This window comes from Urocitellus parryii, chromosome 6 (assembly GCF_045843805.1).
Source record: "Urocitellus parryii isolate mUroPar1 chromosome 6, mUroPar1.hap1, whole genome shotgun sequence".
In the NCBI taxonomy this organism is placed as follows: Eukaryota; Metazoa; Chordata; class Mammalia; order Rodentia; family Sciuridae; genus Urocitellus; species Urocitellus parryii.
Window position 1 is genome coordinate 131561456 of NC_135536.1, and position 114943 is coordinate 131676398.

At 38.1% G+C, this 114943-nt stretch overlaps 1 protein-coding gene, 1 long non-coding RNA gene, 1 other non-coding gene and 1 pseudogene across 9 annotated transcripts; 1 reads left to right on the forward strand and 3 right to left on the reverse strand.

Annotated features, from left to right (window-relative positions):
• Positions 1-3245: 3245 nt before the first annotated feature.
• Fsd2 (fibronectin type III and SPRY domain containing 2) lies at positions 3246-44032 on the forward strand. Of its 7 annotated transcripts, XM_077799742.1 has the most exons (17): positions 3246-3422; positions 4061-4100; positions 15238-15304; positions 15425-15542; positions 15619-15694; positions 16865-17576; positions 17872-17967; positions 20440-20670; positions 21881-21903; positions 23478-23599; positions 30737-30892; positions 32175-32309; positions 32827-32977; positions 35449-35582; positions 38545-38677; positions 40265-40441; positions 43029-44032. In XM_077799742.1, the coding sequence occupies exons 6-17, from the start codon at positions 16938-16940 to the stop codon at positions 43279-43281; spliced, it is 2250 nt and encodes a 749-aa protein (XP_077655868.1). In that variant the 5' UTR covers positions 3246-3422; positions 4061-4100; positions 15238-15304; positions 15425-15542; positions 15619-15694; positions 16865-16937; the 3' UTR covers positions 43282-44032. The 7 variants fall into 7 exon arrangements, with proteins under 7 accessions (XP_077655868.1, XP_077655866.1, XP_077655867.1 ...); XM_077799740.1 differs by lacking the exon at positions 4061-4100; XM_077799741.1 differs by lacking the exon at positions 4061-4100 and having other exon boundaries at positions 15425-15501.
• Positions 43151-52845, reverse strand: LOC113182296 (uncharacterized). Its single transcript, XR_013343720.1, has 4 exons — positions 52770-52845; positions 47670-47792; positions 45601-45636; positions 43151-45483 (listed from the first exon to the last, which is right to left on the reverse strand). It is a non-coding gene; the product is annotated as an uncharacterized LOC113182296 (long non-coding RNA).
• LOC113182378 (small Cajal body-specific RNA 15) lies at positions 46458-46584 on the reverse strand. The gene has a single exon (XR_003300722.1).
• A 27591-nt stretch (positions 52846-80436) lies between the features above and the next one.
• On the reverse strand, positions 80437-80684 carry LOC113182263 (cytochrome c oxidase subunit 7A2, mitochondrial pseudogene; annotated as a pseudogene).
• Positions 80685-114943: the final 34259 nt, after the last annotated feature.

Below are 114943 nucleotides of genomic sequence, written 5' to 3' on the forward strand. Positions count from 1 at the left end.
TAAATATCAACATATTAGGTTTTTGTTTGTTTAGGTACTGGGTATTGAACCCAGGGGCACTTAACCATTGAGCCACATCCCCAGCCCTTTTTATTTTTTATTTTGATACAGGGTCTCCCTAAGTTGCTTAAGATCTCACTAAACTGCTGAGACTGACTTTGAACTTGTGATTCTCCTACCTCAGCTTCCCGAGCCTCTGGGATTACAGGCATGAGCCAGCAACCTGGCTCAACATATTAGTTTTTGGGAGACATAAACATTTAATAGCATATGTGTATACATGTAAGACAGTTGATTTTTGTTTTTTCACTTGTCTGGGTCACAGGGGTGTCCAGATATTTGGTCAAAGTTTATTCCGGATGTCTATGAAAGTGTTTGGGGATGAAATTAATATTTGAATCTGGAGACTGAGTAAATCACATGTCCCTGCCAAATGTGGGTAAGCTTCTTCCAATTAAAGGTCTGGTAACCTCAAAAATGCTAAATGGGAATTCCTCCTGTCTGATGCTTCCAGATTTTGTCCTGCCTTGAGACTCAAACTGAAACATCTGCTCTTTCTAAATCTTGAGCTTCAGCCTTCAGACTAGAAATACCAGACTGCAGATGCTACCTACTTTCTGGGTCTTCAGCTTACCAATTTCAGATTGTGGGACTCCATTAATGAGAAGTGGTTGGGAGGGGGGCTGGGATTGGGGCTCAGTGGTAGAGCACTTGTCTACTACATGCGAGGCACTGGGTTCAATCCTCAGCACCACATAAAAATAAATAAATAAGTATCCAACTAACACCAAAAAAAAAAAAAAGAAAAAAAGAAGAAGTATGTATTACTGAGGCTCAAACCTAGGGCACCCTGTCACTGAGTTACATCTCTGGCCATTTTTACTTTTTATTTTAAGACAATCTCACTAAGTTTCCCAGGCTGTCCTCAAACTTGGGATCCTTTTGCTTCAGCCTTCTGAGTCATTGGGATTACAGGTATGTGCTACTTTAACCTGTGAGCCAATTTTTTATGATAACTCTTTTTCCATAGATGTAAACATCCTGTTGGTTGTTTCTCTAAAGAACCTTGACTATTATATGTATGTATGTATGTATGTATGTATGTATGCATCTGTAGTACTAAACCAAATGATAGTCTACATGTTTTTTTCCAGTTACAAATATATCGTGGACATTTGCCATATTTAAAAAAATAGGTATAGAGTTTGGGGTATAACTTGGTGGTAGAGTGTGTGCTTAGCATGCACAAGACCTTAGGTTCAATTCCCAGCATCAAAAACAAAACTAGAATAAGTAGCTACATCATTATTTTTTATACTTGAAAATATTGGGTTGACCATTTTATAATTAATGAATACTCTAATGGTAAACATAGGTTAATTTCCATTTTCTGCACATATAAACAATGCTATGTTGGGCTGAGGATGTAGCTCAGTGGTACAGTACATGCTTAGCATGTTTATGGCCCTGGGTTCAATCCCCAGGACCATTTAAAAAAATAAAAAGAAACAAAATGCTGGCTGGGCATGTGGCTCAAGCGGTAGCGCGCTCACCTGGCATGCGTGTGGCCCAGGTTTGATCCTCAGCACCACATACAAACAAAGAAACAAAATGCTGTGGTCTCTATTCTTGCACATCCATCTTTGCATAATTTTCTCTTAATTTTTCTTTTGATATTTTGCTTCTAATATTTTTATTTTACAAATACATGCAGTAATGTATTTAAAATACTCTCAAAACAATACATATAAATATGAAAATTCAAAATCAGATCACCATATACAGTCTTTCAAAGGAAATTGTCCAGAACCTGATTCATGCTTCTGAGACCTCTCAGTTAATTGAAGAAATAAATAGGAGTCAAGTAGAGAAAAGAGGCTATTTGAGATTAAAAGTGCTAGAGGAGTTTCACTGGAGGAAACTGCTCAGGCTGGGGAAGATTTGCCATGCCATCCTCTAGCCTGAAGCCCCATGAGGGGGTCCTCAAAGGGACCCTTTAGAGAGCTTGATATGTTTCCTGCATTTGGACCCATGATGCCTGGAATGAGAGGTTTGGCTGCTTTGGTAACAGAGCCAGTGGGACTGACCGCATTGGAGTCACCTGCATCCCAGAGTTTGACAGGACCATGGATGGGGACTTTTGTCTTAGATCCAAATGTGGGCCAACAGGAAAAGTAACCTAGATCCTGCCCAAAAGAGCTACCTACCTGGAGAAGGAGACCTCAGCTGAGAGATCCTGCTAGTGGTCCTCCAGATCCCTGAGGAGAAATAAAAAAAGATTGCCAGGAAGAGAGGAGCTGTCAGCTCGTGATGGGAATTAAGGAGAGGGGTCTCTGTGAAGGAGATCTCTCAAGATGTATAAAAGATCCCCATAAGAGATTCAGGTCTAAGCATCTCCCAGACCCCAGAAACCCAAAGTTAGCACCTATTGTGGCATTTATTCAAATGGAACCCACATTCAGCAGCTCAGGGAGGAATGTGGAAGGAGAGGTCCACCTCACTCTGTCTCTCCTCAGAGAGGTTTCCTGCTAAAGAGGCCCTAGCTGGGGCTGGGGATGTGGCTCAAGCGGTAGAGTGCTCACCTGGCATGCCTGCGGCCCAGGTTGGATCCTTAGCACCACATACCAACAAAGATGTTGTGTCTGCCGAAAACTAAAAAAATAAATAAATAATTCTCTCTCTCTCTCTCTCTCTCTCTTTACAAAAAAAAAAAAAAAGAGGGGAGATTTTGATACTGGCTAACAAAGCAGGTTTGGCTTTTTGGTTCATATATTGAATTGGATATTCCATTACTGAATTGACACTATGGCTTCAAGTGACCATAAGACTGTGTGTTAACTAAAAGGGAACAGAAGATCATAGCTTCTTCTAGATTTTCATCCAGAGAGAGGAATAATCCCCACTTTGAACACACTTTAAAGGAATGATCAGAGAAAAATAAAAATAAAATAAACTGCATTTGATTACCTCCAGTTTGTGCTTGTTCAGAACACTCTGGGAAAGCACAGGAAAAAGGCATACAATACAGCCCAAGGGCTGCCAGACCCTTCCTGGTCTTGCAGTGACAGCCCCACCCCTCTACATGTGGCCAGCCATCTGAGTCACAGGTCTCAAATGCCCACAGTAGATGAAGTAACCCAGAGCACAGCATGTGACCCCTCCTGATGACACGTGAGCAGTAAGAAGTGGCAGGTCTATATTTGGACTTTCACTCCCAGCAGGCCTGTTGCTATTTGCAGCCAGAGCCAGTTCATGTTACCATCCAGCTCTGGTGTCCCACTTGCGGAATCCTGGTAGAGGTAGCCTGCAGGGCATGCAGAGGTCATCAGGAAAGAAAGCCTGCTGAACATGGAATCGATTTTCTAGCAGAAATCCAGATCCTCTGAATTAAGAGAAGGATTTATGGACCCTTAAATTAGCAGGCAAGTTTTGGGGTAGTCATATTATTCTAACGCAAACCGTATCATTAGAAACTCTCAACTAAATGCCACTGTTAGTACAATATCTTTCCTTTAGATGGAAAGGGATATCATGGCAAATCACAGATGTTTAAATTACACCTAACAGTGCAAATGTTTCTGTGACTTCTTGTAGCAGAAATTTGCACTTACTGAATATGGAGTTGGTACCAAGTTTGAAAAGCTGTTATGAGTAGGGAGAAGCTGATGATTCGTGGAATGTCTTTAGCATGTTTTTAATGCAGGGCCTATTTGCTAGATGGTTTGATATTGATATTATCTGACTATACTATACTATTGGGTTGATAAATACTTTTTTAATTTTAATCTGCATGTGAATGCTGGCAATTCATAATTTCATTCTTTGATTCAAATACTGAAAAATAGAATTGTAGTTGCTTCTTGTGGGTGCAGAGAACCTCCTCCCACAGAGTGTTTTCAGGTTAGTGCTGTACCTGAAAAGCTAATCTGAACCAGTTTGCATTACTGTACAGCTAATGCTTCATAGCCAGTTTTCTTTACCTGTAGCTCAAGAATTGCTAGGGGCTACATGAATGAGCTTCAATAATTATATACAAAAATGTGTCTTTATGGATTCGCAGGTTTCAGAAGATTCTCAGACAAGCCCATAACCCACAAAAGGTTAAAAAAATATTGTTGGAAGACTTTTTAAATTAAAACACAGAGACATACCTCTCATATACAACTTAAGAAAAAAATTTTAACTGACACTATAGCACAGAGATGTGGCAATCTGCCCAAATGTGATGTATTGCTTTACTTTCTAAGTCTTCATTTCATACTTTTTAAATGACAATGTATCATCAACGTTCCTTTCTTCCCAAATTTTGATTCTGGTAAGAAGGTGCAAGAGTATAGATTTTGAGAAAAAAAAATATATGTATTAATTGTGGGCTGTGTTGCAAAACTCCTGCTTTGAAACTAAGCATACAGACCAGTTTGTGTTTATGTGTTCAAAAGGCAAACACAGGCTTGGAAAAACATGTTCTCAATAGCATGTGTGTTAAATGTTTTCCAGTCTCTTTCCTGTCTACCTCAGCATTCAAAAAGAATGTTCCTAAGAGTTCAACTTGGTATTTCACATCCCAGCTTCTATTTGAAAGAATTTATTGTGATGATTTATAGATAATACAGAATTCTGATTATCTCTCTCTTGGTAGCACATGGAAATGTGTTATTTTTAGAGGGCTGCTCCTCAGTCTGTAGGCAGTATGGTTTAGTGGAAACCTGGATTTGAATCCAAGCTCTTTATCTGCCTGGCAGTATGTCTAGTGCCAGCACAGGGCTAGATACAGAATAGCCAGATAAATCCTTGTTATGTGAAATTGGCCATAAGCAAGGCTCTTGGCCTCATAGGAAGTCAGTTTTGCCATCCTAAAATCTGGAAATTGAATTAAGGACCCTCTGACCCTAGAATACCACATCTCTCCTAAGCCTTGGGAACTGTTACTTTGGGGTGCAGGGTGTCCCCATAGCAGTGTCCATGCCTGATTATGATGAGGCTGTTTTGCCAATCACCAACTTCTTTCAAGGGACAAGTGTTCCCACAGTATCCACAGATGATGCTGCAGCCACTGTGGACCCTTACTTCCTGTTCCCAGTCCAGGAAGGAAGTTCCCTCACCCTGTATAAGTAACAAGATAGAAGGCTTCTAAACTGGCCAGATGCTGGTCCAAGTAATGATAATAGTAGTAACACAACACAAACAATAATATCAGTAGCTAACATTTGCTGAGGACTTGCTTTTTTGCATTTTATCTTATTTTATTTTTACTTGTTCTTTTTAGATATACATGACAGTAGAGTATATTTTGATATATTATACATATATGGGGTATTTTCTAATTATAATCCCATTTTTGTGGTTGTACATGGTGTGGAGTTACACTGGTCGTATATTCATATATGACTATAGGAAAGTTACGTCTGATTCATTCTGGTTTTCCTATTCCCATCCCCCCTCCTATCCCTTCATTCCTTTTTGTCTAATCCAACGAACCTCTATTCTCCCCTACCATCTCTTACTGTGTATTAGCATCCACCTATCAAAGAGAACATTTGTCATTTGGTTTCGGGGGGAATTGGCTTATTTCACTTAGCATGATAACTGAGCACTTACTTTAAGCCATGTACAATGCTAAGCAATTTACCTACTTATACCATTTCATTTAAGTGTCAACCTTATAAGGTAGACACTGTTAATGAACCTGTTTTATAGTCCATGAAAGTGAAGCCTGGGGAGGTAGTTTTGCTAAGGTCACTCTGCTAGGATGTAGCAAAGATAGAATGCAAACATAGGACTGTGTAACTCCAGAGGGCAGTGGCATTGGGAAGGGGTGAAGATGGAGGGAGGACAGATGTTTATCTAGAGATTCAGGACACAGGGCCAGAATCAGAATGAACTGATCATTCATTAGTTTGGCTGACATAAAGGACAAGCTTCTGGTCTCTGATTTGGGTGCTGGAGTTGGGGGAGGGGGGTCATGCTAATGGGCAGCAGGAATGCAGTGGTTCTGTGGAGACTGTGGCAGGCATTTGACTGGGTAGGGGCTTAAGGAACAGTAGTGAGGAGATGCTCAACAGGAAGAAGTGTCTGGGCCAAGGCCTGGAAGGGACTTACAGGGAGGACACTGAGAGGGAGCAGAAGGAACAGAGGGTATCCACAGGTGAAGAGGGTGTCCATAGGCTGCTTGGAGAGTGAGGAGCTAGGGAATGGGGCTGGTGCCTGATGTCTAAGGGAATTAAGACTTATCAGTGATGAGGATCTGAGAACATAGGACATCTCAGAACATGAACTTACCACTTCCATCTGAGCAGAGCAGCAGAGTGCTGGACTTGTACTTGGCAGGGACACTCAGAGGAAGAGCCACAGGGCACGTGGTCAGCAAATTGTGGAGACAAGGTAGTTTTCAGGAAGATTTCTGCCTACAGGGTACATTCAGGTATGATATTGGAGTCAGAAAGAAACTGTGATTTTTGTCTATGTGACCAGAGCCTGTGCTTTACAAAGGAGAGGAATCCTGGGTCCTAGGAAAGAGGGAGAAGTTGTGCCCCATCCCTGGGTGGGGTAATCATCACTCACTTGCTTTTCTGGGGCCTCCTTGAGAGCAGGACCTGTCTCTCATTCATTCCACCCCCAGTATCTAGCACCATCCTGTTATCTTTAATCCACTCCTTACCAGGCCCATGAACAGTCATGCTAGAGCAATGAATGATTCCCAGTGCCACAGTCCCTGCATGCAGCAGGGTCATGCAGAGTCACAGAAGTACCCCAGGTTTCCCCAGATGACTTCTATTTGGATTCAGACTTCGCAGGTCACTCCATGTTCCCCATAATATGTAGGCACCAGAATTTTGGAAACTGTAGAATGACCAGATGGAGCCTAGAGTGCCCCAAGCAGGAGAAGCAGATGTCAGAGCCCAAGTAGAGTGAGGATAGACAATTGCTTCTAAGCCTGGGAGACCTGCTGCTGGCTGACAAGAGGTCCCCAGAGAGGAAGCATGAACCTCCCATCTTCTCAGGTTCTGTTTACAGATCACTCGTTTTCTCCTCATCTTTTTCCTCCTCCACTTCCTTTTCTTCCTCCACTTTCACCACCTCCTCCTGTTACCAGTAGCCAATCCAGGGACTCTGCCTGGATCCCAGCTGGCTGAATTTGGCATAAGAAATAAACAAATGATGTAAAAAAGAAAAATGAATTTTATGCAGTTTGAGCAAACTGGGGGAAGCAGTTAGATGGTTTCTCTACCAGTCCTATAGAATTGGTTAGGATTTACAAAAACAAGAGCCAGGAGATATACATACATGGAGTTAGCTAGGCTGTGCCAGCCAGAGAACAGGTCTGTTTTAGCTCTCTTGATGCACACACAGGCCAGTAGGTAGTTTTTTGTTTCCATTCTCAGCATGAGGCAAATCCGGAGCTAAAACTATTCAGAACTTTTAATCTCAAAGTCTCTGTTCCAACTCCCCGTTCCATGTAATGCCAAGTCTGAGCTCAAAGCAGACATTAGCAATAAGACATCATTTCTGTGCAGTGGGAATAATTGTGATTAACTGGAAAATCAGACATACTAGAGTGTGAAGGCAGGACCCAGAGCCTCTTAGGACAATAGGCTCTGAGGGTTTTGTTGAGAATTCTCCACTAAATAAGGGACTTAAGGACCTAGGATTGATCATGGTGAGAGGAGACAAAGTAGTGTTGAAAGGCAACACTGTAGCTGAAAGGCAACACTGACCTTGGGAACTACTGAAGGGAGATGTGGGCTAAGGTGCAGGTGATATGCATGGTAACCTGAAGGAGCTAGCAAACCTTTGGGTCTGGCTGGGGAGACTTCCTGGTCCAGATCAGCACTAGTTTTGCAGGGATACAGACTTTTTGTGGGAAGGAGATGTGCCCTGGCACAACTCAAAACACAATTGTATAGCTCTGTGAACAGACTGTACTAGTGAGGATGAGTAGGACTGCCCTAGCCAGGGTCTAATGGTGGGCAGGGTTCTTAGCAATAACCCCTCAAAACACCCAGGTCATAGAACTTTCAAAAATCATAGATGCTCTGAAGGCAAAGTACAGACTTTGGGGCCTGGCAGCCACTTGTTTGTGATGCTGCCTCTAGAAACCTATCTTCATTCATCCCTTCTCCTTGCCCAGGCAATGGACCAGGTCCTGGAAAATCCAGAGGCAAATCTAGAGAGTCCCTGGATTGGCTACCGGTAACAGGAGGAGGTGGTGAAAGTGGAGGAAGAAAAGGAAGTGGAGGAGGAAAAAGATGGTGCCAGTTGGCATGGACCAGGACATGGGGCATCTGGTACCTTGTGCATCAGTCTGACTTGATGAAAGTAATTGGATGGTGGTGATAGTTGCTCAGTTCTGTGAATACACTAAAAATTACTAAACTCTATACTTTAAAATGGTGAACATTATCTTATATAAATTATATCTTAATAAAGCTATCATTTTAAAAATTATAAAAGAGTTTCTGAGATATCATAAATATTCATGTTTTCAAATAAACCCATTTAATAACCCTTTTAAATTTATTCATTAGATTCTTAAAAATACTATGGAAGTTTGATATCCTTTATCAAGTATCTTAGAAATATAAAAACAAACTGTTCTATAATATTAGAAATTTTACATTGTTCCTTTTTCTCCTCAAACTTGCATTTCCATTCTCAACAGAATTTTGTCCTGATAATATTTTGCTAAGCTTAGAAAATCATTTATTGATCATCTATTATATTTTTCTACAAAAATGCAAATGTATTACTTGAGATTTAAATTTTTTTTCTTATTTTCCTGGAATCATATATCTCTAAATAGTACTCTCTTTTTCCTTCTGAATTAAGTTACCAATATAATTTTTATAGTCACACATAACAATATATATATATATATATATATACACACACACACATTACAAATTTTGATAAATAATTAATAAACAAAAATAAATCTGAGCTGGGTGCATGGCACATGCCTATTATACTAGCAACTTGGGAGGCCAAGGAAGGAGAATTACAAGTTCAAGGCCAGCCTCAGAAACTTAGCAAGGCCTTATGCAACTTAATAAAATCCTGTCTTAAAATAAAAAATTTTTAAAAGGCTGGTGATATGGCTCAGAGGTTAAGCACCCTGGGTTCAATCTCCAGTACAAAAATAAAACAAAACAGAAATGTACTTCTTAATGAGGTGGATAGGATTTTTCTTTTTAATTCTTGTGCTCATGAATGAAAATTCTATTACCTATTCTAGAATGCAACAGAAATTATAGTGACTTGTCTTCCTGTTTTCACTTTGTTGATGTAAGCACAGAGTGACCTTGCTTATCTGTATAAGTAGATGGAAATGTAAGCAAGTTATAGTAATGTCATTCAGCTCTTTGAACTCTTTTTGAAATGTATGCTGAAATTATATAGTGATCTATCATGAAAAAATTTTAATAATATATCAGCTGACAACTTGATTAGATCCTCCTTCAATTTTGTTGAAAGCAAAGAATTGGAAACCACTTAGCTTGAAAATTTTTTTCTTACCCATTCATTAATGTCATTCACTCTCTCAACATTGTTACCAATACTTCAAATTGTCCTTTCATTTAGCCCCCTGGAGGTTTTTTTAAATTTCCAAGCATTGAAATCTTATAGTGCAATGTAATACTCAGGATGAACGAAGGGTAGTTTTATAATAAAGAGAGGAAGGGCTACTGTGCCAAGTGAATCCACATAAAGCCTCAAATACTCATTCCCAGGCAAGTGTCTCTGGGAACGATTAAATGTGAGATTGAGCATCTGGAAATCCTTAAAACCATCCATGCTTGCATACCCCTTGCAAAGTTTCATGTACACATGACATAGTCTGAAGACCTGTGATACAAATGCCACCCTCTGAAGGAGCCTGAATGTGAACAAATGAGAGAAAGAATGGTATCAAGAGTGGAAAGCCAGGTGGAAAGGAGGTTACTTTTGGGGCTGGGGTTGTGGCTCAGCAATAGAGCACTTGTCTGGCACGTGTGAGGCCCTGGGTTCTATCCTCAGCACTACATATCAATAAATAAATTAAGGTATTGTGTCAACTACAACTAAAAAATATTTTTAAAAGGAAGTTACTTTTTATGCTGGGATAATGTATATTATCTATAATGATCTGTTGCAGAACAGATTATTCTAGAACTTGATAGCTTAAAATAAATATTTATTATCTTATATGGTTTATGAGGGTCAAGAATTAAGAATAGCCAGGCAGTGAGGTAGGAGGATCACAAGCTCGAAGCCACCTCAACAATTTAGCAAGATCCTATCTCAAAATAATAAATAAAGAGTATTGGAGATGTAGCTCAGTGGTAGGTTCCAACTCCAGTACTGAAAAATAAAATAAAATAAAAAAGAGAGCTGAGAGTAGCTTATTGGGGGTGATTATGACTCAGGATCTCTCATGAGGCCTTGTGACCACTTTCCCTCCATTCCCACCCAGTCTTGGTTTACTGATGTCTCTGTTTTTCTTCCTTGTGGACCAGCTCTGACCAGGACAACTCAGTGAATTTGTTTGCCATGACATGGGTTGCAATCACAACTTTCTCAATGAGATCTGAACCCCTGTTAAGTTTATCCTTGTTAAGAATGTTTCCCTCTGCCTTACAGTATCCTTTAGAATTTTCCAACTTTATAGTTACTATTCTACTGTAGCTTAATATTTTATGGTAAGTTGTCTTCCTTCCATGTTGTATGTGTAGTCCTTAGCAGACTTGTAGATGTCAATCTGGTTTACTCTGGTTTTCTTTCCTACTAAAAAGTTGAGGACTGGAATGTTAACTGTTAGGTTAACATTCTTTAACTTGAATGTTATCTTTTATTTTGGGGTGTCATATATTATTTTGTAGGAAATATCATTTTGTGATATGGAAAAAGTCACAATAACTTAACTCCAAAGAATCATTGTCATTGAGAAATTCTAGAGAGGCTTGTCATAATGTATAGATATCAAAAATTAATAACTAAGATAGCCAATCATATGCTGTATATAGGAGACACACTTTAGATTCAAAGATACAAATAGATTGAAATTAAAAGGAGAGAAAAAGACATATTATGTAAACAACATTTACAAGAAAGCTGGAGTGACTATATTGACATCAGAAAAAGCAGACTTTAAAATTTTAAAAAATTCCTAGAGATAAAAAGAGACATTTATCCCTATGAAAGAATCAGTACATCAAAAATACATAATAATTATGTATGTATATGCACCTATCAAGAGCACACTAAAATGCAAGAAGCAAAAACTGACATAAATGAAGAAATAGATAATATAAAAATAATAGTTGAAAACTTCAATACTTTACTTCCAATAATGAATAAAACAACTAAGTGAAGATCAACAAGGAAATGGAAGATGTGAATATTATTGTAAACCAACTGAACCTAATAGACATCTCTACAACACTCTATTCAATAATATCAGAATACACATTCTTCTAAAGAACATACAGAACATCTTTCAAAATAGCCCATAAAACATTATTATGCTAGCCCATTTTTATAGTACCTCATAAAACAAACCTCAATAATTATAAAAGGATATAAATATTATAAGATATATTCTCTAACCACAATAGAATGTAATTAGAAATCAATAACCTAAAGAATTTGGGAAACTCACAAATATGTGGAAATTAAACAATACACTCCTAAATAACCAAAGTGTACAAGAAGAAACTTAAAGGGAAATTAGAAGATACTTAATAAATAATGAAAATAAAACATATCAAAACTTGTGGGATGCATCCAAAGTTGTACTTAGAGGGAAAACTGCACCTATAAATACCTATATTTAAAAAGAAGAGGGCTGGGGATTTGGCTCAAGTGGTAGCGCGCTCGCCTGGCATGCGTGGCGCGCTGGGTTTGATCCTCAGTATCACATAAAAATAAAATAAAGATGCTGTGTCCACCGAAAACTAAAAAATAAATATTAAAAAAATTCTAAAAAAATTAAAAAATAAATAAAAAGAAGAAAGATCTCAAATCAATACCTGAAGACTCTGGAAAAAAGAACATCAAACCAAAAAAAGCAAGCAAAAGGAAGGAATTAATAAATATTAGAGTGAATTTAAAAATACAAAAGCAACAGGAGAAATCAAAGAACCAAAAAAAAAAAATGATTCTTTGAAGTGACTAACAAACTGACCAATTTAATTGTAGTTAAATTGGCCCAGAAAAAAAGGGAGAAGACCCAAATGACTAGAATCAGAAATGATTTAGGGGACATTTTTACCAAGCTTACAGAAACCACAAAAAAAAGTCTAAAGAGAAATACTATGAACAATTTTATTTCAATATATTAGATAGCTTAAATGAAATGGGCATTTCATAGAAAGACACAAGCCACCAAAACTGACTTAAGAAGAAATAGTTAATCTGAAAAGTTCTATAGTAAGAAAAGATTTTAAATTAGTAATCAAAATCTACCCACAAGGAAAGCTCAGGACCATATGACTTCACTATGGTAGTAAATTCTACCAAGCATTTAAAAAAAAATTAGTACCAATTCTTCACAAACTCTTTCAAGAAGAAAATGAATGTTTCCCATCTTATTTTCTGAGCTATGTTGCCCCAATACCAAAACCTGAGAAAGATTAAAAAAAAAAAAAAAAACCTGCAAAAAAGTTTAACGTGGACCAAGTGAGATTTTACCCCAGGAATGCAAGATTTGGCATTAGGTTCATAGATCTGACAACAAAAACACAAACAACAAAAATGAAAAAAAAGATAAATTAGACTTCCCCCAAATTAACTTTTTTGTGTGCTTCAAGTAATACCATCAAGAAAATTAAAAGGCAACCTAAGTGTCTCGAGGGGCAAAATTGCGATGTATGCAGTCGAGGGGAGAAATAAAGAATGTCCACACACTTCTGCCCCTTTCAATGCTTTATTCACTCAAATTACTCAATACAATTTCACTCTATAGGTTCTTAATCAAGAAAACCACAATCCTTAATGCTAGGCACAGCAATAGACGTAATCAATTTACAGCAAAGAATTCTAGATTAATTCTAAGCATGCAAAACACACTTAATCATGACAGGTTAATGACAGACATTCCCTCTGCATGCTAAGTTCAAAAGTCTCAAGCCTTAGGCTTTATGTCCAGCAGATGCACACTTAGACTGTGGTGATCAGATCTGGAACCAAGGCAGGCTTTTCCTGGCATGGAGTGGACCCGTTGAGGAGAAGGTTGCGGCTCTCACCAGAGTCCAAACAAGGCGGTAGAGTTTGAGAGCAGTGAGGATCATGCAGAGGATCAGGAACAATGACAAGTAATGGGATGTCAGGTCCTCATCAGGCTCTCCAGCTCGAGTGCATCCTTGTTTTGGCTGGCTGAATCCCTGTTCATTTGCTCTTTTATACTAAATTTTGGGGCTTTTGACCCCCTTTTAATCCTTATCAGCTACCACTGGATTTCTCAGTGACATCATTTACCCTGGGGTCAGAAACATCTGGTCTGGTGGTCTCTACCCTGATCTTCTAGCCTTTCCCTCTTATCAGATGAGGACAGCCTGCCAGGGGCTTCACTCTGTTTATCAGGGTGAGAGGAAGAAACTTGTTTGAGGCCATCCTGGAGGGCTCTGTGGGTATGGCTGGTGAGACTGTAGGTTTCAAACTGGAGTTTTAAAAATGGAGTTGCTTAGGCTCAGGCCTAAGGCCATCCTCACACTAAATATAGGGGAAAATATTTTTTAAATGAAGAATCCAGTAATAAATAGGCTAAGATCTAGAATATTTGAAAAACTTCTGTGTGTGTGTGTGATGCTAATATGTGTGTGCTACAACATGGATGAATCTTGAAAACATTATGCTAAGTGAAAAAAGCCAGCCACAAAACATACTTATATACATTATATCTAAGGTATAGTATATAAATACTATATGCTAAATATATGATATCTAAGTACCATGTGTTAATTGCACTACTGGAGCACTCGGGATCATATATTATAAAATTCCACTTATGTAAAATGTCCAAACAGGAAAATCAGTAGAGATAGAAAGTAGATTAGTGTTTGCTTAGGCTGGGGAAAATCTAGGGGTGATTACTAAAAAGGTACAGAGTTTCTATTTAAGGGGATGAAATGTTCTAAAAGTGCCAGTGACTACTGAACACGTATGTGAATATATTAAAAACCATTGGGCTGAGGATGTGGCTCATGTGGTAACGCGGTCGCCTGACATGTGCAGGGTGCTGGGTTCGATCCTCAGCACCACATAAAAAGAAAATAAAGATGTTGTGTCCACCGAAAACTGAAAAATAAATATTAAAAAAAATTCTCTCTCTCTTTAAAAAAAAAACAACCACTGACTTAAGCACTTTGCCATTGGAAGGTAGCTGTTTGTGAGGAGTGTGTCCTTTGTGCAATGTGGCAATAGGTTTTAGAGAAAAACTGAAATCTCTAGTTAATTATGTTCCCTGTAGTTGGATATCTGTCTCCTGGCTGCCATATAGACTAAGGCTCAAATCCCTGTTCAACAACTTACTGTGCTCTTGCCTGAGGTCCCCTCTTGGAACCACAGTTTCCTCTTCTATAAAATGGGTATAATACCGGCCCTACCTACCACATAGGGTTGAGGGAGGATATTAATATATATATATACTGCATAGCGCAGAAAGAGCACATAGAAAATGCTTTTTAATAAGTAGCAGCTAGTAATAGTGTATTTACTATTACTATTATAGTGTTTTGGTTTTTCAGGGGTGCTATGAGCTATAACCCCAATCCTTTTAATTTTTTATTTTGAGACAAGGTCTCACTAAATTGTTCAGGGCCTCACTAAGTTGATGAGGCTGGCTTTGAACTTACAATCTTCCTGCCTCAGCCTCTGGAGCTACTAGGATTACAGGTTTGAGCCACTGCATCCAGCACTATTATTATTGTTGTTATTTTTCTAGACCATTAAAATAGTGGGCATTACATATAGTGAAAATTATGTTCATTTTATTTAATACTACTATAAGTCTTTTTCTAAGTAATTATTTGTTCTCTGTAAATATTTTGAGGATGATTTGTATTCTGTACAGTGTATATATATTCTTGTTTACTTAACTGTTCTCTTAACCATTAAGACTTTAAAAAGGTGTTTTATGTTATTTAAATTTTTTTGTTGTGGACTTTTATATATAGAAATAAATGTTTTCTATGTATGTGGGGTTTCCCCTTGAATTCCAAAAGAGGATTGCTAGGCTAAAAAATTGCCAAATTTGTTCTCCAGGTGTGCGGACATTCTAATCAGTAGCACATGATGGTGTTCATCTCATCATACTCTCACCCAGTTTCAGGTATCATTTTTTTTATAACATTTATTTTTTAGTTATAGATGGACACAATACCTTCATTCTATTTATTTATTTATTTATTTATTTATAAAGAGAGAGAATTTATTAATATTTATTTTTTAGTTTTTCAGTGGACACAACATCTTTATTTTATTTTTATGTGGTGCTGAGGATCGAACCCAGAACCTTGAACATGCTAGGCAAGCAGCTCTGCCCCTGAGTCACAACCCCAGCCCCTGAGGTATTATTTTTTTTAAATATTTTTTATTTCCTAATTAGACACAATACCCTTATTTTATTTATTTATTTTTATGTAGTGCTGAGGATCGAACCCAGGGCCTTGAATGTGCTAGGCATGTACTCTACTGCTGAGCCACAACCACAGCCCCTCAGGTATCATTTTTATATTTTAAAAATATTTACAAACTGGAAAGGCAAAATGACTTCTTATTTATTTGTTCTCTGTTACTCATAAGTATAGACAGCTTTTCAAATATTTTTTATAGCTAATATATAAAAAGTAATAATCCTGTGAATTATCCTTGTACATTCATCTATTTAGATCTTAATTTTTCAATGAGTTACACACATTTTAAAACTGAATAATTAAGCTAGGCGCGGAGGTGCATGCCTGTAATCCCAGCAGCTGGGGAGGCTGAGGCAGGAGGATTGCAAGTTCAAAGCCATCCTCAGCAACAGCGAGGCACTAAGCAACTCAGTGAGACCCTGCCTCTATATAGAATGCAAAAAAAGGGATGAGGATGTGGCTCAGTGGCTGAGTACCTCTGAGTTTAACCCCCCAAATAGTAACAATAAATAGCTGGCTGTGGTGATGTACATCTTTAATTGCAGTGACTCATGAGGCTGAGGCAAGAGGATCACAAGTTTGAGGTCAGTCTCAGCAACTTAGTGAGACCCTACTTAAAAATAAAAAACAAAAAGGGCTAGAGATGTGGCTCAGTGGTGAAGTACCATGGGGTTCAATCCCTAGTACTGTAAAATAAAGAAAAACAACAAAATAAAATTATATCCTGAAACTCTTCCCATTATTTTCTCTTTGAAGTTTTAGGCTTTTTAAAAAAATATTTATTTTGTAGTTGTAGGTAGACACAATACCTTTATTTTGTGTTTATGTGATGCTGAGGATTAAACCCAACACCTCACACATGCTAGGCAAGCACTCTACCACTGAGCCACAACCCCAGCTGTAGGTTTTAGGCTTTTTTTTTTTAATGCATAGGAGTCTTTTGTTAGTCAAATCTATTGACATTTCTCTTTAAATTTCTTCTCTTAAAGCTTAGAAAGTCCACCCTCCCAGAGAAATCATAGCTTTCCTTTTTAAAAAAATATATATTTTCAATTATAGATGGACATAATAACTTTATTTTATTTATGTGGCTCAAACCCAGTGCCTCACATGTGCTAGGCAAGTGCTCTACATCTGAGCCACAACTCCAGCCCTGCTCAGATAATTTTTTTTAAAAAAATATTTTGTGTGAAGTAGTAGAAACCAAAGATATGACCTTCTCAGGCACTGATTTTCCCCTTGTTTTTGTGTTGTAGGATCTAAGATATTCACTATTAACTGTCCAGGAAGGATTGTTCAAAGATACTTCCTAGAGTTTCCAGAGTAACAATGGAGGAGGAAGCTGGGGAGGAATCTGGGCTGGACAGGTCTACTGCCCCTAAGGACTTCCACTTTTATAACATGGATCTGTATGACTCTGAAGACAGAATGCAGATCATTCCACAAGAAAACACTAGAATGAGAAGAGAAGTAGTCCAAGCTGAAATGACCAAGGACCCAAGAGGGGCAGGGGAAAGGAAGATTCAAAGAGACCTTCAAGAGGAAGTGGATGATCTTGTCCATTTATATGGACTTGAAGATGAACAGGAGTTAGGGGATGAGTTTGTTGAGGAAAGCAGAATGGGAGTTTCTGGATATCTTCCTTATGGTATGAAGAGGAGAGACCCAACTAGGGAGCAGAGAGACTGGAGACTTGGAGGAGAGGCAGCTGAGGCTGAGGACCTGGGTTATGGAGGGTGGGGCTTGGCTGGCCAGTGCCAGGACTTGCGGGAAGCCTACAGGTATACCCATGGCCGTGCCAGTGAAGAGTACGAATGCTATGTTATCCCAGAGGAGGAAGACGAGGAAGAAGCTGAGGATGTTTTTTGTGTCACTTGCAAAACTCCAATCAGAGCTGTTGAGAGGGCTTTTGATGAACACAAGGAGCATGAAGTGACCCCTCTCAATAAAGCACTGGAAAGTGCCAAGGTAAATAGATCTCCTGAGTCCTCTGTTTTGATGTCACATTTGTGTCTTGGGAAGAGACAGGGAATAAATCTAAAATGCCTTCCCCAAGAGAGATGGAGAGCAGATGTAGCATTAATACCTTTTTAAAAATATTTATTTTTTAGTTGTAGTCGGACACAATACCTTTATTATTATTATTTTTTAATGTGGTGCTGAGGATTGAACCCAGGCCTTGCACGTACTAGGAGAGTGGTCTACCGATGAGCCACAACCCTAGCCCAGCATTAACACCTTCTTTGTGATGCTTGTTGGACAGGATGAAATTCACAAAAACATGTACAAATTGGAAAAGCAGATTATTGAGATGGAAAATTTTGCAAGTCACTTGGAAGAGGTTTTCATCACCGTGGAGGTAAGATTGTGGCTGATGACCTTGGCAGACACATGGCTTCCATCAGTGAGCGAGGAAGCAACTGTTTCTAATAGAAGTTAGAGAGTCTTTTCTTTAAAATGTGAGGTGTCAGTACTGCCCCCTCCCCTTGCCCTTCCTCTGACCTCTCCTAGCACCAAGCCATAAGCCTGGTGGTACTGATTACCTGTTAGCATTCCCTACTGAGTTGTGTGCTCTGGGTGAGGAGGCTTGGTCTTCTGCATTTGTTCATCCCCAGTCCCACTCTAAGGTATGTTTCAAAGCAGGCACTTTATATATTTGTTGAATGGATAAAAGAGGGAACAATCTCCCTGTTGCAGTCCTGCTTCTTCACAGGCTACTTTTTCTCCCTGTGTCTCTTTACCCTAATCACCAATTGCATGTGGTTTAGAACTCCCGTACTTTTTTAACAAAGACACTTCGTGATGGTGTCAACCAGGTAGTGACAGATAAACATTTGCACTCTGGTGTCAAAGAAGGGAACAGCTTTCTTTTGCCCTTGTTTTTTTGCTTGCTTGTTGTTCTTGTTGTGGTGTCCTTTTCCTCATCCTCCACTCCTTCTCTTTTTCCTTACTCTCTTTCTCTTCCTTCATCTTCTCCTCCTCCTTTTCCCCCTTCTCTTCCTTTTTCTCTTCCTCTTCCTCCTCCTCCTCCTCCTCCTCACACACTGGGTGGTACCTGATGCACTGGCTATGACACCAGACATGGCAGGGTTCCTTGTTCTTGGGGATTGTTACTTACAGGCCTTTGGGTACCTATCATGTTTACCACAGAAAGTCAGGTGTGGACTGTTGAAGAGTTTTTAGTTGTTTTATGAGGTAATATGCTCATTCTGCCAGTTATCACTGCTCAAACACAGACATTCTGTTAGCTTTACATGGGTTTCAAAAAATAAGTTAATGTGTTTTCTCTTTCTAGTTAGCTATTTTGTAGATTTTCTTGAAAAAATTATGAATTTAGCATGCCGAATTTGGAAGGGACATCCCATCCTTTGAGGCCTGTCTCCTTGCCCATTCTGAAATAGGGAAGACTGTGAGCTCTTGATCCAGGAGCCAAGATTACTGAGCTAGAAGCTGCTCTTCTGTAACTCTGCTCATGGATTAGATTAGCCCCTAGAGCTAGAACAAGGCTGTACCCCCGTTTCTAGGCCTGCCTCAACAGGCCATTGCAAGACACCCATCCTGTCTTAGATAAGTGGTTTTTTTGTTTGTTTGTTTGTTGTTGTTTTTTACCTTTTTTGCTATCTAATTCTCATAAGATTAATGCTTCCCTGGGTGCGCCCTAATAGGTACATAGCATTTCAATGTAATACCAGAGCCTGACCAACTCTTCCTGCCAAGGTAGACCAGGGTTGAGGACTATAGGACTTTCCTTCTCCTCTTCATGTGGGTGTTCTACTTCTATTAATGCAGCACCAGATTATCAACAGGATCACCTCACATGGATTAAGAGGGCTTCAACCTTAACCTTAAAAGGGAAGAGAACTATTACCTTAATCCCCTGTGAAAGACACAAGGGGCAAAGCTTCCCCTTCAAAGCAGAGGGTATTAGAGGTAGTAGGAGGAGTATGAGGACAAAACTCATTATATATTGTTCTGCCAGCTTTTCACAGATCAGAGTATCTTCATCCTCAGAGAGGACTCGAGGCCATCTTTTATAATTCACACTGGGGAGTCATCTATTACTTTCTCTCACCATTTTTAGCAAGTCTTATGCACATAGTAGGTGTTCATTAATGACTCTGAATGATTGATAAGAGCTTCTTCAGAAATGTCCTCATCATCTGACAAGAATGGCATCAGTCAAAACCCACAAAGCTCTTCTGGGTTTCCAAGATAAGTAATAAGAACCAGAAGCCAATATGCTCTACTTACTATTTTTCAAGTATTGTGCTCCTGGATTAAATGCTGTAGGTACCTACTCTTCTGCTTCCTACATTTTGTCATCCTTCAGGGAGTGCCACCTAGCCACAGTGCTTATTCCTCTTTCCCCTAGTTGTATGATCCCAGTAGATGGAATTTTGATGTTTGTAAGATTCAAATATGAGGAAGTAAAAATGAGCATCATGAGATATCAAGAGCTCAGGAGGGAATGATAGGTGGGGATCTCTCAGGGCAAGCATTTCCACCTTAAGGTCAAAGTTTCCGGTAACAGGCTGATTCATCATTGATAATCTCCCTGGCTGGTTGTCATGGTGATAGGAGATAGCTGAAACTGGAGAGAATTTAAAATGCCACCAGGAAAGACAGCAGTGCTTTTTTGTAAGATTATTCTTGGGAATCTAGGATGGAGACACCCCCCCCCAAGCATTCACCCCAGCATCAGGACAATAGATGACAAAGCAGAGGAACAGAGGGACTAAAACAGCTCTGAGAGGATGTATTTTCCTACTCCTAACGACTCTAGTCAACATCACATGCCCTTCAATGATGGTTGAGATCAACTGTCTTACAGGAGAATTTTGGAAGACAAGAACAAAACTTTGAGTTACATTACAATGAGATCTTGGAAACGCTGGCTCAAAAATATGAAGAAAAAATACAAACTCTAGGGCAGAAAAAGAAAGAGAAGCTGGAAGCCTTGTATGGACAACTGGTCAGCTGTGGAGAGAACCTTGACACCTGTAAAGAACTGATGGAAACAATAGAGGAGATGTGTCATGAGGAGAAGGTTGATTTCTTAAAGGTCAGTAATGAAATGAAACAGGAAAGAAATGAAATCATGAACTGAAATGACAGTTATGGTTAGGGAAGGTTAGGCTGTTCTCTTTCCATCTGGAGATATTGGAGTTGACTTTTATGGTCAGCATTCATTTGATTCCATTGGGTATTCATGATGGAAAAGCTGTCGCTCCATCTTTCTGCATAGTTTTGCCATGATGGCCAAGCTGGCTCATATACAACTGACCCTTCCCCTCTACCATTGTTGAGGTAGCACCAGTCTTTGTTCCTCTGTTCTGGTTACCCAGAGATCTGTCCCCTTAACCTGGAGCTGAGCAAAAATAGTGTACTGAGCATTTTATGGTCACCTGAGATGGCCTCTTGGAGCTCTGGGGAAAAAGTTGTCCAGGATAAAAAGTTACCTTAAATTTCCATTACAAGAGTAGTAATTACAAATTTTACTTCATAAACTCAGACATGAACTTAAAAAATCCATTTCTTAATTTTATTTCAGTTGAATTAAACTTGATCTGAGCCCCATGCAGGGCTGTGGGAATTTAAATGTCAGTCAGAGGTAGGGTCCCTTTTCTTCATAAGGCCCCATAGGACTATGGGGTAGATGTGGTATTCAGGATGTGGGGAAGGGACCTCCAGCCTCCTAGTTACTGGGTGTGTTCTCCGACATTGTCCAAGCCCACAGTTGCCCCTCAAAGCCAAGTCACACCTCTTTCCTTCCAGACATGGGTCCATGAATAAAGCCAGAGAACAATTTGAAGGCCCCATCAGAGCCATAAACACTTAATACCTTTTGAATCAATTGTTCCACAGTGCCACTGTGTCTCAAAGACACAATCCAGAATGTGGAGGGTGATACACATGAAATTATTTTACTCACCACTATTTATGATAAAAGATTGGAAGCAACCAATGTCCAACAATAGAGGAACAGTTAAGTAAATGATGGAGTCTCCATTCAATGAATTGTTTGCAGTCTCTCAAATCAATGGTCCAAAAGACCATTTGTGACATGAAAAGTGCTTACGTACTATTGATGGGGAGAAGCAATAGTGTAAAGAAAAACACACAGGTATAAGTGTGGCTTTGTTAGGATGTGGGTATGGCTGATTTTTTTCCTTTTCCTAATTTCCAAGTTTTTAAAAAACATATACAATTTTAAAAGGAAATTTATTTCCAAAGTCCAGTTACTTTTTTTTTCCTTTTCCCTTCCTTTGTAGGATGCAGTGGCTATGGCTGACAGGTAATACTTTTGTTCTAACATCTATTTTTGTTTTCTGTTCCTTTCACCTCTAGACTCAGTTCCACTGGGTTATATGCTTCTAGTTTTAGCTTCTGTGCCTGATCCTATGGGTAAAATAGCACTGGCTTCAGAATGATGGTGTGGGATCATGAGGGCCCTCTAGTATTGAATTTCAGAATCTTATGGCTGGAAGGAGCATGTAATGTTGAGGCCCAGCCAGCTCATCTGTGATCAAATCTCCTCCACAAACCCCTCATTTTATCAGGAGGACTGAGATCTGTAGAGTACTTCCATCATCCCCAGATGTTCTAGAACACAGACTGTGAGGCTGCAGAATGCACACACTTAGAATCAGAGAGGTGGGAATTTAGGCCCTGCTATACTAGGACTGTGGGCAGGTCCAACCAGTCTAAAGACCCACTTTCCCTATGTACAAACAAGGGTAGTTTTGTGAAAACCTAGTAAGACAATGTCTATAAAGCAATGTGAATACACAAACTTAATTATGTCAGGGTTATACACAGGGTTTGAGCAAAAATAGACCTGGTTTAAAATTCTGGCTTTGCCACTTAAAAATCTGTGTCTGCCAGGAAGTAGGTTGAGAAGACCCAGAGCCCTAAGATTAGCAACTTGAGGGTACTTGGCCAAGTGGAGAGAAAGCACCTAGGGTCTGAACCCTCTGTACCTTTCGGAGCCTCAGGTAATGTGGGTGTGGGGGTTTCCAGTTTAGATTCTGAGATCCACCAGAAGGTGTGGAGATGCATCTCATCAGAAGATGTCCTCCCAAAACCTCTGACAAAATCCTATATTTTCTCATTCCCCTTGTAGGCATAAACCAATCCCACATTGTTATGGTTTGGATGTGAGGTGTCCCCTAGAAACTCACGGGTGAGAAAATGCAAGAGGTTCAGAGAAGAAATAATTGGGTTATGAGATCCTTAACACAATCAGTGTTTTAATCACCTAATAGGATTAATTGAATGGTAACTGAAGGCAGGTGGGGTAATGGGGCTGTGGCTTTGAGATATATATTTGTATCTGGCAAGTGGAGATCTTTCTTGGCTTTCTGATCATGTGAGCCACTTCCCTCTGCCACACTCTTCTGCCATGATGTTCAACCTCACCTTGAGCCCTAAGGAATGGAGCCTGCTTTCTATGGATTGAGACCTCTGACACTGTGAGCACCCAAATAAACTTTTCCTCCTCCTCTTCCTTCCAGTCAGGTCTTTAAGTCATAGCAGCAAAAAAGCTGACTAAAACACACCTATCCTCATTGGTGACCTCCTAGGGGGGTCACCAAGTCAGATAGTTAAAGGAAACCAGCAGCATGTTAATAAATGAAAATTCAGCAGTCTCTTTAGTTTATTACTAGGGATCAGCACCATAGATTCACCCTAAGGATTGTCCCCTGAGTCCTGTTTTTTGTTTTTAACATGGACCTTTATTTTTTATTTATTTATATGTGGTGCTGGGAATTGAAACCAGTGCCTCATACATGCTAGGAAAGTACTCTTCCAATGAACTGCAGCCCAGTCCCCCTCCATTCTTGTGTGCATGTGTTTTAACACCAACAGACTTGGGAAATTCCTAAAAACCAAAACAGATGTGGAAATCTCTGCACAGCCTGATTTTGAAGACCAGACTTTGGACTTTTCTGATGTGGAGCAGCTGATGGGATCCATTAACACCATTCCAGGTATGTATCTTACCTGTGTACATACTTCACAGCAAGCTCAGATTTCCAGGAGAATATGTGTGTGTTAAGAACAGTTAGCATCAAGGCTGGGGATGTGGCTCAAGTGGTAGCGCGCTCGCCTGGCATGCGTGCGGCCCGGATTCGATCCTCAGCACCACATACAAACAAAGATGTTTTGTCCGCCAAAAACTAAAAAATAAATGTAATTCATTCTCTCTCTCTCTCTTTAAAAAAAAAAAAAAAGAACAGTTAGCATCATACTGAAATCAGTATGGGTATACCTCAAAAGACCATATGATCTTGCTATACCACCCCTCAGTATTTATCCTAAAAAAATTAAGTTAGCATACTATAATGATACATGAATACCTATGTTTAAAGTCACACAATTTATAGTAGCCAACTAGTCTAGGTGTCCAGCAACAGATGAATAAATAAAAAAAATATGGTATATACACCCAATGAAGTTTTATCCAACCATAGAGAAGAATGAAATTATGTCATTTGTAGGAAAATGGATGTAACTTAAAGCATTATGTTGAACCAAGTAAACCAGACTCAGAAAGCTGAGGGTTACTTATGTTTTCTCTCATATATGCAAGGTAGAGAGGGAAAAGGAAAAGAAAGGTAGGGGTAGGCAAGGATCTCATGAAAATTAAAGGGAGACCAGTAGAACAGAGGAAAGGGATCAGGAAGAGGGAGAAAATGAGTGAAGGGAAGGTAATAGGGAAAAATAGTGACCAAATTATATTGTTACACTGTGTGTGTTATGTGAATACATATTAATGAATCCCACTATTAAAATGCACCAATAAAAATAAGGAAAAAAGTACATTTAACATCAGATTTATCCTCTGAATATAAGTAAGAGTGCGCAATACCATATTGTTTACTATAAATCATATATTGGACAGCACATCTTTACAACATATTCATCTTACATAATTGAATCTTTAAAAAATTTTTGTTTCAGTTGTAGACAGACACAATACCTTTCTTTATTTATTTTATGTGGTGCTAAGTCTTGAACCCAGTGCCTCACACATGCTAGGCAAGTACTCTGCCACTGAGCTACAACCCCAGCCCCCTAATAATTGAATCTTAATATCCACAGAGTAACAACTCTCCATTTCTCCCTCCTCCATTCCTTGGCAACCACCATGCTATTCTCTGTTTCTAAGACTTTGACTACTTTAGATATTTCATGTAAAAGGAATCATGCAGTATTTGGCTTATTTTACTTAGCATGCTGTCCTCTAGGTTCATCTGTGTTGTCACAAATGGTAAGACTTTCTTCTTTTTTAAGGCTAAATAATATTCCATTGTGTATAATTATTATACTTTTTTATCCATTCATCTATCAATGGACATTTAGGTTGTTCCCATATCTTCGCTACTGTGAACATGGGTATGCAAATATGTCTTTGAGATTTCTTATTTCAATTTTTTGAATATATACCCAAAAGTGGGATTGCTGAATCATCTGTTTTTTTTTTTTTTTTTTTTGTCTGTTTGTTTTGTTTATCAGATGGTTTAACTCTGTTGCCAAGGCTGATCTTAAACTCCTGGATTCAAGTGATCCTCCTGTCTTAGCTTCTCAAATAGCTGGGACTACAGGCATAGGCAGTTCTATTTTTAGTTTTTTGTAGAACTAATATACTGTGTTTTTTTTTTTTTTAACAATGGCTGCACTAATTTGAATTCCCACCAACAGTGTATAAGGGTTCCAATTTGCTGGACATAGTGACACATACCTGTAATCTCAGCAACTTGAGAGGCTGAGGCAGGATCCCAAATTTGAGGGCAGACTGGGCAACTTAGCAAAGCCATAAGCAAATTAGCCAGACCTTGTCTCAAAACAAAAAATAAAAAGGGCTGAGGAAATGGCTCAATGGTAAAGTGCCTCTGGGTTCAATCTCTAATATCAAAAAATAAATAATAATATAATAACAATAATACTCTGTCTCCTTGCCAATACTTGTTATATTTTGTGTTCTGTATTGTGAAAATAGCCATCTTAGCAGGAATGAGGTGATTGATGTGTCACTGTGGTTTTGATCAGCTTTTCCCTAATGATTAAGGATGTTAAACACCTTCTTTGTATACTTGGTGGCCATTTGTATGTCTTTGGAGAAATGTCTATCCATTTCCTTTGCTCGTTTTAAATGTAGTTATTTGGAGTTTGATTGTTTGTTTGTTTAATACAGTACTAGGGATTAAACCCAGGAATGTTCTATCTCTGAGCTATATCTCCAGTCCTTTAAAATTTTTTTTGTTTTGTTTTGAGACAGGGTCTTACTAAGTTGCCCAGGCTGGCCTCGAACTTGCAATCCTTCTGCCTCAGCCTCCTAAATCATTGGGATTACAGGTGTGCATCACCTCATCTGGCTTATTTTTGTTTGTTTGCTTGCTTGCTATTGAGTTGTAGGAGATTATTAGTCTTTTATCAGATAAATACTGTGCAAATAGTTTATCCCATTCTGTAGAATGTCATTTCACTGTGTTGATTGTTTCCTTTGCTGTGTAGTCGGACATTTGTCTATTTTTTTTCTTTATTGCCTGTGGGTTTTTAAACATACCTTCATTTTATTTATTTATTTATTTATTTATTTATTTATTTATTTATTTATTTATTTTTATGTGGTGCTGAGGATCGAACCCAGTACCTCACATGTGCAAGCAAGAGCTCTACCACTAAGCTACAATCCCAGCCCCTTACCTGTGCTTTAAAAAAAAAAAAAACAGATTTTTTAAAAAAATATTTTATTAGTTACTAAAGTACCTTTATTTATGTGGTGTGAGACTCAAACCCAGTGTTTCACATATGCTAGGCAAGCACTCTACTACTGAGCCACAACCCCAGCCCCTTTGCCAAGAATTCATTTCAAGACCAATGTCAAGAAATTTTCCCCTTATGTTTTCTTTGAGGAGTTTATAGCTTGGGGTCTTATAGTCAAGTCTTTAATACATGTTGAGTTTATTTTTAAGTACAGTATAATGTAAGGGTGAAAATTAATTCTTTTTGCCTGTGTATACTCACAAATATGTGGAAATTAAACAACACACATCTAAACAACCAATAGGTCAAAGAAGAAACCAAAAAGGACATTTAAAAAATATGAAACAAATGAAAATGAAACACAGCATACCATAACTCATGGGATGCAAAAGCAGTAGTATAAAGGAAATTTACAGCAGTAAGTACCTGCATTAAAAAAGAAGAAGAGGGCTGAGGCTGGGGCTCAGTGGCAGAGTGCTTGCCTAGCATGTGTGAGGCACTGGGGTTGACAGCACCACATATCAATAAATAAAATAAAGGTCCATTGACAACTAAAAAAGTATTTAAAAAAAAAGAATCTCAAATAAATGGCCTATCTTTTAATCCTTAAAGAACTAGAAAAAGAACAATCTACTCCAAATGTAACAGAAGAAAGAAATAATAAGTACCAGAGCCAAAATTAATGGAACAGAAAGTAGAAAAGCAATAGAAAAAATTAATGAAAGAGTTTCTTAGTTGAATAGATACACAAAGTTGACTAAAAAGAGAGATAATGCCAATAAATACAATTAGAAATAAAAGAGGAGACATTACAACCGAGGCCAGAAATGCAACAAGTTATAAAAGAATACTATGAAGATTTCTACACCAGTAAATTGAGTAACCTAGAAGAAATGGATAAATTCTTTGAAACATAAAAACTGCCAACACTAAATCATGAAGAGATAGAAAATCTGGAGACAGGTCTATAGCTCTGTGGTAGAAGTGCCTGCTTAGCAAACATGAGGCCCTGGGTTCAATCCTCAGTACTGCCAAAAAAGTAGAAAATCTGAACAGAATACTAACAAGTAAGGAGATTAGATCAGTAATCAAAACCTCCCAATGAAGAAAAGCTCATGACCAGAGGGCTTCAGTGTCAAATTTTAAAGAAGAATCAATGTCAATCATTCTCAAACTCTTCCAAAAAATTGAAGAGGGAGAAACACTTTGAAATTCATTTATGAGGCCAGCGTTACCCTCTTACCAAACCCAAAGGCACTATAAGGGGGAAAATAATCACACATCTCTATCTCTGATGAACACAGATAAAAAAGATTTTCAGCAAAATTATAGCAAATTGAATTAAACAGTACATTTAAAGGATTATATGCTGGGCTTGGTGGTGCATGCCTGTGAGGATAGTGAGTTCAAAGTCAGCCTCAACAACTTAGTGAGACTGTAAGCAACTTAGTGAGATCCAGTCTCAAAATAAAAATGTAAAAAGGACTGGGGATATGGCTCAGAGGTTAAGTGCCCCTGGGTTCAATACCTGGTGGAAGAAAGAAAGAAAGAAACAAAAGAAAGAAAGAAAGAGAAGGAGGGAAAATAAAAGAAAAGAAAGATAAACCCATGATCAACTGGGTTTATCTCTGAGATGCAAGAACGGTTCAACATATGCAAATCAATAAATGTGATAGACCACATTAACAGAATGAAGGATAAATATCACAGGATCATGTCAGAAGATGAAAAGAAAATATTTGACATTTTACTCTTTTGTGATAAAACGGTCAACAAATTAGGAATGTGCCACAATATAATAAAGGCCACTTATGACAAGCCCACAGCTAACTTCATACTTAAAAATGAAAAACAGAAAGCCTTTGTCTCTGAGGTGGAACACGGCAATGATGCCCAGTCTCAATAGTCTATTTAATATAGTACTAGAAGTCCTAGACAGAACAATTGGACAAGAAAAATTAATAAAAGTATCTACACGGGAAAGGAAAAAGTAAATTGTCTGTTTTGTAGATATAACCTAATCTTATTGGAGAAAACCCTAAAGACTCCTTGACCTTTGAGTGAGAAACTTTGATGTCTACAAAGTCGAAGATTTAGAAATAAGTATTTTTCCCCCCCAACTTACTACTCTGATTTATGGCATGTAAGTATGAGAAGAGAGGCTAATCTATCCAAGGTGCCAACATCTGGCTCTAGGCAACCTTGAAATATTTTCTGTGTAAAGTCTGCCTAACTTTCTAAACACCTGCTTTTCTGCTTAATTTAGACAAAGTGAGAAGTCTGAATTTAGTTTCCTTAAATGTTGTGTTTATGTTGCTCCTGAGCAGCTGTTTTTAGCAGAGTAGCTAAAAAATAAACTTTGGAATTCTATGGAGCTGGTGAGAATCCCAACCTAGCTGTGTAACTCTGGACAATTTACCTAACCTCTCTGAGTCATCTTGGTTTCTTCACCTGTAAAATGAACATCATCATGATTATAAGACTATGGTGAAAATTAAGTGAGGTAATGCACAGACAACACATTACATGGTGCCAAGTAGCTCTCAAAAAATATTATTGTAATATTTATTTCTAAGGATAATACTAGAACTGAGCTTTTTTTTTTTTTTTTTTAACTTCACACCGTCCCTTTCTCACCACCAACAACATTGCAAACAATGTTGTATATATCATTTTAGGGTTTTATTTGCAGATTTTTTATAAAAATAAAATGACTTTGTTCTGTAATCTGCTGGGGTTTTTTAGTAAATTAATTATGATGGGTATTTTTGCACATTGATAGATTCTTCCTCATCATCATTTTAATGGCTATGTACCTTAATCTTTTTTACTTAATGCTCAATTGTTGGGGACTAGAATGTTTCTAGGTTTTGCCATTATAAAGCATACTGTGATGAGTATCTTTAACCACAAATCTTGGGGTCATTCTTAGAATTACTGGGTCAAGAGAAGATTTCACTGATTTATGATGTTCATTGGATGGTTCTTTCTCTTGTCTAAGGATGGGTGCTACCCAAAGAATCAGGCCTAGTCATTTGGATGGAAAGCCACAAAGGTACGAGTTAGCACTTGAGAGGCATTGACACTTTCCTCAGTGTTTGGATCCCAAGGAGATGACTCCCCTCCTGCTTGCAGCTGGTGCATCCTGGGTGATTGAAAGCTCCCAAATCATCCCTCCTCTTACACTGCATCTCTTGGTTGGGCTTTCTTGACAGTGTAGAGAAGGGCATCTTCTGGGACCCTGGACTTTGTCCTCTTGGAATGTAGGTTCTCTGTCTCCCTCCTTACCCTTGTCACTTTGTGGTCTGAGTTTCTGGACAGGAAGGAAAGGATGAGCTAGATAAGCTCCTTTAAGATTAACTGTACCGGGGCTGGGCTGGGCCTCAGCGGTAGGGCACTTGCTTGGCATGGGTGAAGCACTGGGTTTGATTCTCAGAACCACATAGAAATAAATAAAATAAAGGTCTAGGGGCTGGGGTTGTGGCTCAGTGGTAGAGTGCTTGCCTAGCATGCATGAGGCACTGGGTTCGATCCTCAGCACCACATTAAAAATAAAGGTATTGTGTCCACCCACAATTCACTCACACACACTCTCTCTCTCTCTCTCTCTCTCTCTCTCTCTCTATATATATATATATATATATATATATAAATATATATAAATATATATATATATATATATATATATATATATATATATAAAGGTCTATTAACAATTAAAATATATTTTTTAAAGTTTTGAAACTAAGGGCATTCTTAAAAGACTGGGGTAAAGGGAGGTGCTGGCATGGAAGAAGAGCAGAGAAAAAGCATTACTTGGTTTTCTTCTCATTTGTGTTGTGAGTATGTTGGGATGGAGGTGGAAGAAGGATTAACATACAGAGAAGACTAGACTCTGAAGAAATTTATTCTGAAAAGTACAATATAGCCACTCCAATCTTCTCTGATTGCCATATGGGAAATGGCCATTGGACCCCTACCTCAGGAAAAGCAGAGCAACTCAGCTAAAGTCTTTCTCTCTGTTCACTCCAGGGCTGGCTGTCCTGTCTTTTCAGATGCCATGGAAGAGCCAGAGGACCCACAACCTGAGGATATACAAACTGTACCCCAACCTGAGACCCTATCACTGACCCCTGCCCCCCAAACTCATCTGCATTATCCAAAATGGGTACCCTGGTTGTTCTTGCAGGCTCATGGCTGGAAGGCATTGTGTCTCCATTCTTTTCCACTTTGGGCTCCCAAAGATCATGATTCATTGGGGGATTGCTAATCAATGATCCTATAAAAGGGGCCCCTCCCATCTCATACCACCTAATCCTCCTCATTTGTTGCTGTTGTTCTATTTTTTTCTTTTCTAGCTCCTTCTGCTCCAGTGATAAATCCACAGGCCCCCAACTCAGCTACAGGTTCCTCGGTCCGGGTGTGCTGGAGCTTATACTCTGATGACACTGTGGAGAGCTATCAGCTATCCTACCGGCCAGTGCAAGACAGCTCACTTGGAAAGGACCAAGCAGGTGAGGCTCTACCAGGAATATGCTCACATCCATGGGAATGGTTCAGGCCTCTCAGAGGACCAGACACTGCCTTCTTGGCAGCTGGGATGGTGAAGAAGAGAGGAGTCTGAATGTAGAGCATCTGGGAATGCCCAGAGTATGGCAGAAAGGCAAGCTGGGGCCTGACTGAGACCCAGAGAGAAATGAGCTGTCTGTGTGGACCCAGGGAGTTTGGCAGAACCAGGGTGAGAACAGGTCTTAAGGCTCCCTGCCTACCATACCAGGCCATGCAAGTGGAGAGCTCTGAATTCCAGAAGGTGAGGATGATGTTTCTATCCAGGGACCAGGAAGGAAGTGAAATTCTTGAGTAAGTTTATGTGATGATGAGAGAGGAGGAGGGTGGATCATATGAACAAGAGAACTTTAAGGGAAAGGAAAAGGGAGGATGGGGATCAAGAAGTCAAACCTGCACACCTGTAATCCCACCGGCTCTGGACGCAGAGGGAGGATCACAAGTTCAAAGGAAGTCAAACCTGAATAATCACAGCTTTTGCTACAAACTAACCATGCTAGCACCCTCTGCCGACTTGCAGAGGCCATTGTGTGGGGGCTATGTCGTGGAAATTTTTTGAAGGTCTTTTAAATGGACCCTGCTGTCATAAAGGAATTGGTATCAAATGGTGGATTTGAGTTATCACTGCCTTGCAGGTTTCTGAGGAGGAATGGAGTTGTTATCATTTCATTTTTGCTACATAATAATACACCCCCTTACCCTGCAACCTAGTGGCTTCAAATAAAAAAACATTTATGATTTCCTATAACTCTATGGGTTGACTGGACAACTCTGGTCTGAGCCACCTTGAGTAGGACTGGATTGTCTAGGGTGACCTCACTAATCTAGTGCCTCACCGGGGATGGCTGCAATGGCTTGGGTGCTAGGGCTGTTCCATGTTGTCTCACAACCTCCAAGAGACGGGCTTGGACTTGTTCCCATGTAGTGGAAGCATTCCTAGCAGCCCCTGTGCACTAGCACTTCCCAAGCCTCTGTTTATATCATATTTGTCATTGCCTTATCATTGAAAGCAAGTCCCAGAAGCAAGTCAAATAGGTAAGTCCAGTTTTAAATAATAGCAAGAAAGAACCTCTTAAAAGGAGGAACAACAAAGTCACATTGCAGAGAGCCATCCATATAAGGATGGGTGTAATTTGCAGCCAGTTTTATAATCTACTACAGTGGAATTCAGCATAATGAACTTGGAGCCACTTGGCCTATTAAAGGTTGAATTCTTTTTTTCCCCCCCAGAGTTTACAGTGACCGTCAAAGAAACATATTGCTCAGTGGCAAACCTTGAACCAAATACCCAGTATGAATTTTGGGTCATTGCTCAGAACAGAGCTGGCCCCAGTCCTTCCAGCGAGCGTGCAATATACATGACAGGTAATGAGGACCACTTATTTTCTATAGCAGGGTTTTTATTTCAGGGTACACCAGGGCACAGGTTTCTACAGGTAATAGGGCTCATGTTTTCATTTGAAATGGCAGAAAGGGCTGTGTGATTCTTATATGTGTGTGGTTTTATTTAATACACCAAATCTATGTGCCTGACACAGCAGATACATTTTCTTATGGTTGATCTCAAAAAATGTTATACTTGGCCACACTGACATTTGAGCATTAGGATATCCTCTGCTCCAAGAATATCAACAGGGATTCCCTGGTGCTGTGGTGTGTGAGTGTGTGTGTGTGTTGCTGAGGATGGATCCCAGCGTCTCATGCATGCTAGGCAAGTGCTCTACCACTGAGCTACATACCCAAGCCCTTCTTGGTGCTTTTTATTGCATTGTATCTTTTCTGTGGGAGGAAGAGGGTGGTTAAGATATTTGTCCACAGCTCTGAACAAAATGACTAGAAATGAACATAATGGTTTTTCATCTCTTTTTTCTCCTACCTTTAGCCCCATCTCCTCCCATTATAAAAAGCAAAGAGATAAGGAGCTGTGAAGAGGCTGCATTCATTTGCTGGGAGTCTGGGAATCTGAATCCTGTGGACTCATACACAGTGGAGCTGACCCAAGCAGAAACACCAGAAGCCTTGGGAGTAACTGAGTGAGTTATAAGGGCATTTGCTGGGCTACTTAGAAAGTGTGTAGAATCTGGAGAGAAGTTCAGAATTTGTGACACATAGGAATCTTAATTTTAGATTGCTTGGTTTTCATGAGAAGTAGCTGAAATACTATTATTGAAAGTGAATGATGAGCAAGTAAGTAAATAAATGGATAAATCTCATGTTTACTCCCCCCCCCATTCCCAGTATGGTTTCCCATTCATTCATTCAACAAATATGGAGAGCCTAGGTGGTACCAGGTCCTGGGGAGGGGAGCCACTGGGAATCTAGAAAGACCACTCCCTGCCCTATGTTAGTCAAACTGAAGAAACAAACAAACAAAAAACCCTGAAAACACCCATGTGTAAAATACTCAGTGCTCTGAAGCACTCAAGTGCTAGGAAGAAAAATGAAATGTAATTAATTAGAGAATGGAGGTGGATATGGAAACCACCTTTGGATAGAGTAGACATTTAAACTGAGAGCAGGACAGATGGGAGGGACTGAGCTGGAGAGTAGTTGACACCTGGCTGCTCCATCCTTGGACAGGAGCTACCTGACACAGGCCCCAGGGCAGGAGAGAGCTGGAAATGCTAGAGGAACTAAGAGATCCATTTGTCTGGAATTCAGGGAGGAGAGTGAGAGGGGAATGAGGAAAGACCAGGTATTGCAGTTCAATATACAAAGAATATTGTCTATTGTAGAGGGTTGTCTGTAGGCTCATGTTCACCCAGCATTTCAGAGCAAAATCATTCGCAAGTAGATGAGGCCTGGACTCCATGACCATCAGGGTCTACAGATCTGATAAGTCAGCTGTGTATAGCAGAGGAAACATAGATGTTCCATTGTCTTACAACCAGGAGTCCAGAACCTTGTAGAAAGGGAACAAACCCACTAGGCAGGCCAACACTAGCCACTGCATGCAAGACAGCCTGTTGTGAAGCATAGGGGTGCATGGAGCTGGCCCTGGAGAAATGGTGGAGTTTGGAGTCAGCCATAAGGGAAGCAGATTCTTCTGTGCTAAATGCTGGCCTTGGAACATGACCATTTATATCATCTAGCTCTTCTAGGTGAAGTCTATGTGTCCATAGCCACATTAAGGCTAACCTTGGTTTTCTACTCCTATAGATACTCAGGAATCAGGCAGGGTGGTAGGGGTGTCCACTGCTTCTGGTCACTCTAGTGGTTTAAGTTTTCCTTTGCAGTTTGTGCTGATAACTTCAGAGCACCAGACACCTGGGACAAACCTTTAATGATGGGGCACTCAGAGGGCTTGTCAATGGCTTGAGTTATCTGGGTGGTATTTACTCTCCTAGTACAAATACAGCTTTGACCTCCCATTGTTGAAGGAAAGGCAAAACTCCTTCACAGGCTTTGGACCCTTTGCCTCTCCAGCTCATCCCACACTGGCTCCTCCTCCCTCTTCAGCTCTAGTCACATAGGTCATATTTTAGTTCCTCTTACTTTCCTTGCTCCTCCATGCCATGTGACCTTTCCATATGCTTTGCCTTCCATGTAGAAGACTTTTCTATCCCCCTTTTCTCCAGTTATTTCCTAGTCATTCTTCGGAACTCAACTTCCTCCCCCAGATACTCTACAGCACACTGTGGACTTGTCATGGTTATCACAGCAATTGCTTGAGGAACGCCTTTCTTCCCATCTAGACTGCAAGCTCTAGGAAGGCAGGCATTGCATTTGGTTTTCCCCCAGGCTTCCCTATACAGTATCTAGAACCTAAGGTGCTTAGTTAATATCTATTGAAAGAATAAGCAAAGGTGCCTCTCTGGCCTGAAGCTGCATTCTCCAAGATGGTGTGAACATCCTGGCCCTGTATGGGTGAGGGTGTTATATCTGTAGATGAGCATAACTCTGAAGATTTCTCTTGCCCACTGGCCTGAAATGGGGTTAAAACCACAGGAATAAAGATAGTGGCAATTGTGAGTTTATATTATCAAATAATACAATAGTAATGAATTGGATTATTCCCAAAGGGCAGCTTTCCTCCAAGAGTGTGGGTATCAAGGTGGACTTCAGGGGACCCTTTGGTTCTGATCAGTCATTTGTTCATAGACACATACTAAGAACTTTCTTTGGGCCCACCATGGTACTGCAGTTAATAGTACTCAGTCACTGCCCTCAGAGAGGTCATGATCCTAATAGCCAGATGGAGATATGCTGGATTTTACTACATGAATGATCCATGATGCTGCATTTACCAAGTCTAGTGCTGGGTGCTTGGGAGACTTGGGTAAGGAGTTTGGAAGGGAAACAGCAACAGACACAAGTAAGAAAGTGGACTACAGGTTTTCTAAGGGCAACTGAGGAGGAGCCAGTACTTTTGACTATACTGCTGCAGGTCAAAAGATGGTGAAAACAAGAGTGTTTTTAAAATCCCTGTTTTGAAAGGGACATGTGGCACTTGGGCCTGGATGCCCTGACCTCATGCTGACTGCATCTCTACTTCTTTGCCCAGGTCTGTTGTGGGCATCCCAACCTGTGAGTCCCTGATACAGCTACAGCCCAGGCAGTGCTATACCATCTACGTGAGAGCCCTCAATGTTGGGGGTCCCAGCGCCAGGAGTGATCCTGCTACAGTCCACACCACAGGTCTGTGCCCTGGCCCACACACTCTGTGACCCAAGGTGGCCACTTCTTGGCACACTCAGTGCTGCTATGACTTAAAAAAAATACAGATGAATACAGGTAGATATGAACACATGGCAAGTCAGGCCTGGAAGGAGCTCATGGACAATCAAAGCCTTCTGTTCTCATTTAACAGATCAAAGACTGAAGGCCCAAGACACTATTTTGTGGCCCAGTGAGCATTAGAACTCAGGGTTTTTCCTTTTTTTTTTTTTTTTGGTAGTGGTAGACGGATAGCATGCCTTTATTTTATTTCTTTGCTGAGAATCGAACCCAGTGCCTCACATGCTAGGCAAGTATTCTGCAACTGAGCCACAATCCCAGCCCAGAACTCAAGGCTTTTTTTTTCAGGCCCAAGTTGGACTAGAGGCTTGTCCCACTGGATCTGGGTGGCTCAAGCACATCATATATCTTATACAAATTGAATAACTCTCTTGAGACCAGGTCTTTTTTTTTTTTTTTTTAATAAAGAGAGAGTGAGAGAGGGGAGAGAGAGAGAGAGAGAATTTTTTTTTTAATATTTATTTTTTAGTTCTCGGCAGACACAACATCTTTGTTTGTACGTGGTGCTGAGGATCGAACCCAGGCCGCACGCATGCCAGGCGAGCGCGCTACCGCTTGAGCCACATCCCCAGCCAGAGACCAGGTCTTTATGAAATTACCAAAAGTCACTGGCCTCTGCTTACCTCCCTGTTCCTGCTTTGTGTCCAAGCCATCTCCCTGGCTCAAGTCAGTTGTCCAGCCTTCTCTTTGGCCCTAGGGGATACTCATATTCCTTCTCATTTGCCATTATTCTGTCAGAGAACTGTCACATCTCACATCCAAGTCTTGAGTTAGCAGAGACCTCACTAGAAATACCCACACATCTCCTATTATCCTGGCTCTGCTCTCTGAGATTTGCCAAAGTACACAGAAGCCAGGCGGGTCTCCCCACACCTTAGAGCAGAACCAGCCAAGCCAGCTGAGTGGGTGATTTACAGGTAAGCAGCAGAAGCAGGGAGCCTGGCTCCGGGTCAGGGACATTTCCTTAACTAGGATATTTCACTGAGACACATTGTGTTATTTTGTCCTCATTACCAATGCTAGGAGGAGAGGTCTTGCGATTAACCCCCATTTATATTCCTTCCACACAGATGGGAAAAACAAGTTCAAGGGCCACCTAAGGACACAGAGCTGGAAAAGATTACTGCTAGCATTACGATTTGGGTTTTTCTTTCATCTAGTGCTGGGCCTTCCTTCAGTTGCCTAGTGCTTCAAATTCTTGAGCCAATCTGGTATTTTGAAATACCAAATTCTGTTTCAATAAGAGAATGGAGAGCAAAAGTACAGCTAGCTTGATTATTCAGTAATCTCTGATTTGTTTAAATAATTTTTTAGCATGCACACTATTTTTTTTAAAGAGAGAGAGAGAGAGAGAGAGAGAGAGAGAGAGAGAGAGAGAGAGAGTTTTTAAAATATTTATTCTTTTTTAGTTCTTGGCGGACACAACATCTTTGTTTTTGTATGTGGTGCCGAGAATTGAACCGGGCCGCATGCATGCCAGGCAAGCGCGCTACCGCTTGAGCCACATCCCCAGCCCCATAGCATGCACACTATTAATGGAAAACTAAAATAAATATGAATCAGGGCTGGGGTTGTGGCTCAGTGGTAGAGCACTTGCCTAGGACGGATGAGGCACTGGGTTCAATCCTCAGAAACATATTCAAATAAAGATATAGTGTCCATCTACAACAAAAAAGTATTTTAAAAAATGAATATGAATCAGCAAAAAACACATATACATACATATGTATACATTTTTATATATATATATATATATATATATTCATACATAAATGTTCGTATGTATGTTTGGGACCAGAAATCAGCCAATAAGGGCCACACATTGTTAGTTGTGAGGTAGAAACACGGCTCCCCCACCAGTCATCTCAGATAGTAAATGAAGTTCCCAATAGCATCAGATTGTGGGAAATAATCATGAACAGTTTGGTGGTGATGCTTGAACTCATCTGAGACAATTAGAAGTGACAAAATGGGACCTTAGAAAAGCTTGACTAAGGGACAGTAATGGCAAATGAGTTGCTATGTTCCTAAAATAGTGGGGGTTTTTAATACTGATAATTTTTAATTAGATCTATTTTGAACCACTTTTTGATGAGCTTTCTTTTCATCATGACTTGGGGATGAATGATCTCCTGCCCTAACTGCAAAGTGAAACTTTGATTTTGCTAACCTTTGTCAAGTGGATCATTATAAATTGCCTCAAGGCTTGGCACGTAGCACACACCTGTAGCACACACCTCTAGCTACATAGAGGCTGAGGCAATAAGATTGGAAATTTGAGGCCAATTTCTGCAACTTAGTGGGACCCTGTCTCAAAATAAAATTTAAAAAGGGCTAGGGGGATGTACTCAGTGGTAAGGCACCCCTAGGCTCACTCTCTGGAATGGCAAAGGGGGGGCATTCCTTCAATTTGTTTCTCTTGGTAAAAAAGCTGGACATTCTTATCCAAGTGCAGGTGTTTACAGCTTACAAATTAAGAGCACAGCCTCTAAAATCAAGTATGGGGTTCAAATCTGAGGTCTATCATGTGCCAGCCCATTTCCTAACCATCTGTGCCTCAGTATCTTCATCTACAAAATAGAACTAGTAACACCTGTTTCTAAGAGTAATCATGAGGACTGAAAGAAGTGAGTCTTGCAAATTGCTTAGGGCTGTGCTAAGCACGCAAGAACTACCTCATACACGGTAAATGTCATCCTGAACTCATAGGATAGCTACAACTGCAAAGAGCAGGCTTAAGCGGATCCCACACAAAGCTAATCCTACCATGCTGTGGAGTAAAATGACTGGCTTCAGGGGATTGGGGGTGGGAGGGGCACCAGGAGGGGAATCATCTGGGTCCAGGTATTCCCTTCTTCCACAGGAAGCTACTTTCACCTGAACAAGAACACCTGTCATCCCTGGTTGACCATTTCTAAAGACGGGTTTACAGTGGTGCGAAGTGAAAGGAAAATTCATACAAGAGAACCGCTACCCAGCAAGACTCAGTTTACCAGGTACTTTATTGACTGAAATTCCCTAATGACACTGTTATTCAGGGAGAACTGGATTATGTTAAACAGATGCAGCCTAGAAAGAAATGAGTGAAGAGGTAGGAGCCTAGTGGAGGGAGATGAGGAGATGATACGGGCAGTTGAGGCCTGGGCTGAGATCATGACACCAAGAGATGTGAGTTAGGCTGTTAGACTGTGCAAGAGCACAAACACCACTATTGTCTTCTACTAATTAGTCCAGTGTGCTTCCTCCTACACTGTGGTACCTTATACCAAAACTCCTATAGGATATTGGGCGATGGAATGGCCGGCCCTAAAGCTCATCATTGAGCCTGTATGTGACCTGAGTGATGGGTTTCACCAAAGATGCTGGTTAGCTATCTAGTTCTCTAGCTACATCCAGAGCTTAGTACTCGATGTTGAAGTGACTTATTTATACCATCCTCCTTCCCAAAAATGCATAAAAAGGGCAAATAGAGATAGAAACATTAAAGCAATAGGAGAATAAGAACACAGATTGGTTAAGTTCAAAGGTTAATTCAGTTTCCATTAAACATGGCCTCTCAAGCCGGTGTTGGTAGCACATGCCTATAATAGCAACTTGGAAGGCTAAGGGAGGAAGAACCCAAGTTTAAGGTAGGAGCCTGGTAGGATGAAGATGAGGAGATGATATGGGCAGTTGAGGCCTGGGCTGAGATCATGGCACCAAGAGATGTGAGTTAGGCTGTCAGGCTGTGCAAGAGCAACATAGTGGGACCTTGTCTCAAACTAACATGAAAAAGTTTGGGAATGTAGGTCAGTGGAAGAGAGCTTGCCTAGCATGTACAAGACCCTGGGGTTGATCCCCAGAACCAAATACAATTAAGTTGGAGGTTACCTTGCCCACCTTGTAGAAGTGTATCAAGGATCCAGTAAGCCATTGCTCAGTAGACATTTGTTGCTGAGGTTGTTGGACTTGGGAGAGAGGCCTGTCTGGGCCCAGATCTCACTCAGATTTTCCTTTGGAAATAATGATGTGATCTGACTTTTTATAGAACATATCATAACTCTGACCTTTGTCAGTATAAATCTCAGTGGAACTTTGGAGGTAGAGTTTGAGGATTTGTGAGGGATGCTTGCTATCTTGCAATTCTTGAGGCAGCCTCTGAATTCTTATCTTCTCCCTGGAGTCATCCATTAAATAGGATTACCTCAGACCCCCTTCATGTTTGTTTGGTACCATAAGCAAGTGCTGGCCAATGAACTTCAAGCGTATCATTCCCTTTGCTGCATTCTCTTGAGTTTTTAATCCCTTTTTTAGTGAACAAATGAATCTAACCTTTATTACTAGAAAAGCCCCAATTTTTAAGAGCAAGCAGAACCTATTCTGTGGGTTGTCTCCTCTTCTCCCATCATCAAACAGTGTATGTTCCTCTTACAACCTTTAGCATCAGCCACTGAGTTTTCACAGCTTTACAAGTGATGTGTCAAGCACCTACGTCCACATTCACAGACCACCTGCTTACTGACACCAGCAGATGGTGTCATTCATCTGCACAGTCAGGCTTGGGACACCCTCAAATCAGATATGCTTCCACTTTCTAAAACCAGGTGTGTTGCTGTCATGGGAAATCTAATTCCAGTCCGAGGGCGCCACTACTGGGAGGTGGAGGTGGATGAGTGTTTGGACTACACAGTGGGTGTGGCCTTTGAAGATGTCCCTAAGCAGGAAGACCTGGGAGCAAACTGCTACTCCTGGTGCATGAGGCACACATTTGCATCATCAAGGTAAAGTAAAAGCTGAATACCGGAGATTAAAAGTTGAATTTCGGTGAGAGGTTTTCACTAACAATAACTAAGGCCCACATTATAAAATATTCCCACCTGGGAGATGCTGTCATCCACTTTTCTTAAGTCCAAATGAGAAGATAGCAAGCAACTTTTCTCCAAAAATAACATAAATAAAATTCATAGAGAACTCATTTAGATGCCAATACTGTTCTAGCCCTCTTACATGCATTATCTTTACTTTTCACAATTTTATTACCCCATTTTAAAAATAAGGCTGCACCTCATAGGTGTTAGATAAGTCTACCCAATAGATTGAGCTTGAATTCAAACCCAGGCAGTCTGGCTTCACTGACTGAATTCCTAACCAACTAAGTGACTGCTTTTTCATTTATGTTCAGCATCAGTGTTAAGTGGCTACAGTCTGATTTGAAGCCCCAATTCCATCTTTTTAAGTAAATGTGAGTAAGAGGCTTAGTGTCTACAGCTTCTGCAGCTGAGCTGTCTTTACATGTGGAATAGTTCAGTGTTGCTGGAAGAAAACTCTGAAAGAATGCAGGCCAATAGACAAAACTTTAGTCTTAAAGGGCTCTGTTACAACCTTCGTCACTTCAAAAATTGAAAACACACACACATACTCACACACACACACAAAAAAAAAAACCCACAACAAAACCCCACATTGCTTTCCCAGCACCTCTTGTAATATGGAGCCTCGGACCCTCCTTGGCTTGATGAATCCTAATGTTCATCCAGTGTTCTCTGCTACTCTCTATCGTGGTTATTTAAAACCTTATTGTCATGCCCAAGCATAAATGGCAAGGCTAGCTTTCCCCCATAAGAGATTTAGATTATACTGGATTCTACTGAACTTCAGAACAAGTTTGGGGCATGTTTTTGTCAGCTCTTTTGCCCATGACCAAAAGACCTGACAAGAACAATTTTAGAAGAGGAAAAGTTTATTTGGGACTTATGGTTTCAGAGGCCTGTCCTAGACAGCCAACTCTCCATTGCTCTGGGCCCAAAACAAGGCACCATCAAGGTGGAAGTGTGTGGTGAAGGAAGACAACTCAGGACATGGTCATCAGGAAGCAGATAGAGTTGTGCTCTCCAGGAACAAAATAGATACTGCAAAATTAAGTCCCCAATGCCCCTACCTCCTACCTGCTTACAATGACCACCCAGTTAATCCCTAGCAGGAGATGAATGCACTGATTAGGTCTAAGCTCTCATAAATAAATAATTTTACTTCTATACTTTCTTGCATTGTATTACACATGAGCTTTTGGGGGACATCTATCTAAACCACAACCAGGAGGCAAGAATTACTATGTACTAAGCCAGATATGGGGATTCTGCCTAAAGTAAGAATAAAATTCAAAGTCTCATTTCAGAAAGGTAAGAACAAGGGCAGCTGGGTTTGGTGGCAAACACCTGTAATCTCAACTACCGGGAAGGCTGACAGGAGGATCATGAGTTCCGGGCCTACCTGAGCAATTTAGCAAGACTGTCTCAAAACAAAATTTCAAAAGGTTGGGGGTGTAGTTCAGTGGCAGAGCCACTTGCCCAGCATGTGCAAAGCCTTGGGTTCAATCTCCACTATGGGAGGTGGGGACAAGGGGCAGAGTGAAATGGAAGAAGTATAAAAGAAACAGGAGTCTGTGTGTAGTGCGAAAGGTGTGGACATGAGAAGACAGGAGTAGCAATGACAGAACATGACAAAAGAGAGCAAAAACAAAGCCTGCAGCTTGAGCAGGAGTGGAGAATGAGGATAAGGTCTGCTAGTGAGCTATAGTTTTTTTGTTCATGGTCTTGGACTCTATTGGTGGTGACACGAAAGGTAGAGAAAGGACTCATTTAACTTCTGTTAGCTGTTCAGGTGAAAAAAGGAGGCAAGATAAGGTGAGTTAGGATGGAGACAGGCTGGCTTGCTCTGACACATTTAGATCATGTTCTAAGCATACATCCCAGCATACATCCCAGGATTCTGAACTGGCATGCTGGTGCACAGACCTCTTCAGATGTCTGCATGTTGTAGGATTAGGACATGCCTATGGTTGATTTGGGTTTCAGCCATTTTCCAAAAGCACACAGGATACAGATATGGATAAAGGGTGCTCGTGCTACCAAACACCAAAAAAATAGTCCTAATGACAGCAGATGCCCTGCTTACTTTAAGAACTAGATGCTTCAAGTACCTGTGTACTTAAAAGAGTTTAGACCCAAAGGCCTATTTTATCACATGAAAGACCACAGGGTTGCACTCAAATGTCTTTATTATAAATGATCTACACATTTAAGCCTTGAGATCCAAATGTTTCAAATGTGTTCTATTTCTGTACTGTGATGTAGTATGAAATCATGATTTTGTATGTTTCTTAGGTTAACAAGTTGCTCAATAACAGTTTGAAAACGTGTCTTAGGATATGTTTGAAAAGAGTATAGCTTTGGGGATGGCCTATTTGGTAGTCATTTAATAAAAAAAAATAGCAAAAGTATAGAAGTACTATTAAGTTACTGAGATATTTTATAAATACTTCACGTAGAGAATTTCTGAAGCTTTGTTGTGTCAATGTTTAACTTTCAGGCATAAGTATGAATTTCTGCACAACAGGACAACTCCAGATATACGAATAACAGTTTCCCCGAAGAAGATTGGTATTCTATTAGACTATGAAAATTCAAAATTGTCATTTTTCAACGTAGACATTTCTCAACATCTATACACATTCAATTGTCAGCTTCACCAATTTGTACATCCCTGTTTTTCTTTGGAAAAGCCAGGGTGTCTAAAGATACATAATGGCATTTTAATGCCAATGCACGTCACTTTTTATTAGACCCTCTGATGTCATTTCTTGTCTCTCTTCTGTATTTAACCCTGTCAGTCACTCATCCTCCACTGGCCAAAGTTGGCATCCAAGCACCACGCGCTGAGCATAATTTGGCTCATGTTATTATATGGCAGAGTGGTGTGCTGCCACTCTTCTCACCTGACCTGGATTCTAGTCCTGAGCAGAGTTATTTGCAAGATGCTAGGGTAGTCACTGTCAGGCCCAGCTGTGAAATGATGGATTGCACTAAATGAACTCATAAGACTTTCAAGTAGTCAAACTACCATTTGTCAATCTGTATATGTGCAAACTGTAATGAATCTCTAAGTCCTATGGAGCTTGGCAGAGGATAAGGAAAGTCCATGGCTTCAGCAGCCTCTCCATACTCATCACATTTCATTAGTATAAAGAACAGATTTGAGAGGACAAGAAGCTGGCCAAAGAGAGCAAGGGAAGATTTGTGCCTTTCTGGAAGTAGAATCTCCCTGTTTCCCAACAGCAGCACTGTGGTGAGATTCCAACCACTGTATGCTTTAATACCTTGCACTCTCCTTCGTGGTGCTCACATTACTAACTTTGAAATTACCCCTATAATGAGTAATTCCATGAAGGTAGGCATGCAAAAGGATCTGTCATTTGATCCCCAAATGCTAACATGTAACAGGTGCACACCAAATACTTGTTGAGTAAATGAATATCTTCTTCATCTAACCACTGCTCTTTGGCTGCTCACTGCTCTCCACATGAGGGCTGGCAGGGCTCTTTCAAAACTATAGCAAAGGACCTACATATAGCCAGGAGATGAGCAAAATCTGAAGGGAAATATTAAGAAGAAACAGAAGGGTATGTATGTCTTGGTGGCAAGACAGGGAAAACCAGGGCACTACTTACTATTAAACACTAACCACAAATGTGGTGTTTTCATTGTGTGCATGTGCCTAAGTGGAGAACTGAGGGGATAGATGGGAAAAAAATTAGAAAACATTAGTTGCAACTCATTCTAGGAATTGTCTTGTAATATAAAGAGCCAGATTTGAAAACAGGAACCTGGGTTTGATTGCTACTTTGTTGCTACTTCGCCTTATGACCTGGAAAAAAGTCACCTTATCCAGACCTTCTGTTTCCCTTCAAAGGGAAAAACAATACTTGTCTCATAGGACTGGGTGACTTAACAACAAACCGAGAGTGTTTAACAATATGTGGCACAGAGCAAATATACAATTTTTTAAAGAAATCCACCCACCACAGGGCAGAGCTGAGTACTGGTGAGAAGAGTGGTGTGCAGCCAGTGGCTCCAGGGCATCGTGTCTCATGGTCCTGGTGCCATTCAGTAACCTTGGTGCTCTGTCAGTACATTGTTCTTCAGTTCCAGTTTCTAGATGCCACTTAAACTCTGCACACACAGCATTTCAAAGCTTGAGTCAAATTGCAAAGTAACAACTCCAGATGCTCTCTAAACAACACAAGATATGCCTAACTCTCATCACATAAGGATCTGTAAATGAAAAAAACTTTTCACTTTGAAATGTTCACACTTGCCACCACACTCAAAACTGGACACATCAAACACCTCTCACCTCCTACTGAACTTTGCCTACTGGTATAAAGAACGGCTCAGATTCCTGAATTAACCACTTACCGTGACAACAGTTCTTCGTAGATAAACACCTGCCCTACCAAGCTCTAACACCTACTCTGAAATAAGAAAGGTGCAGCAGATATAAGCTCAGAAATGGTTCAAGTTATAAACAATTAAAATACACATATGTATATTTAAAGATGTTCTCAGCTACTAAAATAGAAACAACCAAACAGGAAATATGATATCATATATTAGGCAAATTTTAATTCAGAGTTCTAATAGGCTTTATGTATAGAGTACATCACATGTAATAAGAACATGGATGAATGGATAAAATGATAAAAACTTGACACCTATGGGGTTTTAATAAAATTTTATTTGATCAAGAAAAAAACTGTCTAAAATTATCTTTGACTTTTAAAAACCGCTTAAACAAGGAATATGAACAATTTCAATTATCACAATTATTCAGCATACAGATCACTTGTTTAAGGGCTAAGTATGTGGCTCAGTGGTAGAGCATTTGCCTATCATATCCAAGGCCCTGGGTTCCAATAACCACCCCCCCCCACACACACACACAAAGGAAGAAGAAAAGAACTTTTGTTTAAGTATCATTCCATCTTCTAGAAGAAGAAAAAAAAATCATTCAAGAATAAAGTCAAACAAAACTTTTGCTTTTCCTAAGACTCAATTCCTTAAAATACTACTGAAACTAAATTTCAACAAGGGGCAGGGTTTACCTCATGGCCATGTACACTTGCAACCTGCTGGTAAATCTGTTAAAAAAAAAAAAAACAGAAAAAAAAGATTTCTTAAAAATTAGACCACTATAATCACAATCCCTAATATTGGGCAATTTAGAAAAAAATCAAAATCTTTTCTTAGCTTTACCTGTGTCACTTTATAACTCTTGTTACATAAGCTTTGGTTTCCTAGTTTAATGAAGGGGAAAGAGAATATGAACAACTACAGAATCCTGGTGAAAACCACCAAGGGTTTAGTAATCCAAATTTCAGAATTTAAAATACTCTTACTAGATGGAATTGGAAAGTTGCTTAGCAACTTGGGACATAAAATGACATTGGTTCCTGGTAAAATTAAATTGTCTTTTATTTATCAAAGTACATGTTTAATAATTGACTTCCTGCTGGTTCAAATGATACACAATCACCTGTACATACCCAGTAAAATATTTCTGAAGCATGTACTTGGTCAGGAGTATAAAACAGAGTATATGAGTGGGCAGTGGGACCTTCTTAATATTTCTCATCCTCCAAAATTTGTTAAAATCATAAATCTTAACACAACTCCCACCCTGGAAACTGCCCCAGCACAGTTCACTGTGTTGTGTCATTCTGTAAGTAAGACCACATTCGCCTCCATCCAAGGAGGTTCAGGTACGAGAAAACTTTCTGAACTCTCTGAAGCCTGCACTATGAGAAAACATCCTCTCCTCAACTTACCAATACCACTTCTCCAATTTCTAGTAACCTTCCTACGAATTAATAGAGTTAAAATTCTATGTTCCTTATGCCTTTCTCCACTCTTCTCATCTAATATTTTTTTTTCTATGTGCTATAGTTTGATGACATATAACTGCTGTTGGTAGATAAGTAGGTCTTGAATTTTTTTTGCAAACAAGACCTGTTCTATCTACCTTTTCATTTAGGAGGCTAAAAACAGAATCAGCTTGACTTCAAGGACTCTATTTTCTTAGTCTCCAGAATATGACCAAGTCCAGCATTTAAAATATTGCTCTTTAATATGTCAAGATATTAAATGAAAGATAATTTACAACTTCAAGTTTTAAGAGCACTGAGCTCTTTACATATGCTCATGTCACTGCAACTAATGGTTAATTAATCTAAATGCAAGATAATAGCTATTTGGAAAGAAGACCCCAGCTAGTTGGCAACTTTTCTGTCAGTAGGTAGTCTACCAGAAGGAACATGACTATGACCTGGGCACAGCAACTGCTCCTGAAGTAGTGGTGATTTTACTGGAGTCATTTCTGCACAGGTGCTGATTTGCTTCTTGTTTGCTGCTATTGCCAATCACAGAAAACACCAAGCCTAATTCACAGATGGACAGCTTTTTCTTCGTTTTTCCAGACTATGTCAGAATCAGGGTTTTCTATTCTATTTTTACTTACTCAAATCTTGGTGGACTTAAATCTTCATTGATTTGAAATGTACAAAATAAATAGCCTGTAATTGATTTAAACAACATGCAGTGACTCAGACAGCCAATAAAAATGTTTTTGCAGCATGAACTTGGATCCTAATCTTGCTGTTTCCTCCATTCTCATTCCTAAGCCAAAATGGGAATCTTTTTTAAGAGATGCCCTTAAATTCAAGCAGTCTGGATTGGCAACAGGAATATAACATATTCAATACGAAAGTAACTAACCAAAAGAACTGCATTTTAGTAAAGCAGGAACACAGTTTTTAGAGATGGATCTGCATTACTTCTTGGTAAACCTATTATTCTGTCACCCAGATTCCTACCCTTCTATTTCCTTTCACATTCCAAACATCCTTCTAATCAAGGGGTAAAGGAGTAGAAACAGAGAAGGAAAAAAACAAAAGCATTATCCAGAAGAAGGAAAACACTTTGAAAAAGGTGTTAAGATACTTGATTACAATCCTTTGTACCATTTACAATCTACAAACCAGTCACAAATTCCTAGGCATTCAAAATGGAACTCCCATCCTTGTCTACTTACTGCCTGTATAACTCAAAAAACACCTCTGGGAAGTACTGCCTAATTCCTCTCTCTCCCAAACTGAGTTGAGTACCACATACTTACCTACTTTGGAATACTTAAGTGGGAGCTGGATTTAAATGGTGTATGCCTGTAATCCCAGTGGCTCAGGAGAGTAAGGCAGAAGGATTGCAAGTTCAAGGCCAGCCTCAGCAGTTTAGCAAGACCCTGTATCAAAATAAAATAAAAAGGATTAGCAGGACTAGGGTTGTAGCTCAGTGGTAGAACACTCATCTAGCACACGAGGCACTGGGCACGATCCTCATGTGCTGTTTGAAACAGCAACACCACATAAAAATAAAATTAAGGTATTGTGTCCACCTACAACTAAAATTTAAATATTTAAAAAATAAAAACGTTTGGGAAGGTAGCCCAGTGGTAAGCACTTGCCAAGCATGTGCAAGGCCTCAGATTCAATCCCTAGCACCACCACCACAAAAACAAACAAAAAATGCAATGGCTAAACTGGCTTCTCTGCTCCACTTGACTATAAGCAGCTCAAAAGGCAAGGGCTGTGCCTCCATGATCTCTGAATGATAAAGAATATGGAAACAACTGCTTTCAGCTTTCAGAGAGCTCATATACCTGAAAAGACAAGAGACATCAAAGCCTGTTCCAGATCAAAGTAAAAGCCTCTTCAACGGAAAGCAAAGCATCCTTCAAATCTGCGGGTGGAGAGTGAGGTTAACAACATGGAACAGTCATTTTCAACCTTTCTTCTGTCTCAAAACACTCATGACATCAGACACAAAAGTCCCACCGGTAATTGCACATTGTGGTGACTTCGAATCTGGGAAGACTGGGAAGGGGCACAGAAGAATCTGGGTAGTGGGAAAGATGGCATGTAGTTTAGAACATTCTTCCCATTACTGTAAGATAACTTGAGCACTCACATTTAATATAGTTTTAACTATTCTAAGATAGCCCAAAGATCTACCTGTGTGTATTTTCAATGTTCTGAATTAAACATTTAGCACATAATCCCTAGATGTTGGTGCATAGAAGTTGCCCACTTGGCCACTAAGTTTGACTGTTTCTCTGGTATTTATAGCACAACACAATTATGTGACTCTAAGCTAGATGCAGAATCTAAGAATTTTACAGAGAAAATTATACCCTGTAGAGGTAATAACAAATTTAGGTATTTATAAATATCATAGGTGGTTCCTTCTCAAATGTCAAGTGTCTTTAAAACTCATTTTATGGGAAAGACTCCTTCACAAATGATACAAAGCAACAATTAAAGTAGTTCAGTAGCAGCCAGATACAGTAGTGTACACCTCTATTCCCAGCAACTTGGGAGGCTGAGCCAGGAGGATTCAAGTTCCAGGGTAGTCTTGGCAACTTTTTTGAGAATCTGTATTAATTTTTAAAAATAAACATATTAATTAAAAAAATAAGAGCCAAGATGCAGTTCAGTGGTAAAGCACCTAGGATTTAAGTACTGGGGTAAAAAAAAGATATTGTCAGTACCTAACTAACAGTCCTTCTCTAAACAACTTTGGCCAAATTTATATATTTTTTTGGTAGGGTAAAAATCAAATGAAGGGGGGCAGGGGATGTGGCTCAAACAGTAGCGTGCTCGCCTGGCATGCGTGCGGCCCGGGTTTGATCCTCAGCACCCATACAAATAAAAGATGTTGGGCTGGGGATGTGGCTCAAGCGGTAGCACGCTGGCTTGGCATGGTGTGGCCCGGGTTCGATCCTCAGCACCACATACAAACAAAGATGTTGTGTCCGCCGAAAACTAAAAAAAAAAATAAAAAAATAAATATTAAAAATTCTCTCTCTCTCAAAAAAAAAAAAAAACCAAGTAAAAGATGTTGTGTCCGCTGAAAACTAAAAAAATAAATATTAAAATTTCTCTCTCTTAAAAAAAAAAAAATCAAATGAAGGGCTGGGGTTGTGGCTCAGTGGTAGAGCACTTGCCTAGCATGTGTGAGGCATTGGGTTCTAGTCTCAGCACCACATATATTTATTTAAATGAATAAAATAAAAGTCCATCAACAACTAAAAAAAATTTTAATCAAATGGGGGCACTTATCATTATTAAAATCTCAACCTTTTCTAAAAAGGGAATGGATAAAAAAATAAAATAAAATAAAGGCATTCTGTCCATCTACAACTATAAAAAAAAGGGGAGGGGGATGGATGTCTAAAATTTTCAGTTAGTGAGATCCTGTGTTCCATTATTTTAAGTCAGAAATATATGTTTTCTCAGCTTTTCAAAGGACTATAAGCCATTTTCCCACAAAATAACCATATATAACTATTTATCCAGGATTTCTATGTAATATATAGTTTTGTTTTTTGGCTGGGGATCAAACGTAGAGTCTTGCCCATGTTAGGCAAGTACTCTCCCACTGAGCTATATCTCCAGCCTAACATCCAGAAATTTTAAATACCATTTACCCTATTTTACATAGCAATTATATTTAGCAGTATATGCAGAACTTATCCATTGAAAAATCATTAGTTTTGGATAGAGAGAAAGAACATGGAAGAGGGAAGCTGTAACACACTAGTGGTTATTGGCAAGGAAGGTGAGCAAGAGTTAACTGGCCAAGGGAATGAGCAAAAATAAAAACTGCCTGTGGCTTGTTCATGTCCAAAGCCAATGAATTGGTGGTCTTCTCAGCTCTTGATTCTCCAGGAGTTGGTCTCAACCACTGTCTGAAGCCATATAAAAAAAGCAGTCAAGGCTGGGGTTAAAGCTCAGTGGTAGAGTGCCTGCCTAGCTTGTGCAAGGCCCCGGGTTCAACCTCCCTCACCCTCTATGAAAACCCAACACGATAAAAAAGAACACAAAATGTATACCTATTTGTGTTCCTTGTGCCTTGAATTATACAGTTTCTGGAGACACACGACTGCTTGTTATTGCATTTTATATGATACTTCTGTTCATGTCATAATCAACTACAATCATTTATGTAAATAATATAAAAAGTTTTGAAACATTTGCATAAAGCAGTTTTCTTAAAATATGTCCCTCTGAGGACCTCTGAAAGCCCTTCAGGTGTTAGGTCAAAACTAAGACATTATTTGCCCTTTTCTTTCTCATTCCATGAGTACCAGCAATTTAATTGAAGGCTATCTGATGTGTGAGAACATTTATCACTGACGACTAATAAAGTGTATGCTTGTATATTCTTGTGCTCAAACATTTCTCATCTTTTACTTTCTAATACCATAAATATGGATAGAAATAACCCACAAAAACAAAAGCTCTTTGGAGATTTTTAAAGGTATCTTAAGACCAAAAAGGTTGAAATTTGTTTGTATAAAGTAGCCATGGCTCCCCCACAATGAACATCCAGTTGAATTAGTTCATTAGTAGTTACGATTTTCCATTTGCTAAGAGTTTTTCAATATTTGCTGAAGTACAATTTGTTTTCTGGACATCTTAGGCTCCCTTACTTTCTCCACAGGCTTGCCATTTTCCTGCACCACATTTACATTTCTGATATGAGAAAGATGAAAGCAATAATGCAAAAACACATTTGAACTGCACAAGGACCAAATGCCATATTACTGTAAAAGAGAGCAGAGGTTTAAGTGTAGTATACTCTACAGCACCTCACTCAGATTGCGAATAACTGACAAGTTCTTTATAGATGGTCTCATTCACATAGAATTTTGTGTAAATTTCTACAGGTTCTTTTAGCAAATAGTCACAGCAAAAGGACAGACAAGTAGTCAGCTGTAAGTCTTCTATGACAAACACATATCTTGTTGATCTCCAGGACTTCCTAGACAGATGTCTGAAACAAGTAATCAAAGTCTCATCTTCACACTGTTATTACATATATACTGCTAAATGGGATATGACAGAAGTGACATGACAGCCTCATCAACATCTATAGAATATCAAAAAGATTAACAGCCTTATCAGCATCTAAAGAATATCAAAGATAGATGATTGACACAGTTTTCCTGACACATACTGACGTATTTCCTTTGATGGATTCATACTGTATCTGAACATATATCACCATTCTCTTCACTCCTCACCTTTGACTTCTGACCAAAAGACAAATCATTAGCAATTCAGAGCACAGTGAAGAAAAAGAGGATTCTTAAATGGAAATGAGAAATTGTACTTTCAGATCAGGCTTTGTAATGAACCAAATGTGACTTTCCATCTGTGTCCTCTCCTTATGCTTCATTCTAAGCTGAAATAACAGGGATAATTAAGATGGCTTTGTTCCACCTCTAATATCAAACGACTTACCGGCAGATTTAGGAAGCTTAAAAATTCAACTTGGGGGATGGGGATATAGCTCAGTTCGTAGAGTGCTTGCCTTGTATGCACAAGGCCCTAGGTTCATCCCCAGCACCAAAAGAAAAAAAATTGTTATTTATGGCTCATTAGATATTCTATTGGGCTGGGAATGTGGCTCAGCGGTAGAGTGCTCACCTAGTACGGGCAGAACCCGATTTTATCCTCAGCACCACAAAAAAATAAAGGCATTGTGTTGTGTCTATCTACACCTAAAAAGTAAATATTAAAAAAAAATTCAACTTCATCTGAGTGCTTAAAATTAGTCCAACAGGTACTGCTGTTCACGCAGGAGTCACTACCTGAGTTTCTACAGGCCCATATGCGTGTTGCATATGTGAAAACTGATTTTTTTCCTTTTCTAAAAAAGTATTATTGTTATAATTATTATTATTTTCGGGTACAGGGAGTGAACTCAGGCCTCGCATGGGCTGGGCAAGGAATCTACCACTGAACTACACCTCCAGCCCATTTAAAAATTTCGAGACAGGGTCTTGCTGAGGCTGGCCTCAACTTGCGATCTTCCTGCCTCAGCCTACAAGGTAGCTAGGATACAAGCTTGCGACACCGCGAACGGCTTTAACTATTTTTAAATTTTTTTTCTGTGTGAGTGCGTATTTCTCCCTTCCATATTGATTCCTATCACAGTTCCAAGTGCAACCAACCTCAGTTTTCAAAAGATGTGGAGAAAACGAGGACAGCGAAGCAAACATGAGGTCCAGCTGGCTGGTGGTACTTAACCTACCCAGTCCCCTCAACTCTACTCCCGTTCCCTGCTGCATCCCCTAAAACCCGATAAGGCAGCCAGCCTTCATGATAGGACGCCAGGGTCACTCCCCTCGCCGGTGACCAGAGGCTGGACTTACTCTACGATACAGTTCCAGCCAACGACCCGCTGTAGAGTCCCGGTAATAACTCCTCTCTTTCCGGCGGACAAGATCCTCTTCTGGTTTCCGGGGCGTGGGCAGGAAGTCCCGCCCCACGTAACAACACGACGCAACGCGAGCGGCGAGAGTTCTGTTCGCAGGGTCGGAACGAATCAGAGTGTTGAAGTTCTGTCAGAGACTGTAGGGGCGATTCCGGAGACCGGAACCTGCGTTCGTACTTCTCTGTCCATAGTCATAGGGAGTGGAGTGATGGCCTGGATCTCTCCGTGGGGTCTCGGAGAGCGGCAGGACCTTTCTCGTGACCCCGCGGAAATCCACTCGAATTGAGACTCCCTAACCTCAGCTGCCCTAGTTTTCCACTTTGCTCCACCTTCTCTCCTGTATGTAATTTCTTATTGTTTATCCTGTAGTCCCATAGGATGGCCGCCTTACATTGCGCATTGGCTTCCTGTCATCTCAGAGTAGTACAAGCTTCTAAGCGTCTGGTAATTCATTACCACTGGCGGAAACAGCCATTTGTTTACCATAGGAGGCACTGAGCCTGCATCAACCTGAACTGCGCACTGGACATGGGGCTAGGAAAATACGTAGAAGAAATAATTGTCTTTATACTTGTTTTCTGAGATTGCCATAAGAAAGTACCACATACTGAATGACTTAACATATTTGTTTTCTGGCTTTCTGGAATCTAGGAGTCTGGAATCAAGGCACAAGCATGGTCATGCTTCCTTTGAGATTCTGAGTAGATTCCTTTGTCCCTTCCTAGCTTCTGGTGGTAGCCAACAGTCATTTATGTTCTTTGACTTGAAACTGCACCACTTCACTCTCCTTCTATTGTCAGCTTTTGCTTCTGGTTCTGTGTCTTTTCTTATAAGGACATCAGTCCTATTGGATAGCAGGCCCACTTTACTCCCATATGACCTGGTCATAACTACTTATATTTGCAGCGACCCTGTTTCAATAAAGAGTTCTAGGCAGGACATGAATTTTAGGGGTGACACTAACCAACCTCATTCAGCTGAGTCTTAAGAAGTAGGCAAACCAAGAACTAACAATAAACAGCTGTAGATCAAATGTATTTAAACGTAATGCATTTGGACCTGAGACGTTTTCACAGTTATTTGGGCCTTGAAAGGTGGGTAGGATTTGGATGTCCCAAGACAGTATTCTAGGCAAAAGAAACATCACGGACAAGGAAGTACAGGCTGCACTGTAAAAAAAAAAAAAAAAAAAAAAAAAAAAAAAAAAAAAAAAAAAACACGTTAAAGAAGGAAGGATCTTGAATGCAAGAATTTGGATTCTAGTCTCTATAAAATTCAGAGTAAATTAAAATGTTTTGGCAGAAGAATTGTGCTTTAAAGATTAAATTGTTACCAATGTAAGCCAAAAACTACTTGTTTATTATTCTAGCTTAAGAATATTTAAATCCTGTTCTATAGGCATAACCTGTGCTTTTTTTCATCCTGGTGTCTACATATGCTGTCTCCTCTACCTGGAATGCTACTGTCAAGCTGCGCAATTTTCACTTGCCTGTTTTACTATTGTGGTTTTTATATTTTAGCATGGGGGGTGTTCATCTGACTTTACAGTATTAGTATCCTAATACCAAAACTTGACAAAGATAGCTAGCAAAGAGAAAATTAGGCCAAACTAAGGTAGATACAAAGCTCTATTAGTAAATTCAATCCTATATCTAGAACAAGAAAAGATTTGTCCCGGAAATGATTTAACATCAGAAAACGTATTACTGCTGGACATCGGGGCACATGTCTGTAATCCCAGCTGCTCGGGAGGCTGAGGCAAGAGAATCAAAGCCAGCCTCAGCAAAAGCGAATTGCTAAGCAACTCAGTGAGACTCTGTGTCTAAATAAAATACAAAATAGGGCTGAGGATGTGGCTCAGGGGTCAAATGCCCCTAAGTTCAATCCTTGGTACCAAAAAAAAAACCCTATTACTGCTGGACCTGGTGATGCCCACCCATAATCCCAGCAACTTGAGAGGCTAATTAATGCAGGAAGATTACAAATTCAAGACCAGCCTCAGCTTGACCATGTATCAGAATCTAAAAAAAATTGGGGGATGTAGCTCAGTTGTACAGCACCCCTGGGTTTAATTCCCAGTATCAAACAAGCAAACAACAAAACAACAAAAAAAGAAAGATAATCTATTACTGTAAATCATTGTATTAGTCAGCTTTCCCTTGCTGTGACAAAATGAGAAAAGCAGAAAGAAAGATTGGCTCATGGTTTCAGTCCATAGTTATTTGGCTGGCCCCATTGCTGCGGAGTTGTACTGTAACAGAACATTTTGGTGGGAGTGAATGATGGAGCAAAACTGCTCATCTCATGGCTGCCAAGAAGGCAGGGACAAAAATATGTTCTTCACAGTGACCTACTTCCTCCAAGGAGGCTTTCCCTCCAAGTTTCCACCACCTCCTAATAGCGCCACCAACTGGGTACCAAGCCTTCAACAGTCATCATATTAATAAGTTAAACATTTAATACTGTATTAGTGACTCAGTGGATAGCAAAAAAAAAAAATTAAATAAAAATTCAATATCTACTTTGATTTCAAAAAACTTATTAGGAGGCAGGGGCAGGAGAATTGCAAATGCAAGGCCAGCCTGAACAACTTAGTGGGTCTCTGTCTCAGAATAAAATTGAAAAGGGTGGGAAAGTAGTTCAATATTAGCATGTTTGCTTAGCATGTGTAAGGCTTTGGGTTCAGTCCCCAGTACCATATAAATGCACACACATACTTTTAGCAAAATGGGAATCGATAAATAGTTTGATAAAATGCATTTATCAGAAATCTATAGTATACTTTGTACTTAATAATAGAATACAAGCAATCCTAATATTGTTAGGGAAAAGACAACATTGCTAATGTTCAACATGGTGTTAGATTTCCTACTCAATGCAATAAAACAAGAAGAAAAAGCATGAAGGAAGTAAGAAATGAAAATTCCATTTTCAAACAATGTGATTTTCTTTCTAAAAAATAAAGTGAAGCTGGGCATGGTGATGCATACCTGTAATCCCAGCAACTTGGGAGGTTGAGGCAGGAGGATTGCAGGTTCAAGGCTATTCTCAGCAATTTAGGCCCTAAGCAACTTAGTGAGATCCTATCTCAAAAAAGAAAAAGGGCTGGGGATGTAACTCAATGGTAAAGCACCCCTAGGTTTAATCCCCAATACCAAAAAGAAAAAGATATGACAAACTATTAGATGGCAGAGCAAGGTGGCTAAGCAGATTAACATATAAAACATATTTTTCTTCTATACCAGTAATAAAACAGAAAAAAAGGAATGCATCCAAAGATGCCAATATCAAGTACTTAGGAATATGCTAAATGAAAAATATATGTGACTTGTGGGAAAATGTGAAATATTGAAAGACATTAAAGGCTTAAGTAACTTGAGAATTTATGTTTCAGGATGGGAGAACCCCATGTTGTAAAGATATCAATCTATTGCAAATTAATAAAAAAATGTTTGATAGGATGACTATTAAAATATTAATAGGATCTTTCCAAATAACGATTTGATGAAAGTATGTTATTTTTTGATACACTATTATATTCCATTTATTTGTATATTTGATCTCTTAAGAGTGAGATTGGTATGTAGGATTTTTCCCCCTACTGTATTAATCAGGTATTGATATTTAAAGTTATACTAGATTCCTCAAAATAAATTAGGGAGCATTTTATGTTTTTCTGTAGTATGAAATAATTTAAGTAACTTTAGAGTTATCTCCTTTTTTAAAGCTGAATAGCTAATTTGTGAAACTATTTTGTTATATGATGTAGTATTATATGATTGATTTATAGTCATGTGTCTATTCTATGGTAATTGGAGTATTCAACTTTTATACTTTTTTTTTCAACTGTGGTAATTTGTATTGCTTAAAATCACCCATTTTAAGGTTTTTCAAATTAGTTGTTATTGGGGAATGCTCTTGTAATTCTTTAATTTGGCCTGCTCATCTGATTGTTTACTGTCTCATTTCTAATTTTTTCTAAGATCCTTCATTTTAATTTAAAAAAATTTTTAGTTGTAGTTGGACACAATAGCTTTATTTTATTTATTTATTTTTATGTGGTGCTGAGAATTGAACTCAGTGCCTCATAAAAGCTAGGCGAGCACTCTACTATTGAGCCACAACCCAATCCCATAAGCTCCTTTATTTTAATCTCATTTTTAGTGAAGACATTTTAAGGTTATAAAATTGCCTCTGAATGTAGCTTTGTATTGTGTTCCATACACTTCAGGGCAAAGTGTTCTTTTTCATTACTCTTTATATAGGTTGTAATTAGCTTCAAAAAAAGGATTTTATTTTTAGAACAGTTTTGGCTTCACAGAAAAATTGAGGGAAAGTAATTGTGATATCCTATATGTCCTCTATCCCTACTTGTGCATATCTTCCCCTATTATCACCGTCTTCCATAACACTTGTTACAGTTGATCAACCTGCATTGGCACATTATCATCAAAAGCCTGTAATTTACATGAGTATTCATTATTGGTGTTGTACATTCTATAGGTCTGTATAAATGTATAATAACATATATCTACAATTATTGTATGATACAAAATGTTTTCACTGTCCCCTAAATTATTTGTGTTCTATTTTCCCCAACCCTTTTCACTGTCTCCATAATTTTGACGTTTCAAGATGTCATATAATTAAAATCACATAATATGTAACCTGATTTCAGATGGATTTCTTTCACTTAGTAATACATATTTAATTAAGATTTCTTCAGTATTTGTGGCTTCGTAGTGCATTTCTGTTTAGCACTGAGTAATATTATTGTGTGAATGTGTTATAGTTTATTTATTCAGCAGGCAAAGGCCTACTGAAGCTTTGGCAGTTATGAATAAAGCTTTCACAAACCTCCATGTTCAGATTTTTTTATATATTTATTTTTTAGGTATAGTTGGACATAATACCTTTATTTTATTTATTTATTTTTATGTGGTGCTGAGGATCAAACCCAAGGCCTTGCATATACTAGATGAGCGCTCTGCCACTGAGCCACAACCCAAGCCCCAGGTTCAGGTTTTTGTGTGTACATTTTTTTCAACTTCTTTGTGTTTAAGAAGTATAATTGCTATGGGGCTGGGATTGTGGCTCAGCGGTAGAGCACTTGCCTAGCATGGGAGGGACATGGGTTCGATCCTCAGCACCACATAAAAATAAAGGCATTGTGTTGTGTCCATCTACACCTAAAAAATAAATATAAAAAAAGAAGTACAATTGCTAGATTATATGTTAGGAATATGACAAGATGTCTTCCAACTGGCTGTATAATCTTGTCATCCCAACATCAATGTATCAGAGTTCCTGTTGCTCCAAATGCTCAGCAGCATTTAGTGGTGTCAGTGTTCTGGATTCTAATAGGTTATACTGGTTTCTCCTTGTTGTTTTAATTTGCATTTCTGTGATGACATATGATGTATATCATTTTATATGCTTATTTGCCATACAAATGCACCTTCCTTGGGGCGTTATCTGTTAAGGTCTTTGACCCATTTTTGTTGCTGAGTTTTAGAGTTCTTTGTATATTTTGAATAACAGTCATTTGTCATGTGTGTCTTTTGCAAATATCTTTCTTCTAGACTGTGACTTGCCTTTTTGTTCTCTTGAAAATATTTCACAGAGCAAAATTTTTAATTGTAATGAAGTTCAGGCTATTTGTTATTTCTTCCATCAATCTTGCCTTTAGAGTCATGGATAAGATTTTCTCCTATGTTATCTTCTAAGAATTTTGTTCTAGGAATTTTTGAGTTTTATATTTAGGCCTGTGATCCATTTTGAGTTAATTTTTGTGAAGAATGTAATGTTTTTGTCTACATTTTAATTTTTTTTTTTGCATGTGGATGTCCAGTTGTTCCTGCATGTTTTTTTTTTAAAGATTGTCTTTTTTCCATTGTATTGCTTATGTTCCTTTGTCAAATGTCATTTTTATATGAATTTATTTCTGAGCTATATTTTGTGATCCAGTGATCTATTTGTCTATTATTTTGCTATTACTGTACTATCTTTTTTTTTAGTTTTAATTTTTATTGGTTGTTCACAACATTACAAAGCTCTTGACATATCATATTTCATACATTAGGTTGAAGTGGGTTATGAACTCCCAATTTTACCCCAAATGCAGATTGCAGAATCACGTCGGTTACACATCCACAATTTTACATAATGCCAAATTAGTAATTGTTGTATTCTGCTACCTTTCCTATCCCCTACTATCCACCTCCCCTCCCCTCCCATCTTCTCTCTCTACCCCATCTACTGTAATTCATTTCTCTCCTTGTTTATTTTCCCATTCCCCTCACAACCTCTTATATGTAATTTTGTATAGCAATAAGGGTCTCCCTTCATTTCCATGCAATTTCCCTTTTCTCTCCCTTTCCCTCCCATCTCATGTCTCTGTTTAATGTTAATCTTTTCTGTCTGCTCTTCCTCCCTGCTCTGTTCATAGTTGCTCTCATTATATCAAAGAAGACATTTGGTATTTGTTTTTTAGGGATTGACTAGCTTCACTAAGCATAATCTTCTCTAATGCCATCCATTTCCCTGCAAATTCTATGATTTTGTCATTTTTTATTGCTGCATAGTACTCCATTGTGTATAGATGCCACATTTTTTTTATCCATTCATCTATTGAAGGGCATCTGGGTTGGTTCCACAGTCTAGCTATTGTGAATTGTGCTGCTATGAACATCGATGTGGCAGCATCCCTGTAGCATGCTCTTTTAAGGTCTTCAGGGAATAGTTCGAGAAGGGCAATAGCAGGGTCAAATGGTGGTTCCATTCCCAGCTTTCCCAGGAATCTCCAAACTGCTTTCCAAATTGGCCGCACCACTTTGCAGTCCCACCAGCAATGTACAAGAGTACCCTTTTCTCCACATCCTCGCCAGCACTTCTTGTTGTTTGACTTCATAGTGGCTGCCAATCTTACTGGAGTGAGATGGTTACTTAGGGTGGTTTTGATTTGCATTTCTCTGACTGCTAGAGATGGTGAGCATTTTTTCATGTACTTGTTGATTGATTGTATATCCTCCTCTGAGAAGTGTCTGTTCAGGTCCTTGGCCCATTTGTTGATTGGGTTATTTGTTATCTTATTGTCTAATTTTTTGAGTTCTTTGTATACTCTGGATATTAGGGCTCTATCCGAAGTGTGAGGAGTAAAAATTTGTTCCCAGGATGTAGGCTCCCTATTTACCTCTCTTATTGTTTCTCTTGCTGAGAAAAAACTTTTTAGTTTAAGTAAGTCCCATTTGTTGATTCTTGTTGTTAACTCTTGTGCTATGGGTGTCCTATTAAGGAATTTGGAGCCCGACCCCACAATATGTAGATTGGAGCCAACTTTTTCTTCTATCAGACGCCGTGTCTCTGATTTGATATCAAGCTCCTTGATCCATTTTGAGTTAACTTTTGTGCATGGCGAGAGAAAGGGATTCAGTTTCATTTTGTTGCATATGGATTTCCAGTTTTCCCAACACCATTTGTTGAAGATGCTATCCTTCCTCCACTGCATGCTTTTAGCCCCTTTATCAAATATAAGATAGTTGTAACTTTGTGGATTAGTCTCTGTGTCCTCTATTCTATACCATTGGTCCACCCACCTGTTTTGGTACCAGTACCATGCTGTTTTTGTCACTATTGCTCTGTAATATAGTTTGAAATCTGGTATCGCAATGCCGCCTGATTCACACTTCCTGCTTAGAATTGCTTTTGCTATTCTGGGTCTTTTATTTTTCCATATGAATTTCATGATTGCTTTATCTATCTCTACAAGAAATGCCGTTGGGATTTTGATTGGTATTGCATTAAACCTATAGAGAACTTTTGGTAATATCGCCATTTTGATAATGTTAGTTCTGCCTATCCATGAACAGGGTATATTTTTCCATCTTCTAAGATCTTCGTCTACTTCTCTCTTTAGGGTTCTGTAGTTTTCATTGTATAAATCTTTCACCTCTTTTGTTAGGTTGATTCCCAAGTATTTTATTTTTTTGGAGGATATTGTGAATGGAGTGTTTTTCCTCATTTCCATTTCAGAAGTTTTGTCGCTGATATACAGAAATGCCTTTGATTTATGAGTGTTGATTTTATATCCTGCCACTTTGCTGAATTCATTTATTAGTTCTAGTAGTTTCTTTGTAGACCCTTTTGGGTCTTCTAGGTATAGAATCATGTCATCTGCAAATAGTGATAATTTAAGTTCTTCTTTTCCTATTTTTATGCCTTTAATTTCTTTCGTCTGTCTAATTGCTCTGGCCAGTATTTCGAGAACTATATTGAATAGAAGTGGTGATAGAGGGCATCCCTGTCTTGTTCCAGATTTTAGAGGGAATGCCTTTAACTTTTGTCCATTCAGAATGATGCTAGCCTGAGGCTTAGCATAGATAGCTTTTACAATGTCAAGGTAAGTTCCTGTTATCCCTAGTTTTTCTAATGTTTTGAACATAAAGGGATGCTGTACTTTGTCGAATGCTTTCTCTGCATCTATCGAGATGATCATATGGTTCTTATCTTTAAGTCTATTGATGTGGTGAATAACATTTATTGATTTCCGTATATTGAACCATCCTTGCATCCCAGGGATGAATCCTACTTGATCATGGTGCACAATTTTTTTGATGTGTTTTTGTATTCGATTTGCCAGAATTTTATTGAGGATTTTTGCATCTAGGTTCATTAGCGATATTGGTCTGTAGTTTTCTTTCTTTGAGGTGTCTTTGTCTGGTTTCGGAATCAGGGTGATGTTGGCCTCATAGAATGAATTTGGAAGAGCTCCCTCTTTTTCTATTTCCTGAAATAACTTGAAAAGTATTGGTATTAATTCTTCTTTAAAGGTTTTGTAAAACTCCGCTGTATACCCATCCGGTCCTGGGCTTTTCTTGGTTGGTAGTCTTTTGATGGCTTCTTCAATTTCATCCATTGATATTGGTCTGTTCAAATTGTGTGTATCCTCCTGACTCAGTCTGGGCAAATCATAAGACTTAGGAAATTTATCGATGTCTTCACTATCTTCTATTTTATTGGAATATAGGTTTTCAAAATAATTTCTAATTGTCTTCTGTATTTCTGTAGCATCTGTTGTGATATTGCCTTTTTCATCCTGTATGTTAGTAATTTGAGTTCTCTGTCTTCTTCTCTTCGTTAGCATGGCTAAAGGTCTGTCGATCTTATTTATTTTTTCGAAGAACCAACTTTTAGTTTTGTTAATTTTTTCAATAGTTTCTTTTGTTTCAATTTCATTGATTTCCGCTCTGATTTTAATTATTTCTTGCCTTCTGTTACGTTTGCTGTTGTTTTGCTCTTCCTTTTCTAGGGCTTTGAGATGAAGTGTGAGCTCATTTATTTGTTGGTTTTTTCTTTTTTTGAGGAATGACCACCAGGCGATGAGTTTTCCTCTTAAAACTGCTTTCATTGTGTCCCATAGATTCCGATATGTTGTGTCTGTATTTTCATTTATCTCTAAGAATTTTTTGATTTCCTCCTTTATGTCTTCTGTAACCCATTGATCATTCAGTAACATATTGTTCATTTTCCATGTGACGTAGGATTTTTCCTTCCTTCTTTTATCATTGATTTCCAGTTTCATTCCATTATGATCAGATAAAATGCATGGTATTATCTCCACCCCTTTATATTTACTGAGGGTTGCCCTATGGCATAATATATGGTCTATTTTTGAGAAGGATCCATGTGCTGCCGAGAAAAAAGTATATCCATTTGATGATGGTTGGTATATTCTATATATGTCAGTTAAGTCTAGGTTATTGATTGTGGTATTGAGTTCTATAGTTTCTTTATTCAACTTTTGTTTGGAGAATCTGTCCATTGGTGAGAGAGGTGTGTTGAAGTCACCCATAATTATTGTGTTGTGGTCTATTTGATTCTTGAACTTGAGGAGAATTTGTTTTATGAATGCCGCAGCGCTGTTATTTGGTGCATAAATATTGATAATTGTTATGTCTTGTTGGTGAATGGTTCCTTTTAACAGTATATAATGTCCTTCTTTATCCCTTTTGATTAACTTAGTCTTGAAGTCGATTTTATTCGATATGAGGATGGCCACCCCTGCTTGCTTACGAGGACCATGTGCGTGGTATATTTTTTCCCATCCTTTCACCTTCAGCCTGTGTATGTCTTTTCCAATCAGATGTGTCTCCTGGAGGCAGCATATTGTTGGATTTGTTTTTTTAATCCATGATACCAGCCTATGTCGCTTTATTGGAGAGTTTAAGCCATTAACATTCAGAGTTACTATTGATATATGGTTTGTACTTCCAACCATGTTTGATTATTTGTCCTTTTTAAAAAAAAATTAGTTTGTTTCTCCATGATTATCTTTCCCCTCACCCTCTGTCTTTACCGAGGCACTTCCCTCTGATGGTTTTGGTTATTGTTTTTCATTTCTTCCTCGTGTAGTGTTTTGCTCAAAATGCTTTGCAATGCTGGTTTTCTGGCTGCAAATTCTTTTAACTTTTGTTTATCATGAAAGATTTTTTTTTCGTTGTCATACCTGAAGCTTAATTTTGCTGGATACAGAATTCTTGGTTGGCATCCATTGTCTTTCAGTGTTTGAAAAACATTGGTCCATGACCTTCTTGCTTTCAGCGTCTGTGATGAAAAATCCGTTGTTAATCTTATTGGTTTACCCCTGAATGTAATATGCCTCCTTTCTCTTGTAGCTTTTAATATTTTCTCTTTGTTCTGTATATTGGATATCTTCATAACAATGTGTCTTGGCGTTGGTCTACTGTGATTTTGTGTGCTCGGTGTCCTGTATGCATCTTCAATTTGTATATCTGTTTCCTTTTTTATTTCTGGAAAATTTTCAGTAATTATTTCATTGAGCAGGTTTCTCATTCCCTTGGTTTGAATCTCTGTACCTTCTTCTATCCCGATGACTCGGAAGTTTGGTTTTTTTATGTTATCCCATAACTCTTGGATGTTTTTCTCATGATTTTTTACCAGCCTTTCTGAGTTGGCTAGACTCTTTTCAAGATGATATATTTTGTCTTCATTATCTGACGTTCTGGCTTCTACTTGATCCACTCTGTTAGTGATACTCTCAATTGAGTTTTTAATTTGGTTTATCGTTTCCTTCATTTCTAGGATTACTGTTTGATTATTTTTTATAATCTCTATCTCCTGATAAAGATGCTTAACTTCTTATTTTATCTGTTTATGTAATTCATTCTCAATGTGTTCTTTCACTGCTTGAATTTGCTGTCTCGTATCCTCTTTAAGGTTCCATTCCATCTGTCTAAGGTGTTCCATGAGTTCTTTATATGACCATTTTTCTGATAACTCTAGGTCCTCCTGAATATTTAGGTTGTCCTGCATTGTTTGTACTCCTTTTCTTCCTTGCTTTTTGAAGCTGCTCATGTTACTTCTTGTTCTGTTTGACTGCTGAGTTACTGTTTACTCCTATAAATTTATTTGATGCTTGGGAGGAAAGGTATTAGAAGGGAAGGGAAGAAGTCACTAAAGAGAATGAGAGTAAGCAGGTAGAATTCAAGGAAGGGGGGATAAGATAATTGAAAATAAATGAAAAGACAAAAGAAGAAAATAAATAGGAAATAAAAAAAAGAAAAAAAATTTTTTTAAAAAAATTAAAATTAAAATTGGAAGAAAAAAATTTTTAAAAAAATTTTTTTAAAAATTAAAAAACAAGAAATAAAAATGAAAATGAAAGAAAAACCCAAATCAAAATAAAAAAATAAAAAAAGAGAAAAGAAAAAAGAAAAAAAAAACTAATAAATGCAGTCTTAGAGTTTGATTAACTTCTCTTCCAGTAGGTGGCGCTGTGCCCAACCAGGCCAAGCTTCTCCTGTCAATACGTGGGAACCAATCACTGTGCAGCAGCTCCTCCTCCCAGACTGGGCGAGTCTCCAATCCTGAGTGCGTAGGGCCTCCTCTTGTGTCTAGTCACTCCCCCACTTTTCCTCTAGCCAGGCCCCTCTCACAGGTGCCGCTCACCACAATACTGGGTACACGCCAGGTCTGCTGCTCCCGGGAGCCCTGTTTTCATGAACGACTGGGCACACTCTCCCTGCCTGCCATTCCCTCAGACCCTAAGTTTGTAGAGCTTGGGGCTGAGAATCCTCAGCGAATTTTACTGCCCCTCCGGTAGCCACGCCCCCAGTAGCTGGTGCAAGAGACCTCAGCTCTCAGCACTGGTGGGAGCAGTATTTCCGCGCCGCGGGTCCTGCGCCACCTCTAATTCCCTCGGTCTGGCTACCGTGCTCACGGGAGAGCTGGGAGGGGCCCTTAAGGTTTCCCCGATGTGTGGAGAGGGCAGGCTAGGGGATTACACACCTGTAGCCGCAGGTTTCAATGAAGTTATCTCCTCCGCCGCAGTCTGATGACATCAGTTCTCTGCCATGGTGGTATCTCTTGCAAATGGCGACAGTTCATTTCCCTTTGCCGGGTGACCAATGCAACAGGTGGGTCCTTACTGTCTCTCCCAAGCCCCGTTTCAAACCTGTGGCAGCTACCTATGAAGGCTCGGTAGGCATTTACCTCCGTAGGATCAGAAGGGCCGACCAGTTGTTTCAGCCGGATGGATTAGTGCTGAGTCACAGCTGTTTGTCTGCGGGAAGCAGGTGAACGGGAGCTTTTACTGTACTATCTTTATTAATTTAGCTTTATAGTAAGTCTTGAAGTCAGGTGGTTTCCATCATTCAGTTTTCTTTTTCTTTCTTTCTTTTTTTTTTTTTTTTGAGAGAGAGAGAGAGAGAGAAGTTTTTAATATTTATTTTTTAGTTTTTGGTGGACATGACATCTTTTATTTTATTTTTATGTGGTGCTAAGGATCTAACCCAGCGCCCCGCACATGCCAGGAGAGAGTGTTAATGCTTGAGCCACACCTGAGCCCTCCATCATTCAGTTTTCATTGTCACTTTTGATATTGTGTTGTTTATTCTGGGTCCTTTGTTGTTTCACAAAAACTTTAGAATCAGTTTGTCAATATCTACAAAATTACCTGCTGGAATTTTTCTGATACTAGTGTTTAACCCCAAGGGCACATAACCACTGAGTCGCATCCCCAGCCCTTTTTTATATTTTATTTAGAGACAAGGTCTCACTAAGTCGCTTAGGGCCTTGCTAAGTTGCTGAGGAGGCTTTGAACTTGCAATACTCCTGCTTCAGCCTCTCATGTTGCTGGGATTACAGGAGGGCCATCACGCCCAGCACCTGCTGGAATTTTGATTGGGATTGCATTGAATCTATAGATTAAGCTTAGAAGAACTTGATATATTGACAATATTGAGTCTTTCCTATCCATGAACTTGGGATACCTCTCCATTTATTTAGCTCTTTGATTTCTTTCATCAGCATTTTGCAGTTTTCCTCATATAAATTTTACACATATTTTGTTAGATTTCTTTTGGGGGGGAGTGCTAGTGTAAATAGCTTCCCTGCCCCAGTATTGGGGATTGAACCCAGGGACGCTCTATCCCTGAGCTACATCCCCAACCATTTTTAACCTTCTATTTGAGACAGGGTCTTGCTTAGTTGCTGAAACTAACCTCAAACTTGCAGTCCTCCTGAGTAGCTGGGATTACAGGTGTTCACCATGCTACCTGGTGTGTTTTTCTTTCTGCCTTTCTTTCTTTTTGTGGTGCTGGGGATTGAATTTAGAGTCTCATATATGCTGGTTAAGCACTCTACTACTAAACTCCATCTCCACAGCAGGTAGTGTGTTTTGTTTTGTGATATATCCATCTGTCTATCGATTGATATAGCTATAGATATAGTAGTTGTACACAATACCTTTATTTTATTTATTTATATGTGATGCTGAGGATTGAACCCAGCATCTTGCATGTGCTAGGTGAGCACTCTACCACTGAGCCACAACCCCAGCCCCGGGTAGTGTGTTTTTAATTTCAAATTCTACTTTTTCATTGCTGTCAAATAGGAAAAAAATTGACTTTTGAATATTAATCCTGTATCTAGCTACCTTGTTATAATCACTTATTAATTCCAGGACAGTTTTTATTGTTGTTGAATATTTTGGATTTTCTACATGGATAATTATGTCATCTGGTAATAGAGACAGTTTGATTTCTTCCTTCTCAATCTCTATAATTTTTCCCTTTTCTTGTCTTATTATATTAGCTTAGGCTTCCATATGATGTTGGAAAGTAATGGTGAAAGAAGACGTCCTTGCCTTGTTTTTGATCTTAATGAGAAAGTTTCAGGGTCATCACCCTTAAGTATGATGTTAGCTATAGGGTTTGGGGAGATAATCTCTATCAATTAAGGAAGTTTCCCTTTATTACTAGTTTACTGAGTTGTGGGTTTTTTTGTACTGGGAATTTAATCCAGAGGTGCATAACCACTGAGGCACATCCCAGCCCTTTTCAGATATTTTATTTAGAGACAAGGTTCACTAAGTTGCTGAAGCTAGCTTTGAACTTGCAATTATCCTGACAGCATCCTGAGCTGCTGGGATTAGAGGCATGCAACACCATGCCAGGCTTACTAAGATTTTTTAAAAATCATGAGTGGGCTTTAGATTTTGTCAAGTTTTTTTTTATGTATCTGTCAATATGATAAGGTGATTTTTCTGTTTTGTGCATTGATGCCATCAGTTACTTAAATTGATGTTTGAATGTTGAACTATCCTTGCATACTTGGGATAAACCCCACTTGATTTTGTTGTATAATTCTTTTTCTGCATTGTTGGATTTATTTTGATAATACTTTATTGGGGATTTTTGTGTATGTGTTCATGAGCAATAAATGGTCTGTCATTTCTTCTTTTCTTGTAATGTTTCTGATTTTGGTATGGGGTGATACTGGTCTCCCAGAATAAGTTAAGAAATATTTTTTCTGTTTTTGTCTTCTGAAATATCTTGTAAATATTTGTTATGATTTCTTTCTTAATGTTGGGCAAAATTTACCACTGAATCCATCTGGGCCTGGTGCTTTCTGTTTTGGAAAGTTATCAATTATTGATTTAATTCTTTAATAAATAAAATTCTATTAAGATTGTTTTTTTCCTTGTGTGAAATTTAGCAGATTGTGTCTTTCAAGAAATTGGTATATATTGATTATCAAATATATGAGCATAAAGACATTCATAATATTCCTTTATTACCTCTTTGATATGCATGGGATCCATACTGATGTTCCCATCTTTTATTTATATTATTAGAAATTTGTGGTCTTTTAATTTTTTTCTCAGTTAGCCTGAATAGGCAGGTGTATTGATTTTATTGATCTTCTCCAAGAACCAACTTTTGGTAACACTGTTTTCCTCCATTTCCTATTTTCAATTTCATTGATTTGATTTATGCTCTAATTTTTATTATCTTCTTCTGCTTATTTTGTGTTTAATTTATTTATTCTTCTTTTTCTGTTTTTCTAAGGTGGAAGCTGATTCATTTTAGATCTTTCTTTCATATATATATATATATATATATATATATATATATATATTATATGTGTGTATATATATGTGTATATATATATACACTCTATATATATTCTCTCTCATATATATATATATTCAATGCTGTACATTTACTTCTAATCACTGCTTTGGCTGCATACCACAACTTTTGATAAGTTTTCATTTTCATTTAGTTTAAAATATTTTAAATTTTCTCTTGATATTTCTTTCTTGACTCATGTATTAATTGGAAGTTTTATTGTAGGTATTGGTGGTGTTCCCTCCCATTCATGTTTAGGCTCAGTGGTTGAGTGCTTACTTAGCAAACAGAAAATCCTCAGTTTAATCCTCACCACTGTTAAAAGAAAAAACATTTTCAGTAATTAAATAAAACCAACCATTTTCAGCGCTGGGGTTTGAATTCAGCGCCTTATGTATGCTAGGCAAGTACTCTATCACTGAGCTCTACCCCTAGCCTAGATGTATGTTTTTTAATATCTATGTATTTGGGGATTATCCGACTATCATTATGTGGTCTGTCTTGGTGACTCTTCCATTTGAGTTTAAGAGGAACACTTATTCTGAAGCTGTTAAAAGTGGTAGTCTACCTTTTTCCCCACATCCTCATCAACACTTAATGTTATTTGTCTTCATAATAGCTGCCATTCTGACTGGAGTGACACGAAATCTAGTAGTTTTGATTTTGATTTTGAGTAGTTTTGATCTGCATTTCTCTAATTGCTAGTGATGATGAACATTTTTTCATGTATTTGTTGATTGATTGTATATCATCTTCTGAGAAGTGTCTGGTCAGGTCCTTGGTCCATTTATTGACTGGAATATTTGGTTTTTTTATGCTTAGCTTTTGAGTACTTTATATTACCTAGAGATCAGTACTCTATCTGATGTGTGGGGGGTAAAGATTTGCTCCCAAGATGTAGGCTCTCTAGTCACCTCACAGATTGTTTCTTTTGTTGAGAAGAAACTTTTTAGTTTAAGTCCATCCCATTTATTGATTCTTGATTTTAATTCTTATGCCTCGGGTGTCTTATTAAGGAAGTTAGGGCCTAATCCCACATGATGGAGATCATGTATGAAGACACAAATTAGTGTGAATATGATTTGTATATACAACCAGAGATGAAAAATTGTGCTCTATATGTGTAGTAAGAATTGTAATGCATTCTGCTGTCATATATAAATAAAAAAAGACGTAGTCTATAGATGTCATTTTTACCCAGTTGCTGGATGGTTGGTGTCATTGAATTCAACTATGTTCTTACTGATTTTTCTCTCCATTTTGGATAGAAGGGTATTGTAGTCCCCAGTTAAGACAGTGGACTTATTTATTTTCCTTTGCAGTATTATCAGTTTTTGCCTCATATATTTTGATGCTCTGTTTTTAAGTACATATATTGTAGGATCATTATGTCTTTCTGGAGAAATAACCCCTTCATCATTATGTAATGCTACTTTTTACTCCTGATAAATTTCCTCTCTTTGATTGCTATTTCATTTTAAGTAAATATAGCTATTTCCACTTTCTTTTGATTAGTGTTAGCATAGTATATATTTCTCTACCAATTTACTCTTAATCTATACATGTCCTTACATTTAGAGTGGGGTTTTTTAGACAATATATAGTTGGATCTTGTTTTTTTATCCACCCTGACAGTTTCTATCTTTTCATTTTTGCATTTAGACCATTGACAAAGTGATTATTGAAGCAGTTAGATTAACATACACCAAAATTTTTAACATATACCAGGTTTGTTACAGTTTTCTATTTTTAAAAAAATTTTGGGGAGGCTGGGGTTGTGGCTCAGCAGTAGAACGCTCACCTAGCATGTGCGAGGCCCTGGGTTCGATCCTCAGCACCACATAAAAATAAGTAAATAAAATAAAAGTATTGTATCCAACTACAACTAAAAAATAAATATTTTTAAAAAATTTTTTGGTTGTGATAGACTTTATTTTGTTTATATGCAGTGCTGAGAATTGAACCCATGTCTCACACAACAGGCAAGTGCACTACCACTGAGCCCCAGCCCCAGCCCCCAGTTTTCTATTTTTTGTCCTTGTTATTTATTTATTTACTTACTTGCCTTTCACTCTCTTGGTGCCTTTTATAGTCTTAACTTAGTATTTTATATGTTCCATTTTTATCACTTTTTTAACCTATTTTTAGAGGTTGCTCTAAAGTTTGCAGTGTACATTCACAGCTGATCCAAGTCCACATAACACTGTAATACCATTTCATGGGAGATGTGCATACCCTATGATAATTAAATAACCCTAACACCTCCCTCTCATCTCTTGTATTATTATTATCATCATTCATATTACCTATATATGAGCATATAATTAAGTTTACATATGTAATATATATAGAAGAATACATGACTGGATATACTGTTCCATTATTTTTTAAATAACTTTTTGTTATTGTATTTTTAAACCCTTATTTTATTTATTTATTTTTATATGGTGCTGAGGATTGAACCCAGTGCCTCACACACGCTAGGCAAGCACTCTTCAATTGAGCCACAACCCCAGCCCCATGTTCCATTATTTTTAACAAACTATTTTCTATTATATCAATTAAGAATAAGAAAAAGTTTTACATTAAAATGCTTTTTAACTTTGGAAGTAGGTATAGTAAAAAGGAAATATATCAGTTTTGTTACTTTTATTTGGTTGTTTTTTCTTTTCTTTTTTTAAAATATTTGTTCTAATTAGTTATACATGACAGTAGAATGCATTTTGACACATTGTGCACACATGGAGCGCAACTTCTCCTTCCTGTTGCTGAACATGGTATAGAGTCACTGTGATAATGTCATCATACATGTATACAGGGTAATAATATTTGTCTCATTCCACCATCCTTCCCATCCCCACACCTCCTCTCCTCTCCTTACTCCCCTCTGCACAATTCAAATTTCCTTCATTCTTCCCTATCCAACCACTCCCATTATGGATTAGCATCCACTTATTAGAGAAAACATTTGGCCTTTGGTTTATTGGGTTTGACTTATTTTGCTTAGCTTGATATTCTCCAACTCCATCCATTTACCTGCAGTGCCATAATTTCATTCTTATTTAAGGCTGAGTAATATTTCATTGTACATATGTACCACATTTTCTTTATCCATTCATCTGTTGAAGAGCAACTAGGTTGGTTCCATACTTTAACTATTGTGAACTAAACTGCTATAAACATTGATGAGGCTGTGTCACTGTAATATGCTAATTTTAAATCCTTTGGTTATAAACCAAGGAGTGGGATAACTGGGTGGTTCCATTCCAAGTTTTTGGAGGAATCTCCATACTGCTTTCCAGAGTGGTTGCACCAATTTGCTGCCCCACAGCAATGTATGAGTGTACCTTTTCCCTGGCATCCTTAGCAACATTTTTGTTGCTTATATTCTTGATAATTGCCATTCTGACTGAAGTGAGATGAAATATTAGAGTAGTTTTGATTTGCATTTCTCTAATTGATAGAGATTGATGAACATTTTTTCATGTTTGTTGATCGATTATGTTTCTTCTGTTCAGTTCTTTAGCCCATTTGTTGACTGGGTTATTTGGTTTTTTTTTTTTTTTTTTTTTTTTTTGAGTTCTATATATCCTGGAGATTTGTGCTCTGAGGTAGTGTAAAGATTTTCTCCTGTTCTGTAGGCTCTTTCTTCATGTTATTGATTATTTTCTTTGTTGAGAAGAAGCTTTTTAGTTTGAATCTGTCCCATTTATTTATTTTTGATTTCACTTCTTGCACTTTAGGAGTCTGATTAAGGAAGTCAGTTTCTAAGCTGACATGGTGGGGATTTGGTCCTACTTTTTCCTCTATTAGGCACAATGTCTCTGTTCTAGTGCCTAAGTCTTTGATCTACTTGAGTTGATTTTTGTGCAGTACGTAAGATAGACATTTAATTTCATTTTGCTACATATGGATTTCCAGTTTTCCCATCACCATTTGTTGAAGAGGTTATTTTTCTCCAATGTGTTTTTTGGTGACTTTATCTAATATGAGATAACTGTATTTATGTGGGCTTCTCTCTGTATCTTCTATTCTGTACCATTGGTCTACATGTCTGTTTTGGTGCCATTACCATGCTGTTTTTGTTACCATAGCTCTGTAGTATAATTCAAGGACTGGTATTATGATTCATCTCACTTCACTTTCCTTGCTAAGGATTTCTTTAGCTATTCTGGGTTTTCTAAATGAATTTCATTACTTTTTTCTATGTTCTTCATAGAAATAGAAGAAGCAGAAACATGTACAGCCATTTTGTCGATATTAATTCTATCTATCCAAGAGCATGTGAGATCTTTCCATATTTTAAGGCCTTCTTCAATTTTTTTCTTTAGTTCTCTGTAGTTTTCATTGTAGAAGTCTTTTACCTCTTTTGTTAGGTCGATTCCCAAGTATTAAGAGGTGCTCTATTTTGTCAAATGCTTTTTCTGCATCTACTGAGATGAGCATATGATTCTCATCTTTAAGTCTATTGATGTGATGAATTATGTTTATTGATTTCCATATGTTGAACTAACCTTGCATCCCTGGGATGAACACCACTTGATCATGGTGCATTATCTTTTTAATATGTTTTTTAATTTGCCAGAATTTTATTTTAAATTTTTGCATGTTTGTTCATCAGAGATATTGGTTGAAGTTTTCTTTCCTTGATGTATGTTTGTCTGGTTTGATATCAGGGTGATACTAGCCTGGTAGAATGAGTTTGGAAGGGTTCCTTCCTTTTCTATTTCATGGTATAATATGAGAAGTTTTGTGTTAATTCTCTGAAGGTCTTGTAGAACCCAGCTGGAAATCTGTCTGTTCCAGGGTTTTTCTTGGTTGGTAGGATTTTGATGACATCTTCTATTTCATTGCTTGAAATTGATCTTTTTAAATTGTGTATGTCCTCTTGATTTAGTCTGGATAGTTCATACATTTCTAGAAATTTGTCAATGTCTTTGAGATTTTCTATTTTATTGAAGTATAAGTTTTCAAAATAGTTTCTAATTATCTTCTGTATTTCAGTAGTGTCTGTCTTGACAGACATGTTATCCCATATTTCTTGAAATTTCTGTTCATGATTTTTTACTGTCTTTTCTGTGGTCAACTTTATTTTCAAGAGTATATATTTTGTCTTCATTGCCTGAGGTTCTGTCTTCCAAATGGTCTAGACTGTTGGTGATGCTTTCTATTGAATTTATAATTTGGTTTAGTGATTCCTTTATTTCCTTTTTCATCATGAATTTTAGTAATTTGGGTTTTCTCTCTCTTTGCTAGTGTAGCTAAGGGTTTATCAATCTAATTTATTTTTCAAAGAAGCAATTTTTAGTTTTGTCAGTTTTTTTTAATTGCTTCTTTTGTTTCAATTTCATTGATTTCAGCTCTCATTTTAATTCTTTCCTGTCTTCTATTGCTTTGGGTATTGGTTTGTTTTTTTTTCCCCTAGGACTTTGAGATGTAATGTTAAGTCATTTATTTGTTGGCTTTTTATAATTTTAATGAATGAGCTCAATGCCTTGAACTTTTCTCTTAGCACTGCCTTCATAGTGTCTTATAGATTTTGATATGTTGTATCAGTATTCTCATCTACCTCTAAGTATTTTTTTTATTTCCTCCCTAATGTCTTCTGCTCTCCATTTGTCATTCAATAGCATGTTATTTAATCTCCAGGTGTTGGAGTAGCTTCTATTTTTTATTTTATCATTGATTTATAATTTTATTTCATTATGATCTGATAGAATGCAGGGTTGTATTTCTATTTTTTTAATTTGCTAAGAGTTACTTTGTGGCATATGGTCTATTTTAGAGAAAATAGAGAAAAAAGTGTATTTGCTCAATGATGGATGAAATTTTCTTTTATATGTCCATTAAGTCTAAATTATTGATTGTAATATTTAGTTCTACAGTTTCTTTGTTTAGTTTTTGTTTGGAAGATGTATCCAATGGTGAGAGAAGTATATTAAAGTCACCCAGTATTCTTGTGTTATGGTCTTTTTGATTCTTGAAATTGAGAAGGATTTTTTTTTAAGAGAGAGAGAGAGAGAGAGAGAGAGAGAGAGAGAGATTAACATTTTATTTTATTTTTTCTTAGTTCTCGGCGGACACACATCTTTGTTGGTATGTGGTGCTGCTGAGGATCGAACCCGGGCTGCACGCATGCTAGGCGAGCGTGCTACCGTTTGAGCCACATCCCCAGCCCGAGAAGGATTTTTTTGATGTAGGTAGATGCTCCATGGTTTGGGGCACATATATTTATAATTGCTATGTCTTGTTAATTTATGATTTTGTTAAGCAGTATGAAATGACCTTCTGACTAACTTTGGCTTGAAGTCCACTTTATCTGATATGAATATGGAAACCCCTGCTTGTTTATACAGTCCATGTGAGTGATGTTTTTTTCCCATTCTTTTACCTTCAGTCTGTGGGTGTCTTTTCCTAGGTGGTGAGCCCCTTGAAGACAGCATATTGTTGGGTCTTTTTTAAAAAAATACAATCTGCTAGTCTATGTCTTTTGATTGATGAGTTTAGGCCATGAACATTCAGAGTTATTATGGACATACGATTTGTATTTCTGGTTATTTTTGGTTTAGTTTTGGCTTTTAACTTGACTTAGTTTCTCCTTTGATTGACTTTTCCTTTAGTGTAGTTCCTCCCTTTGCTTCTTTTCTTTTTTTTTTTATTTCCTCCTCATGGAATATTTTGCTGAGAATGTTCTTTAATGCAGACTTTCTGGTTTTAAATTCTTTTAATTTTTATTTATTATGAAATGTTTTTATTTCATCTTCAAATCTGAAACTTAATTTTGCTGTATATTAAATTTTCAGTTGGCATCCATTTTCTTTTAGAGCTTGTTATATGTTATTCTAGGACCTCCTGGCATTGAGAGTCTGCATTGAAAAATCAGCTGAGATCTGAATTGGTTTCCCCCATTTGTAATTTGATTTTTTTCTCTCTCAGCCTTTAAAATTATATCCTTATTTTGTATGTTAGTCATTCTCATTGTAATGTTTCTTGGTGTGGGTCTCTAATTTTGTACATTTGGGGTCCTATCAGCCTCTTTTAGTTGATTTTCCATTTCAATCTTTTTTTAAAAAATATTTTTTTACTTGGTGATAGACCTTTATTTTATTTATTTATATGTGGTGCTGAGACTCAAACCCAATGCCTCAAACATGCCAGGAAAGTGTGCTACCACTGAGCCCCAGCCCCAGTCCCTTCATTTTAATCTTTAGATTTGGGGATTTTTCTGATATTATGTCATTGAAAAGATTGTGCATTCCTTTGGTTTGCATCTCTATATTGCATCTCTTTGACTATTCCAACAAATCTTACATTTGGTCTTTTCATGTTATCCCATATTTCTTGAAATTTCTGTTCATGATTTTTTACTGTCTTTTCTGTATGGTCAACTTTATTTTCAAGAGTATATATTTTGTCTTCATTGCCTGAGGTTCTGTCTTCCAAGTGGTCTAGACTGTTGGTGATGCTTTCTTTTGAATTTATAATTTGGTTTAGTGATTCCTTTATTTCGAGGATTTTTGCTTGTTTTTATCCACAATCTCTCTTTATTGAAGTTATCTTTCACTTCCTGTATTTTCGCTTTGATTTCACTCCTTTTACTATCCTTTACTTTACAAATTAATTTAACTATGTATATTCTAAACTCCTCTAACATTTCCTCTACTGTGTTGTCTATGGATTTTATTGTTGGAACATCTTGGTTTGTTTGAGGCACTTTGTTCCCTTGTTTTTTTCATATTGTTTGTGTGTCTTCCCATCTAGAGGTTTGGATCTGAGGCAGTACAATTTCTACCCTGTAGTCTTTTTTTAAACTTATTTTTCAGTTGTAGTTGGACACAATACCTTTATTTATTTATTTTTATGTGGTGCTGAGGATGGAACCCAGGGCCTCGCACGTGCCAGGTGAGCGCTCTACCACTGAGCCACAACCCCAGCTAACCCTGTAGTCTTATAGTGTCCATGAAGGCTTCCAACACCTCACCTTTAAGGGGGAGACCAATATTAATAGCACCCAGTGTAAATAATATACAACCTTAAACCAAATACCTTCTATTGAGGTGTCCACAGTTTTATCACAATAAACAGAAATTATGTGTTCAATTATATAATGAAAACAGTAAGTTTGCTAAAAGGGTTTACCATTTCAAGTGATGAACAAAGAGGACAGAGGTAGCATAGGATGTGATGTTTAAGAGGTAGAAGGAGAGAAGATAGAAGTAAAAAATTATAAGAATGAAGGAGGAATTAATAGAAGTTGGCTGTTAGCTTGAGAGAAGTGAGAAAGAGAATCTAGGGAGACACATAAGTGAGTTAAAAATTTTTTTAAAGTAAAAACATAAGAATTCACAGCCAAACTGTAATATACTATTCAGACATCCCACTCCTTAATAAATTGATGCATGCAAAATATTTGGGTTTTAATATGGTAGAGATGTGAGAGGGATAGGGGGAAGGAGTCTCTATGAAAAATTGACTGATTGCTTTCTTTGGCTTTCAAAAATTTTCTCTGCTGCCAGGGTCCTACCACAGCAGGGTGCAGGGCATACTGAAGGATGAGTGGCATCGGCACAAAGGAAGAGACAAGGAGTCATTCCATTGGAGCAATCGAGAGAGAGAGAGAGAGAGAGAGAGAGAGAGAGAGAGAGAACGCTCTAATGCAGCTTTCTCTGGGTCATCTTTTATTGAAAATTTTCTCATCATTATGGATTCAGAATACATCAATGATTTTACAATTTCCAGATTTTGCCAAGATGTGACATTTCCTTAACAATCATTATGGGTATAGAAAAATGTGTCATCAATTTGCATTTTTCTAGGATGTGACATTTCCTTATCACTTATTATGGAAACAAAACCATTAATAAAATGCATCACTCATTTACATTTTTCAGATTTTCCCAAGATGTACTATTTTGTTATAAACAGATGCCAAACTACGTAACCAGGCTCTAAGTCGCCCAACCTATCATTAACCTTTAAGTTTAAAGTACATCTGTATTAAGATCCCCATCTAAAGAAGTCCCCTTAAATCTTATACTTAAAATATCCTAAAGTCTATAAACTATTCTTAAAGCATCTTAAGAACCCATACAGCTAAAAACTTAAGAATTCTAAACTTGGAGCTGGGGTTGTAGCTCAGCGGTAGAGCACTCGTCTGGAACTTGCAAGGCTCTGAGTTCAATCCTCAGCACCGCATAAACATAAATAAATAAAATTAAAAGTATTGTATCCAACTATAAAAAAGAATATATAAAAAATTCTAAACTTAAGAATCTAAATAAAATGATATTTCTAATATTATTCTAAAAATGTATCTTATAAAGCTACTTTAATTAGTTCCTACATTTACTCTCATAAAACTGGTTGAGCTGCTTTCTTAAAGAGTTTCTTTGTTTCTTAGTCAAGGTACACTAGTTCTTATATCTTTGTAATCTCTCTCACTGAAAGGCAAATTCTGAATATTTACCGCCAATATTAACTATGCTCATCATAAGTATCTATGTGAGGTAAAAGAGGATTTAGGGAAAGGCGGGGGGGGAATGTATCTTTATTTGCCTTAACTTTCCTAAGTGTATATCATAACTTAACCTTAATCAAATAAAACTACATATGGTGGGCTTTGTGCAATAAGCATAATAATTAGGCTTTCTAAGAGGCCGGAAATATGGGCTTGGGCTCTTAGTTGATATAATCAATGTGGAGACTTTTTGGAGAATGATTGTTTTTCATTATCAGTTTTGCCCTCAATGTGCTGAGATAGTAGAACAGCCTTCTATTTTGTCCTCGATATGTTGAGAAGTAGTAGAACAGCCTTCAAGGCATGAATTACTTGTTACGTTCTAGCTATCTGAAATTTAATTTGGTTTGGCATTAAGCATACTCATGCTTCCTGTCAGGAATATGAGCATGAAAATAAAAAGTCCCAATTACATAAAAAAGTTTTGTTTTCCCACCAGTGCAGCTTTCCCAGCACTTATCCTCACTGTGACCTTGTCAAGACAATGAGATGGGGAGCACCTTCACCACTGGTTTCCCTTCTCTGCCAATAGGTGAGGTTGTCTGAATTTTCCAGTTGGCTGGGTGAGCCGATAGCAAGATGCTCTCATGCCCTCTTCCAGTCTTCCCACCCATTGTAGCCGGCCTCTTCTGTCCCTGTATACTTTAGGACTCATTAAGCTGGAGAGAGCCTGATTTTCTCCAACCTGTACTCCCCCACCCCACCCCACCCCCAAACTACCCCCAGTCTCCAGCTTTCCACAGGCTTGCCAGGCCCAGACTGGCCCACACAGTCTCAGCTGCAATCTGATGGACCTGGGCTTCAGATTCTCCAGGATTCATCTTGCTGCAGTCCCAAGATATCAATGCCATTCTAACTTGCAGAGAGACCACCAGGGATGTGCTCACACAAAGAAGCAACTCTGCAAAGAGGCAGCGAGATGGCAACCACTAGCACACCCAGCAGGAGGACCTCAGGTGCAACCAGACCTGCAAATACCCCATCAATATATCTCCAGGCCCTGGCTGGTGTACTCAGACTGAGGCAGCCATGCCCCAAGATGGCAGCAGTGGCAGTGACAAACCTGCAGGCCCCTTGGCCCTGGATTCTCAGGCCCTGGCTGGTGTCCCAAGATGGCAGTGGCCATGTGTAACCAAACTTGCAGGTTTCTGACAATGGATTTCCAGGTAACAATGGGCAGTGGGCAGTCTGTGGGTGGTCTACAGGCAAATGGTGGGCGCTTGGCAGGTGGATGTTGGGTGGCGGATAATCTATTTGGCTATTTCTTAACAGCTGGTACCAAATTCAACAATGAAGCACATGCACAGCCCTTAGAAAAGATGAAAATTTTAATAATGCTAGTGCAAATTGCTGAACCTTCAATGCATTGAAGTTGTTCCCTAATTTATGATTCTCTTCCTCACCAAGAGTCAGTTCTTTGGCCCACTATAGTTTGGATTTCATTTAGTGTGCTTTTAGTTCTAGGGAGGTTTCATGTATATGTCATCTTCCTCTATTCTTTATTTTCTGGTACTATACATGCTGGTAACTTGGACAGGAGAGAAAAAGAATGCCTCCTAAAATTTTACATTTCCATTAATATCCTCTTTAAGTGGTAGACCCAGAATGTATATAGTTAATTCTTCAGTCAGGCCATTATGTTTCTCCTGGGTCACTGCCCAAATTGGGCATGGTTGATAGGTTCCTTGTCAAGGTATAACATGGTGAAGAAGATGGTGGGGCATTTTTAGTAACTAGAACTACAACATTAATTTTCATAGGCTGAACCAGGGATATATGGATGCTGACAAGGGAGAGCTAAGGTATGATTAATGCCATCAATCCTCTGGAAAGGAATTAGTGGCAGCTATTTTGAGGGGAGGGACAAAGGGAAGTTTCTTACTGGATTTCATGGCCAATAAGTAAATCAAAGTACTTCATTTTTTAAATTTATTGATTCATTTTAGTTGTTGATGGAACTTTATTTTTTATTTATATGTGGTGCTGAGAATTGAACCCAGTGCCTCACACATTTGAGACGAATGCTCTACCACTGAGCAACAACCCCAGCCACTCAAATACTTCATTTTTAATTTGCATATTTTTACTAAAGGTCTTTGATTGGACAATTATTTATTTTGCATGTTTGTCAACTATAGATGTATTGAAATGGAAAAGAAAAACATGCTGTTTAAAAAAATTCCTAAGATTTTTTTTTTGTGTGTGTGTGTGTGTGTGTTAATATTTGAGTTTCAGTGAAGGAAAGAAACCATTTTTTTAAAAATCAATCTTTGTGGGCTGAGGTTGTGGCTCAGCAGTAGAGCGCTCACTTAGCAGGTGCAAGGCACTGGGTTTGATCCTCTGCACCATATAAAAAATAAATAAATAAAATAAAGGTATTGTGTCCAATTACAACTAAAAAATAAATATTAAAAAACAACAAAAAAATCAGTCTTTGTGTTCTAAGATCTTCTTGTAAAAACATAATCCCATTTTAAATTAAACTTAATTTAAATTAAATTTAAATTTTTTTTTCAGGGTAAAGATTGCTTTATTGGTGCCAGTTAGTACAAGTCAATAAATATTGATCCCCAAAGAAGAGCTCAGTTATTTATCAGACTACTGATCCATAGAGAGCTGAATTAAAATGAACCGAATGATTACTGAGATGACAGCAGTCAATCTTGCTTCTTGGGAAATGAAGCCATGGCCAACTGATACATGGCATAACCTGTTCCACCAACTGTAAGAATTATGGTGGCTCTATACAGCAGGGCATCAGCTACTCCACCCTTTAGATGCGCTGGAATTCCATTATCCTCCTGAAACAGCTTTGGTTTCTCTGGAATGTTATTTTCAAAATGTGTGAAGCAGTGCTGATGGTCCTTTGGGCAATCTGAAGAAAACACAGCAGATTCCGCAGCATCTTGCCTCATTTACTGCCCACCAACCAAAGCAACTGAATGTTGAGATAGAAAATCCGATGTTAAAAAATTTTAACAGTGGGGAAAAAAAAAGAAAAAGAGAAAGTTTTAAATTTTTACTTAGTCCTTCTTTGTTGTACTTTAAGAGATCCGAGTTTCAGCCTTATATTATTTTCTTTCTTCCTGAAAAACTTCTTTTAACATTTTGTCAGTTTATTCCAACAAATTCCATCAATTTTGTGTGTCTGAGAAAGTCTTTATTACTGCTTTATTACTGAGGGATAATTTCACAGGATACAGATTTCCAGATTGATTTGGGTTCTTTCTTTTTCCCTCCTCAACACTTTCAATCAATCAACATCTCTCAATCTCTCTCTCTCTCTCTCTCTCTCTCTCTCTCTCTCTCTCTCTCTCCCCCCTCTTTCTCTCTCTCTCTCTCTCTCTCTCCCCTTCCCCCTTCTCTCCCCACTTCCTCTCTCTCCAGTCTTTTTTCCAGTACCAGGCATTGAACTCAGGGTGCACAAATGCTAAGCAGCTGCTCTACCATCAAGCCATGCCCCCACCCCTCTTTTTATTATTTTTATTTTGAGACATTGTCTCACTGGAATCTTTCTGCCTCAACCAGCTAGCTGGGATTATAGGCATGTGCCACCACGCCTAGCTCAACTATAGTTGGCTTCCCTATGGCTTCCCTCAGGATTAAAAAAAAAAAATTGTTGTTGTTGTTTAATACCTTTATTTTTATTTATTTATTTTTATGTGATGCTGAGTGTGGAACCAAAGGCCTCAAGCATGCTAGGCAAGCACTCTACCGCTGAGCCACAACCCCAGCCCAGGATTTTTTTTTTCTTTAACTTTGTTTTTCTGTTGTTTGAAAATTATATGCCTAATTACAGGTTTGTTTCCTTTGGCATTTATCCTGTTTAGTGTTCTCTGAGCTTCCTAGAACCATAGTCTGGTGTTTGACATTAATTTAGAGGAAATCATCAAGTCATTATTGTTTCAAACAATATGAATAATTTATCCTGTTCCTTTTTTCTCTGTATATAGATTGTATCTTTTGTACATAAAAATTGTACATATCAATGGAGTATTGTGATGTTTAAATACATGTACACATTTTATAACTGAGTTAAACATATATATCTACTCAAATATTTATCAATTCTTTATGGAAAAAAATTCAAAATCCTTTTAGATTTTAAAGAAAATATTTATTCTTAAGTTTTAGATCGACACAGTATCCTTATTTTACATTTATGTGGTGCTGAGGCTCAAACCCAGTGCCTTGTGCTTGCTAGGGGAGCACTCTACCACTGAGCTACAATCCCAGCCCCTTCTTTTAGATTTTTTAGATATACAGTACACAATTGCTATCTATAATCACACCATTGCACAATAACACAATAGAACTTTTTACCCCATCTAACTACAATTTAGTGCCCTTTTACCAATATTTCCCCACCCTCCTCTCTCTCCTACTCTCTCCATCCTTTATTTTTTTTTACACAATACCTTTATTTTATTTATTTGTTTGTATGTGGTGCTGAGGATCGAACCCAGTGCCTCACATGTGCTAGGTGAATGCTCTACTGCTGAGCCACAACCCCAGCCTCCTGTTCTTTTTTAAATATTTTTTTTAGTTGTAGTTGGACAAAATACCTTTATTTTATTTTTTTATTTATTTACTTTATGTGGTGCTGAGGATCGAACCCAGGGCCTTGCACATGCTAGGCGAGCACTCTGCCACTGAGCCACAACCCAGCCCCTCTATTTGTTTTTATGGTTGTTGGTTTTGATTGGTTTGCTTCATTCTTTATTCTTTAATTTTGAGCTCTGGAAGTTTCTGTTGATATATCATCAAACCCAGACATTGTGTATCTTCTTTACTAATTAGCCCATCAAAGGCATTCTTCACATGGTGAGAGATAGGGGTTTAATTTCATTTTGCTTTATATGAACTTCCAGTTTTCCCAGTACCATTTGTTGAAGAGGCTATCTTTTCTCCAATGTATGTTTTTGGCACCTTTGTCTAATATAAAATAATTATAATTTTGTGGGTTATTCTCTGTGTCCTCTATTTTTTACCATTGGTCTATCAGTCTGTTTTTGTGCCAATACCATGTTGTTTTTGTTACTATTGCTCTGCAGTATAGTTTAAGGTCTGGTATAGTGATGCCACTTGCTTCACTCTTCCTGCTAAGGATTGCTTTATTTATTCTGGATCTCTTATTTTTCCAGATGAATTTCATGATTGCTTTTTATATTTCTATGAGGAATGCCATTGGGATTTTGATCAGAATTGCATTAAATCTGTATAGTACTTTGGGTAGTATGGTCATTTTGATAATATTAATTCTGCCTATCCAAGAGCAAGGTAGATCTTTTCATCTTCTAAGGTCTTCTTTGATTTCTTTCTTTAGAGTTCTGTAGTTTTCATTGTATACGTCTTTCACCTCTTTTGTTGATTCCCAAGTATCTTGATTTGTCACTGATACACAGAAATTCCTTTGATTTATAGGTGTTGATTGTATATCGTGCTACTTTCTGAATTCATTAATTCTAGAAGTTTTAGTTTCATTAGTTCTAGAAGTTTTCTGGTGGAACGTTGTAGGTCTTCTAGGTATAGAATCATATCATCATCAAATAGTGCTAATTTAAGTTCTTCTTTTCCTATACAAATCCCTTTAATTTCTTTTATCTGTCTAATTGCTCTGGCCAGTGTCTCAAGAACTGTGTTAAATAGAAGTGGTGAAAGAGAGCATCTCTGTCTTGTTCCAGTTTTTAGAGGGAATATCTTCAATTTTTCTCCATTTAGAATGATGTTGGTCTGAGACTTAGTGTAGATAGCCTTTACGATGTTGAGATATGCTCCTGTAATCCCTAGTTTTTCTAGTGTTTTGAACATGTAAAGGTGCGTATTTTGTCAAATATTTTTTCTGCATCTGTTGAGATGATCATATGATTCTTATCTTTGAGTCTATTGATGTGATGAATTACATTTATTCATTTCTGTATGTTGAACCAACCTTGCATCCCTGGGATGAATCCCACTTGATCATGGTGCACTATCTTTTTGATATGTTTTTGTATTCGATTTGCCAGAATTTTATTGAGAATTTTTGCATCTATATTCATTAGAGATATTGGTCTAAAGTTTTATTTCTTTGATGTGTCTTGTCTTTGCCTGGTTTTGGGATCAGAATTGATATTGGCCTCATAGAATGAGTTTAGAAGTGCTGCCTCTTTTTCTATTTCCTGAAATAAATTGAAGAGTATTGGTATTAGTTCTTCTTTAAAGGTCTTGTAGAACTTGGCTGTGTATCCATCCAGTCCTGGGCTTTCTTGGTTGGTAAGATTTTGATGGCATCTTCTATTTCATCACTTGATATTGGTCTGTTTAAATTGTGTACATCTTCCTGATTCAATCTGGGCAAATTGTATGACTTAAGAAATTTGGATCAAGGACCTAGGAATTAAACCAGAGACTCTGCGTCTAATAGAAGAAAAAGTAGGCCCTAATCTTCATCATGTGGGCCCCAACTGCCTTAATAAGACTCCTATAGCACAAAAATTAAAACCAAGAATCAATAAGTGGGATGGACTCAAACTAAAAAGTTTCTTCTCTGCAAAAGAAACAATCTCTGAGGTGAATAGAGAGCCTACATCCTGGGAGCAAATTTTTACCCCTCACACATCAGGTAGAGCACTAATCTCTAGGGTATATAAAGAACTCAGAAAGCTAAACACTGAAAAAACAAGTAACCCAATCAACAAATGGGGCCAAGGACCTGAATAGACACTTCTCTACAATCAATCAACAAATATATGAAAACATGCTCATCATCACTAGCAATTAGAGAAATGCAAATCAAAACTACTCTAAGATATCATCTCACTCCAGTCAGAATGGCAGCTCTTATGAAGACAAACAACAATAAGTGTTGGCAAGGATGTGGGGAAAAAGGTACACTCATACATTGCTGGTGGGACTGCAAATTGGTGCAGCCAATATTGAATGTGGTATGGAGATTCCTTGGAAACCTGGAAATTGAACCACCATTTAACCCAGCTATCCCTCACCTCAGTCTATACCCAAGGAACTTAAAAACAGCATATTACAGGGACACAGCCACATCAATGTTTATAGCAGCACAATTCACAATAGCTAAACTGTGGAGCCAACCTAGATGTCCTTCAGTGGATGAATGGATTAAAAAAAGTGACATATGTACACAATGGAATTTTACTCAGCAATAAAAGAGAATAAAATCATGGCATTTGCAGGTAAATGGATGGTGTTGGAGAAGATAATGCTAAGTGAAGCTAGCCAATCCCAAAAAAACAAATGCTGAGTGTTTTCTCTGATATAAGGAGGCTGATTCATAGTGGGGTAGGGAGGGGGAGTGCCTTTAGTTCTCGAGACTAAAAGGCTCAGGGGTTACTCAGGTAAACTGGGCTAACTGGGCTGCGCAAAATAACCACACAAGAGATACAAATACCTTTTACTTTGGGGTCGCTGTGACGGCTCCTCTGAACTTACAGGTTGGCAGGAAGAGAGAGAGAGAGAGAGCACACACATGCTGATCCCTTTTATTGAGGAGAAGCTATTCAAATAAGGCAAAGGGTCAGGTTTCAGGGGGCTGAGTCTATCTTCATGATGTCTGCTATCAGCAGGTTGACTGACATCTGGGTAGTTCACACCCAAGGGCAAGTAAGGGAAGGGAACACACACAAGACACTTTCATGGAAGATTCTACCCTAAGCAGAGGTTATATTATAAAGGAACAGGTGAGCATAGCTCCCCCCATCGGGCTGTAGCAAGACACACCCAAGACACCATCCCTCGAACCCAAGAAGGGTGGGGAAAGCTCTGCCACATTTCTGTGACTGAGAGCCTCAGCACCCAGCTGGGGAGTGTGACTCAGTCACGTGCAAGTTTGGTCTCCCACAGGGGAGCACGGGAGAAATAGATGAACTCTAGATAGGGCAGAGGGGTGGGAGGGAAAGGGAGGAAGCAGGGGGTTAGCAAGGATGGTGAAATGTGATGGACATCATTATCCAAAGTACATGTATGGGGCTGGGGGTGTGGCTCAGTTGGTAGAGTGCTTGTTTAGCATGTGTGAGGCACTGGGTTCGATTCCCAGCACCACATATAAGTAAATAAATAAAGGTCAATCAACAACCAAAAAAATTTTTTTAAAGTACATGTATATGAAGACATGAATTGGTGTCAACATACTTTATATACAACCAGAGATATGAGAAATTGTGGAGTATGTGTGTAATAAGAATTGTAATGCATTCCACTGTCATTTATTTTTTAAAAAATCAATTTAAAAAAGGCATTATTTGTTTCTAGTAACAGAAACCATTTCTGTAGCATTTCTTTCTATTTTTTTCTTAGGATTTCCATGGTGGGAGTTTGAACCCAGGGCATTTTTTCACTGAGGTACATCTCCAGTCTTTTTATTTTCTATTTTGAGGCAGGATCTCATTGAGTTGCTAAAGCTGACCTGGAACTTGAAATTCTCCTGCCTCAGCCTTCCAAATCATTGTAATTACAGGTATGTGCCACCATACCTGGCTCAGGGTTTCTATTTATTTGCTTACATTGACCACTGCTTACTTTATCTGTTAAAACCCTTAGCATATTAATCAAAGTTGTTTTAAATTTCCTATCTGATAATTTCAACATCCCTGCTATATCTGGTTCTTATGCTTGTTTTGTCTCTTTAAATTGTGCTATTTTCCTTTAAGCATGCCTTACAATTTTTTCTTTTTAGCTGGGTTAAAAAAATCTGCTATAAATATGCCTTTAGCAATGTGGTAGTAAGGCATGGAGGGAGAAGTGTTACTTAGAGTCCTGTGATTAGGTTTTTTAATGAGCCCATGCCTCTGGGTTATAAACTTAGGTGTTGCTCAATTTCCTCACCCACAGAAGGAACAGGATGATTACAGTAGGCTGGAATTGGGCATTTCCCTATTCCCAGGTCAATAGATGTAATAAAGACCTGCAATTTAGGCTTTGATTATATAGTTTTTCCTGAGGATGGACTTCGTTAGGAAATGTTTCAAAATGGTTTCTTCCTCTGTCCTCCTCCTGGAAGCTTTAGGGATTTTTCTCCAGTGTTTATTATGAGAACCTTATCAAACATCCAGAGTTAAAACAACATAAGCATGGGAGCTTCCTATTTCTGCTTCCTCCTGAAGTTTTTAACTCTCAAGACTTGTCCTCACTGAGTCTCCAGCAGTTCGTCAATTAGAGTTCAGGTTTTTCTACCCTGGAATTTGTTCCCATGGAGATTTCTTTCTGGGTATATTGTGATCTTGTGTCCACCTGTATGAATCTTCAATATTATGGATAGTTTGTCCTGGTACCTCACTTTTGCTATCACTAAGAAAATTTGTTGATCTTTTAGTTTGTTTACGTTTTACTTGTTGTTAGAACAGAGTGGTTCTTAAGTTCCTTAGGTAAGGAACAGGAAACCCAGAGTCCTGTAGGTTATAATTTTACTTGTAATTTTCTCTTTGATCCAAGAGTTATACAATAGAGTATTATACATTTTTTAGATGTTTGTTTTTTTGATCTTATTATTTTTTCTAACTTTATTTTATTAAATCAAATAATTCTGTACTTTTTCATCAAGGTTATCTTCTTTGTCAAGTACCTGATCAATGTATACATATTCCATGGTCATAAAAATGTATATTTTCTATTTATAATTCAAATTTTGTGTACCTCTATTATATCAGGGTTATTGGTTTTAATATTCAAGTGTATTGATTTTAGAAATCAGCTCCCAGGCAATTATTTCTTTCATCAGTCTATTTCTAAAATTTATAATTTAAATGTAGTTTAGTTTTCTAATGTGGTTTTATCATGTACTTAATTACATATGAACATACAGGACTATGATCATTTTTGTGTTCTTTGTAAATTAGGCCTTACCTCAGTTTTGTTTTATCATGTTGCATGTTTTCAATTTGGATCTAACTGTGATGTGATGTTAATGTGGTTATTCCTTTTTTCTTCTCTTTTTTTGTTCTGGTTTCTCATAACTCACCCCTTTATTTTCAGCTGTTTATATTATTTTGTTTTATTTATACAAAAAATTGCTCATATAGGTATAACAAAGGTATAACAAACTGGCCAACAACCGAAACCTGTTATCTTCTTAGTTAGAAACTAATGCTGATTCTATCAATCCTACCTCATAAGGCTCAGCCTTCAGCATAGCTGCCCTGTTCTCACACCCACCTTGTGGCTGTAGAATCCCAGAGTGACACCAACACTGCTCAGCATGCACTTCAGGCCTTTCCAGAAGCTGTCCATATGTTGGAGGCCATAGCACAGACCTATTAGTGATACTTTTGAAGAAAATGAGGGAATAACAATACTTTTGAACCTGCCATCACTTTCTACTATCTAGTAGGCATTTTTCTCTTCCCTAACATGATTGTTTTAATAATGGCTTTCATACTTTCCCATTTGTTCCCAAGATAATTCACATCCTGGCAGGACAGAGCAGAATAGTGTGATATTTTGTCATGTTATGCAGAATGGCGTGTTATTTAAAACTTATGAATTGTTCATTTATGGAATTTTCCATGTAATATTTTCAGATTGCTGCTAACTACAGATAACTGAAACTGCAACATAAAACTACAGGTAAGGAAGAAGTATTGTACAGCACCCAGGCAGCAAGGACAAAGATAAAGAATGCATATTTTTACATCTTATATTCTTAATGTGTGTATACTAGATATTGAAAGAAATTAAGAGCTCAGAATATTATATTGGCACCAAGAATTTTGAAGTGGAGGCTGATGGTTGAATACAGAACCATGCAAATAGAGGTACTATACATCATGAAATGTCAAACAGGAATTAAGCTCTGAAACTCCCTCAGTGGCCTGAGCAGTGGGAGCTTTAGACCAATCCTAAGTGGCTGGCTGAGTGCTCCAGTCTTAAGTAGGGAACTGCTGGATAGGCACAAAGGGCACTTTCTTGCCTTCAATCTAGTCTGACTTCAGGTTGAATAGTAGTGGACATAAGAGGTAGCACAGTCCATTCACCCTGAAATTCCTCCTCAATTCAGATGCATTTTCTAAGAGGAAAAGGGGAGATCAAGAAGAGTCTCAAGCTACATATGCAGGTCACACAGCCTGCAAAAGAGTTTGCAATTCAAATGGTGGACTGGAAGAGAACAGAAGTGATGTAGGATGTGATGATTATGAGGGAGGAGTAGAGAAGATAGAAGTAAAATAAAAATAAAGGAAGAGTGAAAGAGACAACAATAGAGATTGGCTAGTAGCAGAAGAAACGAAAGCGAATCAAGGGAAACAGATAAGTGAAAGAAAAAATATATAAAGTAAAACTTTTTAAAAATAAAAATAAAAGAATTGAAAACAAGTAAAATATACTAATCAAATATCATAGTCCTCAAAATACTGATCCATGAAAAGTAACTGGCTTTAAAAATGCTAGAAATGAGAAAAATGTGAATATATATAAATATACATGAATAATTAAGGTCACAATTAAACAGAGAAAAGAAAAAAAGAAAAAAAAAATCTTGATTAATGGTTAAGGAATTGTGTCTGTCTGAGTTCAAAAGATTCTCAGTTTCCCTTCTTAGCAGTATTAGGTGGAGTCTACAGGGTAAGAGAGTTAATCCCATAATTGGAACTCCTGGAGGCAGGATTTAGGCTTAGGTGGGCTCCATTCTTCACTGAATGCCAGTTGGTCTGGAGACTTCAAATCAGTGCATTTCCAGGGCCCAGCAATTGCCAGCCCACACTGGAAGACTACACCCAAGGAATCTCTCCTGGGTTCTGCTCATCATGTGGTTGAGGAGCCAATTCTTAGTCCAATATGTCACTTGCAGACCTCACATATCCTGGTCTTGGGTTCAGTCTCCAAACTTGGTCTTTCCTACTCCTGCCCTTTCAAATTCCTGGCCAGCTGCAACTCTCCCAGTGGGTTCTGCAAGCAGATGGGCTGGATGGGGAGAGAGCCAGGTGGGGTTCCACTATCCCCTGTGTAAACAACTTTCTAAAATTGATTTTCTCCTGGTAACTTAGGCAGTGTGAATTTTCCAGGCCTATATTTCTAGCCAAACTCGGGTTTGTCAGGAATCAGCTCCCCTAACTGCTGGCCCCCACACTGCAGCTGTAAAATGGTTCCTTCTTCTGTCCTCTGCACACAGCCTGGAGAGATGGTGGTTTCTTTCCCACACAAGGATATTGTGCAGCACACCTTTCAATTTAGTCAAGCAGTGTCTTTGATCTTTCAACTTTCTGTAACCAGACACAGCTCAGTCCTCCTAAAAATGCGGGTTCCTTTAATTCCCTTATCTCTCCACTTTGCTCACAGAGGGACCTCTCTGGCTGTTGCCTCCAGCCACAGCAGTGGCTATGGCACTGGGGATTTCTTCTTTATTTTGTTATATCCAGCCTCCTGAGCCCTGATCTGTTTTGAATGTCCAGAATTAAATTCCAGTAAAGTCCCCCTCACCCCTCCTTTTTGTTTGTTTGTTTGTTTGTTTTTGTTCACCTACTTTGCTGAGAAGCTGCCTGTCTGCTTTCTTGGTTTCATGCCATGGAGCAGCCAGAAAAAGCAACCTTCTCTATTCTACCCAATCATACTGAATTTTTAAAAATTTTTATTTGTGGGCTGGGGATGTGGCTCAAGCGGTAGCGCGCTCGCCTGGCATGCGTGCGGCCCGGGTTCGATCCTCAGCACCACATACAGACAAAGATGTTGTGTCCGCCAAATACTAAAAAAATAAATAAATATTAAAATTCTCTCTCTCTCTCTCTCTCTCTCTCTCACTCTTTCTTTAATAAAAAAAATTTTATTTGTTCTAAATTTTAAAAAATATTCTTTTTAGTTATACATGACAATAGAATATATTTTGACATACATACACAATCAAACTATATTTAAACACATACACATCTGTGCACAGCCTTGCAAAATTTTGGAAGGTTAAACCTAAAAGGAAGAGCCCAAAAAAGCCTCCAAAGAAGGAAAACAGAGGTTACTTAAGAAGGTATGAGAACTGGATTGGCATTTTTTGTTTTTTGTTTTGTTTTTGGTACTAGGGATTGAACCCACAGGCGCTTAATCACTGAGCCACATCCCCAGACTTTTTTTTTTTTAATGATTTGAGACAGGGTCTTGCTAAGCTGCTTAGGGCTTCACTAAATTGCTGAGGCTGGCTTTGAACTCACAATCCTCCTGCCTCAACCTACCGAATTGCTGGGATAACAGGCATGGGCCATCACACCCAGCTGGTATATGTTTTATTATTAGCCAAAATTATTATGCTAGAAGACATTGAAACAATACCTTCAAAGGTGAATAGAAAGTTTTTTGAGTCTAGAATTCTGTACCCAAACAAATAGAAGAGTAAAATAGGTATTCATACATGTAAGAAGTAATGTTTATTTTACTGCATTTTTCTGAAAAATTACTTATGAATATTCTCTGGAAAGAATGAAATGTGAGCTAGTAAGAAGGACTCATCCTAGGAAAAGCAATGCAGAAAACCTGAGAAATAATGGATCCACATTCAAAAAGGATGCCAGAGAGTTAGAAGAATGCCTTGAAACAAAAGCTAGGCTCCAGTTAAGCTAAAATTAAGCTGGGTGATCATCACAAAAAATACAGTGGTATATGCTTCCATTTGTCAAATGACAGAGGTTAGTAGAAACACTAAGGAAAGCAAAGTTTTATAAGAGAATGATAGTTGAAATACAAAAACGAAAATACAACATGTTTGTTAGAGCTGCTTGAGTGTAAGAAAAGATTTGACCTTGACCCTTGAAGTAGTCCTCTTTAATTGGCATTGTAATACAAGATTACATTTCCTATTCTGTGGGTTCAAACTAATTTTTTGATTCTATGATAAATGATATTTATGGAAATGCAAGCTATACATACTAGATACTGGTTTTAAATTTTTTAGAATCAATCTATATATACAGGAGACAATTAAAATGACTAACAACTAGGGCAGGGAAAGTCTTGGCAATGACCAGAGAGGAGAAAACCTCCAGAGTCCTAGAGAAGTCCAAATGCTGAAGCAGTAGGAGGCAGCAATGTGACCTAGAACTGTGGGCCCATCTGACTTTTGTGGCTAACCATTGGTGGCAGAAGTGGTTTCAGAAAGAAGAGTAGCTACAAGGAAATACTTCTGAAAAAAATCAGTGTGAACTCCATCCTGGAGTGAATCTTCTCCTGAGCTCTTTCATCCCAGAATGAGAATCCTCTTGTGGGAAAGATCTGTAATAGTGACTGATGGTCGGGTATGAGTGTTGTGCTTGGGATGAAGAATCAGGCTGGTAAAGAAGTCACAGATCTTTCTTCAAACTTCAAACTTTCCTTCTTTACCGCCAGAAGATAAATACCTCAACTTCACAAGGCAATTAGAAAATACAGGGAACTTTGCCTACAGTTGCTGAGAATAGAAATACATACCAATGAGCAGATGCTGGAAGAATCTTGACCTCTGCCTGGGTTTCTAGGTGGGATAATATCCAGAATGTGGAGAGGAGGCATCAGTTGTCCTGGAAAAATTGAAGACAGCTTGAATGAAAGACCCACAGATAATGTAACTGAGATTGAAAATAAGCACTTGCTCCCAACACAAAAAGGTACTAGAGCTGCTGAATCATGTAGGAGGAGTTTCTATAGAACTATAACATCTTTACAGTATAAAGTAGAAGCTTTAGTTACTGGTGAGTCATTACTCAACACCAGAAAGTCCACAATGAAGAGAACATTTTTGAGATCAGTAAGTTTTGAAAGGCTTTTATTTATAATGGATTCTTCCTTTCCTATCAAGAGATCCACTTCAAGAAAAAATGCTATCAGAATAAAGAATGTGGGAAAGCTTTTAGCTGTAGTGGGCTTATGTGACATCAAAGAATCGACATGTATCAATGTTATAACTGTGAGGAGGCCTTTGCTCAGCAAGGAAACCTTATGGAACCCTGGGGAGAGAATGTAAGAATACCTTCATCCAAATCCAGGAGGGAAGAGATTTTATAAATGTGAATGTGGAAATACTTTCCAAAGAATCACCAGTCTTGTTCAACATTGAAGAATTTACACTGTAGAGAACCCTTGGCAGTGTAATTAGTATGGAGAAGTCTTCAGACAGAGTTTGGACCTTGGGAAACACCAGTGGATTCACATTAGAGAGTTGTATGGGCTGAGGTCAAGCCTCCACAACAGAATCTCCACGATGCTGAAAAGGTAATGTAATTAATGTAAATGGGCAAGTTGTATAGGGAATGAGTAGTCTAAATTGCTCATTTTAGCCAGTAAAGTCATTAAATGAATGTATCAGATTAAAAAAAAACAAAGAAAAAAGAAAAAAATTAGTAAACTGAGAATAAAGTTTAAAATGCAGCCAATTGAATGAATAAAAGAGGTGCAGAAAGCTGGGGAATAATTTTTTCAAATAGAAGTCAGTAGACCTATCCAGAGTAAACAGATTCGATAACTAAGGAACCAATATAAGAAATTAAAACAGCATAACATATTAGGGACAGATAAGAATAGGCACTGTAAGGGAGCTAACTTCATTTTTCATGGAATTAAGTATTTGGGGTATAGCTCAATAGTACAGCACTTGATTAGCATGTATGAGGCACTGAATTCAAGCCCCTATATAAGAAAAATAGATATTTATAAGTTTTTATGGTACTTGATAGTTAAAATGTATATAGAAGAGCAAAACACCAAGAATAGCCACGACAATCTTGAAGAATAAAGCTGTAAGGATTATCCTGCCAGCTACCTGGCCTTATCATAAAGCTATAGTAATTAAAATAGTGTGGTACTGGTATAATATCAGGCAAAATGACTAATAGAAAAATTAGATGTCACAGAAACAGACTCACACTTGGTATGACACAAGGGGCATTGGAGATCAGTGGGGAAAAGAGAAGTTATTTATTGGACCTGGGATAATTATCAAATTGGAGAGGGAAATGAAAAAAATGCAAGAGAAAATCTTACCTAGGGAGGTTTTCAAATGAAACACAAAATGCCAATTTATATAGAAAAGTTTGGCAAAATTGTATTAAAATTAATACTAATGACTTTATTGGCTATAGCTCAATGATAGAGTGCTTGCCTAGCACTTGTGAGGCACTGGGTTAGATCCTCAATACCACATATAAATAAACAAAAAAAGGTATTGTGTTATTCTACAACTAAAAATTTTTTTTAAAAAAGTAATACGATGAAATTACTAAATAGCACCCTAAAGAAAATGAAAGTAATCCACATACTAGGAGATCACAACACATACATCCAATGGATATATTAAATCTCCCCCAAACCAAGTAATATATTTCATTAGATGCACCATTATTTTATATACCATCAAAAAGGAGACAAATTGATGCTTTCTCATCATTTCCTTTAAAAGAACTTGTAAGAAAATTCAACAATTCCTCTTCCTAAATGCTAAGGTGTTTGTAAAACATGTTTTGGGTTTTTTTCAACATTTAGCCCTTTTTCATTGAAAATGTTTTCACTGAAAGCATACATACTTTTTGTAGAAAGGGAACGAATCCTATTATTTTAGCTCACTGGTGATTCATTCATTCGTTTACCAAACACTTATCAAAATTTCCTTTGCATTAAAAACCCAGGATATAAAGATGAATGAGCTTGCCTCTATTATAGCTGGGAAATGATTACAATGCCTTGTGAACATGTTGCAAATGAAGTATGCTGAAAATGGAAGGAGATGAAAAGACTATTGAAAACTACACATTTGATTCTGAACTTTGAAAGATGTACAGAAGTACTTTCTAGTGTTCACACTGAAGTCTGCTTTTGCCCAGTTCCCTATCACTGATGAAGCTAAAGTGTACTGGGAGTTATGGTCAGAGTTCACTCATAGTCAAGATCCTGCCCTCAAGGACTATTGCTCAGTCTTCAAGTTCTTGTTTAAATATCTCCTCTTTGACACCTACTTGGGGTAACCTAATCCCTTTATATAATCTCTAGTAGCATTTGTACAGATATTTATAATAGTTTCCTTCTGGGCTATTTGTTATATGTCCTGAAACAAAAGCTTCTTCATACTCAAATGCCAGGAACATAGTATACATTGTTGAGTGAAGAATTACAATAAATGTGAACTTTTGCTTCCAGCCAAGATGGAGTTAACAGGAACTGGATTTACCCTCCTGCCTGAAATAACAATAAACAGAACAAAGTACATAAACAACAGATTTGAAGGTACTGAACATAAGACAATGAAAGACAGAAATCTCTGAAAGATGAAGAGATAAGAAGAGCGCTATGATTGACCCTGTTTACTGTTTTGAAAGTTTCCAAACGGTTAGAAGAAAGAGAACCCAGGAAGAGCAGAATAGGCTCACTTAATTGAAGAGATGGAAGTTAAGAGTCCTATACAATTAAGGCAGTTAGAAATTTTAGGACCCTGTACCAGAGAGGAGAGAAACAGATCTGCCAAGGTCTCATCTTGAAGATTGAGCTGAGTACTGATAGGTTCATTTGTATGAAAAAAATTACCTGACGCCATGAAAAGAACCAGCTGGAAGGATTAGAACAAATAGTACCAGTGCTCACAAAGGGCCAAGAATAATGCCAATTTACCAGCAAGAAAAATAATTCAGTGGATATCAGGGAGATTGCTAAAAATAAAAAAAATCTGGCTTTGGTAGTGAGGAATAATTATTCCTCGACAAAACACGCAATTCTAGTTCCACTTAACACATTTTAAAAGCAAAATCTAAAATGATTAAACTGTTTCCAAGTAATTTAACTACATCTTCAAAAAAAATCTCCAAAAGCTCTATAATAATGAAAAATAATCAGCAATTAAAAATATGAAATCTCAATGTCTAACATCCAGTTGAAATTACCAGGCATGCAAAGAAACTACAACCCATAATGAAGTGAATGATAATTCAATTGAACTCAGGTAGGAAAATATAATCCATAATATTGTAATTAATAAATAAATCAAAACTAACCCAGAACTAACAGAGATATTAGAATTGGTAGAAAAGAATGTTAGAAGTTATATTTTATATTTTGTATGTTCAAAAATTAACAAGAGAAGTGGAAAATAAAAATATCCAATTGAGATTTTTGATATGAAAAATCTGTCTGAGATTTAAAATAAACTTGGATTAATGACAGATTACACACTACAGAAAATTAGTGAATTTGAAGCATAGTAATTGAAACTATCTAACATGAAACATGGAGGGGGAGTAAATAATTTTGGAAATCAACAGAGGACCAGTGAGCTATGGACAACTCCAAATGATCTGAAGGACATGAGAAAGAGGAGGACAGAAAAAAAAGATTAAAGAAATAGTGACCAAAAATTTTCCAAAATGGATAAATGTTGTAAAGCCACAGATGGAAGAAGCTCAGAACAACAAGCGGAAAGGAAACTAGATAAAGGCATATCATAATCAAATTTCTCTAAACCAGTGAAAGAAAAATGAAAAAGCAACCAGAGGGGAAAGAAAACACAGGGGAATGAAGATACCATTGACAATAGATAACTCAATGGAAATAACCCAAGAGAAAAGACTGGGGGGAAATACCTCTGAAGGACTACTGAGGGGTGGGATTGGGGGTTGGGGAAACCTATTAATATTAGAATTCTATACCAATTTATAACTTCTTTCAAAATGAAGGTGAAATGAAGACTTTTTAAAGACATTTTAAAAAGCTAAAAGAGGGGCTGGGGATATTGCTCAATGATAGTACTTGCCTAGCACGTATGAAGCCCTAGGTTTGTTATAGTTAAAGCTTCGTCCCGGGGTTTCATAAACTGACTTCCAAACCACTCACATATAATCGAATCAAGCCTTTATTGAAGCACACCAGTGGCGACTGACCAGAACATAAAGCTGTTCCCCTGATCAGCCCAGAACAATTGCAAGGGCGTTCCATATAAGCCTAACCAATCTTAGTTAACCCAATCATCCCAGTTACAGAAACAGAGCCCCTGTTACCCTAGTTATAGAAACAATGCCCCTTTGGGTAGTTCTGTGTTCTTAAAGGTTTCTATAGCAAAAGGAAAAGAACATCTTGCCCCAGTCATGACCCTTCTACTTGGCATGGTTGTTTTACAGAATGGAGTCACAAAACAAAATGGAGTCACATTTGCTTTTACTATCACAGGTTCAATCCCCAGCACTAAAAAAAAAAAAAAAAAAAAAAAAAAAAAAAAAAAAAAAAAAAAACACCTAAATAATACCACTCGGAAAGAAGGAAAATAACAGTAGATGGAGCTCTGAATCTACCTAAGGAAATGAAGAATACCAGCAATGACAATGCCTGGATGGTATATATTTTTTTCCAAACAGAACAACCCATAATTTCTTAGTAAGAGCTATTCTATTCTTATGACATTTATAAAAAAATGTTAAGATGCCATTTTTCCTTATTTCTGTTTGGAATAAGATATAGATCATTGCATCCTATGGTTTCACTTCCTTGATGTAGCAAAAACACTTGAGAAGTTATTTCTGTGACTTTAGCCTCCTAGGCCAGAGGCCTGACTCTAGAGTACCAACAAATCAGATATAGCTATTCACTCCAAAGACTGAACAGAGAAGCAAGGATTAAAAAGAAGGAAAGGAGCTTTAATCGGTGCTGTTACATAGGGGAAAAAAATGCTGTTACATAGCCCTGTCTTCAGGGGTATTGATATGAGCTTCCAGATTACATAGACAAGGGGACCAGAATATGCATAGTCAAGCAGTCTTGGTCAAACTGTGGTTTGGTTGATTATTAGGATTGGTTGGGCAGGGTCTTGTTGAGATGAGAAAGTTGCTGTTGCTTGGGGCATAGTTTCAAGTCATTACAAGATGTTTATTCTTCAGTCCTCTTCCTGGGAATCCAAGGTAACTCACAGCAAAGGAGACAGATAGAAAATGGAGGCAAAGATGCTGAATTTTTTAGTCTGCCTTTAGTTATCCATTGGACACTTTCAGGGACAGCTGAAGAGTCTCAGTCCTTGTTTTAGCTTTACTAACCTGGAAAAAAAATTAGTGGTAGAAGGCATTTTGTTTTTTTCCCCTCAATTTTTCTTCAGTGTTTTACCTAGCTTTTTTCTATGGTTATAAAGTAAACAAACTATTTCTTCACTCTGAGACATTAAATTTAATTAAATTTAATTAGCAAGCCCAAAAATTTAGAAATAAAGGTCAATGTGTGGTTTGTGAATTGTATAAGGATCAACTTTACTTTGTATTTTTCAAGATTTTTCACAGGGTTTTCCATTTCAGCCTCACATGTGATTTTACTACTTACTTTCAAAACTTTGATTGAAGACATTTCTCATTTATGTGTGTATTCCTTGTAGGTTTCAGGGATGTTTTTCACTTCTCATTATTGTGAGGATCTTGCCTCAGATCTTATTACAAATAGCAATCTGACAGCTTCAAACCTGGGCCAGAATACCTAGCCCAGAATGCCTTGGGATATGCATTACAGAGTATAACCTGCATGTGATCAGATTATCTGATACTTTTCTCAGCTAGTAATGCCAGGTCAATAACAAATAGATAATGGGTCATTTGTAGATGAAAAAAACTTATTAAATAAAAAGCATGCCTCTCAGATCCCAGAATCTTTTTTTATTCCTTCAACTTAGATCCCTAAATATCCTAATTATGAGTGTTCAGATCCTTGTGTGGGGATAAGATCCAGAATAGGATCAGTTCTCTATTTTTCCTACAGGGATATCAAATCCACAAATAAAAGCAAATGCAGAATTCCACAGATGTGCCTTAAAGGTTTTTCCAAGTTCAACACAGATGACCTAATCCAGACACATGTACGTTCAGGGTTACATGCAAGATAAAAACTCATTCTCTTTTGAAGAGTCTAAATAATGGCAATATTAACATATAATGGATGGAGTCATAGACAAACCATGTAAAAGAATAAGACCTGGGGCTGGGGTTGTAGCTCAGTGTTGAGCGCTTGCCTAGCATGTGTGAGTCACTGGGTTCAGTTCTCAGCATCACATATAAATAAATAAATAAATAAAATAAAGGTTCATCAATAATTAAAAAATAATAAGAATACCTGATTAAATAATTAAATTTATTACTAGTAAAAAAAATGAGAACAATAATACAAGCTCTAAGTCTTGGCTTCTACTACCCAACTGTGAGGATGGCCTTAGGCCTAAGCCTAAGCAACTCCATTTTAAAAAGTCCAGTTTGAAAACTCCAGTCTCATCAGGCACACCTAACAGAGCCCTCCAGTATGGACAAGTTACTTCCCTCACACTGATAAACAGAGAGAAGCCTCTGGCAGGCTGTCTTCACCTGATAAGAAGGAAAGGTGAGAAGATCAGAGTGGAGACCACCAGACCAGATGTTTCTGACCCCAGGGTAAATGATGTCATGCAGAAATCCGGTGGTAGCTGATAAGGATTTAAAGGGGGATCAAAAGCCCCCAAATTTAGTATAAATAATAGAGCTAATGAACAGGGATTCAGCCAGCCAAAACAAGGATGCCCTTGAGCTGGAAAGCCTGATGAGGACCTGGACTGATATCCCATCACTTGTTATCATTTTCCTGATCCTCTAAATGATCCTCACTGCTTTCAAACTCTGGATCTTGGTGAGAGCCACAACTTCTCCCTATGACCCTCTCCTCAACCAGTTGTCCACTCCACACCAGGAAAAGCCTGCCTTGGTTCCAGACCTGATCACCGTGGTCTGGGTGAGTGTGCATCTGCTGGACTTAAAGCCTAAGGCTTAAGACTTTTTAACTTAATATGCAGAGGGAATGTCTGTCATTAGCCTGTCATGATTAAGTGTGTTTGCAGTGCTTAGAATTAATCTAGAATTGTTTGCTGTGAATTAATTATGTCTATTGCAGTGCCTAGCATTAAGGATTGTCGTTTTCTTGATTAAGAACCTATAGAGTGAAATTGTATTGAGTAATTTGAGTGAATAAAGCATTGAAAGGGGCAGAATTGTGTGGACATTTTTTTTTTAGTGTTGATAAACCTTTATTTTATTTATTTATATGTGGTGCTGAGACTTGAACCCAGTGCCTCACACATGCCAGGCAAGTGCACTACTGCTACCGCTGAGCCACAACCCCAGCCCGACATTCTTTTTTTCACTCCCTCAACTGCATCTGTCGAAATTTTGCCCCCTCACAACACCAGCAGAGCCGGAGACCTTGGGCAGTTAGATAACCTCTCCTGATAAATTTCTTTATAAAATGGGAATAACATGGGGCTGCGGTTATGGCTTAATGGTAGAGCACTTGCCTAGCATGTGTGAGGCACTGGGTTCAATTCTCAGCACCACATAAAAATAAATAAAATAAAGGTATTGTGTCCAACTACAACAACAAAAAAAATTAAAATAGCAAGGATGGTGAAATGTGATGGACATCATTATCCAAAGTACATGTATGAAGACTCGAATTGGTATCAATGTACTTTGTATACAACCAGAGATATGAAAAATTGTGCTGTATATGTGAAATAAGAATTGTAATGTGGGCTGGGGATGTGGCTCAAGCGGTAGCATGATCGCCTGGCATGCGTGCGGCCCGGGGTTTGATCTTTAGCACCACATACAAACAAAGATGTTATGTCCGCCGAAAACTAAAAAAAATATATATATATATATATTAAAAATTCTCTCTCAAAAAAAATTGTAAGGCATTCCACAGTCATTTATTTTTTAAAAAATCAATTAAAATTAAAATAAAATAAATAAAGTTTTTTAAAAAACAATATATATGATAGGTTCAGGTGCATGCTTTTTTTTTTCTTCTTTTGCCTCAGGCTCCAATATGCTCTGTACAGCACTTGTCTTTATTTTAAATTATACTATTTTGTTCATCATGGATTTTTTTACATGAATTTTGATTTTTAAAATGTACATGAAAGTATTATTTATCTTGATTATCAGATCTTTTGTGCCCAAGATGAGTACCTCATTTGTCTCTTCCAGTCCTGGCCTGTCAATTAACTCCTTCCTTCACTTTCTAAGCAAAAATCCCTGGAGGGGAGCTTACCTGATTTGTTCTATGTGTGTGAGGCTGGCCTTAGGCCTGAGCGGTAGCAATGCCATTTAAAAAAAAAAAAAAAAAACTGTAGTTTGAAACCTCAGGCAGGACTAACGGAGCCCTCCATTATGGCCCTCAGGCACAAACAAGTCACTAATTTTTTTTTTTTTGACATAAATCTTATGTCAAAAAAAAAAAAATCTCCCCACCCTGATAAACTCAAGAGTGAAGTCTCTGGCAGCTTTCGAGAAGATCAGAGTGGGGACCACCAGACCAGATGTTTTAACCCCAGGGTAAATGATGTCACTGAGAGATCTAGTGGCAGCTGATAAGGATTGAAAGGGGGGTCAAAAGCCCCCAAATTTGGTATAAATAATAAAGCAAATGAACAGACATTCAGCCAGCCGACTGAAAGGGTAAAGTTTCTAAGCTGCAAAGCCTGAGTTAAAATGTAAAAGACCAGGCATTGTAAAGTTTCTAAGCTGCAAGGCCTGAGTTAAAAAGTGAAGGACCAGAATACATCAGACACTAGAAAGGCAATATGTCAATCAATGGAAGGGTAACTGATGTGATACAGCAATCTGTATACGGGATAAAATTGGGAGTTCATAACTCATTTGAATCAAACTGTGAAATATGATGTATGAGGAACTATGTAATGTTTTGAACGACCAACAATAAAAAAAAAAAAAAAAAAAAGTGAAGGACCAGGTATTGTTAAGTTCCTCTGCTACAACCAGAACCTGAAATTCCTGAGGCAGTTAAGACAACGCCTTACTGGCCATTTAGCCTAGGGCCCTGTGCAGCTTGTCACGTAAGCATACAGGGCCCGAACCAGTCAGTTTGAATGTGTACCCCACCCCCTAGCAGTGACCAATCACCCCCACCCAACCTGTTCCCGCCAATGAATGTACTAATCAAGTTTAAGAATTGTTGTTTGATTTTCCCCGCGCCTCATGATGATTTGTCCTGATGTATGCAAAGCCTCCACCCTCCCCAAAAAGTGTACTTAAGCACTGCTTAACCTCTGCTCGGGGATCTGGGCTGCTCTCCCTTCTTGAGTGAGCCTGGAGCCTCAGCGCACTGAATTGGATCCTCAATAAATCCCCTTCTGGGGGCTGGGGATGTGGCTCAAGCGGTAGTGCGCTCGCCTGGCATGCGTGCGGCCCGGGTTCGATCCTCAGCACCACATAACCAACAAAGATGTTGTGTCCGCCGAGAACTAAAAAATAAATATTAAAAATTCTCTCTCTCTCTCTCTCTCTCTCTCTCTCTCTCTCTCTCTCTCTCTCTCCTCTCTCACTCTCTCTTTAAAATAAATAAATAAATAAATAAATCCCCTTCTGCAATTGCATGAGTCAGTCTCTTGGTGGTCTCTTCCTCCGATTTTTCACCGGACCCTTACACGACAATGATATCTTCACTCTGAGAGCCTGATGAGGACCCGGACTGACATCCCAACACCTTTCATGGTTTGCTGATCCTCTGCATTTTCATCACAGCTCTCCAACTCTACAGCCACATCTTGACCCTGGTGAGAGCTGCAACTTCTTATGACTCTCTCCTCAACCAGCTGTCAGTTCCACCCCAGGAGAAGCCGGCCTTGGTTCTGGACCTGATCACCATGGTCTGAGTGAGTGTGCATCTGCTGTACTTAGAGACTAAGGCTTAAGACTTTTGATCTGACACTTGAACTTAGCATGCAGAGGGAATGTCTGTCATTAGCCTATCATGATTAAGTGTGTTTGCAGTGCTTAGAATTAATCTAGAATTGTTTGCTGTGAATTAATTGATCTAGAATTGTTTGCTGTGAATTGATTGTGTCTATTGCAGTGCCTAGCATTAAGGATTGCCATTTTTGTAAGATCAGGCAGCAGTGACCAAAAGGAGGCAGATTTAAAAAGGCTGCTGAATGAGGCTTTATTGAGATTCCGCTCTCCAATGGAATTCTCAGACTGAGTAAGAAGAGCGTATGGGCGGACCAGACTGGTACTGAACCAGACTGGAATTTTTATTGGGCTTAGGACAGGAAGGAAGGGCTTGGGACAGGAAAGGGAGGTTTTTAGAGTCCCTGGGACTGGGGTTGGTTGGGGGTAGCTAGCCAAGATCCAGGATTGGCCAGGAGACCCACTGATTGACAGGCGGATCTGTCTGCACTGGATTGATGGTTCTTTCTCGCGCATGTGTTGCTTAATCACCTCAAACCAATCTAACAGTTTCCTTGATTAAGAACCTATAGGGGCTGGGGTTGTGGCTCAGCATAGAGCACTCGCCTGGCATGCACGAGGCCCTGGGAGGCCCTGGGAGGCCCTGGGAGGCCCTGGGTTTGATCCTCAACACCACATAAAAATAAATAAACAAAATAAAGGTATTGTGTACAACTAAAAAATAAATATTAAAAAAAAAACAAGAACCTATATATGGGGGCTGGGGTTGTGGCTCAGTGGTAGCGCACTTGCCTAGTATGCGTGAGTCACTTGGTTCAATTCTTAGCACCACGTACAAATAAATAAAAATAAAGGTCCATCAACAACTAAAAAATATTAAAAAGAAAAAAGAACCCATAGAATGAAATTATGTTGAGTGATTTGAGTGAATAAAGCATTGACTAGGGCAGAAGCATGTGGACATTCTTTCTTTCTTTCCCTGGACTGCATAAGTCACACCTTTTGCCCATAGCAACAATGTATTGTTAGACCAGGACGCAAGAAAAGACCACTGACTCCAATTAAAATCAAATTAAAGCAAGCTTATTATTTCGACCGGCCGGGCTGCCTCTCCCTCCCAAAACAGCGGGAACAAGACAGCCCCGAGGCTTCTTTGTGGCCCAGTTTTATAACCCAAAAAGTTACACAAAGGGGGGGGTTACAGATAACAACATTCTGAAGAGCATAACACAAGTTTACATTTTTGCTGGCCCCGGCATCAGAATTTATGGAGATCTTAGAGACTCAGAGAGGGTCGTTATCTGGCCAGGGAGGGCCAGAATTTATGAGGCGTCACTAAGGTTTAGGAAAGGGTTGTTATATGGTCAGGGAAAACCAGACCTGGGTGAGTTCAGGGCACGGGCAGGCATTCCAATCAGCTTTACAACATCAACTAATGGCCAGGCCATACAGACATCCTGATATTTTTACAGAAAACAGAAATGAATCCTTCATAACTTGTGACAAGCTGGCTTCTAATCTAATGAGATAACTAGGCTAGGTATATCAGTATCCTATATGTCTCCTATGTCACTGTGGGTTAAACCCTCTGTGACCAATAGTCATTAAAGAGCAGAGGTTTTGAAATCAAGCAGACCTGGGTTATGTGACTGGAACTGGTAATGTTACCGCTGTTGACCTGTGACGAGTCCTTGCTTCCCCAATGTTGAAGTATAACACCAGAGAAGCACACCGAGGCAAGTTTAGAGTGGAAAATAGAAGTTTATTAAAGGACAGCAGAAAAGACTTCTCCTGGAGGACGAAGGGGACTCAAGAGATGGAATCCGTGGAAGTGCGGTTGTTTCCCATTTTTATAGTTCCTTCAGTGATGGAATGTAGGTGAAAAGGCCCAAGGGGTGGGACACAGGTGGGCCAAAGAAGTAATCTGGTCAGGAAGGACTTCTGAGTCAGCACCTTCATGTTTGCTGGGGGCTGTTCATTAACACTTCTTTGGGATGGGCTCTGGCCTTGGGCTTTTTCCTGGACTTCATTAATATTCCATGAGTTGTCCTGCGTTTCCTGGAATTCATTCTCAACATGGCCTCCATTTTAGATCTTACTCGATATTAGACCCAATTTATCTAACTACACTGACTACCTAACTTTAAATCTGGCTTCAGTAACATATTCTATTTCTCAGACTCCCATCTGTAAAATGAAACACCAAGTTTATATAGGATTTATATTAGAATTATAATTCTGAATATCAAGTATCATTTATTATTTCTAAAAGTAAGTGTTGTTTTACTAGTGTATTATAGTAATAAATAATATATAAATAATTTTGACATATTCAAAGATATATTTAACAATTTACTCCATTTTAAACCCCTTTTTCTCTACTCCTCCGTCCCTCTGATCTCCTAACTCTACTTGTCCTGGGGAGCTGCACTCTAAGTCCAAATTCAAACAAAAGAGAGCTTTATTTACATGACCAGGGACTGTCACCCACCCATAGCAACTGATGCTCTGTGGGAGAACAGCAATTTCCTGGCCTGTGACTTGGGAATTTAAAGACAAAAACCAAAACTCAGTGGCTTGTTTAGTGTCATATAAGCAACCCAATCATAGAAGTTAAAACAGTAATTAGTGGGACCTAAGCAGGGCTGGAATTTTCCAGTCAGCAAGCAAGCAAGTTATAGAAGCTAAAAAAAGCAGTTAGCTTAACTGCATCTGGGGTCCCAACAAGTGTTAGACAACTGTATCCTGAGTTTCAGCTGAGCAGGGGCGAAAATCTATTTCAAAGTCACATAGACCCATAAATGTACTCAAACCCAGCTTGTAGCTCACCACGACCAACACCATATCCTGAGTTGGGTACATTATGTGGGGTACAAAGTATGGAAAAACAATTTTTAAAAGAAGACAGCTTTCATTTCTGTTTCTCAGAAATGGGTCATGCAGTTCCCTCTTCATAGGAGAAGTAACAGAAAAACTAAGATGGAGTCTAAAACAGCTAAGATGTAGTCCCTACGGCTACACTTTTTGTTCATATAGCCACAGTGACTCCATTCCCACTATTCCAGTACTAGTGACTTATTTGATGCTTGCAGTTATCTCATTTACTCATCATTTTACTACTGATATCTCTAAGCCTTATATCTACATGTTTAAGCTAATACAATTGTTCACAACTATATTGATTTAACCTTGTCTATATTAACCTATCAGCCTATATTTATCTATAACTATACTGGCATACTGACTTATCACCTTTCACTGTTCCATATTTTTTTTTCCTGTGGCTTAAATCCTATGTCTTATAGTTACATGATTTTGTTACTATTACTTAGGCTTACTCCTGATGAACTTATCTATGAACTTATGTCTTACTGTTGCTTACCTATGATATCTTACCTTATTCCTATAATCTATAAACTATGTCTATGACATTGATTATATTGATCAGTTCACACTACAACATACTAGCATTCCTTAAATTTATTTATTGTTTTTATAATCGATACATTATAGTTATACATAAAACTGGAATTCATTGCTGTATATATTCATACATGCATAAAACATAATTTGATCAATTTTTTCCTCAGTTCCTCCCCTTTCTCATACCTCTTCCCTCTAAGTTAATTCCCTTCCTCTACTACACAGTTCTCCCTTATATTTTCATGAGATCCTTCATTTTAAAATTCCTCATTTCTCTCTAGCTTCTACATATGAGAGAAAATGTAAGACCCTAGACTTCAAACTTGGTCATGATTTTTGATTCATTTCTAAATTCAATTTACTAATATTTCAGGAGATAGTTTTTGTATCTATGTACTATCCTTATCTTTTATGTCACTACAATGGCCTCACACAATGAGGTAAGGATTTTGACAGATTGGATTGATGTAACAGAATACTAGTTGTTTCTGTTTGAAAAGATGAAAAAGTTCTGAAAATAAATAGTGATAGTTGCACAACAATATAAATGTACTAAATGCCCTTGAACTGTACACTTAGAAATCTTTAAAATGAGGCTGGGCATAGTGGCACATGTCTGTAAAACCAGGGGCTCAGGAGACTCAGGCAGCAGGATCATGAGTTCAAAGCCACCCTCAGCAAAATAAAGGTGCTAAGCAACTCAGCGAGACCCTGACTCTGAATCAAATACAAACTAGGGATGTGGCTCAGTGGTCGAGTGCCCTTGAGTTCAATCCCCAGTACCCACTCCCCCCCAAAAAAAGAAAAGAAATGGTTAAAATGATAAATTCTATGTTATATATAATTTATAATTCTTTTTTATTATTATTAAAACCAGGGGCACACTTTTTTCTTTTGCTTCAGGCTCCAATAGAGCGCTATACAGCTATACAGAACTAACATTATTAAGTTACGAAAATACTAATACACACAACCCAGAGCTAACATCATACTTAATGATAAAAACCTGAAAGCTTCACCTCCAACATCAGGAATACTACAAGGATGTCCACCCTTGTTTCCCCTATTCAACACCTTATCAAAGGCATTAGGCAAGAAAAACAAACAGCATCCATATTGGAAAAGATGTAAAATTGTCTCTATTTGAAGATGCATGATCTTATATGTAGATAATCTTAAAGGATCCATATTCACACAAAAGCTAATAGAACTGGTACAAAAGTTGAGTAGCGTTGGAGGATATGAGATCAGTTCACAAAAATATAATACTAATGAACAATTTGAAAATGAAACTCAGAAAACAATTCCTTTTACAAAAGAATCTACCAGAATACTTAAGGCTGGGGGTATGACTTAGTAATAGAGGGCTTGCCTAGCATCTGTGAGGCTCTGGATTCAGTCCCTCACACATACACCGCACACAAGCCATACAGAGAACTATAAGACTTGTACACTGAAAATACAAAACATTTTCGAAAGAAATTAGAGAAGACCTAAATAGTATGAAGATGTCCCCTATTTCTTTGACTAGAAGACAATATTAAGATGCCAACACTTTCTACATTGATCTGTGGTTTGATACAACCATGATGAAAATTCCAACTGCCTTTTCCAGAAACAGAAAAGCTCATCCTAAAAATTCTAGGATCATTAGAATTGCAAGTGATCCTAGATAGGCAAAACAATCTTGAAAAAGAACAACAACATTGGAGAATTCACATTGCCCAAATTTAAGCCTATTACAAATCTATAATAATCAAGATAGTATGGTACTAGCATAAGTATATACATATAGGTCAATAGAATAGAACTGAAAATCTATAGTCAATTGATTCTCAGGGGTTGGGATATAGCTCAGTGTTTGAGTGCTTGCTTGGCATGTGTTGGACTGTGGATTTAATCCCCAGTACCACAAAAAACAACAACCAAAAAACCCAACCAAATTGATTCTTAACAAGAGTCCCAAGATCATTCAGTGAAGACAAGACTATTTGTACAAATGGTGCTGTAAAACCTTAATAACCACATGAAAAAGAATGAAGTTGGACCCTTACAGCATATACAAAAATTAACTCAAAATGGATCAAAGGCCTAAATGTTAGAGTTAAACTAGAAAACTCTTAGGAGAAAACAGGTATAAATTTTTGTGACCTTGAGAGTGGTAGAGTACTTTCCTAGCAAATGAGAGGCCTTGGGTTCCACCTTCAGCACAATACTCACACACCCCAAAAAATTGTGACATTGTATTAGGCAGTAGTTATGGCATGAAAAGCATAAGCAAACCCCTCCCACCAAAGAACTGGAGTACTTCCAAGTAAAAAAATTTTATTTATCAATGGACGCTATCAAAGAGAGTGAAAAGACAATGCACAGAATAGGAGAAAATTTGCCAACCATACATATTGTTAATGTGTAGTATCCAGAACATACAAAGAACTCTTTCAAGTTAGCAATAAAAAGGCAACCAAATTAAAAATAGTAAGATCGCCAAAGAAGATATATAAAAAGTCAATAAGCACATGAAAAAATGCATAGCATCAGTAATCATCTGGGAAATACAATTAAAAACCATAGGGTAGCAGCACTTCATACTTGCTAGAATGGCTATAATTTTTTTTAAGTGATGGTGAATATATGCTGAAACTGAAACACTGCTAATGAAAACATAAAACAGTGCAGATGCTTTGGAAAGCAGTTAGGTACGTCCTCAAAAAATCAAACATGGAATTATCATGTGACCCAGCAATTTTACTTCTAAGTATATATTCAAAACAATTTAAAATACATGTTCAAACACTCACATGTGAATGTTCATGGCAGACTTATTTATAATATTCAAATTTTGGAAACAACCCAAATGTCTATCAACTGATAATTGGATAAACAGAATGCAGTATCTCTATACAATGAAATATTATTCAGCCATAAAAAGGAATGGAATTCAGGTGTGGTATTGCATGACTATAATCCCAATGCCTTGGGAGTCTGAGGCAGGAATGTGAGTTCAAAGCCAACCTTGGTTACTTAGCAAGTCCCTAAGCAACACAGAGAGACCCTATCTCTAAATAAAATATAAAAAAGGGCTGGAGATGAGGCTCAGTGGCTAAGCTCCCTGGGTTCAATCTCTGGTACAAAAAAAAAAAAAAAGGAATGGAATACTGATAAATGCCACAACATGGATGAGTCTGATGATATGCTATGTAAAAACCTCCAGCATAAAAGACAACAAAATAGCCAGAAGAGAGAGATAAGTTTATAGAGACAAAAACAGATTGGGGGTTATTAGAAAAAGAGAATGGGGAGTGGAATGGGATATTTTAGGGAGTTGTGTGAAAATATTCTAGAATTAGATGGTTGTGATTGTGCACCAGCTTGTAAATATGACAAAAAAACCCTACTGAATTATATACATTTTTAGATGATATAGTTGATGGTGTGTAAATTAGACATCAAATAGAAAAGTGGGCAAAAGACTTGGACAAGTGCTTCACCAAAGAGATTATATAGATGGCAATTCAACAAATTAAAACCAAGGTGATGAGTCATTTCAAGGAGAAATGACAACTAAATGTAATATGGCACCAGGGATGGAATCTTGGAACAACAACAAAAAAAGGTCTTTAGGGGACATGATAGAGTATGTGCTTTGTGTTCATGAGGTCCTGGGTTCAATCTCCAAAACCAAAATAATTAAAAAAAAAAAAAAAAGGATTTTAAGCCCAAACTAAGGAAATGTGAATTAATTATGGACCTTAGTTAATTTAAGGTCAGACAAAAGGAGGCAGATTTTAAAAGGCCACTGAACAAGGCTTTATTGAGATGTCACTCCCAGGCGGAACTCTATAAGACCGACAGTAGGAAGAGGGTCTGAGGAGAAACCACATAGGGCCTTGACTGGACTGGAATTTTATGGGGCTTACAGCAGGAAGGGAAGGGCTTGGGACAGGAAAAGGGATGTTTAAAGTCCCTTGTCCCAGTGGTCTAGGGAACTGGCTAAGATCCAGGATTGGCCAGGAGACCCTGCTGATTGACAGGCAGTTCAGTGAGTGCCTGATTGATGTTACTTTTGCCCACACGGGATGCTTGGTGCTTTGTTCCTAAGTCACTGCCACCGATCTGACAGTTAATTAATAATATTAATATTAGTTCATTATTTGTGACGAGTGGATCAGACCAGGACAAGACATTAAAAAGGATTAGATTTTTAGTATGGTGGAACTGTTCTGTTGTGTGAAAATATTAATCTTTTTATGATGAATCTATGCCCGTATAAAATTCACAAAAGGTATAAAAAATAGTTTTACTGAACATCAACTTAAAACATAAAATTTTGAAAATGATTTGGAGGAATTGGAGAGTAATCAAGAGCCAGTAGAACCTGAAGATTTAGCCCTTGAAAGAACAGAATTGCACTGAATGAGATTATATTTCCAAGGCTTTCCTCTTAGGGAACGCTCCAATCTACATAGTGACTAACAGAGTGGCAAACACTTGATCCAGAAAGCCACAGACTTATTAGCTTAAGATAACAGTGGGTAAAGTTCAGAGTTTTTAGAGCAGCTTCAAAAATTTTTTAACCATTCCAGAGATTTAATTTTTTTTATAAGCAAGAATTTGTTAGAGTGATAAATTAGCAAGGCATGCAGCATAGAAACTGAATGAACCACCTTGAAAAGAGACCCAAATTTGATTTTTAAAATATTTTTCAATTGTAAATGGATACAATACCTTTATGTTATTTATTTATTTTTATGTGGTACTTAGAATCAAACCCAGGGCTCCACACTTGCAAGGCAAGTGCTCTACCACTGAGCCATAACCCAGCCCCGCAAGATTTAATTTTTAAGAAATGTATTTTTAAAAATTATAGTGCATTATAACTATATTTTATGGTGGGGCTGATTATACATGTACATAATTTGATCAATCTCATTTTTCCATACCTCTCCTTTCCTTCCCTTCCTCCTTCTCCCTGATCTACTTGTTCTACTCTGCTGATCTCTGGAGCAGCTATAAATTGATGAAAGATATCCCAGAAAAGAGGGATCTTCATAGAGTGATCCCCTAAATCTACACATGAAACCCTCAAAAGTCTTTGAATGCTCCCTTAGTGCATATCCACTGGATGCAACTCCAAGAACCCAAGTAGAAAGCAACAGCTGGAAGGCAAAAAGAAAATAACATATACTTCAGCTACTGACTACCAAAAAGAATTTCATAATTTGTAGTTTAATTTCCACAAATGATAGGGGTTTGATAAATGCCTTGGACTGTCCACTAAAATACCACAGGATTCATGCCTTAGAAGACTATACCTGAGAACTGAGGAATTCACCCTAAATAATAAGGATAAAACTTTAGAATCACTGTAATAGAGTTTTAAACCAAGACCCCACAAATTTGAGGTCACATTCAAACTATTAATTCAATTGTCTGCTAGTACAAAAATCTACATTCTTCAGGGAAAGATAAAGGAATCCAGAATCTCTACTACGTATCATCCCTGAAGGCCAGTATGTGATTTTTAAAAATCCAAGATATGCAAAAAGGAAAAAAGAAAATGTAATTCAACAGTATAAAAGTGAACAGAAGGTCTGGGGCTGTAGTTTAATGGCAGAGAGCTTGTATTGAACACGTGAGGTACCAGGTTCAATCTTCAGCACCACATTAAAAATAATTAAATAAAAATAAAGCCATGCTGTTCATCTACAACTATAAAACAATTTTTTAAAAAAGTGAATAGAAATAGCTGGGCACTGCCACGCACACCTATAATCCCAGCAGTTTGGGAGGTTGAGACAGAAGGATCGTGAGTTCAAAGCCATCCTCAGCAAAAGCAAGGTGCTAAGCAACTCAGCGAGACCCTGTATCTAAATCAAATACAAAATAGGGCTGGGGATGTGGCCCAGTGGCCAGATGCCTATGAGTTCAGTCCCTGTACAACCCCCACAAACACACACAAAGTGAGTAGACATAGATGCTAGGATCGCCCAAGTGTTGGGAGCAGGGGTGACTTTGGGTCAGATGTTATAAACATCTACAGAGGACTTCAAGGAAAAAAATATTCATAAGGAACTTGGGAGGAAAAAAAAGAAAACTTAAAAATAGAAATTCTAGAACTAAAAAAATTAAAATCAACAATCAAAGAGTGAGCTTAATAGTAAATTTGGGGTGTCATAAAAAGAGGTCAATGAAATCAAATAATTATTAAGACCTAACAGTCTCTAAAAAATTCTAATCAAACAATGTTAAGGTGACAGTATTAGCCGGAGTTCTAGAAGAAGAGGAGAAAGAAAGTAGAACAGGAAAAAATGCAAAGGAAAAATGGCAAAAGTTGGTAAAGGACAAAAATTAGATTAAAAAATACCAGGGAAGCATAAGATAAATGTGAAGAAAACCACATCATAATCAAACTACTGAAAGCAAAGATAAAGACAATCTTTAAAGCAGCCAGAGATGACACATTATAATGTGGAGAATAACAATTTAAGTTGTTGACTTCTCACCTGGATCTATGAAGCTCAGACATTTGTAGAGAAAAATCTTTGAAGAGCCATAAGAAAAAAGAATATTAATACAGAACACTGTATCCAACAGGATGAATGAAGATAAAATAAAGGTGTTTCCAAATAAAACTAAAATAATTCCTCAGCAGCAGATTTGCACAAGAAATGCTGAAGAAAATTCTTTGGTCTGAAGGAAAATAAGATGAGAAAAAAAATCTTAGACCTTTAAAAAGGAATGAAGAGGATCAGAAATGGTAAATATCAGAATAAATATAAATGGATTTTCTTCTCACTTACTTTAAAACATGTAGGACAGTTTAAAGCAAAAAATATAACTCTTGTGAAGCATAAAATATATGTTGTTAAAATCCATATGACAAACAGCATAAAAGATGGTCAGGAGATAGTGGCAAATGAACCTATATTATCACAAGGCTACAGTTTACATGAAGTTGTACAACATCATCTCTTGGTAGACTGAAAAGTTAAGTAGTTATATTGTAATCCCCAGAGAAAACACTACTATATAAAACAGATAATTTTCAATAGATAATTGAAATGGAATTGTTTTTTAGAGAGAGAATTTTTAATATTTATTTTTTAGTTTTCAGCGGACACAACATCTTTGTATGTGGTGCTGAGGATCGAACCCAGGTCGCACGCATACCAGGTAAGCATGCTACCGCTTGAGCCACATCCCCAGCCCTGAAATGGGATTCTTAAAAATGTTCAAATAAGGAGAGAGAGAGAGAGAGAGAGAGAGAGAGAGAGAGAGAGAGAGAAGAATGAAAGAACAAAGGAACAAAAATCAGAAGGAAAAAACAGAAAACAAATAAATAATGGTAGACCTAAATCTAACCATATCAATTATTACATTAAATATCTAAGGACAAAACAGATTAAAAGTCAGAAAATGCCAAAATGAGTTTAAAAGCATAACTCGACACTATCTGTAAGAGATACACTTTAAATATTAAGACACAAAGCCAGGCACAGATACTGAGGAGACTGAGAAGTGAAAGATCACTTGGAACCAGAGGTTCTAGACTAGCCTGGGCAACATAGTGAGATACCAGCTCAAAAATGAAAACCAATATAGAGACATAAATAGATTAAAAGTAAATGGGTCAGATAAAATAGACTCCAAATCAAAAAGCATTAGTAGAGGTACAGAGGAATATTCATAATGATAAAAATTCAATTCATCAGGGGCTGGAGTTGTGGCTCAGTGGTAGAGCACTCGCCTCTCACGTGTGAGACTCTGGGTTAAATCCTCAGCACCACATAAAAATAAATAAACAAAATAAAGATAAAAAAGAGGCTTTAAAAAATTCAATTCATCAGAAAGACATAATAATCATAAAATGTTTATATACCTAATAATGAAATTTCAATATCCAGAGTGAAATTTGACAGAATTAAAGGGAAAAATAGAAGATCCCATAATCATAGTTAGAAGTGTTGACTCTCCTCTCAATTGACAGAAAAACTGAACAAAAAAACCCATTAAAGTCATAGATGATCTGAACAGTATCAACCACCTTACTAACTGATGTCTGTAGAATACTATACCCTAATCTGCAAAATACACACTTGCAAGTCTGCATATTATATCCACCAATATAGACCATATGTTAATTTATAAAATAAACCTCATTAAATCTAAAGGGATTGAAATAAGACACTGTCCTCTGACCATATACTGAAGCATCTGAGCACCCAGGAGGCCAGTGAAAGGCGAAGAGCTGGTGCTGAGAGCAGGTGCAAGTGGCAGTGATAGCACAAGCAGGGTGGCATAGGGTTGAATATCAGGAGGAGGGGAAAGAGGGCACCAGTTACCCACCTTGTCCTCAAGCTTAGTGTCTGGCTTCTTACCTACACCCAGAGTTATAGGGGGAGGGGTTGCTGTTGTCGGACTGGCTTAGGCACTGATGTCAGAACAGGGCCCCAGGGCTTCCTGCTTGGCCCCTTTATCTGCCCAAGGGATGGACAGCTTTTCCTCTCTGCTCTGGCCATAGAAGAAGATTCTGCAAGGTGTGGAACAGGGCCACTACGAGGTGAGCTGCTTGAATTGGGGGCTTAGATTCAGGTAGGATCATTATGTGCCAAGAGGGGGACTTTGTAACCAAAGTCTCTTGTGAAAAAAAAAAAAAAGCCACAATAAGAACTCTGACCTTGTTCTGGCTAAAAATGACTAGCTGGGAGCAGTAACCCCAAAGCCTTGCCTTCCGTAGAGGTCCCTTTGTCCAGAGCAAGACTGAAGGGTGAGGGTAGAGGCTGGGGGTTCAGGCCAAATCATGGCCATGGGTGGCGACAATGCCTTCACTGGGTTGAGGTTCTGTAGAGGCCTGGTTTTGTGAGGAAAGGCAGGGCCCTGTGCCCCAGAGAGAATGTAACCCTATTCCTGGTTGCAGGCACCCCCACTACTCTGTTCCCCTGAAAGCCTTAGCCAAGGTGAGAAGAGGGGAAGCTCAGGCTGCAAGCAAGGAACCCCAATGGAGTAGGCAGGGTTTTCAGGTGAAATGCCCTAAAATTGGAATTCTTGTCCCCTGGGCTCTCATAACTCCAGGGCCTTGCTCCTTTTCCTTTCTTACAAA

Bases quoted from the DNA above. Each gene is read 5' to 3' on its own strand.
- Fsd2 (XM_077799742.1), top strand. From the start codon at position 16,938: ATGGAGGAGGAAGCTGGGGAGGAATCTGGGCTGGACAGGTCTACTGCC. The intron at 23,600-30,736 runs GTATGTATCTTA...TTTCTTTTCTAG, and splicing joins ATCCATTAACACCATTCCAG to CTCCTTCTGCTCCAGTGATA. The intron at 35,583-38,544 runs GTCTGTGCCCTG...CTTCTTCCACAG, and splicing joins TGCTACAGTCCACACCACAG to GAAGCTACTTTCACCTGAAC.